The sequence below is a fragment of the Carcharodon carcharias genome, chromosome 14, assembly GCF_017639515.1.
Source record: "Carcharodon carcharias isolate sCarCar2 chromosome 14, sCarCar2.pri, whole genome shotgun sequence".
NCBI lineage: Eukaryota > Metazoa > Chordata > Chondrichthyes > Lamniformes > Lamnidae > Carcharodon > Carcharodon carcharias.
Window position 1 is genome coordinate 137,307,184 of NC_054480.1, and position 144,179 is coordinate 137,451,362.

The 144,179-nt window shown below is 42.9% G+C and overlaps 1 protein-coding gene across 3 annotated transcripts; it reads right to left on the reverse strand.

Annotated features, from left to right (window-relative positions):
* Nucleotides 1–1,753: 1,753 nt before the first annotated feature.
* plpp2a (phospholipid phosphatase 2a) lies at nucleotides 1,754–88,722 on the reverse strand. Of its 3 annotated transcripts, none has more exons than XM_041204184.1 (7): nucleotides 87,794–88,722; nucleotides 87,284–87,381; nucleotides 26,564–26,715; nucleotides 24,301–24,575; nucleotides 17,625–17,682; nucleotides 6,361–6,537; nucleotides 1,754–4,530 (listed from the first exon to the last, which is right to left on the reverse strand). In XM_041204184.1, exons 2-7 carry the CDS (start codon nucleotides 87,336–87,338, stop codon nucleotides 4,390–4,392), a joined length of 858 nt encoding a protein of 285 aa, XP_041060118.1. In that variant the 5' UTR covers nucleotides 87,339–87,381; nucleotides 87,794–88,722; the 3' UTR covers nucleotides 1,754–4,389. The 3 variants fall into 3 exon arrangements, with proteins under 3 accessions (XP_041060118.1, XP_041060117.1, XP_041060116.1); XM_041204183.1 differs by having other exon boundaries at nucleotides 87,530–88,721; XM_041204182.1 differs by lacking the exons at nucleotides 87,284–87,381; nucleotides 87,794–88,722 and adding an exon at nucleotides 86,925–87,048.
* Between the last annotated feature and the right edge of the window lie 55,457 nt (nucleotides 88,723–144,179).

Genomic DNA, 144,179 nt, shown 5'->3' on the forward strand with positions numbered 1-144,179 from the left:
GGTGAATTCTCCATGGCAATGCCTCTACCAATCAGAGCTCACTTGCCAACCAATCAGTACTCTTTTCACATACAAATTGTTGTTTTCCCCTTACATTGGTACTCTTGCAAAGTGGCCTGATGAGTGCAAGACGAAAAGCTTTGACATGTCTCTTTTTACAGCAACACTGAAATAAAACCAAGTTCTTTTAAGCTAAAAAAGGCATTAAGAAAATTAAAGTGTAATAACCACAGCAGATCCTACAAAAATACGTGGATTACTAAAATGAGTACAAGATGCAAGAGGAATGCATTAAAGCTTCATTTGTGGGATCACCAGCCTAGGGAGAGTTCATATGGTAAATCATGACAAGCTAAATATATTAAAGTAACTTTGAAATTGCAGACTGCTGAGGGACAGGCTGTGGGTCTCGAACCTCCGACAATCAAGAAACGGAGAAATAGCTGGAGAGTAATCAGCAAAGACACAACATCCAAAATATTCCTGTCAGGCAGGGCGTGAGGCTGGATGGAATAGCATTTGGGGTTTTCTTGAGCACAAGCACCACAGCTGGACATATCTGGTTAATAAAGGGGCAGAAAGTTCAAAGCTATAAAGAACTTGGTAATCAAATGCCATGTGTGATATGATTTTTAGTCACATTGAGCGATGGGATGTTCAGGGGAATGTAACCAGTCAAGGCTGAATAAAAGACATTGTAATGTAGGTTTGGTTTCCACATTTTATTTTTTTTAACATTTACCAATTGTGATCTTTTATACAAAAGTTAGTGAAAATCTGGAACAACCCTTGCCCCCAACACCCCCCCCCCACACCCCCCCCCCCCCCCCCCCCCCCCCCCCCCACCCACCCACGCCCCAAAAAAACCATTGAGGCCAAGTCAGTTGAAAATATCAAACCTGAAGATTGATACATTTTTGTCAGGCGAGTGTATTAAGGGTTATGGAACCAAAGGTGAATGTTAGAGAGGATATCCAAGAGGTGGAGGGTCAGCAGGACTCATTTTTTGCATTGGAGTCCTCCAAGATCACCTTCAAGTCCAGATTTTGCTCTGTGGAGCAGGATAAGAAGTGCTTGGGTTTCTTTGGGTACATAAAGAGAGCCCTGTGATGCATTCAAATACGCACCAGCCATGATCTGAATGATGGAAGAAGCCTGATGAGTTGAATGGCCTTGTTCTGATACTATGTTCCTAAAGGAGTTCCATAGTTTTTAGGCCCTTGAAAAGATGATCTAGTGTTAAGGGACAACATGATTATTCTCAGCATCAAGCCAGCAAAGGCACCAGGAGCGGATAGAACTGGTGTATTTGGGAGGGAGGGACAACAGAAAGCTTGTTATCTGATAGCTGATGTCCCTCTTATCTCCAATGCCTGGCCTCCTGCTTTGCAACTATCTGTTTTAACTCTCATTATTCAGTGTAAGATGATCACCAAATTAAATGTCCATTCACATACTGGTAGCATCGTTGCAAAGAAGGTTTCATTTCACCATTGACAAGGCAGTCCTAATGTAAATGCAGTCTGAATCTGGAGTTGACCTGAGCCAACACAGCGTGAAGAGGAATGACTCTCTCTGGAGGAGCTGGTCCCGATCCATTCCCCCTTAGAGGCAATTCAGGCTTCAACACTCGATCAAGTTTAGCTTGGTGGCAGGTTTAAACTTGTGAGGTACGATTATGATATTTCTGTCAGGTACTTAAAATTAGCCAGAAACAATTCAGTTGAGAACAAGACCAAAGTTACCACCAAGGTGTAAAAAAAATCATTTTAATACATCATTCATAAAATCTCTCCACTTTTGTACTGCAATTATAACACAAGAAAATTTATAAATTTCACCAAAGGTATAATTTTTTACCCACAAACCTAAAGCAACTTTACAATTAGTTCAGTGAGCAAGGCCATGCTATAAAATTTTGAACAGCATTGTTTTACTCAAAGCACAAATGCTTGTGAATATTTAGAGGAATTATCAAGCCTTCATTTTTGTTTACTTGATTTTATAAAAAAGAGCTCTACACATTTAAATGTTGCATATTTTTCATTTTTTTTGTATATTGATGGTGTATGCATTCTGAAATTAATTAGTCACAACAAGCTAAACTTCCATTCACCAAATTATCCTCAATATCTCCAATACACATGTAGTCATATACAAAACACCTAAAAAAAGAAAAGCTTCAAGATTCAGTTTCAAAAAAGCATCTCAAGACCTGTTTACACTCCTGCACTTAAGTGGTATAAAATCTGGTATGGTTTCATCTTCAACATTGACCTGGCAATGTAAATCCTGCCCACATAAGAGGAACACACACCTTCTGATTTCTGTACTAATTTCATATTTATTTCTTGCAAGTCTAAATGCACAGACACAAGTATTGTGGAGCGCACCAAACCTTTGCAGCTCCATTTGAAACAAGAATTGAGAGACTCGCAGAGCACAGCTCTCCTTTGGGGTGGGATTCTTGGTGGGTAGGGATCGAGGTGGCTGTTCTCTGGCCTCATATGCTATCCTTACCGATCTTCCTCACTTCTACGAATCTTGACAGGTCCACTAGACATTTAGAAGAAAGACCTGTGATATTAATAATTCATATACGAAGGCATGACAACATTGCAGTTTAAATCTGCAGCTAGCTAGGTGTCATTAAGCCCAAAGTTCAGAGACCTACCTCTGCACTGTACTGTAAATATGTGTCATGATACAAATGTTTGGCCTGATACAAATGCAGCAAAGTATGCATATCTGAATCTCCCTGTGGTCTTATCAGCAAAGAGACTTGCTTCATAGGAACTACATTCAACACAAATGGTAGAAAGCTTCGATCTCAAGGCAGTTCCAAGTTTTCTGACTGTAACAACATACTAGGCACATAAACTACAAATAGGCCATTATATATATACACAAGTAACTCATTAACAGCCTGTCAGGATCAAGATAGTTAATAAATTTCACAACACTAGCTGCCATTTTATTTTTTTTTACAGGTATTTCTGTTTATATTAGAACGGCTAGTTACACTATTGCTCAGAATATTCAGTCTCTGCCTTAAAATAAGGATTTAATCTTTGTTCTTGTTTTCTGTGGCTCAACACACTCATTGGAAATAAGCCAAAGGGCAAAAGGGTACACACCGAAAGAACTTGTGTTGCTTGCTTCAGAAGCTATCGCTACTGACAGAGCGTTATCATTGCATTACATATTGTAAACACATCAATCCTTGTTTTGGCATTTGACAGTAAAGCACTCAGATTAATGTATATATTCAAGGTACTTATCCATTAAACACCAGTCGTGTCTTATCCTTTCAATTTACCTTCTTCCTCTCCAAAACCTAGTGAGCTATGCTAGACATGACTGTACAAGCATCATCCCCAAATGAACCCAGTCAATGGTAGCTGATTATTTGCTCCTGAAGGGCAGGGATATCAGCGTTGAGCCTAATGCTGCCCACACTTGATAACTGCGCACATCAGATGGGTGGTGATCAGAAGCAGGAACTCTGGGTTGAATTTGACCCTGTCCCTAGTTCAGCAGCAGGGGAACCAACGGGATTCAATGTTGCCTCAGACGAGATTAGCTAGCTCAGTCAAGCATTTCCCTCCGGTTACAATGGAGGAAGAATGGGGTAGCAGTGTCTTTCAATACACATTGAAAGCTTAAGCGCACAGGGATTCTAGCTTTTCTTTCTGAATTCTCAAAAAAAGTTGTCCCACCAAACCAAATTCTCCTCAATGGTGTTTCTCCAACATCAGGTACAAATCAGGTCAAGCTGCTCCACAATGTTCTTCACATTAAGTGTGAGGGACCTGCTGCGTTTTCTCCATTATTGCCTGCATGTGGAGTTTCTTATCTCAGCCAACTCTGGTGCTGGGAAATAAAAAAAAAGTGGACAGTTTGGGGAAAACAGACAGCTCAGTCCTGGATTGCTCATGCACCTCTTCTGGTAGAGCAGCATTAGCAAATGTCTGGTAAGAGTCAACAGCCCAACTCTACCCACTTGTTGCATTCAGGACATGATACAGGGCATCAAAAGGAAAGGTTGGAATTTTGTTGTCGAAAATAGCACCCATGTAAATTGTCTTAATATTAAAGGAATTTTGCACAAAGTTAATATTTTCAGGCATGATCTTTTCTGTTTTACTCCTGGCAGTGATATATGCAGCAACATGCTTCATCAGCCTGTCTGAGAGCCTATCTGTATCCGGTCTCATTGTCTCAAGTAAGTCAGTGCTCCTTTTAACCCAGAGATTGAAATGTGTCTTCAACATTAAGCCACAGAAAACAGAACAAAGTTTAAGATATGAAGGAAGGAAATTCCAGGTTTCCTCTAATGCTCAAAGGGAAAAGCACTGATTTTGTGGCAACGGAATGGACACTGGCAAGTCAGGGAATGTGCCGTGTGCCATAGTGATTCATAGGCTCCGCTTCAGTTAAGGGAATGTTGGGTTTTCTCTCAGGTTCTGAAGCTTCCAAATCCTCCGTATACTGGGGCCTTTGTTTGTAGAAATCTGAAACGTATCGCACCTGTTATGGAGAGAAATTCATCATAAAAAGAGGAACTTTTTGAAGGACATGATCACATATATGTTCACCATCTATACAAAAGTAGATATACAGCTGTGCCTCTGTCTAAGGCAAATTCTTTGAGTACAGAACCTCATTGGGCAAGTTGGAAAACTGCTAGTGAATTGTAACGCATTTTCAAACCAACAAACAATAGTGTATTGCCCCAAATTTTAACTAATGGCTTCCTCCTCTGAAGTCAGCAAATTGACCAATCAGGAGTTGAGTGGGAAAATGTAATTTCTTCTGACTGGGGAGTTGATGACAAGGGCTCATCAATTTAAAATGGTCACTGATTAAGAGAGAAATTTCTTCACACAGACAGCTGTTGGACCACAGAACAATTTGCACAGACAGTGGGCGAAACACAGACTTTGGTATCCTTGAAGGGAACACTGAACGAATGTTTGAATTGGGGGAAGGTGCAGGGCTATAGGGAAGACAGCAGTGCAATCGAGTTAGTTTGGATTGATCTAGGCAAGAGCCAGTACAAACATAGGAACACAGGAATAGGAGTAGGCCATTCAGCCCATTGTGCCTGCTCCACCATTCAATTAGATCATGGCTGATCATCTACCTCAGCACCACTTTCCCGCACTAAATTCATGTCCTGCGATGTCATTAGTTTCCAGAAATCTATTGATTTCCTTTTTTTGTCTTCCTTTTTTTTCTCTCTTGGAAGTCCTCTAATATCTCAGACAGTCTTCATGTGCAAGCCTAGGTACTGAATGCTGGCAGGTTAGTCCATTGGAAAAGGGCTTTGTGGTAAAAATCCAACCTTGCCTTTACCTGATATTTGTACACAAGTACTTACCAACAGGGATGTACAGAAATCAGGAGCAGGAATGATTTCTATTCTCTGCAGCCCATGGACAAAGAGGACAATCGCAACCTGGTTATTTTCCAGAAGAAAACTCTTTCTAAAGAAGAGTCATACAGACTCGAAACGTTAATTCTGTTTTTCTCTCCCCAGATGCTGTTAGACCTGCTGAGGTTTTCCAGCATTTTCTGTTTCTATTTTCAAGACCACCTCACTCAGCACAGACCAACGATTAAATCAGAGACCTTCCTTGTTGTTACTGCACAGTTACCTATTAGGCAGGTAAATTTTACCATCATCAGTTCAGCTCCATTTCTCTGGTGCTTTTTAAAAATCCAATTCATTTTTTCAAAGAACAAAGACTTGCAACTATAAAGAGCCTTTCATGACCTCAGGACACTATCAAGCACTTTATAGCCAATGAAAACTTGTATTTTTGAAGTTTGGTCACCGTTGTAATGTAAGAAATGTGGCAGCTAATTTTCCCAAAGCAAGTTTCCACAAACTGCAACAAGATTATGACCAGATCATCTGTTCTTAGTGATGTTGGTTGAGGGATAAATTGGGGAAACTCTTCTTTGGGTTGTGTCTTGGGATTATTTTATGTCCAACTGAGAGGGCAGGCATGCATTTAACGTGAAGGCATAGCCTTCATTTAACATCTCATCCAAGGCATGGCATCTCTGACAGTGCAGCACTCCCTCATTACTGCATCAAAGTGTTGGCCTGGATTTTGTGCTCAGGTCTTTAGAGTGGGACAGGAACTCTCAAACTCCTGACTCAGAGGAGAGAGTACTACCCACAGAGCCATGGCTGGCACTTAACCGAAGGGCACAGAGCTCAAAAAGTTGTACCATTTGTGAAGCTGGATGGCGATGGGAAACAGAGCCACTTACAAGAAATTGTGATGGACAGTGAAATTACTGTCACTATCCATGAAACACCAGAATAATTGTGCCTTCAATACTCACAATTAAAATAGCCACAATTGCTCCTTGGAGGAATCCAGCCAACACGTCACTCCAATGGTGCCGATAATCAGAGACACGGGTATAACCTACGTAAATTGCAAAAGCCAGCAGGAAGAACTGGATGGTTGGCCGCAAAAGCCTGGCCCATTTTGCATGTAAACGGACCTGCACATACAGCTAGGTGGAAGAGAGAAAGACAAAAATATATTAATGGAAACTGCATTTTCTTCTCAACAGGTAAACAAGTAGGTTTGGAAAGTGAACTACTCCAAGTCAGAGCAGGATAAGGCGCAGAATCCGCAAATGGTATACAATGATGACCAAACTGCCATTCATATAGTGCCTTTCACATCCTCAGGACACTCCAAAGCATTTCATAGCCAATGAATTATTATTAAAACTGAATTGTTGTTGTGTAAGCAAACATGCAGACAATTTGCCTACAGTAACATCCCACTGTCAAGAAGATATAATAATTCTCAACGTTGTTGGAATTTATTGTGAAATAGAGTAATAGTGGGATGGGGTGTGTGTGTGTGTTTGTGCGTGTGGGTATGTACGTGTGTGTCTTAATCAAATTAGTCTGGGTGCTTTGATGTAAAAAGAGAGTTTAGGTTTGAAATATTAATTAGGTAAACATGGGGAAGTTTAACAACATAGATGTCAAGGGAACATTTGCATTTTGAAATAAACCAGACTAGATTGTTTACAAAGGAGGGCTGAAATGTGTCACCTAGCCAGGTGAAGTTTAGAAACAGTGTGTTTATTTTTCCCCAAAGATAACTGGTAAAACTTAGTGCTATGAGAGGGTTTTATTATCAGGAAGATAAAGTCCAGCGACATTGTGAAACAATGGGTATTTGCATTCAAAGAGGCAGATATGTAGAAAGAAGAGGAGACTGTTTGTAAGGGAGGCATTTTTAAGATCTTTAAGACAAGTGTGTAAAAAGCTTTCAGCATCAATGTCTCAAGCTGCTGTCTCCATGAACTGAAGTTAAGAGAACTCGACTTGTTCAGGGTATCATGTTTCTTTGCCTGGGTCTTTTAAAATCTGTGTGTCTTACTGTTGCCTTAATAAAAGTGTAACTGGGAGTTAAATTGATTAGGGGATTTAAAAGTTATCATAGTAGTAATTTGTAGATCAATGTATGCATTTAAAATTATTTCCCTTATTAATAAGTGTTTAATCTAGTTTTATTAAAAAAAACCTATCGGACTTGGTGGTCTTATTACTACTGAATTCAAGGCACGCATCTCAAAATTTATACAAATTGAAAATTAGATGCGGCAGTTGTTTCAAGTTTCCGTCTGAGATTTGAGCAGCTCAGCATTTACCATCAGCTGTGTCATCACACCCACAAGTAATGAATGCTGAACAGCAATGAAGATTGGTCAGGCCCCTGGGAGAACACTTTTGCCCTTCTTCACATAGTGTCATGGGATCTTTTACATCCAACTGGAACACGCAAAACCTCCATTTAATGTCTCATGTGAAAGAGGTAATCTTTGACAGGGCAGCATTCTGCACTGGAGCATCAACCTAGATTACGTGCTCAAGTCCTGGAGTGGGGAGATAACCCAGAACCTTCTGAGAAAGAATGGTACTATTGAACCAAGGCTGAAACTTTTAATATCTTTGTATTCTTATGAGTGTATTCAGCACCACTGTCTGTGGCATAAGGAAACAAAAGGATTAACTCCAGAATCATTAAGAGTGTCATCTAAAGTAGCAAAAACTAAGTCACACCAATTCCAAACTAACAAGTTGTCACTTCATTTGTCACTTCCTCTACTGAGCTGCCTTACAGTTCTGCAGTGGTACGAAGCTGAGTACTTATCTCAGTGCAGTGTGGTGAATGAATTAATGGGAGTCCATGTCAAACAACGCTGGGGAAATTGAAGTTACTACTTTCAGGCTTTTTCAGCAGCCTATATAGATAAATATGATACCTATATGCTTGCTGGTATCTCTCAAGCCTCTGGTGTTACTGTGTTCCATACTTCAGAGCTGTCAGCTTGGAAACAGACATTTTGTACATAATACCCGTCAACTATTGCCATGAAGTGAGTGTTCCAAACAGCTCCCCATTTTAATCCAATATTCTATTTCGATGCAGTCAGTCCAAAATGTCTGCTCTCAGGCATTTTCCAAGATGCAGCTGTGAGGTAGAAACACACCAACAGGTCAACCCAAAAAATCTTCAGTGAAAAGGCACCTCATGATTTTTAGGAATTACTACATGTAGTACAAGGGTGTTTGGGCAGAGCAAGGGTTAATGTGGGACTGAGGAAACAGTACTGCCTGCAACGTGACGTAGAGAGTAACATAATGGAAGACCGTTATTGTAGGATGGCTGAGTTGTGCTATTAATGATAGAGTTGATCTGCAGACACTTCTTGGGTGGAAACATTAAGCTTATTTACAATATACTCAGCAGCAATTAAATGTGTGCTTTCAACTCCAACTCTATCTCTACACTGACTGCTGAGGTAGCCTGTGCTACTCTCCTATTGGTTACTACAGATCATGTGATATTCCTTAACATGTAGTATTCTTAAAGGTACATTACACAAAATAAAGCCATAATTACCACATTCCCCCTCCTTTAACTTAGCTATACATATTATATTTACAAACGCATATTTTTCAAGACAACATAATATTTACACTGGGTAAGGAAGTTACAAGTTCAGTCTTTCAGGTGGTTTCCTGGTACATGTGGAATGTCGCAGCTCCACAACTTCAGATTCTTTGTCAGGAACCTCCTTTTCCAGCATTGCCTGGACATCAGGTGCTTCAGTGGGCACTTGCAGTTCTGTATCCTCAATTCTTATAGGAATATCAGACATGTCAGTCCTGGGTTGAGTATCCTCAACATAAAAAGCAGACCAGGTCATGGCCACTGGCGGAACCAAATCTTGGGGATTTGTCTTTCTCTTCCTTAAATAGTCCACATGTTTATGGATGATCCGGCCTTCCACCTCCACGTGGTAAGACAGAGGTCCAGTCACTTATTTCACCCAGTCATCACTTTGGTCCTCCCCTGAAATTCTTCACGTATACCGGCTCTCTCAAGGTAAATTTCCTCTCCCGACTATGCCAGTTGTGTCTAGTTTTCTGGCCTCCCTGACTCCTTTCCACCTTCCCCTCTAATTTCGGCATTATTAAGCTCAATCTTGTCCTGAGACAACATTCAACAATAACTCTGCAGGTTTTACATCTGTTGTTATATGAGGGGTGGTCCTGTAATGAAAAAGAAAGCATGCTATCTTGGCTGCCAAGGAATCGCCAGTTAGCTTTTTCATGCCGGCCTTGAATGTTTGAACTGCCCTGTTGGCCAGTCTGTTTGAGGAAGGTGTGGTATGGTACAGTTTTCACATGAGTGATACCGTTGAGGCTGATAAACCATTGAAACTCAGCACTCGTAAATGCTGTGCCGTTATCGGAAATGACTACTTCTGGTAGTCTGCAAATGGCAAAACTCTGATGTAGTTTCTCAATTGTAGCGGCCGACGTTGGTGACTTCACCTCATAAACATCCAACCATTTTGAATGGGCTTCGACAATGAGCAGAAACATTGTTTCCAGGAACGGACCAATGTAGTCAATATGTAACCACACCCAGGGTCTACCTGGCCACTCCCATGGGTGTAATGGAGCTGTCACTGGCAACTTTTGCAGTTGCTGACATTGCACACAGTGCTTTACTAAACTCTCTATTTCTCCATCTATCTCAGGCCACCATAGATAGCTGTGTGCTATGGTCTTCATTCGGGAAATTCCTGGATAGGCACTGTGTAGTTCAATTAAAAGTGGCTCCCTTCCCTTTGGAGGAACTATCACTCATGCTCCCCACAATAAGATGCAATCCTGGCTGGTTATTTCATGTCTTCTGTTGAAGAACAGTTTCACTTCATCAGATATGGGCTCCTGTGACCAGCCATGTAACACTTGTTCTCGTACCCGAGATTAGACAAGTCAGGATTCTGTCCTGTCTCCAATCTGTTAAGCACATGCCGGCAAGGAATCTAAAAATTTAACAGTGAGAAAAGTTCCTGTGGAACTGGGACGTGCTCATCATTTTCTGGTAAAGGCAAACAATTTATGGTTCTATGGTTCTATGGACTATGGGGGCCACATTTGCGATTTGATCACCAGGCCTACGTACAAAAGTCTATTTTTATGCTGCCAGAATTAAAGCCCTATTAGTTAGTATTTCTGTATCTTCTTTCTACGTGCCGCCTTCTTTCCAGCGCAGACTCTAATCTCCGCCTTCTTTTTGACTTCACTATTGGCCAGACTTCTCTCAGTTGCAAGCTCAGCTTGTCTGAACTCAGTGGCCGAGTCTCCCAAAATTTCATCTTCTGTCTACTTCTTCAGACATTACAAGGATCCCTCAGGTCAAAGTTAGTTCCTTTGGAAAATTACGAAGGGAAGCAAAATGAAATTAATGTCACTCCCAAGAACTGAAGAACCAGTTGGCAGAGAAACCTCAGCAATGTTCTATATTCCAGGAGGAAGCCAAAAATTACAAGAAAGAGACTGAAGAGCTGAAGAGCCAGCAGAATGGAAGAGAAGAGGCAATGAAAGGAAAAGCCCTAGAACTTTCCAAGCTGCGAGTGGATCACAAAGCCATGAGTAGCACAATTACAGAACTGAAACAAGTCAAGACTTCGCTACAGAAAGACCTGGGAGACAGATCTGGACAACAGTGAAACCAAAATGGAGGACAAGGATAAAGCTCTGCTGCAGACATAGGAAGAAAAGACGGAAATAAGATTTAAAAATGTAACTCCGATGCTGAACGTCAAGAATCTAGAAGAAAAAGCACTGGGTGCCTCAAACTTACTGAGAACCATTGAGTTGTTGAAAGATGGCATGGTTGAAATGAAAATCAAGAACCTAGAATATCAAGAAAAAGTTGAACAGTTGCAACATAAAGTAGCAGCTCTCACAAAAGGAGCATGATGAGTCTCAGAAACAACTTACAGAAGTAAAGCTAAAGAATGTGAGCTTGAAGGATAGCACACAGGAATTCGACTCTGCTGAGGGAAAGCAGTTTAGTGTAGAGAACCAACTTTCACATACAAATGATGAATTTGCTAAGGAAAAATGAGAACTTGATGAGCTTCATGTATCAGAAATGTCTGATAAGAATGCCAGGAACAGGAAAAGGAATTGCTGATGAATCGTTCTGTCAAGTTTGGAGGAATGGTAGTCTCAGTTGTTCTGGGTTGACTTTGTCGGTTTGGCATTGAGATTGTAGCTTAATTGTCTCGGTACCTGGTTGTTTCCATTTGAATCGCTATTTGTGTTTCTTCAAGTTCCATTTCTCTTTATTGACAATCCGTTTGCTTTGCGCCATGGGTTTATCCCATTCCTTTCAGAGGGAATATTTACTGCATTCACTCCTAGAGTGGACTCGGATTTTCTTTTTCTATGGGATCTGGCTTGACCTTGCTGGACGTTGACATTTCACAAATGGAACCTTCATTTCCACTAGTTTCACAATTTCAGCCAAATATCTGTTTGCTCTCTTATTTTCCAATCCTTTTTCAAGCTTCTGAGTCTTTTCATTCAGCTCAGCAACTACTCAGGTGAGTTCGGTTACCTTTGTTTCAGAATTTTCTGTTTTTAAAGTCTAGATTTGTTCTTCCAAATTGCACATCTCATCTTTCATGTTCTTCATATTGGGTTGAAGTTCAAGAATTTGATCAGTGTTGGCTGTTAACTCTGAATTCAGCCAATTGTTCTGATTCATCAGCAATTCCTTTTCTTGTTCCTGGCATCCTTATTAGACACTTCCGATACATGATGTTCACCAAGTTCTAATTTCTCATTGGCAAACTCATTGTTTAAACGTGAACCATTTTCCCTCAGCAGAGTCGAATTCTTGAATGCTATCCTTCAAGCTTGTACTCTTTAATTTTACTTCTGCTAATTGTTTCTGAGACTCATCATGCTCCTGTTGTGAGAGCTGCTACTTTATGTTGCAACTGTTCAACTGTTTCTTGATATTCTAGGTTCTTGATTTTCATTTCAACCATGTCATTTTTCAACAGCTCAATGGTTCTCGGTAAGCTTGAGGCATCCAGTGCTTTTTCTTGTAGATTCTTTATCTTCAGCATCGGATTTACATTTTTAAATCTTATTTCCGTCTTTTCTTCCTGTGTGTGCGGCAGAACTTTGTCCTTGTCCTCCATTTTGATTTCACTGTTGGCCAGGTCTGTCTGCAGTGAAGCCTTAACTTGTTTCAGTTCTGTAATTGTGTAACCCATGGCTTCATGATCCACTTGCAGCTTGGAAAGTTCTACGGCTTTTCCTTTCAACGCCTGCAAGAGTTGCCAAGTCTTCAGACCATCTGAATTTATTAAGCCAGAGACTTGAGGGCAGGAGAAGGGGTTGCAATTAAAGAACATTGCACTGTAAATATATTTGGGTAAGGACTTGGAAGGAGGTGCAGTATAAGGGTAGAGCAAGAGTTTATGCGGGACTGGGGAAACAGTACCGCCTACAGTGACAAAGAGTCACATGATGGTAGAGTGTGTGCAGTAGAGTCTGGAAGGAGCCAGCATGGAGACAGCACCCATGCAGGGCAGTACCTTGGAGATGTATATAGTTATGGGTTATCAATAAATGGTTTATGTTCAACTGTACCAGCCTCCAGACCTCTTAGTGAGACACCAAATAACCTTACAACACTATAGAATTAGGTTACTATATTTGATCTTAAAAGCTTGACAAGAAATTTCAGTGGCATATTATTAGGCCACTGGCCACTAAGATTTCGATCAGCTGCTCCTAGAAGTAATTGTTAGGAACACAGGAATTGCTAGATTCAAAAAAAAAATAACAAGGTTCATCCAATTCATTTTCTGCCATACTGGTAGTCACACAATACAATGATAATGGAGTTGTTAATTAACCACAACATTAATATGCTGTATAAGTACAGCAGTCAAAACATATTAAATTTGATGATCTGGGACATTAACTGTGTTACAAAAGCTAATCTGCTCAGTGATTACCTGAGAGGCTTGTTATTTGGGGAGTTGACATGATCCTGTCATCAGCAAAATGGTTGTTCAAAGATAGGTGAACTTTAGCATTAAAAAATACTGCCTGCCTGCCTTTCTCTACCGCTTTCCTGAAGCTGCTGACTGATAGTCGGGTCATGTTTGCAGGTTGCTAAGCATTCTCAAATGTCTCACCCAAAAGGCCAATCTTCGTATGTGAACCCACATCGTCCATATGGAAGACGACTAATTATGAGATTGCATTATCACAGTTGTACTTGACATCCATAGATATGACATTCCATTCTTATTGAAGTAACAAGGAAGTATACAAAACAACTGTAGCAAACGCTGGCGCAGAGTTTAACTAGAAATGAAACTGCAGACAATAAATGAATCACCACAGTAGCATGATGAAACACAAAGGAGAATGATTTACCATAACAATAATAGAGCCATAATCTTAGGCACTGTACTACTCATAGAAGCATTACTGATGTTGAGGTTAGGTTTTGGGAGCCCAGAAAAATGTATGAATGTGCTGGAATGTGCTGTTTGCCTGCATGTGTGCATTCAGGATTTGCTGGCTTTCAGTCAAGTTCATACTTTGGTTAAAATGTACTGAAGAAAACTAGGATTCAGTTCAGCAATAGATTTGATTTATGCACTGGGTTAAGTCCAGCAGAAATGATTTAAAGGTCGATGTAAATGGAACCAAATTCACAACAGAACATTGTTTATCAGGGGCCAACAAAGCATGAGGGATTGGATAGTCTAGTAAGATGGAACAATCGGGTATAAGTTCCAACCTGTATGCGATGAAACTCTCTTTACTTCCCAACAGCTTGTTAACAACACAAAAATTATTTACACACTCACAATAAGTGCACTATACTTCCACTGTGTTACAAGAGCAAAATACTGCAGAAGCTGGATATCTGAAATAAAAACAGAATGCTGGAAACACTCATAAGCGTAGGCGGCATCTGTGAAGAGAAACAGCCTTAACATTTCAGGTCGATAAACTGAAGGATGAAAGGATCGGTTTCTCTCTGCCAATGCTACTTGACCCGCTGAGTGTTTTCAACATTTTCTGCTTACACAGTGTTGCTATGTTTCCATAGTTATCTACAATGTTGGCTCATCAATGACCTTCTGCACCACCAATGTGATCTTCTCCCATTTCAGGAAGACAATCATAATATGCTGTTCCTCATCAAAAATGTCTTTACAAAAAAAGAGAAAGGGAAGGGGAAGAGGATGAAGAGAGCTTAGGGTAGTGACAAAAAAGAATCATCAAAGTTTCCAGGATAGGGACAAAGGCAACAGATCTGGTGGTTTAAACAAAAGTAAAGGAAATAAAGGAGAAAAGGAAAAAAAAGCAAAGAACCTGCATTTATATAGCTCCTTTCATAACCTCAGGACATTTCAAAATCCTTTCCAGCCAATCAAGTACTTTAGAAGCGTAGTCACTGTTGTAATGTAGGAAACACAATAGCCAACTTTCACATAGCAAAGTCCCCACAAACAGCAATGAAGCAATGACCAGATCATCTGTCCTCTCGTGATGTTGGTTGAGGGATAACTATGGGCCAGGAAACCAGGGAGACCACCCTTGCTCTTCTAAAAAATAGTGCCACGGGATCTTTCATATCCACCTGAGAGGACAGATCAGGACTCAATGTAACATCTCACCCTCCGGCAGTGCAGTTCTCCCTCAACTATTGCCCTGGGGTGCCGCCCTGGATTATGTGCTCAAGTTTCTGGAGTGATACTTGAACCTACGATATTTCTCACTCGGAGGAGAGAGTACCATCAACTGAGCCACAGCTGACACCAAGAGAATGAGATCCATGGGCTGTAGGGCCAAAAACAGTTGCACGCCTCCCAATTAAAGGTGGAGCAGAGGAAGAGGGTGTGGAAAAGGGGGTGAGAGAGAGAAAATGCAAAGGAAGCTGAGGAAGCAGAGGATGTGTAGTGGTACACTCAGTCAGTCATTGTATGTTTACAGTGCACAGGTCAAATATTGATTGTGAAGCATAGGAATTCAGTCTTAGGTGGAGATCAATAAATTCCAAAACCTCATCATTTTAACCTGTTTCAAAACTACCAAGTTATAAAGCATTCAGCTGCAGGATTGACTTGTGGTAATTTTAATTGTATCCGGTCAAATGGATTCAGATAAAGAAAATGGCTGAATTGGATTATTGGGGGGGAAAGGTGTTACTGTCTCTTAACCATCTGTGCTGTTAAGACAGTGGGTGTTGTTTGAGACACTGATCGACCTATTGCACAAATTTCAAAAGCAATAGTTGCTTATTTAGAGATCAGTCACTAGAGGGAGTCCTCAGAAAAATAAAGTGCAGGTAGGACATTACTTCCTTGTAGGATCATCCTCTGAGATTTCCTTTCATGATCATTTCAAGCTTCAAAACCTAGCATCATACACAAACTATTTCTTTCCTATAGCCCAAATATCTTGGGATAGAGACTATTTCTTCACATGCCACTATAATGTTGAAATTGAGTCACTCTATTTTATTATTCATTCACAGGATGTGGATATTGCTGGCAAGGGCTGATGACTGTGGTGAGCTGCCTTCTTGAACTGCTGCAGTCCATCTAGTGACACTACTCCAAAAGTGAGGGGTTCCACAATTTTGATCCTGCAATGATGAAGGAACAGTGATATAGTTCCATGCCAGTGTGTGATTTGAAAGGGCTGCTGTTCCCATGTGCCTGTTACCCTTGTCCTTCTAGTTGTCCTGTAGCCTATTCAAATTTAATCCTTCCTGGCACTTTAAAACTGTGAAACTCTTCACAACCTTCAGTATTCTCAAATTTGTGTTTTAATTGCTTGACCTAATTCCCAATTTACCTTCCCCTTTTTTTCTGCTGTTTAGCTGTATGGGCCTTAACTCTTTATCTCCCTTGGTTTCTTATTTTTAGAAAAATCCATGGCCTCAGCAACAAATTTGACTGAATTGATGCTGAAGGATTCTGAGAATTCAGAATATCACAAAGGAACTTGAACGTGATTAATCAAAGAAACAGATGGAAAGACATGACCACATAAACTGGCAGAGATTAACACCAGGTTGAGTAAATCAAGTGGGATGCTCAAAATGGTAAGGTCTTTTTCTTTTTTGAAGTTCAAGTTTCAGAGAACAGCTGAAAAAATGGCCACAGCCAAGTCACACAGAAAAGCTGGCTCAGTAGATGTCTGCCATTGAAGAGGAGAATGGAGTTTATTAGCCTATAATTAGACTTCAGATTTCGGTATCAAGTCAGACAATTGGAAGTTTGGCAGCATTTTTCTCAGCTGGGATGAGTTTCAACAATCCTTGAACAGCTCACTTTGAGAGAGTGCCTCGATAAGAGTTTTGAGCTATCCTAAAGAGAAATATTTAAATAAAGACTAATCCCCATATGAATCACCAAGTCATAAACTAGCCCAGGGATGCTGGCAGGAGGTTACACCCCCCTCATCAGTCCCTTTCCTTTGCTTCAGCACTGATGACAGCGTCTTCCCCCGCCTTGACCCTACCCCCACCCACCTTGACCCTACCACCCCCGCCTTGACTCTACTCTCTGAATTTCCCTCTCTAAAGCTTTCCCCACACTCCTCTACTCTCCCCAGCATTAAAAACTTTCTTTAAAACATTCTTTTCAACCAAGTTGTTGGTCACACCAACTAATCTCTTCCTCCATGGTTTACGATCTATTCCTTTACGTATTTCTCTTTCTTGCCGGCTCTTCAAGTAAAGCACCTCCAGGTATTTTTACACTAAAGCCACCGTGTGTATGCAAACTGCAGTTGATGTAAGAGATGGGTAGCGTATGTGCACTAAAAATAGATGTAATACCGTTACATTATTGGAGGCATAACAGCAGCCTTCAGGCTGGAATCTGAAGTCCTCAACAAGACAATGTTAAGTAAACATGTGATCATAGCGTAGATCCTTCTGAAGCCACCCAAATGAAATCATTCTGCATTATTTCAATTGTCTAGAAACATAAAGGATGTTTTCGCAACAAACTACAGCCTGCAGACTGGAGATGTTTTAATCTCCCACTGCACCAATGAATCTAGAACATTGTACCAGACGGCTGCACATTCTGATTATCTTTTTACTTATGATAGTTGCTTGCACCTGCAGCATGTTTCAGGTCCCTCACAGCAGGAATCAAACAGCTGATCACAGTTACTGGCCTTTACATATCAGGTAATTACGTGGGGTACTCACTGAAAGAAACACCATGCAGTACATTCCAAATGATGAGTGGCCGGAATAGAAGGATAACCTGCAAAACACTCAATCATTAGTTGGCTGAAGAAAAGACATCAATACCACAGCTTTGCATGTAACAGCCAGAGTACAGGAATGTGCAAGGATGATGGCCTAGCCCATTATTATACAAGGGGAGGTGGTGGCATAGTAGTATTGTCACTGGGTGAGTATTCCAGAGACCCAGGGTAATGCTCTGGGGACCTGGACTCAAATCCCACCACAGCAGATGGTGAAATTTAAATTCAGTAAAAATCTGGAATTAAAAGTCTGACAATGACCACAAAACCACTGCTGATTGTTGTGAAAACCCATCTGGTTCACTAATGCCCTTTAGGGAAGGAAATCCTGGTCTGGCCTACCTGTGACTCCAGACCCACAGCAATGTGGTTGGACTCTTAAAAATGCCCTCTGAACAAGGGCACTTGGGGACGGGCAAGAAATGCTGGCCTAGCCAGTGATGTCCACAGCCCGTGACCGAATAAAAAAAAACTATACTATTCTTAATGATGAAATTACAGTTACAAGCCATCAGTTAATGTTTGGAGTATTAAATTTGGAGCCTGCATCTATAAGTAATTTTGAGTTTCTTTACAAAAATAAATCAGAGTCCAATTTTCTATCTTTGTTCTGAAGCTGCTGATTTATGGTGGCACACTGTTCAAAGGGAGTTGGCTCCACTCCCATGTTTCACCTTCTTCGATAAGGAGTATTAGTAGCCTATTTTACAGAGAAGGGTGTCACAATTGATCCCAATTTTGTCGGTGCACATTCCAGCAGGGATCATTGAATAGTGATCAGGAGTGGGAGCCCAAGGTAACTTTTTTCTCTACCTGCTCTAAGGACACGGTGGCCATTACAGCATCACTTCTGTTGCTCCCGTTCAGACCTACTAACTTTGCACAGACAAAATGAGAGATCTAATCATGGATACTCTTGAGACATATCTGGATAAAGACCTCTGCATCAATTCGAACATTCTGATCCCTTCACCCAGCACTGGTACCTCAAAAAGGTGAAACTCAAGGCATTGCATTCGAGGGGATGGAAACTCATGTTTTCAATGTGGTTACTATGGTTGACTCTCAACTGCCCGGAGTTTCCTTAAAAAACACACCAATTAGTTACAGTCAAGGCGGTTCACTACCACAATTCACAGGGGTAATTAGGGATGGGCAATAAATGATGCTCACAGCCCATGAACAAATATGAAAAAAGATAGCACGTGTATTCATTTGGGTGCTGTATTGCTCAATATCTAGACCTGTCTAAGGGGTCACTCTAAGATAGAATGTAAGGAATCTTTTGAAAGAGTTTTCCTCTTCTTGCTATCTGAATTGCCAACTCCTCAGAAGACAAGAACAAGACATTTGATTTTTTTCTTTCCAAGGAATGGATCTATACTTGCCCCCCAGAGCCAAAGGGTCTGCCTCTGATCCTTGATAAGGATCTGTTTGCAGTGGAAGTTAAGGTACATTCAGTTTATCCAGCCGGCTCAAAAATACAGTAAGGTCATGAGGATTTGATTCGAGACATCTGTATATATTCTTCAAACTAGAAGGATAAAAGGAACCTCAAGACTTTAGGCAAGTCACTGACGACCTCACAGAATGTCAATTAATTGCTCATTTTCTGTGATTAAAATTGGATTTCCAACATTAGAGTAAATCTTTAGAACAATGATGTATTTCTGAAGTTCAGCAACAAAGTGATATCTGTAAGGAATGCACACAGCCGCACATCAGTTGAACACACTGCTGTGAATAGCTCAGCATAGTCTTTGTTTTCCAAATATACTGTTAGTCACTTGGAAACATCAGGCTGTTGGCTGGTTGCAGCCTTCAGAGGGCATCTGTTGGCTGTCTTAAACTAGATGCTGGCCTTGTAATCCAGAGTGACTGCCAAATGCGAGTGGTTTTCTTTGGATTCTGTGCTATGAATGATTGAACCAAGGTGTTCACTCACAAGTAGGTGCTTGCGGAACACGAAGCCTGGGACGAAGTCGATATAATTGTTGGGCAGACTCAACGGCAAATAATGTGGCAATTGATTCCCTTGCTATTGTAGCTGAACTCATAAATAAACTGAAGCTTGAACCTGGCAGCTGCTCATCCACCAAACATTATCTTGTTAAGGTAACTTGCACTTTGATGAAAGCAGGTGATCTTTAAAGCTGTTGCTTTAGGCTTTAATTTGTTGAAGCCTCTTTGGAATAATGAAGAACTGCTACAAATGGGAGGCTTTGAAGCAGTATGTCACAAGGCCAGGAATTACACTAAATATATGCAAATTGTTGTTGATTCATTAGGAAGCAGCAGGATCATCTGCAAATACTAGGCAAAATGGCCCCAAATCATTTTCCCATTAGCCCAAATCTTTCAAGCATGGCCAATAGAACTCCCCTGGGCCAATGTCAAAGACTAACAAGGCTGGTGCTCTCCAACCAATCCATGTGGGCATCCCCTGGGACTTGAGAAAGCAGACGTTGGAGCCTGACCCAACAAGCAGCAATAAAGACCCATCTGCAGGGAGAATGGGAAAGAAGACTGTGTTGCTCAAAGTAATCAGTTTGACCAGGATGGCGACAGAATTATTCTAGGATTTAGGATCACTCTGTTGTAATTAAAGGCCTTTAAATGAACAAGCTGAATTGGAGAATGCAGACATCAGCCAGAGTATCTAGTGGCAGACCAGATGGGATTGGATGATGGTCCTGCCAAACTTCTAAAATCTGCTCTAGGAAATAAAGGAATGAGACAAGGTTACCCAGAATATCCCGTCCTATGTAGAGCCTTTAATGTTGGCAAAAGAGATGGCCCCTACGGTGTCAGTTTCAGATATTCCTGAAAGTGCAGCTTTTCTTTTTTGCAGATAGCGTTGGAGATCATCTGGACATGTATTGAGTTCATTCTCTGTATTGAACAATGGGCTGGTCAGTGGCATACGTGTATGGGTTTCTTCATCCATGGTATCATGGATTTGCACTGTTCAAGAGCAGGCAGAAATCCTGTGCCAAAAAGGGGAAACGATTCAAGAAGGAAATACTTGGAGAAAGCCAGATTCATGACAGGCTTCCTGTCTGCCAAAACCATTTAACTTGGGTCCAGATTGAGCAGTTGGTGTTGAGTAAGCAGGGACATGGCTCTAGGCTTCCAACATTTGGAACATTAAGCAGGCTGGAGGCATACAAGCAGCCCTCTCACGCTAAAGACAGATGTTCACTGTGCAAACGATAATGAAATTCAGACTTGGCACACAGCTGGTGGAAAGAATCACAGAGGCCAGATGTGAGGACAAGCACTCATATCCAGGGCTTAATGCCTAATGTGACCAGTAGGAAGAGAAGCAAGCAACAGGGTGTGGCCGGTGTCTGCTGTAGTCAGGAAAATGGTGGCAAAGTTTTCAAAACTTCCTACAGTGAGGTTTGCTGATTATATTGTCACTCTTGAGAAGCCCTGGTGCCAACACAATGTGGGTTAAAACTCCAAGCTTATCCATTGTCTACTGGTTCACTAGTCACACTTCAGCTGGATGGGGTGAGGTGTCGGGAAAGGCAAGTAGGAGGATTAACAGGGTCTCTGGTGGTTGCAAGATGATGTGCTTACCAATGGAAATTCAGAGCCATACTTTTCCAATCTGATAGTGGAGCCAGGCATGTATACAGTCTTCCAAGGCAATGTTGATGATTGTCAACCAATCACGATGGTTCAGTAGTGGAACCAGGAGGTTACACCAGTTCTTGGGGACAGAGATTTTCTCCCCACTTTGTTTCAGGCAACCCCGAAAGCCAATCTCTTATCAGTCAAGGGTTTTCCTGGCTGAACAAGCAGTTCGGTTTGGTCTTAACTGCTTAAATTCCAGTAGTACCCCAATGCAAATTTGGAGGCGTGTTGGGTCACCCTAAGATTTGGCTCTGCCCAAGTTGCACTTTTCCTTCTGGTGTTAGGCAAGTACCTTTGGGTGCACGCTCCCAATCAGACAACAGAAATTCTACCGAGCCGATTTCTCAGCAGCCTTGTTTGCAGACTCTTAAAGCCAGTGAGTGGTTTTGTGTGTTTGTCAGGCATACGGCTGACCCAAATATGAAAAAAAAAAGGCACAGGCCGGACTGGATTCAAGCCTTTGGAGTCTGCAGAGCTCGATACTGCCTCTACAGTGCATTTAGCCACTAAACCACTGATCCAGTGTTTACAGTCAAGACTGTACAAAAGTAGCAAATCACACCACTAATTCAACATCGTCATACGATATGAAATAATTGATACCAATATGGAAACTTTAACGAATCCACTTTGAGAAAAGTACAAGTTATTCATTGTTCTGCTCAGTATGAGCTGCTCCGAAACTATGCTCATAAGATGAGCAAACATCTTGATTTGGTAAATAAGCAAAGGGTCAAAGTTGCCTTACAATATTTCCCAACAGAAGGAGGTGTTGACAGCCACACAACTGGCAGAGGTAGAGCTAAACAGAACGCAATACAAGATGGAGCTGGTATCAATCAGGACTCAGCATGGATGCCCTGAGACTTCCAAGAATTCTCCATTTCTCCTGAACGCTTTCTAGACCATTCTTACAGAAGGCAGAATGGCATTTGTAGCTGTCGAGATTAAGGGGTATGCTTAGCTCAGACTCAAAATTCAAAGGCAAAGCAATGGCAGATACAAGTCAAAAAGCTGCTGGTTTTATAATGGCCAGTCCAGTGGTTGTAGTTTATTATTATTTGCTTACAAAGGCAAATTCATGCCTTTTAATAATAAAACAAATTTACTAATACTTTTAAATACCCACCAATTTAAATGTTAAGCTTGCTTTCTTGTCTTTCATAATAATCCTGATTAAATATTTCTAGGATCTTACAGCCAATATTTAACCAGTAGATCTGGGGCATGGACAAGGCAAGCCAAGTTTATTTAAAATGATTAAGCAGCATTATTCACATGAATCAGCAATTACAAGTACAGATTTAAGATACAGAGAAATGAGCAGGTAAAGAATAGTCTGATTTGTTAAGACTAAATAATTTGCAAACATATAATTTTAAATATTTATCAAGTGTTACTTAATTTTAATGACCTGTGTATGAATGCTTGTGATGATGCTGAAGGGCATTGATGTTGTGAAATAGAACACTTTTATTTTGGATTTCTAGTGTTAGGTTCAACCACTTTAGTTGTACAGGATAGCTTCCTTGTACTTTATCTTACCCCAGTAATCTGCAGTGGCCCAATAACTTTAGAAGACCACCTTGTAGTGCATTGGGTGATATTTCTTTTTAAATTTTTCCATGGGTCGTGAGCAGAATTTATTGTCCATCCCTAATTGCTTTTGAGAAGGTGGTGGTGAGCTGCCTCCTTGAACCGTTTCAGTCTATCTGGTGCAGGTACACCCACAGTGCTGTTAGGAAGGGAGTTCCAGGATTTTGACCCAGTCACAGTGAAGGAACAGCAATATATTTCCAAGTCAGGATGGTGTGGAGTTCAGAGAAAAAGTTGCAAGTGGCAGTGTTCCCATGTGTCTGTTGCCTTTGTCCGTGATAGAGGTCGCAGGTTTGGAAGGTGTTGTTAAGGAGTCTTGACGAGTTGCTGCAGTGCATCTTGTACATGATACACACTGCTGCCACTGTACATCAGTGGTGGAGGGAGTGAATATTTAAGGTGGTGGATGGGGTGCCAATCAAGCAGGCTGCCTTGTCTTGGATGGTGTTGAGCTTCGAGAGTGTTGGAGTTGCACAGATCACACTCCCGACTTGTGCCTTGTAGATGATGGGTAGTCTTTGGGAGTCAGGAGGCGAGTCACTTTCCATGGAATTCCCAGTCTCTGACCTGCTCTTGTTGCCACAGTATAGCTGGTCCATTTCAACTTCTGGTCCCATCTCTCACTGAACAACCTTGGCAAGTTAATGCTCAGTAAGGGGCAGTTTTTTTAGCCTGTGGCTAGAAAGAACTGGATGGAGATTGGCCAAGCTCATTTCAAAGCCAGTAAACAGAAACAATCCAATTATTGTGTAAGATTTGGATTCAAATTAGGGCTGTACAAAATCCAGATTCTAAACATTACCTAATTTGGATTACAAAGTGCCACTTGTATTCCTGGATCTGGTTCATTTTGATGTGGACTAACTCCTATGTCATTACTGTTAGCTATGAAAAAGTACCAAAAAGATAGACTGGCAGTTTATTCAACAGGTTAAACATTGTGATTATCTACTTAAGTTCTTATTGATTGAACGTCAGTTCCATAAAAGCCGCTTAATGGAAGCAACCAACACCCAGAGGATCGTCGGAAGAATACTTTTAATCTAATGACCATGGTGATGACGATCACCCATAAGTACATCAAAAATAGCTTAGCATTTCCTTTCTAAAATGAAGTACTCCCTGACTGTCTGAGAGAAACCCAGCCTGAATGTAAAGGTAAAGTCATCCCTTTAGCTGATGTGTGCAGATTCATTTTAATCCATCTCAATAGACCCAAGAAAAGGTTGACAATCTTTCTGCCTTTGAGTGTTGACCCTGATTGACTCAAAGTTAATTGCAAGCTCAACACCTTCTAAAACTGAATAATTGCTTTATTGTTTGGATATTGATGCAGTAAAGTTTTATTGTGACTTGCATGTTGATCAGCTACATACCTTGCTTCAGTGACATCACGAGCTGACCCTGTGCAAACATCTATCTGGACGTACTGTGAACAGTTCACCAGTGACATATTGGGGCTACACAAAGCCAGAAAACTTGGCCGAAGGCGTCCAACAGTGTATTTTGCAATATCGGTCAACGATTGGCTCACTGAAGCCCCGAACATGAAGGTTCCCACCACCTTGTACAATGCAGCCACATAGTTGTTGAACTCAGACCTCGAATACAGTTTCTTTTGGTGAACCATAAAAGCTTCTCCGACGGTAATCTACATAAAGAGCAAAGACAGGTAAGTCACACCGAGGGACAAAGCCCAATTTGATTTCTTGACAGGTCACCTGGCTGAAGCTCCAGTTTTGATCTCAGATCTGATTGCTAGCTAATTCCAACTGGTGTAGGTTTAAAGGAGCATGGGGATATAATTGGCCTCAATCACTCTGCGCATGGGGAGGATGGGGACAAAAAGTCAGCCCACTTCTCATAGCTATCCTATTAGAAGATCAATATGTTGGATGTGGGCAGTCCTGGCTTGGCTGTAATGTCACTCATACTAGGGTAGTCTTCTGTTGCTCACTGTCAAAAGATCACAGATGAAAAATGATCTGGCTCAAGGACAGTGGCCTGGAACTGCAGGCCAAAAGAAATTAAAACTTACAGGAGAAGGAAAGGGGACAAGTGGAAAAACTTGGCAAGAAAAGCAAAGCTGTGGTGCTTCAAGTAATATACCTTAAAATTGCATTGAGCCACACACACTCCTATTGTTAGGAATAGGCACACATCCGAGGCACCGGGTACTTTAATCAGTGCCCATGTGTTTTGAGCTTCAGGAATGCTGGATGTTTGACTCCATGTAGCTCAGGAGCAACCCACAAGGACTCACGGAAACAAATAGAAAATGCTAAAAGTGAAACATCTAAATCTAAGTAGGTGCCTTTATTCTATGAATGCACTGCGTCGCCAAATTGTGTTCAATAGAAATCATAACTCGATAACTTCAACCAGTGTCAGAAGAATACAACACTAATGCAATGTGCATTAAAATCACCGATTAAAGATTCTCCAATGGCTCATTGACTTTACCTAAGGGATAACTCATCCATTTGATGGGAAGGATCCCCAATTCAATCAATAGTTTGTGTTGAACCAGCTGATCAGAGCCAACACAACAAGATTGCTCCAGGTGGTCATAAAACTTGGGAGTTGAAGGACCAACCGGAGATATCACTAGCTGTCCACGCGATGCTCCCTCATCCTGTCTCCAGCCCCTGACCCCAAATCCTAGTGAATAGATTATTAACATTCATTATAAAAGGTTCCTATGAAAATTATGGCCAATCAGACAGAAGGGAGCTGTGGGATTGTTCCTCAGTAAACAGGAAACACCTTCAGGAGGAGGAGGAGAGGGGAGAAAATGGGCACCAAAACATAAATTACAACCACAGTCAACATTGGTGGAGCATCACACGGCCCTTTTTCTGTCTAATGGAGTAATTGTGGTGAGTGTTGATACTAACAGCTAGTATAGCATTTGATTCAGGATCCAGTCAATTTACAAAAGACTGACCAAAATATATACAGTGCAGCAAAGAGCATGCTTTCCCCAAAGAATTATACATCATGTTCAGTTAATGATATCTCCTACGCGTATCCATGAATCAGTAGATAGTGCAGGAATTTAATGAGCTGCCTTGAAGAAATGACCTGTTGCCTTGGTTGCATTGTTCTGGAGGTGCTAACTCAGGCTTGAATATGGCCCCATTGAATACTGTCAGCCTCCAAACACCCTGCCCACATAACCATTCTTGATGATCAAACCTGGACAATGAGTGTCAGAATAATGTACAATAGGGGTGGTCACAGCTATATATGCCCGGGGTCACCAGATAGTGATCAGAAGCAAAACTGTGGCTGATTTATTTGTGATTCCCTGGCCCAGGGATTGCAAAGGCCAATTGTAATACCACAGTAAGCTCTGACCAAATTTTAGATAACTTAGCAGAACTGTGGTCTGAGATCAAGATGTACATCTTGCTTTAGCATTTTCTGAAATGAACTCTCCTGCCTTCATTTCAATTCAATACTCTGGTCAATCTAACTAAGCTCCACACCAGTTGATGAATGACATCACTGAGCTAATGGGAGTAGCTGCCCCTTTTCAAATGTTGCCAGGCAATAAATATTTTGTAATTCATTTATATAAAAGAACGCAGTCTGGCAGTATTCATTCAGAAATAAGTAGGAAACTCAGTCACTTACAATTATGATGCAGACTGGAATGATAACTGCTGCCATCAGCCAGTGTGAAATGGTGTCCTTTTTGTATGGGTATTTAATGCTGTCATCATTGCAGTAAAATCCTCGTTTATTTGGTTGAGCCTGCAGCGTCAATATGACAAACGGTAACGATGCTGTGAACAGGGACAAAAAAATAGAATCAAAGGAATGTAGAGATGGATTTGTTAGAGCACATTGTGCATTCTTACATAGTATTCCACAGCAGGAACACTTCCATATCATCGCCTCTTCAGAGTGTGCCATGAGGTGTGCTCAGAGGTGCTGTCACACTCCACAGGTTTAGAATCAGCAGTGCCAAAACCACTTCCCACAGACACTAAATTCAGGAAGAGCATCAAGACTTAAGTGCCTTCTAAGCAAAGCAAAGCAAGACTATTTCTCCACATTTCCTCGTTCAATTTAGTCACGGCATCAGGTTGGGCCCTGCTGCAGAAGTTAACCTATATTCATGTTACAATTGGAAGCCCTAAGCCGATTCGAATGGATTCAACAGATGGAATGTGAATTCACTTTCAGAACTGCTGCAGAGTCTCTTTCCTCCCTCCGCCCACCTATCCAGCTGTGCCTGCTATCTCACTGTGACAAGGACGAATCTACAGCCTTGAGAGTATCCAAAGCCCCAGAATCAAAGACAGACAAAACAATATGCACAGCCAACAGAAGGTCGTACAAAGACGCTTAGGCATATAGTATGTCTCATCCCAAAGCACCTTACAGCCAATCAAGCACTTCCAAAGATAAAAACAAAAAACTGCGGATGCTGGAAATCCAAAACAAAAACAGAATTACCTGGAAAAACTCAGCAGGTCTGGCAGCATCGGCGGAGAAGAAAAGAGTTGACGTTTCGAGTCCTCACGACCCTTCGAAACGTCAACTCTTTTCTTCTCCGCCGATGCTGCCAGACCTGCTGAGTTTTTCCAGGTAATTCTGTTTTTGTTAAGCACTTCCAAAGTGTAGTTCTGGTGTGTTGAAAGAAACAAGGCTTCCATATTTCACTCACAAGGGCACACAAATAGTAATGAGATAATGGTTATATAATTTGTGGTAATCTGAGGTGCAATATACCTTTAAGAGAATATGAGCAGATTGACTACGTGACTGTATTACCCAATTGCTGTGTAACACGAACTACAATGTTAATCAGTTGTTTAGAATAGGGTCTGGTTTGAGAAGCACACGTTACATGCTCTGTTACTTGTATTAATAAACAGCACGTGCTTCATTTTATATTGGTCTCTGCGTTTGCAGCATCTTGTTTACCAACTCAATCACCAGTAGATAGGCGTGCAACTGTGTTTGCTGAGCAAAGTGACCCGATAGAAGGAACGTAACAACTGGTGATGAGGCAAAACACAACCAGTCAAGGACACCAAAGAAAGCTATGGAAATTCAACATAAGTAAATCAGTTGTCCGTTGCAAGGCAATTATAAGTACAGCCTTCATCATAGTCTCTCTCTCCAGTATGCCACAGTTTGGCCGTATTGAACTGTTTGATCAGACCACCGATGACTGGTCACATTATATTGAATGCCTCACGTTCTTCTTTTTGGCCAGCGACACATTGGGGAGGAGAAGAGGCGAGCGATCCTCTTATCGACAGTGGCAGTAAAACATACAACCTAATTTGTAGTCTAACAGCACCCAATGCCCCAGGCTCCAAGGGCTTTGATGAGTTGGTAAATCTTGTGAAAACCCACTTTCAGCAGAAACCCCCGGTAACAACGCAGCGTTTTAAATTTAATCTGAGGCATCGCGCCCCTGGAGAGACAGTCGCTTGCTATGTAGCAGCCTTAAAACAACCGACAGAGCACCGTGAGTTCAGGATGTCGATTACTGACACGTTAAGAGACCGATTAATATGTGGGACGAATGAAGACACATTCAAAGTTGTTGTCAGAAACAAATTTAGACTTCAGCAAGGCATTAGAGTTGGTGCTCACAATGGAGATGCAGTCAGGGATTCAGAAGCAATGAAGGGAGCACAAAATTGCACTGTCCTTTGCGTCGGGAGGGAAGCACCGGTTAGAAATGGCGCAGAAGCGCAGGGCTCCATGGAAAGGTGGAAAACAGCCACCATTAACAGACCAGCAAAAAACAATGGTTTAACAGAGGAAACCCACAATAATAACGGCATAAATGGAACCAGACAGCCTGCAAGTGAACGACAATTTAAAGGAATCGAGTGTTTCTACTGCCATTGTAATGGGCACATTACGTGATATTGTAAAGACAGATTAGGACAAAACTTTAAGCAAAAAGGTAGAAATCATAAAATCCACATAATAGAGGAACCAGAAGAAACAAAGCCAGATATTTACTGACTACACAACTTAAAAATGGGTAAAACAGAATCAATCTATGTGACAGTGGAAGTCAATGGGAAACCCATCTGAATGGAGATGGTTAAAGGGGCATCCCCAACAGTTATAGAGGACCATATGTGCAAATACCTGAATGAAAGAGACCACTCACTAAATCTGGAAAATTTAGATGCTAAATTAAAGACGTATACTGGTGAGGACACACGAGTAAAAGGTATATGCAAGGTTCCAGTACAATATGGACGCCAATCTGTTAATTTACCCATGGTAGTGGTAGCAGGGGAGGGTCCAAACTTGGTAGAAACTGGCTTAAGGAAATAAAGTTGGAGTGGACTGAGATTTTTCAACTTGGAATGAAAGATCTGCAAGAATTATTACAGAAATATGCCTCTGCGTTCAGGGACGGGCTTGTTGAAGATTCAGAGGCTGCAAGCTAAAATCCATGTGGATCCTGGGGGAACTCGCAGATACTTGATGGCGAGGCCAGTCCCCTATGCATTACGAGAAAAAGTTGATGTTGAATTTGACAGGCTGGAAAGGTTGGGAGTCTTACAACCTGTACAATTTTCTGAATGAACAACCATAGTTCCAGTACCAAAGCTTGACCAGAGTTAGCAAATATGCAGACACTACAAGTTGGTTGTTATCAAAGTGGCCAGACTTGACAGGCATCCTATACCAAAAATTGATGAATTGTGCTCCAAGCTCGCAGGGGGAACAGCATATACAAAACTCGACATGAGCCAGGCTTACCAGCAACTCAAGCTAGAAAAAGCCTCTCGGGATTTTGTGACTAACACCACACATAGGGGGTTATCCCAATACACCAGGTTACCCTTCAGAGTACCATTGGCTTCTGCCATTTTCCAACGGACAATGGGAAATTTACTTCAAGGTTTGCCCCATGTTGTGGTTGATCTCAATGATGTCCTAGTAACAGGATTATCCGATGAAGAACACTTGGCTAACCTGGAAGAGGCATTGGAGCATTTCTCACAAGCTGGAGTACGTTTGAAAAGAGAAAAATGTATCTTCCAAGCAAAAGAAGTGGTTTATGAGGGTCATAGGGTTGACTCACAGGGCCTTCACCCAGCAGAAGACAAGGTGAGAGCTACTCATGAGGCGCCAGCACTGAAAAATGGCATAGAACTCTAGTCCTTCTTGGGAATGAGTAACTATTATGGCGGTTTCTCCCAAATTTATCAACAGTACTGGCTCCATTGTATGGTTTACTCAAGATAAACCACAGGTGGACTTGGCAAGTTCCTCAACAACAGGCTTTTATGACAGTAAAGCAGTTGCTACATTCGTCGGCCCCGTTGGTACATTTTGACCCAAAGAAAGAATTAAATCTGACCTGCAATGCATCCCCTTACAGAATAGGGGCAGTACTCTCCCACCGGATGGCTCCGAATGGCCCATTGGTTATGTCTCAAGCACACCCAGTGTTACAGAACAAAGGTACTCACAAATGGAGTAAGAAGGCTTATGCATTGTATTTGGCGTTAACTTGTTCCACAATACATCCATGGTCACCACTTCGCCATTGTATCCGACCACAAGCCACTATGAGGCTTGTTTGGGGAAGATAAGGCAATACCCCAGTTGCCTTGACACGCATCCAACGGTGGGCACAGATTCTAGCTGCTTATGAATATACTTTTATCCATCAAACAGGAAGCCAGATTGCAAATGCTGACACACTGAGCCGATTACCTCTAAAAGACAGCAATGTGAACATCCCCATTCCTAAAGAACTTGTCTTGTTTTTAAACTTTCTGGATTCATCACCAGTACATGCCAAACAAATAAGAGGGTGGACAGACCGTGATCCAGTTTTGTCTCACGTAAGGAAACAAGTCTTACAGGAATGGTCTAACGAGCCAAAGTCTGATGAAATGAAGCCCTATTTTAATCGGAGATATGAGCTCACCTGCCAGAATAGCATCTTGCTGTGGGGAGTGAGAGTCACTGTGTCTCAGGAGGAAGAGAGCCATCATTGACCAAATTGCATAGTGCTCATCTCGGCATCCCTAGAATGAAAATGTTGCTGCGTAGCTACTTATGGTGGCCAGGGATGGATACAGAAATTGAAAACTTAGTCAAGAGCTGCCTACAGTGCCAACAGGTATAGAAATTGCCCCCTTCTGCTCCATTGCATCCTTGGGAATGGCCAGGAAGGCCATGGGTCCACCTCCACATTGACTGCATGGGGCCTTTTTTGTGCACAATGTTCCCCTTGATCCTCATAGATCCTCACTCGAAGTGGATGGATGTATATGAGGTGAGATCACCCACATCTGCCACCACCAGAGACAGATTGCGTCAGAGTTTTGCGATACACGGGTTACCAGAGATAATAATGTCTGATAATGGAATGGTGTTCACCTGCAGGGAGTTCCAAAGATTTACAAGCCTCAATGGCATAACACATGTTAAGACCTCGCCACACCATCCTGCATCCAATGGATTGGCTGAGAGGGCAGTCCAGACCTTCAAGTCCCTAATGAAAAAACTGGATGGAGACTCTATTTCAACTAGATTATCACGTTTCCTACTCAGCTATGGGACTACGCCACACAAGACCTCCGGTATTGCCCCCGCAGAGTTATTGATGAAGAGATGTCTCAGGACACATTTGAGTCTCATAAGGTTGAATCTATGGGGGAGGGAGAGAGAAATCAGGAGGCCCTGAAAAATGGACATGATTACCATGGTCATGAAAGAAACTTCACTGCTGGAGATGCAGTTTTTGCAAAGAACTTTGGAGATGGGCCCAAATGGCAATCAGGTGAAGTTAGTGCAGCGACAGGACCCCTTTCCTATCACATGTCAGCCGATGTTTGGATAGGAGACGTGTAGATCACCTCAGGAAAAGGGAAACAGATCTACAAGAAAGGATGCATCAAGCATTCCTGCTGGAGTCTACACCACATGTGGAAGGAACTCCACTTGGTTTGGAAGTACCTGTAGGATCTGTTGAGCATGTCGAAGAAATAAACTTACAGGTTCCTACTGGAGAGCCTATAGGACAGATGACTCCTGAGAGGGAGGCCTCAGATAAACCATCTGAAGTTGTAGAACTACAATGCTCGACACGTTTGAAGAAGCCTCCAGAGAGACTGAATTTGTAAATAGTTTATTTATGTAAATAGTTGATATATTGTAACATTTGTAAATTATATTTTCGAGTAAAAGGGGAGGGATGTGGTAATCTGAGGTGCAATACGCCTTTAAAAGAGAATGTGAGCAAATTGACCACAAGATTGTATTACCCAATTGCTGTGTAGCACGGGCTACAATGTTAATCAGTAGTTTAGAATAGGTCTGGTTTGAAAAGCAAACATTGTGTTAGTGCTCTGTTACTTGTGTTAATAAACAGCATGTGCTTTATCTTACATTGGTCTCTGCGTCTGAAGTATCTTGTTTACCAACTCAATCGCCAGTAGGTAGGCGTACAACTGTGTTTGCTGAGTAAAGTGACCCAATAGAAAGAACATAACAGCGTTGTTAGTTGAAGGATAAATACTGATCAGGACACCAGGGAGAACTCCCCTGCTCTTCTTCAAAAAGTCATGGGATCTTTTATGTCCACCTGATAGGGCAGATGAGATAGCATCTAGTTTGAAAGATGGCACCTCTAACAGTGAAGCACTCCTTCAGTATTGTACTGTGGTTTCAGCCTAGATAATATGCTCAAGTCCATGATCTTCTGGCATAAGGGTGGGAGTGTTACCACTGTGCTACAGCTGACACCCAAGTGTAACTGTCCATGAAAAATTCCCTTGATTTTTATGTCTACCATGATGAGTATGACTTAACCTAGAAGTAAAGAGATTTAATAAATATCATTTAAATCTTAGACAGGAACTAGGAGGAAGAGCGCAACATGAGTCTCAATGGAATTCAGGAAGGAGAAAGTAACAATGACAGTCTGAGAAGGCAAGCAGCTGTAACATAGCAGATTCAGAACAGAGCAGATTCAGGACAGAGCGCCAAGTCATTACTCAGTGTCACTTATTCCTTGTGAGAGTGCTATTTTCATGATTTTACCATGCAAAAACAAAACTTGAGATGAAAACTGCTATATAAGGCAAGAGCAATCTTGCAATGAATTATGCAACAATACAAAATCATGCTTCTGAGAAAAGAGGCTAAACAACCAAACAGTTATTTTATATATCCACAATTGGTATCTGTCAGTTGTCTGGATTATGGCGCATATTTAGGTTTAAGGGTTATCACGGGCAATAAAGGGCATTAAGCCATTCAATGGGAGTGGAGATTAAGCCGTTTAATGTCACCAGAGACTTCTGCTCAAAGAACATTCAGAAGAAACAAAACACAGTCAGGATACAGGAAACACTGGCAGCGTCAAGAAATCGTTTTTCTTGGATCAGCTTCATGATTTATATTGACAGCTTTTCAACATTTCTGGAATGTTCTTCAAAGCCTCTTAAAAAAACAGACTGCACAAGAACCTTTTGTAGTTGTTCCTTAACAGACCTATGTTTTGGCAGGCTGTTTCAGAACCCCTTGGAAAAACTAACCCAACAGTTCAGATTTGTCATTTCTATTGTCCAATTTGATCTTCCTGCATAGCCCCTGTTTTCTTCACTCCACTATTGGTGCCAGCCTTCGGTTACATTGGCCCCAAGCTCTGGAATTCCCTCCTTAAATTTCTGCACCTATTACTCCACTGTTCTGAGATTGGTCCTTCTGTCTTGGTTCTAGGCACTAGATTTGGTACTTAGATTGTAGGACATATTCTGGAATCTGCTTAACACTTGTTTATTCGTAACCTAGACAGGTTTTGGAGTAGGCACATTGCTCCTAGGCATGATTCCGAACTCTCTCTCGTGTGTGAGTGAGTGAGAGAGAGACTAACATATGACTGGCTGTCAGTAGTACATCATCATCTACATTATACATTAGCCCTACTTTTTAACAATAACATGAAACTAGGTCGTTAATTAAATTACATTTCTATAACTCCCTTTTTTTTATAACTACGGATTCCAGCCAACTTCAACTCCTCTTTCCCTCCGAAAGTCACAGTGCTAGGAGATTTAATCTCCCTCAGTATTCTAGACCCTTAGGGATGATGCCTTGGAGACATGATAGGTTTCTTCTGCATCTGGTAGGACATCATCATCTGCAGAATAGGACAACACATTAGCATCATTACTGTCAGCATTGCTGTGAAGCAGAGTGTACGATGCAGGATGACTGAACTGCAAGGACAATGAAGACTTTTCAACAAAAGACTGATTCAAAAGGAGAAAACTGAAGAGAATCAACCTTTGGGCTCTCTAGGAGTAGAAGAGAAGAGCTCAGGAGATTCTGAGGAACTTGTTGCTCCCTTGAAGGACTCTGGGAAAAGCTTCAGAAGAGGAATGATCTTCAACTCCAGGGAAGCCTATCACAACTATATCAAAGACTGAAAAGGCATTAAAGATCTGAGAGTTCAATGAACTTAGATGAAGGGAAATAATAACCAAGGCTGTCAGGAAATGAAGGAGAAATTATTTTCCAATGATATTTCAGAAGGACAGTCTACTTTCTGTAGGCCGTGATAAGAGAGCTACACTCTGCACAAGATTGCTCCACTACGGGCAATGGAAAGAGTTGCTGAGAATATGGAGACAAGACAATCTCATCTTCTGTAATGAGAGGAATTTCCTGTGGATAATCAACTCTGGGACAAGATTGCTGTACAGGTTTCTGCAACTGCAGAAATGCTAAAGATTCTGCGGCAGCTTCTGTGCTGACCTCCAGCTCTGAAGGGAAGACGACTTTCAGCTGGGACTGAAGTATGGACGCCAATTGACTTTTACCCTAGGAAGGTACCAGCTCTTGAGCAGTGTGATCCTCTATCGACTCCAACCTGGAGTCAGGAAAAGCATTCTCTCTGTAAGACTCTTCATGGACAACAGGAAATAAAGCGGGCAATACACTGGTAGACTCAGTGGAACTAAGATCTGAATGCTGCTCAGACACTAAAAGCACAGCTGATTCTTCTAAAAAGACTGTAGGGGCTTCATAAAGTGCATCCATCAACAGGAAAGATGAATCATTCTCTAGGACCTCAATCTCCAAGAGGTCACCCAGTGTTGCAAAGAATTCTTCCTCATCACTCTTTAAGAAGAGCCAATCCAGCAGGTCTTCATGGAGATGGTCACCATCTGCATTCGCCACCTCTGGCCTTACTTCATGAAGAACTGAGAGATTCATAACTTCCATGTCTGTTATGGGTCAAGTGCATGGTGTCTCTATGAAAGAAAAGCTTACGACTGAGTGTATAAACTTTCTCAGCTTCTGAAGGCTGAATTTTCACTGCTTCTATATAAAAGATTCAAGATTGTTGCATGAAAGGCAGTGAGTATTTCAAATGACGAGTATCATCTGGTTTTTCTGAGATTCCTAGAAATATATCAACACCGCTCCTCAATAGGGATGTACATTGATTGTGCCTCCAACGGCACCCCTGGTCGGGGGCGCACCGCCATTTTACATGGGTGGACCAATTAAGGCCCACCCAGCGTGACATCTGCCAGGAAGCACTATGCGCTCCCTGTGCAGGCGGTGGGGGTGGGGATTCCCTAAGCTGAGAGTGCGCACGAAAGAACGCACTCATCTCCCTGAGGTTAAGTGCCACCTCAGGGAGATCGGCACCAAATTTAAAAATGGTAAATGTAGAAAAATAAAATTCCCCTGACATGTCCCCTCATGTGTCACTGTCACATGAGTTGGGACATGTCCATCACTTTTAATCAAACTTTTATTAAAATTTTAAAAACCTTCGTGAAACCTCACCCCACCCGTGGATGAGGTTTCGTGCTTTTTCTGAAGCCCGCCAGGGCTCCCAGCCTGCCCACCAACCTTAAGGTTGGACGGGCAGGTCCCCATTAACTACTTGAATTAGTTTTTGAATGGCCTCAATAGGCCATTGACAGGTCGGCGGACGCACAGCTGATTCAGTTGCTCCCCTGCCGACCCGAAAATAGAAATGACGCAGGGTAACGTCGAGAGTTCCGCCCGCATCATCCCGCCTCATTTTACACATTGGCATGCGCCCCCCCCCCCCCCCCCCCCCCCCCCCCCCCCCCCCCCCCCGCTCACTGACTTAAATATCCTGACCTCTGTCTCCCCTTGTAGGTTAAAGGTCTTGCCTTTAAATAGAAGGTCTATGCCGACTGGACCATGTAACTTGATGTCCAATGGATGAAGGGTCATCAGCTGAAACCAGTCCAGGTCATCTGCTAAAATGTTGACTGCAGCTCCAGTATCAATTTTAAAAGTATTATTGAAGACTTGAACTTAGACTGTGACTGACCAGTAGTCTGGATTAAGGCGATCTACTTCCCCTAGGAACTCTGTAGTTTTGTCTTTTTCTGGACTGTTGGAAGGACTGTATTTCATAAATACTTGCTGGTCGATTAAAATTGCTGGATTTGCAGAAAGGCTTGAGATGTCCAGTTTTTCCACACTGGAAGCATTCCACACCCCCTACTAGGCAGACTTCACATCTCTGTTGGATTTTTGCACCACAACATTAGCATCTCAACTGGCTGTTGGCCTGGAGTTTCCCACCCTTTGTTTGGTTTGGTGGGCTTTTATCAGCTCGACAACAGGGTTCCGTGGCTGATTAAAGAAGGCATCAAAAGGCTTTAATAATTGAGTCAAAATTCATGGTGGACTTCTGCTCATCCTGCCTTAGGATACCGGACCTACTGTATAAAGAAAGGAACTAATTTGAAGCTTTGGCTCTTTTTCGTGAAGACCTGATGCTGCTCAGTGCTGGAGAAAATGGTGTTTCCATAAGTCCCGCTGCTGGCCTCTCTGCGGGCAGGTGGGGCAAGAGCAGGGACTGCTCACTAAGTAGGGTCATTGTTACCCCTCTCCAGTGTGCCTCCTTCATCTGCCGAAGACCTTCAAGCTGCCTTCAAAAGGTTTCTTCACTCTGTGGTTCCTTCGATAACACCAATGTATCTTTTATATAAATGTCTCCATGGCTGCCACCATGTTCTGAGATTGGTCTTTCTGTCTTGGACTATAGGTGTGGGACTTGGTACTTAGGCTGTAGATATACTCTTGTATCTGCTTAATGTTTGTTTATTAGTACAACATCTAAACAGGTTACAGAGTAGGCACATTTCTCCTAGGCATGATGCCAACTCCTCTCGAGAGAGAGAGAGAGGGAGAGGGAGAGAGGAGAATTTAAGTTGTTGGCAAAATTTCATTGAGGATTTCACCCAAAAGCAACAACTAACTTAGCAGCAACTAACTTTTTAAAACTGCAAAGGATTAAAAAATATGCAAGGGGCAGAACATGATTTAAAAACAAAAGTGATTGTTTTAGATTTAATTGCTTCACACACTGGCCAATGAATACATGGGACAAGCTGCCCAGCTAGATGGATCGTATTAAATTTAACCAGGGAATGAATAGCTTTTTGATGAAAGAATAAGGGAGATACAAAGGGCAGTGATGATTCTGGAATGTTCCTTCTATCTGTCCAAATTTGGAAATTTCACTATTTCTAATGGAACCAGAAAAATGTATTTTTCCCTCAGAGAGGGAAATATTGTTGACTTCTGATGTGTAGGTCATCTATTTTCAACAGCACTACAAAATATGAATTTAAGCAGCAGACATACATTTTTGGCTGCGTCTCTAAATTTGTCACTGGTATTATGGCTTCCACAGCCAGTTCAGCTGGTCAATGTGTTTATTCAGCAACTTTAGCTTAGGTGGACCAAGTTAGACCAGCATACATGATTTCTTACTAAATGATTGAAGATGCTTTTAATCCAAGAGGAGGAAATCATTAAGTTTATAATATTTTGTGCCTTTAGACCCGTCTGAGGAGACCAATTTGGAAGAGGAAAATCAGGTCTTCTGTGCATGTGGTAGGATCACCAATTCCAATCAAGCTTTCATTATGTGACCTCCCACATCCAATCCCCATGCACACAATCACCCCCCACCAAACAACCTTTCTTCCCCATTTCTAACAACTTGATAACAAACAAAAGTGTTCAAAGAAAGTGAAAAAAACATTTTTTTTTTTTAAAAAATACCCATACAATTTTTTTCTCCTGGATTGCTTGCAACAGTGTCCAGGAGATGAACCTTTAATTCCTGGAAACTCCGCTACAATGTAGGAGGGTTGGCAACACTAGCATGTGGGCTCAGAGGGGGAAACAAGGACGAGGAGGTTACAAGAGGCGGGGCTCCTAAAACAAAGGGTAAAGGTAAAAATGCTTCATAAAAACTAGAACCGACGCCCATCTCTGTGCTTCTTGGCTGAGGGAAGAAAATAGGGAGCGAATACCAAAAATATCAATGAATCAAAATCAATTCCGATGATGGTAGAGGACACCCTGAGGTTAGATTCTTGGTCCATGCATTTTTATGTCTACCCTTTGTTTCAGGACCCCCAACTCTTGCAGCCAGTGCTGGTAATCACCAGGCCATGGCGGGGGAGTAATCAAAATCTCCATTTAAAAAGAAATCTGCAGTATTACGCTAGTAGGCGTGAATGAGAATGCGTCAACAGAAGATTCATAGTGGCAAAGTATCTGCATCTGATGTGTTAACCTGTGTTTCTCTGCACATGCTGCATATATTCCACAGTTTTGCTTTTTGTTTCTTATTTCCAGCACTGGCAAATTCCACCACCCCCTGACCCCCCTGCCCCACTCCACTAGGTAAAAGTCCTAACAGGAGACAGTTTTCCTTATGGTCAGGGTTAAACTGCAGATGTTGTAACACAACAAGACTGGAGCTGTGAGATGAGGCAATATCCTGATTGTCAGTGAAGGTGTCACATTTCAGTAAAATTAACAAATCAAGAGCAGAACCACATTTCCGGAAATTAAATTCACTCTTGGGAAAGACCAATCAGACAGTGAGTTCCTGTTTCCAGTCTATCTCATGGTCACTAATTCCTGCGAGGAGACAGGAGTGCCTCCATTAATAAGATGAAAGATTCAGCAATTAAATAATCAAATAACTACAAGTTTCCTTCCTTATACACCATCTTCCTATACCCATGTCACCTAGACATTGCTTCACATTCTCCATTGAAAATTATGTAACTTCTCTGTACAGTACTTTTATTTGCTACTCCCTTTCCTCAATTGGTAAGTACATTGTCCAGTATGGAACTTGGGCATCTAGATCAAGTTCATCTCCAGTATGTGTTTTGTTGGCAGTATAGGTACTAAGATTGGCTTCAGTGTCACAGGGGCCAGGGAAAACAAAACAGTTAGAGACTCCTCCCTCCTGTTGGCAATGACCATTAGGAGGTCCTGTGGGCACTGGGGACAAGAACCTATGTTTATAACACCCCTAGAAAACTTATCTCAACAATCAAGAGTAATTCTGTCTGAAAGATTGCACCATCCCAAATTTCCCCTTCATTTTCTGTTAACTGGTGTTACGGGTTAGTTTGTAGGATCTCGTCAGATCTCAGAATCACGTTTCACGATTATGTCACACAACCATTCCACTTTCGCAACAACAACAAAAGAGCTAAGGTATGTAACTTGCAATTATTTTAAGTGTAAGTTCAACTGTTGAATCGAAGTTAACTGTAGACTTCTGGAACTTCGAGCTTTTATGAAAATTTTGTCCAATTTGAATCCTTGAGGCCAGTGAAGCCCTGACTTCTGATTGGAGAAGCACCACCAAGGTGTCAATTGCTACTCAATTCCGAACAGATTCGCATAATTGCACGGTGGGAAAGAAACTTATCTGAATGCATGAGACAGCCAACTATCAGCAGAATAGAAACCAAATCATGACACTGTGCTGGCCCAGTTTGTTTTATTCCTAGGCAGTTTGGAAGCCCACCAAACTAGTTATTGTACAGTCTGTCTGCAAGCAAGACCCAGACCTCCCTGTCGCTTGCCATTTCAACATACTGCCCTGCTCTCATGCCCACATGTCCGTCCTTGGCTTGCTGCAATGTTCCAGTGAAGCTCAACGCAAACTGTAGGAACAGCATCTCATCTTCCAACTAGGCACTTTACAGCCTTCTGGACTGAATATTGAGTTCAACAATTTTAGATTATGAACTCTCTCCTCCATCCCCACCCCCTTTCCGATCCCCTTTTTTTCCCAATAATTTATATAGATTTTTCTTTTCCCACCTATTTCCATTATTTTTATATATTTTTAAAAGTATTTCCATCCATTGTCTTACCTCTACCTTTTAGCCTATTTCGATCCCTTCCCCCCACCCCACCCCTACTAGGGCTATCTGTACCTTGCTTGTCCTGCTTTCTACACTCAATATCACCTATTAGCACATTTCTTAGCTAATATCACCACCATCAACACCTCTTTGTCCTTTTGTCTATGACATCTTTTGGCAATCTCCACCTATCACTGGTCCTCTATCCAGCTTTACCTGTCCCACTCCACCACCGCCACCACCCCCCCCCCAAACCAGCTTATATTTCACCTCTCTTCTATTTTTCCCTAGTTCTGTTGAAGAGTCATACGGAATGGAAATGTTAAATGTGTTCCTCTCCGCAGATGCTTTCAGACCTGCTGAGTTTTTCCAGGTATTTTTATTTTTGTTTTAGTTATTGTACAGTGTCAGAACCAGATTGTAGTCTTCTAAGATTCCAATTCTGAACGTGCAGAATGGAGTACCATCATCCATTCTGAATGGATAAACCAAGATGGACTAAATGGCCTTCCTCATCTCTAATTGGTTGACTCTTAAAAAGTACCCTCTGAGCAAAGAAATTAGGGAAGGGCAATAAATGCTGGCCTAGTCACCGATGCCCACATCCCATGAACGAGTATAAAAAAAATTATCTTCACTCCTTCAGCATAATTAAAATCCTTAAAGATGAAGCACTTTAATAACAAAAGGCACATGTTTCATACTTCAAAAAGTAATCGTTTCCCATTAAAATCCTATTAAAGATCTGATACATATTTGTGATTGGCAGGAGATTCTACCATTGTTTCTCAAAGAAAACAAGGGCCAACACAACTCTGAGCTGGACATGGGCCTCTCAACTAAGCAATGTTTATTTTAGTGCAAAAGGCAAAATTTTGTGAATTTGTGAATATAAATGACAACATGGTGATTAAAAAGCAAACTAAATTATCTCAAAAACTATCCTTAGTCAAATTGAAAGTGGATTGTAAACAACACTGTACAGTAATCAAGAGTTGCTGCCCAGACAAGATATGTTCTGTAAATCATATGTCAATCACACAGGAGCAAAAATCTTCAATGGCAGAGCCCATTATGGGACATATTCTCCTTATGCGGGATATAAAAAAAAAGACATGAGTGAACACGAATGGTAGTTACCAGAATTACACCAAAAAAATCTGTCTCTAACATTAAGTCTTAGCTTAAAAGCATTGCAAAGTGCTGAAAGTTAACGTATGAATAAAATGGGGGAAAAAAATAAAACATTCCCCCATAGGGTTTGTCCAGGACACGCAGGCCTTATTAAAGGCAAAAGAGTGAAACTTGTACAGAACTACTTGGATGAAGTAGGGGAATGTAAATTGCAAGTGAATCCAGAGCTTCTGCTCAGATATTTGCATGAGTCAATAGAAAAGGTTGGCATGTCAAAAATTCACCAGAAAAGGGCTTTATGACAACAGAATGCAGATTATTACAATGTGTATGTGAGCAATTAGTGGGAAAAATGGCAAATTTGGTTGATAAATTTGGGGCTGGAGGCATATAGGTGGTGGGGAGTAGGAATATTTTGCAACATTCAGCTGAATGAAACACCATCTGTATTAATGCTGGTGGGGGAGAAGTAGTGTTGGACACTACCAGGAGTGGCACACCAATGATGAATAAGAGGAAGCCATGAATGAGTGTCTGGGGGTACATCACAAGTGACTGAGAGAGAAGAAGCTATATACGCAGACATAGAGATAAACCATAGAGAAGAGGTGGTGGAGCATGAGGCGGTCAATGCCAAAGGTTTCAGGAAGTTGCTGAGTTCCTCACACACAATTGTCCAGGACCCCAAAATGTCTTTCATGTGAGGTAACATTCATTTTTCTCTAATCTGCTATATTGCATTTGCTGTACAATATGCAGTCCTCTCTGCCATAGGGACACTGAATACGGATTAGGTGACCACTTTGCCAAACCCCAACATTATCTTAGTGTGTCTATGTGTTCCCTTTGACTTTCCAATTTAAATCCCCCTTCCATTCCCACTGAGATCTCAGATATTGGTCTCACACTTTCCCAGTGTAGCTGAACTAAAGTTTCAAGAACAAGAGCTCAGATTTCTCCCCAACATCCTGCAATCCTCTGGTCTGAATATTGACTGCAGATTGCAGCCCTCATTTTTTAATCTCATACCCAAACAAGATTTTCCCTTTTGCCCCTTTCATATTGATCTACCCATCCTTTATTTCTTCAAAGTCTTAGTAGTTCTATTTATTACTTGACTGAGTTGACCTGTGACACCATTTCCCACACAATTCTCTTCTGCGGTTATATAGAAAAAAAGACATTAATCTAGAAATTGGTTACATGCCTGCCAATCTCTTATCTCTCAGTTCTGAAGAAGGGTTGTCACAAAATGTAAACTTGTCTTTTTTCCCCCCACAGCCGCTGACTGAGCTACTAATGGGGTCAATTTTAACCTAACCCTCCCACTGGAAACAAAAACAAAAACAAAAGTACCTGGAAAAAAACTCAGCAGGTCTGACAGCATCTGCGGAGAGGAATACAGTTAACGTTTCGAGTCCGTATGACTCTTCATCAGAACTAAGAAATATAGAAATGAGAAAACTGGCAGGACCAGGCACAATGCTGGCTTTACAACCTGCCTGGTTTTACTCTCCATTTAAGTCACTGGAGAATAATATTGGATATGGTGCAAAACTGATGTTTCATTTGACGCTGTCAACTCCCCACCTGGTGAGTTAAGCAAAAGCAAAGATTACAGCAAATACCTCAGATTTCTAGCATCTGCAGTATTTTATTCTTTTATTTGCACTTTAAAGCTAGTATAGAAATTTACTTCACAAGAGACTTTCAAAATAAAAACTAATGGATTTCACTATAAATAACATTTCAAGAAAAGGAAAACAATGTCCAAAGAAAGGGATGTTTTACTTAAAATATTAATATTGCAGGAATAATCTAGTTTGACAATCAGAGGTTTTGGGGGAGCGGGGGTCGATGGAATTGCTTGGGGACGAGGACAAGAGGAAACACAATAGAACACCCAATGGAAATATCCTAGAGGTGCCAGGATATATTTTGTAAACATTATTTTGTTTCACGTTTTGGACAAGGTCATTCTTTGAGACAGAAAAACTGCCATAATGTCCTGGAAATGGGAACTGAAAATGTAAATATGTTGTAAATTGGCAGACTGCCTTTAAGTATCTTATCCTGTTGGCTGACTGATAAAAGATCATCAGAAGAGAAAGGGCAAATAACAGGGTATGCTTTCGACAGTTAGTCACAATTGATAACATTTTAAGTGGCAGGCTGACTAAGGTCATCATCAAATATTTCCTGCGTAGAAAAACATGTTACTGAATATTTCCATCTGCCGCAAAGCTTTATATTGGTAGTATTTTGGATCAATACAAGATTAATGGAATGGTACAATACTCTGGGGTCAGAGGGCTATATGAGGCAACATGACTCATTTGGCATATTGGGAAATTGCAGCTACACCCATACAATTTTCAGTTCCATAGACTAAAGGCTCCAGTTTGATTACCAATTTAGGCAGAATTACCCAGATTGATAGCAACGGAGGGATGCAACGATTGATCTCTTGGTGTCCCTTGACAGGTAGTGGGAAGAAAATCAGCCAAGGTTCCTGCACTTACCACCCGGAAGGCAACATACCGTCCTGGAATCATATCTATGGCTGCAGAAGCGCCTGTCTACACCATTCACATCACTTTTCAGTGACCTTTGAAGTCCAATGATATGCACAGTGAACAGAACTGAACACTAAGGGATGCCACTAACCCAACTCCCAGCCACTGAAAAACTATTGTCATTCCTACTCGTTGTTTTCTCCCTTCTAAACAATATGGCATCCGCTTTGATCTTCTCTTCTTGTTGCTCAATCTTTTAATCTTTTCTAATAATCTCCTGGGCAGTACCCTCTCAAAGGCTTTCCTGAAGTCCATGTATGCCATATCCACTGCATTTCCATCTATCATGTTCATTGAATCCTCAAAGAATTCTGGGTGTTCCAAGTACAATCATTCCTTTTGAAATCAGTACTGGCTTTTTCTAGTTTTCCTCAATCCAGATAAATGATAATTGCAACCATAATTGCATCTGAACTAGCTGCTTGTATTCACAAGTGACATGCAGGAAATAAGGAATCCAATGCAAGCTCCCTAGATGTGGACATCAGCTCCTCCATATTTTTAAAAAATTTCTATTCATTAACGTGATGTGGGCTTCGCTGGCTAGGCCATCATTTCTTTTCCATCCCTAATTACCCTTGAGAAGGTGGTAATGAGCTGCCTTCATGAACCTCTGCATCCTTGTGGTGTAGGTACACCCACAGTGTAGTTAGGGAGGGAGTTCCAGGATTTTGATCCAGTGACAATGAAGGAACGGCGATATATTTCCAAGTCAGGATGGTGAGTGGCTTGGAAGGGAGCTACCAGGTGGTGATGTTCCCATGTATCTGCTGCCCTTGTCCTTCTAGATGGTAGTGGTCATGGGTTTGGAAGGTGCTGTCTAAGGAGCCTTGGGGAATTCCTGCAGTGCATCTTGTAGATGGTACACACTGCTGCTACTGAGCATCGGTGGTGGAGGGAGTGAATGTTTGTGGATGGAGTGCCAATCGAGCAGACTGCTTTGTCCTGGATGGTGTTGAGTTTCTTGAGTATTGTTGGAGCTGCACTCATCCAGGCAAGTGGGGAGTATTTCATCACACTAAGATAAAAACAAAAAAACTGCAGATGCTGGAAATCCAAAACAAAAACAAAAATACCTGGAAAAACTCAGCAAGTCTAGCAGCATCTGCAGAGAGGAACACAGTTAACGTTTCAAGTCTGAATGACCCTTCAACAGAACTAAGTAAAAATAGAAGAGAGGTAAAATATAAGCTGGTTTAAGAGGTGGGGGAGGGGGCCACTGGGACAAGTAGAGCTGGAGAGAAGGCCAGTGATAGGTGGGGATAACCAAAAATGTTACAGATAAAAAGGACAAAGAGGTGTTGAAGGTGGTGATATTATCTAAGGAATGTGCTAATTAAGGGTAGAAAGCAGGACAAGCAAGGTACAGATAGCCCTGGTAGGGGTGGGTGGGGTGAAGGAATCAAAAAAGGCTAAAAGGTAGAGATAAAACAATGGATGGAAATACATTTAAAAATAATGGAAATAGGTGGGAAAAGAAAAATATATATAAATTATTGGAAAAAAAAGGGGGGGATTGGAAAGGGGGTGGGGATGGAGGAGAGAGTTCATGGTCTAAAATTGTTGAACTCAATATTCCGTTCAGAAGGCCGTAAAGTGCCTAGTCAGAAGATGAGGTGCTGTTCGTCCAGTTTGCGTTGAGCTTCACTGGAACAATGCAGCAAGCCAAGGACGGACATGTGGGCATGAGAGCAGGGTGGAGTATTGAAATGGCAAGTGACAGGGAGGTCTGGGTAATGCTTGCGGACAGACTGAAGGTGTTCTGCAAAGCGGTCACCCAGTCTGCGTTTGGTCTCTCCAATGTAGAGGAAACCACATTGGGAGCAACGAATGCAGTAGACTAAATTGAGGGAAGTGCAAGTGAAATGCTGCTTCACTTGAAAGGAGTGTTTGGGCCCTTAGAAGGTGAGGAGAGGGGAAGTGAAGGGGCAGGTGTTGCACCTTCTGCGGTTGCTTGGGAAGGTGCTGTGGGAGGGGAATGAGGTGTAGGGGGTGATGGAGGAGTGGACCAGGATGTCCAGGAGGAAACGATCCCTGCAGAATGCCACCGGGGGGTGAAGGGAAGATGTGATGGAAGATGGGGCCTGAATGGGCCCTGGCTATGCCTGTCTCTTTATGGGGCATGTGGAACATTTCTTGTTCCAGTCCTACTCTGGCCCCCTCCCACAACTCTTTCTCCGGTACATCGATAATTACTTTGGTGCTGCTTCATGCTCTCGTCTGGACCTGGAAAAATTTATTAATTTTGCTTCCAATTTCCACCCCTCCATCATTTTCACATGGTCCATCTCTGACACTTTCCTTCCCTTCCTTGACCTCTCCGTCTCTATTTCTGGTGATAGACTGTCTACCAATATCCATTACAGGCCTACTGTCTCCCACAGCTACCTTGACTACAGCTCCTCACACCCCGCTTCCTGTAAGGACTCCATCCCATTCTCTCAGTTCCTTCGCCTCCGTCGCATCTGCTCTGATGATGCCACTTTCAAAAACAATTCCTCTGACAAGTCTTCCTTCTTCCTTAACCGAGGTTTTCCACCCACCCTCAACCGTGTCTGGCCCATCTCCTGCGCATCCGCCCTCACACCTTCCTCTCCCTCCCAGAAACATGATAGGGTCTCCCTTGTCCTCACATATCACCCCACCAGCCTCCACATTCAAAGGATCATCCTCCGCCATTTCCGCCAACTCTAGCATGATGCCACCACCAAACACATCTTCCCTTCACCTCCCCTGGCGGCATGCTGCAGGGATCATTCCCTCCGGGACACCCTGGTCCACTCCTCCATCACTCCCTACACCTCAACCCCCTCCCACAGCACCTTCCCATGCAATCGCAGAAGGTGCAACACCTGCCCCTTTACTTCCTCTCTCCTCACCGTCCAAGGTCCCAAACACTCCTTTCAAGTGAAGCAGAATTTCACTTGCACTTCCCTTAATTTAGTCTACTGCTTTCATTGCTCCCAATGCGGTTTCCTCTACATTGGAGAGACCAAACACAGACTGGGTGACCGCTTTGCAGAACACCTTTGGTCTGTCCACAAGCATTACCCAGACCTCCCTGTCGCTTGCCATTTTAACACTCCACCCTGCTCTCATGCCCATATGTCCATCCTTGGCCTGCTGCAATGTTCCAGTGAAGCTCAACGCAGACTGGAGGAACAGCACCTCATCTTCCGACTAGGCACTTTACAGCCTTCTGGACTGAATATTGAGTTCAACAATTTTAGATCATGAACCCTCTCCTCCATCCCCACCCCCTTTCCTATCCCCCCCCTTTTTTTTCCCAATAATTTATATAGATTTTTCTTTTCCCACCTATTTCCATTATTTTTAAATATATTTCCATCCATTGTTTTATCTCTACCTTTTAGCCTTTTTTGTTTCCTTCACCCCACCCTCACTAGGGCTATCTGTACCTTGCTTGTCCTGCTTTCTACCCTTGATTAGCACATTCCTTAGATAATATCACCACCTTCAACACCTCTTTGTCCTTTTGTCTGTGACATCTTTTGGTTATCTCCACCTATCAATGGCCCTCTATCCAGCTCTACTTATCCCACAACCCCCCCGCACCACCCCCCCCCCCCACCCTTAAACCAGCTTTTATTTCAGCTCTCTTCTATTCTTTCTTAGTTCTGCTGAAGGGTCATTTGGACTCAAAACGTTAACTGTGTTCCTCTCCGCAGATGCTGTCAGACCTGCTGAGTTTTTCCAGGTATTTTTGTTTTTGTTTAGTATTTCATCACACTCCTGACTTGTGCCTTATAGATGGTGGACAGGCCTTGGGGAGTTAGTAGGTGAGTTACTTCGGCTGGATTCTTAGCCTCTGACCTGCTCTGGTAGCCAAAGTTTATGTAGCTAGTCCAGTTCAGATTCTGGTCAATGGAAATCCCCAGAATGTTGATAGTTTGGGATTCAGTGATGGCAATGCCATTGAAAGTCAAGGGGGCAATGGTTAAATTCTCTCTTGTTGGAGATGGTCATTGCCTGGCACTTGTGTGGCAGGAATGTTACTTGCCACTTGTCAGCCCAAGCCTGGATATTGTCCAGGTCTTGCTGCATTTGGACATGGACGGCCTCAGTATCTGAGGAGTCACAAATGGTGCTGAACATTGTACAAACATCCCCGCTCCTGACCTTAGGATGGTCAGAAAGCCATTGATGAAGCAGCTGAAGATGGAAGGTGAAGATTATTAGGACAATGGCACTGGCAGGAGGACTGACATCTTTCTCAAAAGATAGTGGCCCATGAGAAAATACTTCAGTAATCTTATCACTTGGGTGCAGCACAGTTCAAATAAATACCAGTTTCAGTTTACTATTTAAATATAGCTGTGCTTTGTGATCGGTGTAGTTTGAGTTGCTGAGTTGTACCTTTCAGAAAAGCAAACAAACAAATTTTTGGAGGTGAAGGGAATTGTCAGCTTCTGAACTTAGTTGGTTTAGAAAAGGTGCAGGCGTATACTTAAAATAAAAGGCAGGCATCACACTTAAGCTTAATCAGGGAGCGGTTTCAATTTATACGCTAATGGTTATACGTCACTCAGTAACAAGGCAGGCTAAGAGAACGCACGATCAACAGGAGTTTTTACTGCAGTCAAAGGTCAATGAGCTTAAGGCAAGATAGGAGAGAATGAAAACTGCATTTACACAATAGCAAGTAGTTCCTTTATTGATTCAGCCTTTACAATGCAGCTGGCCCGATGATAACATTGAACTTTGGATCAGAAATCTTGAGCTTGATTTTTAGCTGCTGCTGTGGCTGGAGATGGACAGTCATCAAAAATAATCCTGCTGAGCCCAGGTCAAATGGAAAATCAGCCAAGGTTCCTGCACTTAAAAACACTTTTCAGTGACACCCAAAGTCCAATGATATACACAGTAAACAGAACTGAACACTAAGGGACACCACTAACCACTCCCAACCACCTGAAAAAGCTGCTGTTATTCCTACTCTTTGTTTTCTCCCTTCTAACCAATATTGAATCCAGTTTGATATTCTCTCCTTGTTTCTCGATCCTTCAATCTTTTCTAATAATCTCCTGGGCAGTATCTTCTTTCCCGAAGTCCATGTTCACCATATCAGCTGTATTTCCAACTACCACGTTCATTACCTCCTCAAAGAATTCTGGGGTGTTCCAGGTGCCCCTTGCGGATGGTGGGGGCTAGTTTAGCTGCCTGGAGGCAGACACCTGGCAGAAGACTGGGGTTGGAGGGGTGGCGGGAGCCCTTTCTGCCTGCCTGGTTGCAGGAGACTCAAGCTGTCACAGAAACCACAGGCACTCTGTAAAGGGGCTTCCCCCCCTGATGCCATAGTGGTGGCCTGGTGACAAGATCCATTTTTTAATTGAAGTTTAAAAAAAAGTTGGAGAGGTGTCTCTATTTTGAAGTACCCTCTCCCTTACTTACCCTGAACTACAGCCTGATTCTCCTTTCAAGCTGGAAGGCATCTGATTGGCCCCCCAGTTTTGAGAGCCCTTAATCGGATGGTGATTAATAACCCTCTGGCCATTAATTGATCGCTCCAGTGAAAGACTGGGGCCTGTGACTGTGACCTCCTGGGGTGGGGTCAGGACCCAGAAACAGTCCCAACCTCCGCTCCTTGCCCACAGAGGGAAAATCCCACCCTTTATAATGTTTCTCTTAAAAAAAAAATACACTTCATTAAGTGGGTTCCATCTTTTTTGGGTTAAAATAATAGTCGTGACGCATACACCACCCAAAGTTGGCGCGTGTAAATAACTAGGGTGAGCAGACGTCCTGGTTTTGCTGGGACGGTCCTGCTTTTTCATTAAATGGTGTCCTGACCATTTCCCAGAAGTATTTCAGACGTCCTGGTTTTCAAGCTTTCCCATTTAGTCTGTAGGAGCAGGACGAGTTCACGTTGAATTTAGATTTGTGCACACGCCCTAGATTTGCCGCTTTACCCCACCAGTCGGTGCAGCTTGTGTATGCTTTGCCCCATACCATGATGTTACACTTCCGGGCGAGGCGGGCAGAAAATGGGCAGCAGGAAGCGCTTGCCCGTGTTGTTTACATCCGCAGAACGTGGTTTTCTCGGGACTTGGTGGGGAATCGACTTTGAAAAGCAGCAGCAGCAGCATCGATTTATGGCCACTTCATTGTTTCTGGTGGTACAATGATAAAAACGGAGAAGCTGAGGAGCTGCAAAGGCAAATCTGTTTGTGCTGTGAGGGAGCATTATTTCAAGGTGTTTTCGCTTTTGACAACCTAGTCACTCTACAAGTAATGCAATGAGAATCACCAAACTGGATCTTCACACAGCACAAAAGAAGGATGTGCCAAGTACTATTCAGAGGCGACAATATTCCCTTAAAGCCCAGTCATTTAATGGGTCTTTTGCCATTGAATTTAATTAATGGAGACGCAACGGACTTCACTTTATTTCTTTAAGGGAAGTGCACTTTCATCCTTTGGTCAGCAATATAGATATTTTAAAATGAAAAGACAAAACACGAAAGCATGGTAAGAAACACAAAAAAACCCCACACATACTGGAAAGTTAAGCTAAAATCAGAAAATGCTCAAAACATTCAGTTTAGTCGTTAGATTTGAGAACTTTCTGTCAAAGGCTCTAACTGAAAGATCAACTCATCTATTACATCCACAAATGCTGATTAACTTGCCATGGTAACAGCACTCGCTGTTTATTGTTCTGCAGAATTATATAGCACCAACTGTTATAATAGGGTTTGGACATGGTGACTACCAAAACTGTGCATTGGTTTATCTATTCCCTTCCCTCCTTGTTCCTATCTAGCCTCCCATTCCCCTCCAGGCTAAAACAAAAAGGATTGCCTGAGACACCAGATTATAATCTTTCAGGAGTCGTTATCCAGTATTAAGTACCGAGTGTTTATTTTGCTGTACTCATTTATATAAAAAGATTTGCATTTATATATGATCTTGGCATTTTCCAAAATGTATTTCCAAATACATCCAATGAAGTATTTTCTTGAAGTGTAGTCACTGTTATGATGTAGGAAACGCAGCAGCCAATTTGCATATGGCAAAGTTCTATAAACAGCAGTGAATTAAATGATCAGATCATCTGTTTGTTTAATGATGTTGGTTTAGGGGTAGATATTGGTTTAAAAGAGAAAAACTGCTCTGCAAAATTAAATATTTAGCCAGTGTCATCATCAGGGGAAAAGATCACTCTCTGCCTTCTTTGATGCTTTTAATATATCACTTCAAACAACTTCAACATCACCACTGTTAGTCCTGTACCTACTGTTCCCTCTCCAGACACAACCAAAGTTTAGAAGGATAGTCTGGAATTGTGCTGCTGGGCGTTTTTTTGACAATTCAAACAAATATTTTGGCAAGTTTGATTGTAATTCTAGCAGCAACATCTTACCTCTACACAAATTCCCTGGTAAATCTGGGTCGTGCAAGGAACTATTGTCTTTGCTATGCATTGACTCTAGGTTCTGTCTATTCTGTAATGTTTAAACTGCGGCTTTTGTTTGGAGATAGCAGCAAATGGGTTGAAAATCCAAGCTGAAAGCTGTATTTAAAATAAACCCTGAGCTTAAGCATTCCTACAGTCATCCAGTCAACATCAATTAATCACCGAGCTGCTATTGTAGTCCGAATGGCTGGTCAATAATTATTTAAATAACGAACGTCTCTGCCCATAGCTGTAGGCCATGGAGGGACAAAAAAAATCATGATCACTATCCAGCGTCTGCCATTTGGACTGCAAGAATGTGGACAGAATTGGGTGCAATTGTGTTGCTTCAGTAGGTGAATGTCCTGCCAACATTCAAGAGTAAAGCTCACATATGAGGAATGGCCATTTGAGTGAGGCAGTAAAGGGTATCTGGTCCCTCTGAAACTGTTCTCCAACAATGAGTTGGATGGTTTCAGGAAGAGGAGAGAGGAGAAATGTTAGAAACTGCAAGTCACTTTGTTAGGAAATGCTCCTACTTCAGATGGAGCATGATCAGTGCAGATAAAAACTCCTCCACTCTATCTTAATACATCTCAGCCGCCAACATGCTTTTTGATATTTCTCTATTTTCCACACCAGCCATCTTTTAAATTTTCAGAGCGAGATTGCCAACTTAGTGCCTAATTGGTGGCAATTTTGAGTTCTCGAGGAGTTAAATTGAGAGAATTTCCCAACTTCATTTCACAAAGGGCCCTTGCATCCATTGAAAACCAAATAACATTTTTAAACATCTCAGGACATCGCAATTTAAAAAAGATATGAGGCTTGACTATTGGAGGATTTTCTGAAAATAAGCAATGAATTAATCTCTTAAGCATCTGGGTTTCTGCACAACAAATGGCCAATTATGATGCCTTGGCAGTACATGACACTAAAATGAATGTGCTTTCTGTAATGGAAAAAATTGAATCTTAGGACTGGCTGGGTAAATACAAAATTGTAGTCAGGATCAGGGTAATCACTTGAATCAATTTGTTGAGGCTCCCTGTCCAACCAACACCTATCAGGTTTGATGGTTTTATCCTTTGCCCTGCTTTGCCTCACATGCTTGCTTCACACACTCTTCTGGTCCCTCCATTGTAAAAGTGGGCTGCAAAAGGCTCAGATTCATCTTTTAAGCCCATTATTTCCTCTGAAAATCTTAACTCCTGGTAAACAGCAGCTCTGCCCAAGACTTGATCACTAGCCTCATATCTAAAGGAGTTCTTCACATTTTTTTTAAGACTAGTTTGACATTGAGCAGTGGCTCTATCTGTCCTCTCTGGTGTATGTAAAAGATCCCGTGGCAGCATTTCAAAATAACTCCCCAGCTCTATCTCCAGTTAGGGAGCCAAAATTTATCCCTCGCTCAACATCACTTAAAGAAAAAAAGCACATTATCTGTTCAATATTAACTCGCTGTTTGAGGGAGCTTGCTATGAACAAGTCTGCTGTCGTGTATCTTACAATGGTGGCTATGCTTCAAAACTATTTTGTTGGCTGTAAAGTATTTTGGGACATCCTGAGGTTGTGAAGGGCATTATACAAACACAAGATTTTTCACTCAGTTCTGTTGAAGGGTCACGAGGACTCGAAACGTCAACTCTTTTCTTCTCCGCCGATGCTGCCAGACCTGCTGAGTTTTTCCAGGTAATTCTGTTTTTGTTTTGGATTTCCAGCATCCGCAGTTTTTTGTTTTTGTTTTTAAATCGCAAGGTTTTTCTTTCTTGGGTGCTCCTGACCGGGATGCAAAGGAAAGCTTATTGTCTGATAATTAAAGAAAGTGATTTGTTGTGGCAAGTGATTTGTCTTTGCTTGGTTACTGGCATTTTTACTGCCTCTGGGACCTTCTATGCAAACTTCTGGTACTTAGTGGCAATTTATGTTTTATACATGGAGAATAGAGATTCACAGAACTACTGGTGCTGCACCTTGTCCTTAGCAGGTAATCTTCTCATCTCTATCACCTAGGTTTCACATCGTAGTCCTTTCATAAATTCTTCACCTCTAATTTAAATTAAATCTACAGTCAGTGCTCCTGTAAACTCTCATTTCTTGATCAGCAGCTGCAAATAAATATTCTTGCCTGACCACAATTCCTCCTCCCTGCATCCTTGCTAATGTGAATTCACAGCAAAGAGGCAGTTTTAAATAAGTGGACAAAATCTCCCATGAGTTGAAACCTGTGCTCGTGCACAGGTGAATATATGGGAAAGCATACCAATCACCCTTATTTTATGGTATGATACACAAAAAGGTTATCAGATGCCCAGCGTGCCCTCCTGTGTATACTGAAAGGTAGTAGATGCCATATTGCCAGGTTCAGGCCAAAGCCTATTCCATGAAACTATAGTCGTTCATAGCAGTGATAGATTATTCAGTTCATCCTATTTGTGCTAATAATCCAAAACTAATCCCGCTGGCCCACTCTCTCCACAGCCTACATCTTCCTTTGCTTCAAACATTTATTCAGTTTTCCTCTAAAAGATGTCTCAATCATTCCTCGAAACAATACACTCATAAGAACAGCCTCTCAAATATGAAATACGCTTCACAACTTTTAAAAAAGAATCACACATTTTTCAGCATTAATATGTCCTCACTGTCACCAAATTACTTAAATGGATTCTTCAGATTGTAACAACAATTTGCATTTATTCAGCGTCTTTAACTTGGTAACACGTCCTGAGGTGCGTCATAGGCGTGTTATCAGACAGATTTTGACACTGAGCCACATAAGGACAAGTGTCCAAAAGTCAGAGAGATAGGTTTTATAAAGGGAGTGTCTTAAAAAGGGAGCGTCTTAAAAAGAGAAAGAGGCAGAGAGGCTTAGGGAGGGAATTCCAGAGCTTAGGGCTTAGACTACCAAAAGTGGAGCAATTAAAATTGGAGATGAGCAGAGAAGAGATCCCAGAGTGTTGTAGGGTGATGGAAGGTTACAGGGATAGGGAGAGTTGAGACCCCCAAAGGGTTTGGAAACAAGAACAACTTTGCAAGAGGAACTTGAACACACCAACTTAAGAATAAAAGATGGTAACACTATTTATGAATGGCAGAATTAACTACAGGAGCTTTCAAGTAAATCCTAGGAATGTGGTTATTTTACAATCAGTGACGATACGGTCAATATGTAGACAGCCTCCAGGCTTGCCTGTTATAGGCTTGTTCCTTAATGATTGAAAGGTGAACAATGACAGAGTTAAAACATGCATCACGTCTTGACCCTAATCTGTAACCACAAACAAGATCTGCTGCTTTAACTCCAGCACCTCCCAGTTCCAACTATAATCGTGCTGAAACATGCTGGGCTGGTGTGTCCACACCCTTTAAATAGCAAACCAATCTAACATAAATATCCTGCTTCCGAGTAGTGTTATTCTCTGAACAATGAACTCAACTCGCTGATGTGTGCTTCTACGGCCCTGCAAGACATTAAGACAGTATGAGTGAATTGGGCAATGTGAAACAAATTGTGTAGATCAACAAAGATTGCTCAGGAGATGTTCAATCCCAAGCCTCTTTACTGGACTAGATGTACCCAGAAAACACATGACTCAACTGGTACAGAATCTGATTTACATAGTAGTAACATCCAGAAACAGAAAGAGTACCTTTCTGACAAAGGAGACTTGACTACTACATGGACCATATCAATTCACCCTTTCTGGTGAATTTATAAGATTGGCTTCTGATCTCATCAGAGGTCCAAAATGCTAACCCACGTCCCAATTGAACTCATTTGACCACCTCCTCAACCAAAATAATGATGACATTAAAGGTTACAAAGAAACAAGTGACAAAAAGTGGGGTCAGAAACCTGATATGAAAGCAGCGAGGCTACATCAATGAATGATTCAAAATGGAACAGTAAACACCCTCAAAAATAAAATTTTGCAGAGGCTGGAAATCTGAAATACTCAGCAGCATCTGTGGAGAGAGAAACAGTTGACATTGCAGGTCATCAACCTTTCATCGGTAAACTTCATAGTGGCTGCCAAGTTGAATACAAATGTCTGTAAAGTTGATGTCATGAAAGAATTTTTGTTTTTGCCAAGAGGACACAATAATTTAGGGAAACTGACTGTCCATTAAAAAAAAAACTACCATAGCAAAGAAGGCACTACATATCAGCACAGTTACATTTTTTCTCAAGTCCTCCTTATGTGTAAACCTGCTGACGCATTCAATATTGGAAGCTTCCTATCAGTCACAAGTTTTTATACACATGTACATTTGTTTTAAATACACACACTTATCTGTATAATCCGAACATGCACATGAACATACAAACTAGGAGGAGGAGTAGGCCATTTGGCCCCACGAGCCTGGTGCCCCATGCAATAAGATCATGGCTGATCTGATTGTAACCACAACTCCACATTCCCACCTCCCCCTAATAACCTTTCACCCCTCCCTTAATTACCAAGAATCTATCTAGCTCTGCCTTAAAAATATTCAAAGGCTCTGCTTCCACCACCTTTTGAGGAAGAGAGTTCCAAAGACTCATGACCCTTTGAGAAAAGATTTCTCCTTCCTTTACTTCTCCTCAAATAATAGTCTAACAACATTTCTAAAAATCTCAGTTGTGATGGGGGAATTTCTTATTTGAGAGGCAGCAAAAACAAAAGGACATATTTAGAAGTATTGGTTTGAGATTACTAGTGGAATGATCTCTGCAGTCATGTTATTTTCTGCAGGCTGGGTCACAAGCTGATAACAAGCCTAATAGCATTCACCATCATTGCAATTGCAAAACAGCAACTTCACATATCCACACAAGTGCAGTTAAAGATGGAACTGCAGCAATTTCTATCAGTGATTTCCTGCTCCTCCAGAGGGTGCGCTATTAAAGCCCTCGCAGGTGGAAATCTTAGAAAGCACTTGATTTGACATGAACTTCCATTTTTTAACCTGCCTTGCTGCAAAAATCCTTGAAAAAGTTATGCCCTCTTGAATGGGGTACAACTGGGTTTTTAAACAGCATAGTAAGTCAGAATTACTTATGAACAAGCTCTCCGGCCCTGTAAAACAAAAGCTATTTTTGTGGAATGTCAAATTTCTCCCTTATGATAAATAATTGCATCAATTTTTAATTTTTTTTAAAGCTTATCATATTTCAGCTTCAAACTTAATCCCCTCTATTTATGACAATCTTCATTTCATTCTCTGTAAAAAGCTAAGGACAGTTTTACTTTCTGATTTGCTGTCTGAGAATTCTACAGCGTGGCTTGCTGTTTAGCATGCTTGATGACATCCCCTATAGCTGGTGTCGGAATGAAACTAACCCTGGGAAAGGCAAAATCGACATCACAGAAATCGCCAAATCTTTGCGCATAGCTTACTTTGAGGTCAGCTGTGAGCACTTTGCCACTGACTGCAAAACCTTGGTTAAGTGCATATCTGCCTGCCTCCCTTCACATCCTTTGACAAATTAAATACACATGGGTGCATACACATACATGCACAAATAATAAAGGGGGTTGAATAAAGAAATGCAGTAGACATGTTTGATGGAGCAATTGTCAAGTCAGCTTGCTCCGAGTTTTCTTCAATAGAATCAATGACAAGATCAAAGTAAAAAGACACACCCATAGTTTCCTACATTACAACAATGAATATAGTTTAAAGAAAATTCATTGGCTCCAAGATGCTCTGGGAAGCCCCATGGTCATGAAAGGTGCTACATAAGTGCAATGTTTTTGTTGTACTTACAAAGTGCAAGAAAGTCTTTGCGTTATTCAAATTAAATTTAATAACACAACTCCTGAAGAATGATGTCGCCCAGAGTCTTAAAATCCTTTGAAAATGGTTGATGTTTTTTGTGAGATCTTTGGGGTTGCTGCCTGTCCAGCTCTGAATCAGATGGGCTAGTTCTGCAGGGGTTTCCCATTTTTTTTCCTCAAAAATGTGAACTGAATAAATGTCGCTTTTTTAAAAAAAAAGGAACAAACTTGCTTATGACACCCGGGGAGGGTGGGAGCTTGCTGGTGGAGCAGAAGATTTAAAGAGCCTCACTCATCACTGAATGTGCAGCTCAAAGCAGCAGAGATGCTCCGTTTTTCACCCAGGTTGTAAGTAGAAATCTCCAGAAGATTCTTCCTCCTCCATTCCAGGAGTCTTCTTGGCAATTGGGGAGTGGGATGGGGTGGGGGGCTGGTTGTCAACTTGGCCTGCCCTTTGTTGCCTTCCAGAGGCGTTTCTACATCCTGTTTTCCAAAGTAATGTTTTATTAAAAAAAAATAAATTTAAAAAGCTTACAGCACCTGGGGAGTTATGTTCAAAACAGAGACTGAGGAACAAACGAACTTGCACACACTGTACTTTTCACATCCTCAGGACATTCCAATGCATTTTACAGCCAAATAATTACTTTTGAAGTACAGTTACTGTTTTGTAGAAAAATGTGGCACGGTAAGGTCACACAAACAGCAATAAGATGAACAAAGAGTTGTTCTGCTTTGATGGCATTGATTGAATGATACTAAGAGAATTCGTTTGCTCCTCTTCCAATAATTCCTGTTCAATCGCCACCAATGTGGCGATTCCTTAGGAATACACAAATACATTGCAGCAATCAAATGTCGACTTGGTTGTGCACTCAAGTTCTGCCTGGGCCATGAGCTTACCACCTTGGACTCAAGAAATTGGGAGAGTGTTACAAACTGAGCCAATCACAAATTTGTGGAGTTGATCGAAGCAAAAAATAATAAAATTATGAAAAGAAAATTCTCCTTATTTGGCCAACAAGTCCCACAGGAATCAACTCAAAACGCCCCTTCCATACAGGATGTGTCAAGCGAAAGCAACCAGGCATCTCCAAATAGTGTGATATTAGATCAGTGAAAGCAGCAATTTCTATGGAGCATAAAGTTGGGTAGTCCAATTGGTTCAACACCAGACTCAGGGCTGGAAAGTCATGGGCTTGACTCAGAATAGGGTTCGCCCAACCTATCATTGTCCTCAGGTGGATAAAATGAGTCCTATGCCTTAAGGTGTGGAGAGAAAAGTGAAAGCTTTAAGTACCAAACAGTACTCTTTCACACAGCATCACCTGACTGTTGGACAATTAAAACTGTGGATCAACACTGCATCTTAGAGACATTTCACGTGTCCTGAAGGAGACTTATTTGTGGGCAATCTGCCCCCTCTTAATGCAGATTAAAGTTGGATGACCAGGGTTCTGGAGGAACTGGTCAATGCTTTTGCAGAGAAGAGGTGGGAAGGGGGGAGGACAAGAGGTTCTTTAGTCTTGGCCCTGAGAAATGCCAGCTCTGTGTTTGTTTTATTGTTGCATTGCTGTGGTATATAGTTAATTACAAAGTATTACATTGTACTTACAGTACAAAAATAGACTACTCAATCCAACAAGTCCATGCCAGTGCTTATGTTCCCAATAAACGCTCATCATCTTGGATGTCACTACTGTAATGTGGGAAAGTACACACAAAAGGGTTTTGCTACTTAGACCCTGCCATTGATTTGTACCTAGCAAACTCAATAAAACTCAAATGCAACTATTGCACTTCTTTGTGCAATCCCATTTATTATTAGATGAAGAGAGGTGGTAGAAAGTTCAGTATAATTTTTTCGTGTAATTGCTTTTTCCTCAACACTGTTGATCCTATAGTTGCATTCCTAAAAGACAAAAAAAAAAATACAAGGTCTATACACAGGGTTGCCAACTCTGGATGGAAATAATCCTGGAGGTTTCATATGTACCTGATCTCCTCCTTCCAACTGGCTCACCCCTGCCTTCCCCTGATTGGATCCATGGAGTGACCATTCTCACACTGCCATACCTGCACTCACTCAAATCGAAACTCTCTCTCACCCAATTGGACAATTTTTGATGCCAGTCAAGCATTTTCCTTTCCCAACTCCAACATTATTGTAACCAATAAACATAAGCGCTGAAAGAAATGATATTCTAAAATCCCCCTGGGATTAATTATCCTGCTCCACCGCACTGCCCCCTGCCCCCGCCCCCGCACCCCCCCCACCCCTTAAAAGTATCCAAGAGATTAGGAATGGAAAGGTCAGGACAATCCTGGAGCATTGGTCAACCTAGAAACACACATGACTTCCGTTAGTACAAATAACTAAATAGACAACGGGACACTGTGACTCCAGCTCCATTCATGGGGGAAAAAAACAATATAACCACTCTATGGTTGTGTAACATAGATTGCAACATCACACTGAATGCTGTGAAAGATACGGAAAAACATTACCAGAGAGAAAAAAAACATTCTGATCTTACCTGGAATTGCACAGTGGAACATTGTAATTGTTCTTGGTCTTGAGGTCAAGTTAAGAAAATAAATATATCTAGTCCGGATGCTTTGGTTTTCAATTACTAAACAACTGAATTACTGTAGAAAGCATTGGACTCAACTGTAGTGTTTGCTCTCACTGCAAACACACACAAAATTAACTTTCCTGTTAATATTTGGGGGATGGTTGGGGGGGGGGGGGGGGGGGGGGGGGGGGGGGGGGGGAGGGCAGGAAGTGTGGGGGGGGTGGGTGGAGGAAATTAGAACCTAACCCATTGGGCAGTGTACCCATGGGATCAGGCAGAATGCTGGTTTTTACCCCAGCCCAATATTACGCTTCAGGAAATAGCACCAGATTCTGCCAGCCTCCTTGGTGTGCAGGTTAGGTTAAATTTGCCCTCGAAGGCCTACATATGAAAATGGTCAGTTGATGGAGGTACTAGACAATGGGAAACATATTGTATAACTAGAGTCCTACAGGAGCCAGTGTTTTAGGAAAGAAGGGGAGGTCACTGGGGGAGAATTGAAGCAATTTTTGAAAGTTTTAATTGCGATTGATAGTCTTCCTCAGAAAAATCATTTCTAGGATGTCCTGACACGTACAGACATGGAATTCACCCATAAGGGAAAAGCATCATGTTGCTACACCTCCAGCCTGCAGTTTAACACTGGAGGTTGCAGCATTTATGCTGCCAAATCAACTTCAGGAGGCAAATCGAAATTAATTCCAGCACAAACAAACAATTTGAATATGGTACAAACTCATTCACACTTTAGTATTATCTGACATCCAAGTACTTATGTACAACTTCTAACATTTCATGGGTTTAACAAAACCTTTTTTTGCTTAGCTTCCCTGGAAATCTCTTTACATCAAAACAGATGACTTATGTGGCTTCCAAGATGCTCATTGTGTAAAGGGATGACACATGCTACAGGGTGGAAAGGAAAGTGATTCATTAACAAGTCTAGCTCTAGTTCACACAGCCCTGGCTCTGGATCTGGATTGGTGTCACAATGAATATGACTCCACTGCAGAGAAGTAAATATTCTCTTTGGCAAAGGATCTTAAGACTTTTTCCCTAGGCACAACATAAATTCAACTTTGTTGTTGCCATAAATTACCTTCTTCCTAAACAGAGCTTCCATGTTCTACAGACTAACTAGAAACACAAATTTGCAAAAAGGTTGTCTAAATATGGCATAATACCTTTCCTGATCTACCCAGCAGAGTTAAGGAAGGATGACGTACAATATACAACTAGCCACAGAGCGATACCCAACGGGTTGGCAATTAACCATCGTGAGGCTATTCAACTTCACTGTTGAGTCTGAGCACAGATTCACCATATACGCCATGCAGGGGTGATCCCTGAATACCAGCCAGGATTGACAAATGTGAAATATTTTCTTACTCTCTTATGAAAACAGCAACACTGAGGCCAATTATGACCACCACCCCCCCCCCCGCCCGCCCCCCCACCCTGCCCCCTGAGCTGCCATGACTAACTTTCATTGTCTCATGAGGAGTTGACTTAGATAATATTTGATTCATTTAAATACACTGGCTCACTGCATTGCCTCCCAAATCCCAAGGGACTGCTTTAAGAAAAAAAAATGTTGAAATCTGGGAATGGTGGTATGTGCGTGATTACATCCTCTAAATGCAACCACTGACTCCAGCTTATTACAAGGCAACAAATATCAGAATGTAGTACAGATCATTTTCACCAACAGTGCTGTTGTGTAATTAACCACACAACATATAATTATGATATCAGGTAATCAAAAACAGATGGGACTCTTGAAGGACTAGCTTCCTTCAAGATTCTGGGTTTGTGTGCCTGTGATACCACTTTGAGCTGCACAGCTCAACACTTATGGTTTGATGGAAGAAAAAAATATTTATACCAACACCATTCTGTGGACATTTGGTATTGAATAATATTAATGTGGTGGGTTCTCTCTCAGATTACCCCTCTCTGGAAGAGACCGACTCAGAGAAGAAACCTGCATTTATAAACTATATCCTCCAGATGTCCCAAGGCTTTACTGCCAGTTAATTACATCTGAAATGTAGTTACTGTTACACAGTAAACACCACAGCCAATTTGCAAATAGCAAATACAAGAATTGATGTATTTTTTTGGTAGTAAAGGCTGAGACACAGAAGAGCTCCATGCTCATTGGACAATCTCATACCATTGTTTATGTCTATCTGGGTAGGTGGAAGTGACCTCAGTTTTATTTTTAAAAATTGCCATACTGACAACATAGCACTCTCTCCCAGCTGCATGGTTCCTGCACTGAGAGAAATTCATCTCAAATTGTTTCTGTGTTGTACTGCTCTTCATTCTGATGCCCAAAGGTATTGTTCCATCCTATGTACAAAACCAACAGCTTGACTCTCTTCCATTATTTTCTAATTTCCATTATTGATCAGTAGGAAGATAATGGGAAGTTCAATTGTATCCTTTTGGAGGTCTTCTAACTGGGTATTAGAGACTCAACCACTTACCATCAAAGCCTGTCCACCATCTACAGAGCACATCAGGAGTCTGGTGAAATACTCTCCACTTGTCTGGATGAGCGCAGCTCCAAAAACACTCAAGAAACTCCACACCATCCAAGATAACGCAGTTCACTTAAACGGCGCACAGTGGCAGCAGTGTGTGCCATCTATAAGATGAGCTGGAGCAACTTGCCAAGGCCCCTTCGACAGCACTTTCCATACCCACGACCTCTACCAGCTAGAAGGACAAGGGCAGCAGATGCATGGGAACACCACCACCAGTAAGTTCTCCTCCAAGTCTCATACCATACTGACTAGGAAAATATATCACCATTCCTTCACTGTTGCTGGGCCAAAACTCTGGAACTCCTTGCCTAACAGCACTGTCCATGTACCTACATTATATGGTTCAAGAACGCAGCTCACTACCAGCTTCTCAAAGACATTTAGGAATGAGCAATAAATGCTGGCCTTGTCAATGACACTCACATCCTAAGAATGAATTTTTTAAAAAAATCACTGCACCCGCAATCTGATTCCTTACCTTCAGAATGCCATAATGGTTATATATTGTTTATTTGCATCAGCTTGTGTTCATTTTCTAGGTTGGTTTATATGCACAGCCAGTGACAATACTGAAGTAAAGTTGTTAGATGCAGAGGACCCAATAAGGAATATTCAATTGAAAATAGATCATCTTGATTGATGACGTAACACATCTGGCAAGGTAGTTTGATGTTGCTGCTGATTGTACAACATCTGCAATTCAGGAGCTGGCAGCACCCAAAACTTTGGGGCATCATGACCAGAAAAAACTTGTGTGTGAATAATTTATCAGATTTAAGTTTAGCTTTTTCTAGTTTGAATTTGTGCTTCTAAACTACTCTTGTAATTTGGTTCTATTAAGGATTTATCTGTTCTACTCCATGTATCTTTGAGATTTTCTCTCTGTAACTTATTCCTTTCAAGGGGGTACAAAATGTTTCACCTGCTGTTTTTCCTCAAAGCTCGGTCCTTAACTGCTCAGGGTCAGAGGAGTAACTTTTCTCTGATTTGCGTCCAGAGCTTGAATATTTGCTTTGAGTACTTAAGATGTCATGGCCTCAGTTGGATGATGCAGTTTAATTTAGCAAGCCCTCTTCCAACTTGTTCTGTTCTGACTACACAGCTGAGCATCCTGCTTTGTTCTCTCCTACGTAGTTCTATGCAATCCCACATATCCTGCAGCCCATGAACAGAGCAGCAAGCACACATGCCAATCTAGCTGGTGGCTCAAAAGTAGCTTTGAACACAAACCTACATTATACAGTTATACAAAGTTAGTGGGCACTGATTTGGCGTAACTGAATCTCCAAAATTCCCACTTTAATACAGTGGAGGATGGTGGCAAATTTACTGTGGGAGAAAATTAATTTTTATTGATCCTTTCAATTGTTAAAATTTTTGAAATGCGTATTATTCTTCCCCCCTCTCACTCGCAGTTCATGCTTTCACCATCACCCCATTTCACGCTGGCATTTTTTGCCCCATTGCTTCTTGGATTGGACTGACAATTCGCACATGCTCCTTTCTCTTAAAGTAACAATTTACATTTATATAGCATCTTTAACACAGCAAAAGGTCCCATGTTGCTTTGCAAGAGAGTTATGAGACAAAATTTGACATTGGGTCATCGGGTATTAGGCATTAGGACAGGTGACCAGAAGCTTGGATGAAGAAGGTTTTTAAAGCAGTGTCTTAAAAGAGGAGGTTTGGGGAGGAAAATTCAGAGCTTAAGGCTTAAAATGACAGAAAGCACGGACACCAATGGCGGGGCAGAGGAACTGGAGGGTGCACATGAGGACAGAATTCTCGCAGGGTTATGGAATTGGAGGAGGTTCATATTGACACTCTTCAACGCTCCTCCAAGTCAGCACCAACACTACTTCTCTGATCTCTCTTCACCAGCTCTCAGCAGATGTACTAGCCACTCCAGGCGGACAGACAATCCTGCCAAGCTGGACAGCTGAATTCCAGTCAGTGTGCAACACAGTTCAAACTCCTGGAACAGCATCAGCTACAAACCAGAGATGGCTCTGATTTTGTCGCAGCTGCAGACTGGAAGGCATCCGGCCAAACCCCTGACTGTCTGCCTGAAACCTGAATGTTTGGCTTGCGTTACATTGTGTCTCTATGCCTCTCTCAATAGTAATGACCTCCTCTTAATAAGTTACTCATAATGTGAGGTCATGAATCTTTCAGACTGCTAATTTAGCTCAGAGAGCTTCTATTTGTGCACTGCGCTTACTGCTGCTATCTCACACCAAAAATATAAGAAATTCTATTTTTAAAATAGTCTATTCACAGTCAGGAAGTCTAATTAATTATCTTATGGACAGTTGACAGGAGGCTAATTTAGCACATTGATACCAAGCAACTGTGAAAATAAGACTAAAATACATCAGCTTAAGTTTTTAGTTTGAGTAATGGCACACCTCTGCATCTCAAAGTGTTTTCCCCAGATACAACTCAAGTTTGGAAGGATACAAGTCACGTTGCTCAGTGTCTTTTATGGTTCAAGTACTGCAAATATGACATGCCAATTCTACACATGACCAGTACACTCTATGGGTTATAGCTTTTGGAAATCCTAATGTCAACATCAATGAATGAGAGGACAAGGCCTCATTAAAACTGTGTCCTACATGAGTAATACAGACTACATCTTCCTGCAGTATTGTCCTATTTCTTCTTGCAAGAGAATGAGAGGGAGGAGCAATGTTAAAGTCTCGCACTGACAACTGATAGCGATAGCGACACAAGGTTGAGACAATGGCTGGATTTAATGGAGCTCACTGGAGTAAAGTACATGGTGGGCAGGTTTACATCATCATAGGGGAGGCAGCACATCCCACTCCCAGTGGGAAAACTGCCCCAATTAAGTCAGTGGTGGGGATGGGCTGATGCAAGGAACTCGCCTGTAGGCTAAGTAGCTTAATTACCGAGTCACTTAAAGTCATTATTCCTGAGCCCATGAAGATTCAGGGGTTGTCTTGAACACACATGGGATCCCCCACTCAGCAAATCCTGTCGGGATTGCCAGCAGCATCCCAGGGATTGGGGAGGGGTCTCTCTTTCAAAGGCACTCAACGCCCGATCGAGGGGCCCATGTCAGGAAGGTGGTTGCTTGCTGAGAGCCACCCCCCTTCCCTTGCATCTGATACTCCCCTCACCTCACCAGTGACCCCCTCCCCACGATCCTCAATCTGCCCCACTCACCCCTCCAGGGGTCCTATGAGGATCCCTGGTGAAGGCCTCACTGTAGTATCAACAGCAGCCACCACTCTTGGTTGCGCTGCCTGTACTGGAGAGCTACCTGCCTTTGTAGCCGGCAGCTCTCCGCGGGCGGAATTTCCGCTGCCGGAGTCCTAAATCCTGATGAAGACTCAAAACTGACCACGTTGGTCTGTCTCCCCAAGTAAAGCGACATGAGTCTCCCACCAGTTCTCCAGCCAGTGGGCAAGTTCCGTGCCGGGAACACCAAGTCCAACCCATGAGTCCACGTTCCACCAGCAGAATAAGGTTAAACTAGTATAGAAATACCAGTCTCCTCCAACTGAACCAAAAACAAGTACAAATGGGGGAAAAAAAATCACTTTCAATGAGGTCTTCAATGTGTGAGTGAGCAGAGTATTGCACTGCACAAGTGATAAACGGTATACTTGAATAGGAATAAAAATCTGCACGCGAATGACTCTTACAGACAAACAGAACTATTGCAAGTCATGCTATGTGTTCAGGAATTCAGCAAGGGCTGGGATAAGTACACAAATGGTTTTCACTTAAACATATAACAAATAGCAATTGCCAGGAGGTTAAAACTGCAATTCAATCCTGTAGTTCAACAAGAGTGCATGAATTGTTTAGCTTTACTGCTCTGTTTTTTTATGCCGGCAAGGATCCCTTGACTGAACTATCAACTTGTACACCCTGTCAGTTATCATTTTCAGATATGAACCATATCTAGTTGACGGAAAATAAACTTCAGCTATGCTGTGTGGCCCTAGTGAACAGCCTTCCTTCTCTGCCCTCCTTCACACTGTCAACCTATATACAGACCTGTGTAGAAGACAAATGAAAAGAACAAAAAAAACAAGATCATCACACTTTACCTTTAGTGCCAGCCGTGGCTCAGTTGGTAGCACTTTGGTGTTTCTAGTGCCAGAAGATTGTGGGTCCAAGTCCCACTCCCACTCCTGGACTTGAGCACACAAGTCCAGGCTGACTCTCCACTGCAGTACTGAGGGAGTGCTGCATTGTCAGAATTGAAGAATTTTGGATGCAGCATTAAACTGAGGCCCCATCTACTCTCTCAGTCAAGAGAGCCCACAGCCCCATTTTGAAGAAAAGCAGGGGACTGATCCCTGGTGCCCTGACCAATTTTTATCCCACAGTAACATCACAAAAACAGATAACTGGTCATCATCATACTGTTGTTTGTTGGAGCTTGCTGTGTGCAAATCGGCTGCTGTAATTTCCACCACACTTCGTAACATAAAGTGCTTTGGTGCATTCTAAGATGATGAATGGCACTGTAGAAATGCAAGTCTTTCTTTGCAGAACAGAATTATACACTGTTCGTATTTTCACTGCATTACAAGTAATTAACCTCATAAAACAAAATAAATGATCTCCCTAAATAAAAAGACGGGAGAGTCCCCTTCACTTAAAACATCACAGAATTGTTACAGCACAGAAGGAGGCCATTTGCCCAACATGTCTGCACCTGCTCTCTGAATGAGCAACTCATTTACTGCCATTTTTACAGTTCTGCTCGTAACCCTGCAAAATTCTTCCTTTTCAGGTAACAGTCTAATTCCATTTTGAATCCCTGTTTAAGGTAGGTAATAACCATTATCATTTTGCATTAATGACAATATGAAATTTGGTGCTTATGGTGTCTTTAGTGCTCTGTTGACTTCAGGCAGAAACAGTTATTTTACCTGCTACTTTGCAATAATTACATAAAGCCTCATTCTTAATTCTACGTGTGTAGAAAGAATGCAAGGCCACAATGATCCAGTCCATACCTCCTTCTGGGAGCCACAGGTACCAACTAATACCTTACAATGCATTGCCTATTCTCTTCTCCATATTAAAAAAAGAGAGATATTTAAAAAAAAACAGGGAAACTGACCTACTCTTGAAAAACAGCAATCATACTTCAACAGTCCTCTCTCTGGCAGTTTTTAATAATATGTTCTTTAAAACAAAAAGAACCTTTTATTTTCATTTCATTAAAATTATATTGGCTATAATTTCAAATTAGGAGCGAAGCCACTGATTGAGATTTTCAGGAACAAAATGGGTATAATTATAGCCTGGTTTGGTGGTGGAGACAGAAACCCTCATCTCATTTAAAAGGTACCTGGATCTGCACTTGAAATGCTGTAACCTGCAAGGCTACGGACTGGGTGCTAGAAGGTGGGATTAGAATGAGTAGCTAGTTTTTCTTCCGTTTTCGGCCAGCACAGACATGATGGGTTGAATGGCCTCTTTTTGTGCCGTAATGTTTCTATGGTTCTAACAGAAAAGGCAGCCACACAACTGCAACTAACAGGAATGATTTTTAGTTTAATTAAAGCTACGTGTTATATCAGCCATGGCATATACAGAACCAATTGCACTCGTAGAAAACCTCCCACTGTAAGCAGTGGGGGGTGTACCAGAATATGGGGATAGAAATTGGTATGTGATAAAATTAATTCAAATTCAGTGCATTCAGACCAATGTTGCTGGTGGAGTATTTTGCTAAAACTAACAGACACTTATGCTTACTTAAAGGTGAAACCACTAAATATTAATAATGGGATACTTTTTGGTCTTTACAATTCTTTTTTTTGAGCTATCCAATTAATCCCCTTTCCCTGCTCTTCCTCCATAACCATAAATATCAAGTATTGGGAAAGCAAGTCATTGAAAATATCAACATTACTCACACTTTTTAAGAGAAACAATTATTACAACAGGTTTCAAGCCAGAAGTTAAATGTAAAGAAACTGCATAATTTTGAATTATGCTAGTATTGAAATTTCAAGATTTCATAGAATCATCTTCTGTAAGTGGCTCTTGTCCTTTCTATGCTGGTAGCTTTATTTTTGCTAAGGATTTATATACATGTGATGTATAAAGAGAAAAGAAAGACTTGCATTTATATAGTGCCTTCCACAAACACAAGGTGTCTCAAAACGCTTTAAAGCCAATGAAGTACTTTGGAAGTGTAGTCACTGTTGTAATGTAGGAAGCACAGCAGCCAATTTACACACAGCAAGCTCCAGATAATTTTTTATATTGTTGGTTGAGGGATAAAGTCAGCCAGAACATTAAGGATAATGCTCCTGCTCTTCTTCAAAGGAGTGGTGTAAGATCTTTTACATTCACCGGAGGGGGCAGACAGCACCTCTTTTTCATGTCACAGTGGAAAACGGCACCTCTGACAGTGCAGAACTCCTACAGTATTGCACTGGAGTGTCAACTTTTGATTTCTGTGCTCATGTCTAAGTGACTCGGAGGTAAGAGTGCTCTCAACTGAGCCAAGTCTGTAGCCTTAATTGTCCAATCCATGCTCCCAGTAGTATGGCTCTCCTCAGAATGCAGGATCACAGAACTTACCCAATTACAATAACTGGACTACTGAATGTCATGTAATCTTATACTATGGAACTCTCTTGGAAATGGTGACCATTGACACACAGACCACAGGTTTATAGGTTGAAGCATGAAGCAGCTTCATTTATAATTAACCGTTAACAAGCAACACAAAATTGCAAGAGATTAAAATAAAAATAGCTCAATTGCATGTGCATATGTGCACATACATAAATCTATAAAGGGTTAAAAACTCATTGTGAGAACTTCTGAGGATAACATGTTTAAAAAAAGCCTCACAAAATCTATGGATTATTTCAAGAGAAGAGCAAGAAAACATACTGGAGTAGGTGTCTTCAGTTGATGAGGTAGCGACAGTAGAGGCACAATGGGCAGAACGTCCTGCTATATTATAATTTCCAAGAAACCGATGATTCAAGAGACCTTAGTTTCTGGCATGATGTATTCAGATGTTTTTGCCTCCTCACAATCTTTCATACCATATTGCTCAAGACAGCAGCGACGCAGAACATTCACCAAGATTTGGAAGAACCTTTAGCTCTGTTTTGTGTTTCAACATTTAAAATCAACACTCCTGTTAACTCCCTTTGAAGTCAAGTTTTCCAAATGAATGCAACCAAACATTCGTGTATGAATAAAATTCACAATGGAGAACAGATGTCTGAAGTACAATGATACATATCCCGACAGTTCTGGACCTTTTTGTTTGTATTCAGGCATGTACATCCACACAACAGGAAAAAACATTTCAAAAGGGATACAGTTAATTGAATCAAAGAAACAAACCTATTTCATCTTCTGATCAAAAGAAACAGTGCAAGAAACAAGCTATTCCAACTTTGTTACATTCAGAAATCCGCCTCCATTGCTCAACTGTTACAGCCACAATGTGGTTCGCCTTTAGCCTAAAGGCCCAACATCTGCAGTTATCCTGTTGATGAACAATGCAAGTTCAACTGCTCATATTTCCCCTTCTGTTTGCTTGGTGAAATGGGAAAATCCATTGCATTTGGTCTGTAGCCTTTGGTGCACCACATTCGACCATGTTGGTCACACATCACGTGGTTTAAGCGCAATACTGTAGTGAGTGCCAGCCATGGCTCAGTGGGTAGCACTCATGCCTCAGAGTCAGAAGGTTGTGGGCTCAAGTTCCACTCCAGGGCTTGAGCACATGAATCTAGGCTGACACTCCAGTGCAGTACTGAGGGGCTGCTGCATTGATGGAGGTGCCATCTGCCCTCTCAGTTGAACACAAAATATCCCATGACACTATTTCACAGGGCAGGGGAGCTACCCCCAGTTTCCTAGCCAATATTTATCCCTCAATCAACAGCTTACAACAGATTATCTAATCATTATCACATTACTGTATATTATTGTTTGTGGGAGCTTGCTGTGCACAAATTGGCTGCCACATTTCCGAGATTACAACAGTGACTAAGTTTCAAACTACCTGGCTGCAAAATGTTTTGAGATGTCCTGCGATTGCGAAAGATACTATGTAAGTGCAAGTCTTTCTCTCTTTTTAAGAAAGAGATGTTGATTTAAAAATACTAAATTATACAAATAAATTGAAGCACAAAAATCTAGGCTGATAGTCAATTACGGTATTGAGGGAGTGATACACTGTCAGAGGTGCCAAATTGCAGATGGTACATTAAGTCCGCACCAATATTTTGAAAAAGAGCAGTGGAATTCACCCTGCTGGCCCATATTTATACTTCAACCAACATAACTAGAACAGATTATCTGTCCTTTATCACAGTGCTGTTTGTGGGAGCTTGCTGTGTGTAAATTGACTGCACATTTCCTACAACAATGACTACACTTCAAAGATATTTCATTGGCAGTAAAGCGATTTGGCACGTCGCAACAAGGTAGTGAAAGTTGCTATACAAATGCAAGTACTGCATTCTTTAAGGGTAAGTCGGAGAAAAGTTCTGATGAAGGGTCATACGGACTCGAAACGTCAACTGTATCCCCCTCCGCAGTTGCTGTCAGACTTGCTGAGTTTTTCCAGGTATTTTTGTTTTTGTTCTTGCATTCTTTAAGGATGCCTACTTCATGCACCATCTTTAACATGCCTGCAGAACGATTGTGTAAACAGTCAATGGTAGACTGAATCAATTCTCAGGTCTGACTGCCAGTACAGCTGCTGCCAAACCTGAACAGCAGGTTGCAAACTTCAGCATAAATGTGCTCTCCTCCCATGTGCTTGCATCCCAAAAAGGTCAACATTTTGCAACAAGGAAGAAAAGAACATTGAACTCTTTGGAAAAATAAAATCATTCCCAACTCAGTCGTTCCTTCAGGGGAAGCAGTGCAAAATAATTTGAAAAGGCACGTTTAATTAAAAAAAAATGAATGAAACCATTCTGTGCAGCACATGCTGTGATGTCAAGTCATGGCACCAAGAAACACCATCAGCTGAGTGCAAGTTTTGGAAGTTCCCGTTTCAAATGGGAGGCTCCCAAAGTCAGGAGTGATTCTTTCCCAGCTGTAAAAGACTAAATGAGTTTGGGAGTGAGAGTGGGAGAGAGGAGTGTGAAAGCAATGCCAGTCCTCAAATAACATGTGCAAGACTAGCAGCAACTATATCGATAATAGCCACAGGAGTATTGCTGATTTGCTTTAAAGTGGTTGTCAGTACTACTGATACGGCCGATTCTAATGATAAATTACTTTACAGAACAACTACTGGAGAATTATCTTCAATCCAATACAGTCGAGCCATTTAACGGCAGCGAACGGGTTAACGTAAAACTCCAAATGGTGTTTCCTTTATCTCAGTTGCTCACAGTGCCATTCAAAGCTGCGCAGAATTTGCATTTAGCATGGGTCAACATCCAGACAAAGCCCTACCCGCCTCAGTTTGTGCAGGGTGGAAGATTATATTTCTCGCCTGTTGCACATGCTCAGTTTTGATCTCTACTTGAAAGTGGCGAGAGATTCCCCATCAAAGGTCCTTATTAATCCGCAGCCCTGGCAACTACGCGGTCAAATCGTGGGAGTTTTGCCTTTAAAACCAAACAGTTCTGTCCCGCTTTCAAAGCTTGAGAGAGACTTTAAGTGGAGTCAACCGGGACGACTGCAGAATTCCGGCAAATGTCTCCAGAATATGTAAACAGTGTTCCTCATCATCTGTGCATCAGAAACATAATACAAGTATAAAAGGATTCATTGATTCAGGCAAGAAATCTTTTCATAAAGGGGTGCAGGTAATCCTTTGCAGCTTTTTAATAGGTGTAGCAGTTCTATGAACAGGATGTTGAGTTCATTCCAACCCCCGGGACAAGGGCGATCCTTTTTTGACATCAGAATTTTTTTTTTTGGCCAATCTTCCCTCACGTTTTCCGCGGATCAGTTGAAGAATTCAAACGAACAAAAAATATTTTTTCCAAATTCCTTAATCTCTTAAAATCTGTTTCATACATTTAAAAATGGGACGCCCCTCCCAACTCTGAAAATGTGTTCAGAGGATCACGGAATAACATAGCGCGGAAGGACACCCATTCGGCCCATCTTGCCTGCATTGGTTCTTAAGTAAGAATTATCCAATTGCTCCCACTCCCCTTCTCTTTCCCCATAACCCAGTACATTTGTTTCCCTCCAAGTATTTATCGGATTCCCTTTTGAAAGTGACTATTGAATCTGCTTCCATCACCCTCTCAGGCAGTCCATTCCAGATCATCATAACTTGCTGTGTAAGTAAATACATCCTCATGTTGCCTCTGGTTCTTCCGGCAATCTGTATCCCTGTTACCTTAGGGTTGTCTTGCAATATGTACTATTACTACCAAAAGGTGACCTTTTCCCAAAATACAAGGCAATTTCTGAGCTGGTCATTGTGAGGAGACTGCAGCCTGGAGTAACTTAGCTGCCATTCTTTTTGGAACACGTTTTACCTGCGTTTCAGAAGTCGAATTAAACATATTTCTTTAGTTGCTTTATTAAAAGAAAACACACTTTGTCTTTTTTGGCAAGATAATTGGATCCTTGGCAGAATTATCTAAGCCACAATTTCCAACAGAAAAGTTACTAACCTTGTCCAATTCATTAAAGAAGAGGCACTAAGTTGGCAGAACAGGAAAGAATTGTACAGTCGCAATTGACAGCTCTGGTATTGCTGCCAGCACTGGATATAGACCAGAGCATTGCCTGTTCAAATAGCCAGGATTATGACGCCTTTGATTTAAAAAGCATACTCACAAGATCTATTCAAGACTTTTAAAGAAAAAATTTCAAAGATCTTGCTACACCACTAAAACATCATCAGCAGTGACTTATTGGGTAGCCCTTCCACCCCTCGAGTTGGAAGGTTAGTACCAAGGGAGTGCTGCATTGTTGATGGTACTGCCTTTCAGATGTTAAACCAAGGCCCTGTCTACCCTCTTAGGTGAACACAGGGGATCCCACGGCACTATTTTGAAGAGGAACAGGGGCATTTTACCGGATGACCTGGCCAATAATTACCCCTTAACTAACATCATAAACACTGTCTGATCATTATCACATTGTTGCTTGTGGGGTAGCTATATACTTGCAGGCCTGCTACTCCATAATCAAGCCAATATAGAACTGATCGCGATTAACATGGGAAACGCTTTTGTTGGCCTTTGATGTGTTGCCAGTAATCTGACCTCTCTCTATCAAATGTCATAATTCAGTCAGGCGTGTCAAGCATATTTCCAGTATGACACATAGCAAGCAAACTGATTGTTACACTTTAGTGGCTTGATGACAGACTCAGTGGATTTTTTTTTATTTGGACACACAGAAAGGAAAAGTAAATGCTAATCCAATAATTTTTCCTTTTGAAAACCAACCTACACAGAGGCAGGAACGCGTTCACTGTGTTAATGCAAGATGGTTGCACACACAGGACACTTTCTTGGACCCTATCAAAAAGGTTCCACATCTGTAGCTCCCTCACTTCAAGAGTGAGAATGTCATGGCTTCATGCTGCAGTCCTACGACTTGTTAATCTACACTGACACTCCACTGCAATACCAAGGGAATACTGCACCATTGGAGGGGCCATCTTCTGGATGTTCAATGAATGGCTCCAACTGCTCTCTCAGATGGATGTAGAAGATGAGTTCTCCCAGTGTCCTGCCCAATATTTAACCCTCAACCAACAAAACAAATTAGCTGATCATTTATCCGATTGCTGTTAATGGGACTTTTTTGAACACCAATAGGCTATCATGTTTTCATATATTACAACAGTGTAGAACATGTCGAAAGTATTTTGCTGGTTCTGAAATACAGATTTGCAGAGACTTGGAAAATCAAGTACTTTCTTAAAGGTTGCATTGGACTGATCTTAACAATTTGAGTATAGAACACCACCTAAGTTGAGAGCAAAAAACACAGCGACACACTCGTACATGTGATTCAGTGGCCCATCATCCACTGTCCGTAAAAAGTATCTTTTATATTTCAAAAAAAAAATATTGCCTATGCAAGAAATCTAAATCAGCTCCATCGGTACAGTGACAAATACATCCTTGACTTCCTTAAGCAAATCACAGCTAAAGTTTCACCAATTCCTTCCTGCTTAAACCTGCACAATGATCTGTTCCTGTTCGAATCAAAGTTCAAGTTACTTAAGTACCAGCGCGCCTCACATGCCCAGACATCTCACAGGATGGAGGTATTGCAATTTTGCTTATTCCAGCAGAACTACCACATTACTGAACAGCAGAATGATCAAAAGGGAGTGAGTAATAATGTGAAGAATTGACACTGTGCATCAAACCGCCTGTATGTCTCAGTGAGAGAGATATGTTTCTTTCAGAGTCATGCAAATATTGTAATGCAATGAAGGAAACTTTATATCACTTCTTATGGGAGGGAGCCAATAAAATGTTAATACACAGAAATCTTTTTTCTTGCAAAGAAAATATTGGCTCAATATAAAGATTATGTTAGAAAGGTAATATTGTGGATATATAGAAAGCGGGGCTTGATTTTAAATTCTCCAACCTGGTTTTTGCAGCCAGGAGAGGCAGTTAACATGGATACTGTTGTTACCCACTTCTTTCTTGCCCTGAGCTGGTTTATTGCAATTCCAAATGGCAGGCAGCAAGGACACCCAACCTAAGCAGGCCAAGTCCCCTTTCAATATGCTGATCAAGCTTTGATGACACCCTGACCTGCCATTTTAACCTGAGGGCTAATCAGTGGAGTGATGGTCTCTTCCCTGTCAGGGAAAATCCAACAGCAACAGCAGCCAGGACCAGATGCTGTCCAGCAAAGTAAGTTTAAAAACATTTTTTTTTTAATTTAAAAAAGGTTTACTTGTGAGGCAGTAGGTGCAGGAATACACCTCCAGGAATTTCTCAAGGAAACGTTTGGCCTCCCCTGCCCCAGGCTTCTCCCGCTAACTGTGACTTCCTCCACGGAGGGCACCCCTTGTGCTTGCATAAGGACCACAAAGTCAGGCTACTGACAGGAACCTCCTGCCACCTGATCTGAAATGGTGGGACGTGGTTACCCAGCCAACTTCCTGGCCGCTTCGGTCTGGAACCAGCAAGCGGGAGGCTATTGAGAACCCGGCCATTAAAATAACTGCCATGTTCCTGCCTGGAAGTTAAAGCTGAGTTTCAAAAAAAAAGAGAAAACTTTTGTGCTTGCTGCTTTATAAATTAAGCAATACATGTTAATAATCCGTATTCCCATGTTTTTTTGTTCTTTGACTGTAAATCGTTACTCCACGTTAGTAAGTTCACTTTTGGGGACAGGGAGAATTTATGTGACACTAGTCAATGTACAGAGTAAGCGTTCTCTAGAAGGATCCCCAGGTCTCACTATCATTTGCCTAGATATTGGTTAGAAAAGCAGCACTCCAGCTCTGCCTACAGAAGCAGCAATTGAGGCTACACCTCAAATTATCTTGCATAGACACCCAATTCATAAAAGAATATATAGCAGCTGACAATGGCAATATTGTATTCTATTTCTTCTGTCAGCTCCCCGCCCTACCAAGAACATGGCTGAACAATCAATTTTAATGTCGGGAAACATAGGCAGTAACTACAGTTGGCAGCAAAGTTACAACCTGGGCAAATGTATGAAAGGATGGACAGCCATGAACATAAAAACAGGACTGTTGCCATCTAGCCTCTTTGGTCTGTCCCACCATTTAATTAGATCATGGCTAATCTGTTTCTTAACTCCATCTACAAACCTTAATACCCTTGCCTAACAAAAATCTATCAATTTCACTTTTGAAATGTCCAACTTATTTTGCCTCAATGAATTTTTTTTGAGGGGGTGGGGGTGGTGAAGAGAGGAAGGGGAAGGATAATGAACTTATAATTGCAGCTCCATCCAGTGAGTTCCTGATCTAAAGTTGTTTCAGCAAGGGTGGAGAAGAAACAATCTCCTAATGGGCAGGAATTCACAGCCTTAAACCTGCTTCAATCTGCAACCTTGTTCAGAGCAAGCATTACAGATGGAAATCGATCATTGGCACAGAGTGTTTCTTTTGGTGCACCAATCAATGTGGACACTGACAATTAAATGAGAAGTGCTTCCTTCTTCAGCATTGAATTTCTTGAAAGGGAGAAACAGCAAACACTTATGCAGAAGCAAACTATTTAGTAGTGGCTCAGAGGCTAAACAAGCCGACAGTCTAAAAAATTTTGAACCCTGAAGTCAAAGGAGAACCTGTTTAACATTTCAATGCAATCCCAAGCTCCTCACCATTCCTGATCTATCTGGATATCAGAGTACATAAGTGTCCTAATAAAGTTACTTTCACTCTTCAACAACAAATACTAATTATTGTTAAAAAATTATGGACTTGCAGACCTATCCCTTCTGCTTATTCACAAATGCTCTCTGTGCCAGGCAGCTGTTAAAAAAGTCACAAACTTAATCAGTCAAACTTGCTCCAAGAATGAAACACAGGGGATGTGGACTGCCAACCAGTGATTAAATTTCTTGCTGATGTGCTGACTCATCTAGGGGAACAGTTCCATGGGCACTGGCCATTTTTCTGTACCTCAGCTAATTGGCTGCTCTTCACGCAGGCCCAGAGAGTGGATGTCAGCATAACCAGGGCGATGTGGCCAGTTCCAACACTCAAACTACTGCCCTGGTTAGAATCAGTTAGCTCAGCACAGCTGGAAATCGAGTTTAGGACCTTCTACATCTAGGCATAGCTCTGTGTCACTCTGGCAGAACTGCCAATCTGAAACATATGGGCACCTACAAAGAAAATATTACTATCATTAAGGAGAGAGGAAGGAAATCAGCTTTTCACAAAACAATCAGAAAGAAAAAAAGATGTGCATGTGTGTAATGCTTTTCATGACCACTGAACATCCCGAATTGCTGTCAAAGACGTAGATACTGTTGTGATATAGGAAACTAGTACATACTCCAATCATTATGCCAAAAACTGAGAAAAGAAATATAAGCTTGATGCGGTGTTATTTGCTCTATGGCCTAGTATAGTGCATGCTGACAATAACAGAGTCATGTTTAATTGGGATGAGTTACATTAAAGGGGCATTGTCACCATTATAAAGTTGCTTGGTGCAGCTTCTTGGTGCCCATTAACCCACAGTGTCATTGTGAACATGCTTTATTATGTTGAATTATTTTGGCCTAAAAACAAGTAAGAGTGACAGTCAATTATTTTTCCTTGTTCAAAAAAGAAAAAATAAACTCTTCAAAGTGAATGAATGTTGAAGGTAGCCCTTTATTCTCAATACTATAGTCACGTAACTTCCCCATGAATTTGTCTTTTGAGAGACATTATGATAGCAACTCATGGTCAAAGACATGTTCATACAACTAGTCTTTCTTCTTCTTCTTGAGTTCTCCGCCTGATGGTAGGTCTGACCCACAGCATCGCAGTCTTCACCACAGACAGGACAAGGAGGCAGGTCCCAAATCCACCCCAGCTGGTACAGGGATTGAACCCTGTGCTGTAGGCACTAATCTGATCCACACCAGCCATCCAGCCAACCAAGCAGACTCCCCAAGGAGTCAGGAGTTGCTCTGGCAACATACACTTTTACATGCGTGGTGTAGCCTGGAGCTATGAATAATGATGGTAGAAGTTCTAATTTCTTTGCATCACATAGCTGACACAGAACCTCTCCCCCTGTTAGTGCCTGCCATTGGTGTACATTGGAAAGATTTACAAGTGGATACTCAACCTGCTTGGCCGTGTTATGAACTCACCTTCCTGGGCTGCCGAGACCTGGAGTGGGTCTTGAACCTGAAGCTTCTGGCTCAGAGGCAGGGATGCTACCCACTGCGCCACAAGATCACCTACCTAGTCTTTACAAGGGTCAAAAATAACTAGATAGGACCATAAGCCCTTAGACAGGATAAAATGAAAAATAGGAACTCTGAAGTAAAATGCTGAATGCAAAGAGTTGAATGCCAAAAGTCTGATAGAGAAAGTGAAGGGCTGCAGCAAAAAGTCAATCTTTTCTCATCTTCCAGGATGCTTCTATACTGCAACTTTTTCATTCATATGAAGCAATTTCAGCTTTGAAGAGATGTTAAACTTTCAGTATAACTCAGGAATCAGATCCCTATTTGAGTTTGAAGTGAAACAGCAGCAGCCCAGTAGAGAAAGTTGAGCTATTAATATTGTATGTAGTACAATGCCACAATATCAAATCTAGTTTAAAAAGGATTGAAAGGTGCCTTAAGCTCCCGTGGCACTTCTGAAGTTCACTTAGGTGTTAAACTAAAAGTTCAGAGTATATACATTTAATTGCTGGGACAGGAGAACTGTACAAACCTGTAGCTAGACACGTTGAAGTGCCTTCTACTGGTCTGAAGAATTGCTGTTCAAGCCAGGCAGTATAAACATGGGAACTGCCTTGCTGAAACCAGTAGTTATGTTATTAAAGCATCAGATGCTGACTAACTTGCTGTTGGTTTGCACTATTTTCTATTTCGAATCTTTTCAGGGGCTTGTGCCACTCCAAAATGGTTTCCGTATCATCTCAACTTGTGTCAAATATTTCTCAGTTATGAAGGGCTGCTCTGAGCTACAAGTTCATATTCTGAAGCCCACACTTCGGATAAAATGTCAGACCACTGTACATGTTCAATAATATGCCCCTATATGCAAGTCGCCCAAAAATTACATGACTTCTGTATCACAGAAGGAAATACAAGCAGATTGGCACAATGAGCAGTCGCTAAATTGATTCATATCCAGTTTAGAGTAATTTAGAAAGTTGCCATGAAAATTTGGGGTTTGATCTTGTTGGTGAAACCTCCCCATTTACAGTGCCTGTGGTTTCATGAGAATTAGACCACAAGTGGCTGTGACCACAAATTAGCACCATGAGCCTGACCTCCTGCTACAAACAATTTTACCAACATGAACCTGAAGCATGGCTCCTCTGGAACTCTTGGGAAAAGGAAGGAGTAGTAATTTTAAAATTCTCACTCTTGTTTTCAAATCCCTTCTTGTCCCTTCCTATCTCTAATCTCCTCTAACCCTCCAAGATATCTGTGCTCCTCTAATTCTGGCCTCTTGCGCATTCCCCAATTATAACTGCTCCACCATTGGTGGCCATGCCTTCAGTTGCCTAGTTCATAAGGTCTGGAATTCCCTTCCTACTTTTCTCTGTCTCATTTTTTCCATTAAGATATTTCTTAAAACCTATCTCTTTGACCAAGCTTTTGGTCATCTGACCTGATATCTGCTTATGAGGCTCAATGTCATATGTTGTTTTCATAATGCTCCTGCGAAGCACATTGGGATGTTAAGTGGGCAATTATTGCCTTAGACCAAAGTAATTAGACCATATGGCCATAGATTAACCCCTGTAAAGGGTCAACTGAGAAAAATCCTGCTGTGAATACTCAAGGAAGAAGGCAGCCTCTGAGCACGAATAGATATTCTAGCTGTGCTATGTAAAACAGTTCAGATAGGGGACCACAAATCTCCTTCCACTTCTAGCAAACCATGTATCACCCAATCCTCTGGCAGTCAGCTAGCTGTATCATTACCACTGCTAGCACCCACTCACCCAGACATCCCCATCTCAACCCCTACTGCACCGGCAATTCAATGTTTCCATTGCTAGTCTTTGTAGATGAAACTGGGAATTTGTGGCCATTTTGACCTGTAGCTCTACAGTAGTTAATTGAATCAGATTGTCTCTTACTGTTAGGAGATACTTCTGGGAGGTTACTGGACAGTGAAGGCAGTCTCTTGAAGCAGATGGAATACCTGCTAACCACCCCACCCACCAAATCATTTCGTGCAAAACGCATCAATGTTAGTCATGATAGATTTTTCTATTTCCAGCAGGCTTAGGTCTAGCACAACCAACTGAAAGATTTAGGTTCACCAGAAATGTACCATTAACCTCAAATCTCTAGGGACACTGTTTTGAAATTAGGGGTCGCCCTTAATAGGATAGAGACAAGGAGAATTTTTTTCTCAGAGCGTTGCGTGACTTTGGAACTCTCTGCCTCAGAAGGCAGTGGAGGTGGGGTCCTTGAATATTTTTAAGGCAGAGGTAGATAGATTCTTATTAGGAAGGGAATCAAAGGTTATCATGGGTAGATGGGAATATAGAGCTCAAAACACAAACAGATCAGCCACGATCTTATTCAATGGTGGAGCAAGCTCGAGGAGCTGAAAGGCCTGATTCTGGTCCTATTTGCTATGTTTGTAAATCTTGACCCACCCCCCCCTCCAACAAATCTAAGTTTTTCCACTCCCAGTGGATGAACTTGCCAATTTGTGGGCCATTTTGACCTGTGATTCTGTACTCATCAGCAATTGGAGAGATGGCCAACCGTAGGTTTATTTGGACATCTTATAAACGCCAAGATCATGAGATTCAAATCTAACTCTCTAGGCCCGGAGCCATATTTTCATTAAAATTTATATTCAAAGGGCAGAAAATATGGTGCACTCTTAGATTAATGTCATTGGCTAGGCATTGAAGATGGGATTGCAATCCTGTTCCCAATATTATTACATCAATATTATTGAAAACATGTTTAAATAGTTGTGGCCATTGTTAAGTATATATTATTGGCTGATCTACTGCAGCTTCAGGCAAAAATCCAAAATGCCACAGAAGAAAAATAGACTAAATTAAAAAGGCAAAAGTCAGATACGTGGTAGAATACACTGCCTGGAATGGAATACTTGTCCGAGTGGCTGCAGCTGTAACAGCACTCAAGGGGTTCAGAACCATTCACAGCAAAGTAGCCCCCTTGATCGGCAGTTCATTTGCCACTAGCAGACTGTGCTTGCAGCATCCCCGGAGGTCCCCAGCACCACAGATACCAGTCTTCAGCCAATTCATATTTGCTTTAAGAAAAGGCTCAAGGCACTAGATACTGCAAAGACTATGAGCCCTGACAATATTCTGGCAAATAGTAGCCAAGTTGTCCCAGCATAGCTACAACATTGGCACCTACCCGCCAATGGGGAAAATTGCCCAGGTATGTCCTGTACACAAAAAGCAGGACAAATCCAACCCGGCCAATTGCCAATTATCAGTCTACTCTCGATCATCAGTAAAGTGATGGAAGTGGTCATCAACGGTGCTGTCAAATGACACTTGCTTAACAATAACCTGCTCACTGATGCTCAGTTTGAAATCAGTCAGGGCCACTCAGCTCCTGACCTCATTACAACCTTAGTTCAAACATGGACAAAAGAGCTGAACTCCAGAGGTGAGGTGAAGTGACAGTGACTGCTCTTGACATCAAGGCAGCATTTGACCAAGTGTAGCATCAAGGAGCCCTAACAAAACTGGAGTCAATGGGAATCAGGGGAAAAAGTCTCCACTGGTTGGAGTCAAACCTAGCACAAAGGAAGATGGTTGTGATTGTTGAAGGTCAGTCATCTCAGTTTCAGGACATCACTGACCATACGATGGAAGGAAATGGGGATGTTCCTTGATGATTGCACAATGTTCAACACTATTCGCGGCTCCTCAGATACTGAAGCAGTCCATGTCCAAATGCAGCAAGACCTGGACAATATCCAGGCTTGGGTTAACAAGTAGCAAGTAACATTTGGGCCACACAAGTACCAGGCAATGGCCATTTCCAACAAAAGAGAATCTAACCTTCAACCTTTGACATTCAATGGCATTAACATCACTAAATCCCCCACTACAAATATTCAGGGGGTTACCATTGAATAGAAACTGAACTGGACTAGCCACATAAATACTGTGGCCACAAGAGCAGATCAGAAGCTAGGGATCCTGCAACGAGAAACTCACCCCCTGACTCTCCAAATCCTGTCCACTATCTACAAGGCATAAGTGAGGAGTGTGATGGAATACTTTCCACTTGCCTGGATGGTGCAGCTTCAACAACACTCAAGAAGCTTGCCACCAACCAGGACAAAGCAGCTCGCTTGATTGGAACCCATTCCACAAACATTCACTCTCTCCACCACCGACAAAAAGTGGCAGCAATTGTACCATCTACAAAATGCCCTGCAGAAACTCACCAAGGCTCCTTAGGCAGAACCTTCCAAACCAACGACCATCTAGAAGGACAAAGGCAGCATATAGGACCATGAGTTGTAGGAGCAGAAGTAGGCCATTTGGCCAATCAGGTCTGCTCCATCATTCAATGAGATCATGGCTGATCTGATAATCCTCAATTCCATTTTCCTGCCTTTTCCACATAACCCTTGATTCCCTTACTGATTAAAAATCTGTCTATCTCTGTTTGAATATACTCAATGGTCCAGCTTCTACAGCTCTCTGCGATAAAGAATTCCACAGATTAACTATCCTTAGATGAAATTCCTCTTCATCTTTATTTTAAATGGGTGCCCCCTTACTCTGAGATTATGCCCTCTGGTCCTAGACTCTCCCACAAGGGGAAACAACCTCTCAGCATCTACCTGTCAAGCCCCCTAAGAACCTTATATGTTTCAATAAGGTTACCTCTCATTCTTCTAAACTCCAACGAGTACAGGCCCAACCTACTCAACCTCTCCTCATAAGAAAATTCCTCCATACTCAGAATCAACCTAGGTGAACCTTCTCTGGACTGCCTCCAATGCCAGTATATCTTTCCTTAGATAAGGGGACCAAAACTGTTCACAGTATTCTAGGTGTGGTCTAACTAGTAACTTGTATAGTTTTAGCAAGTCTTCCCTATTTTTATACTCCATTCCCTTTGAAATAAAGATCAACATTCCATTTGCCTTCCCTAATAACTGCTGAACTTGTGTTAGCTTTTTTTGCATGAATCCACAAGGACTCCCAAATCCCTCTGTGCTGCAGCCTTCTGCAGTCTTTCTCCATTTAAATAATATTCAGCTCCTCTATTCTTCCTGCCAAAATGCATAACTTCACATCTTCCCACATTATACTCCATCTACCACTTTTTTGCCCACTCACTTAACCTGTCTATATCCCTCTGTAGACTCCTTGTGTCATCCTCACCACTTGCCTTTCCACCTATTTTTGAATCATCCGCAAATTTGGCGGTAGTGCATTCACTTCCCTCATCTAAGTCATTAATACACATCGTAAATAATTGAGACCCCAACACTGATCCCTGCGGTACTCCACTTCAAGTTGCCATCCTGAAAATGCCCCCCTTATCCCAACTCTCTGTCTTCTTTTAGCTAGCCAATCCTCTTTCCATGCTAATATAATACCCCCAACACCATGGCCTCTTATTAAGTAGCCTTACACGCGTACCTTATCAAACGCCTTTTGGAAATCTAAATATATTACTCCATCTACCGGTTCCCCTTTATCTAACCTACTTGTTACCTCCTCAAAGAATTCTAATAAATTTGTCAAGCACGATTTCCCCTTCATGAAGCCATGTTGACTCTGTTTTATTAGATTATGTAATTCTAAATGCTCAGCTATTACACCCTTTATAATAAACTCTTAACATTTTCCTAATGACAGATTTTAAGCTAACTGGCCTATAGTTACCTGTTTGTTTGTTTCCCTCCCTTTTTGAACAAGAGCATTACATTGGCAGTTTTCCAATCCTCTGGGACTTTTCCAGAATCTAAGGATTCTTGGAAGATTACTACCAGTGCATCCATTATCTCTGTAGCTACTTCCTTTAATATCCTAGGATGCAACTCATCAGGTGCAGGAGCCTTATTGGCCTTTAGCCCCATTAGTTTCCCTAGTACTTTTTCGACAGTGATAGTTATTGTATTTATTTACTCCCCTTCTTTTGCTCCTTGATTATTTAATATTAGAATGCTATTAGTGTCTTCTACCATGAAGACTGAAGCAAAGTATTTATTCAACTCCTCTGCCATTTCCTGATTCCCCAGTATCATTGCCCCAGCCTCATTCCCTAAGGGGCCCATGTTCACTTTGGCCTCTCTCTTCCTTTTTATATATTTAAAGAAGCTCTTACTATCCATTTTTATATTACTTGTTAGTTTACCCTCAAAGTTTATTTTCTCCCTCTTTATTATTTTTTTTGGCCATTTTTTGTTGTTTTTTTTAAAACTTTCTCAATCCTCTGGTTTGCCACTAATCTTTGCCACATTGTATGTCTTTTCTTTTAATTTGATACTATCCTTAACTTCCTTGGTTAACCATGGTTGGTTAACCCCTTCCTTCAATCCTTCTTCCTCACTGGGATATACCTTTGTTGTGAGTCATGAACTATTTTCTTGTTCATCAACCATTTTTTCTGCTAAAATCCTATCCCAATCCACTCCAGCCAACTCTGCCCTCATTCCTTTGTAATTACACTTACTTAAGTTTAGCACAGTTGTTTCCAACCCAAGTTTCTCATTCTAAAACTGAATGCTAAATTCTACAATATTATGGTCACTGTTTCCTAGGGTATCTTTTACTCTGATATCATTTATTAAACCTGCATCATAACACATTACCAGATCGAAAATAGTGTGATCCCTGGTTGGATCCAGAACATATTGTTCTAGGAAACTGTTCTGAGTACACTCCAGGAATTCTTGATCGTGGCTACCTCTGCCAATTTGATTTTCCCAATCCACATGAAGATTAAAATCACCCATGATTAATGTACTGCCTTTTTTATATGCCCTCATTATCTCCTGATTTAGTCTCTGTCCTACAGTATAGCCACTGTTTGGGGCCTATGGACAAGTGTCTTCTTCCCCTTGTTATTTCTTACCTCCACCCATATGGATTCCACATCTTCTGATCCAAGATCCTGTCTTGCTATCGTACTTATTCCATCCCATACTAACAAAGCTACCCCACCACCCTTTCCTTCCTGCCTGTCCTTTCGAAAAGTCACATACCCCTGAATATTTATTTCCCAACTTTGATCTCTTTGTAACCATTTTGTTCCGAATACTACATGCATTTAAGAGCCATTAATTTTGCCTTTTTACAATTTTCCCCCTTTGATCCTATTTGCTGCTGTTTTTTTTTATGTTTGTACACTCTGACCCTTCCTGTCACATTCTGGGTATCATTACCTACATAGCTGCCCAGCAAGGCTGCCATACCCTTTTGCTTTGTAAGCCTAAGTATCCCCTCTCCAGAACCCTCCCCCACCCCCTTTATTTTGTTTAAAGCCTTCTCTATAGCCCTAGTTATTCAGTTCGCCAGGACACTGGCTCAAGTGAAGCCCATCCCACTGGAACAGCTCCCTTATACCCCAGTACTGATGCCAGTTCTCCATTAACTGAAACCCAATCCTCCCACACCAATTTTTGAGCCATGCATTTAACTCCTTGACTTTATTTACCTTGTGCCAGTTTGCCCGTGGATCAGGTAGCAATCTTGAGATTATTACCTTGGAGGTTCTGCTTTTCAATTTAGCTCCTAACTGTTCAAATTCTTTTACCAGGATCTCCTTTCTAGTCCTATCAATGTCATTGATACCAGCATGGGATACATGGGAACACCACCACCTGAAACTTCCCCTCCAAGTCACTCACCATCCTGATTTGGAAATATATTGCTGTTCCTTCGCTAGTTCAAAATCCTGGAACTCCCTCCCTAACGGTGCTGTGGGTGCACCCACACCACATGGACTGCAGCGGTTCAAGAAGGGAGCTCACCAGCGCCTTCCCAAGGGCAAATAAGGATGGGTAATAAATGTTGGCCTAGCCAGTGATGCCCACATCCCATAAATGAGTAAAAAAAAGTACACAACTATAGGTGCTCACAACCACTCACCAAGGTTATTCCAACAGTATCTCCCAAACTCATGATCTCTACCACTTAGAAGGATAAGGGTTGCAGGTACATGGGAACGCCACCAATGGCACTTGCACCCAAAGTCACCGACTATTCCAACTTTTCCATTCCTAGGTCATTGCTGGGTCAAAGTCCTGCAGCTCCCAACTTAACAGTATTGTGAGTGTACCTTCACCATGTGCTCTGCAGCAATTCAAGGAATAGTTCATCACAAGCTTGAGAAGGGAAAATAGGGATGGGCAATAAAAGCTAGTCATGTTGTCAAGATCCATATTTCAAGAATGAATGTGTAAAATGGAAAACCTCCCTTACTAGGTAGGAATACCTTGGCCTCTTTTTGAGGGTGCCTTTAGTCATTTAAGAGGCATCGGAGAAGGGGGATACTCTGAGGGACACCTGTGAATTTCGAACACTGCTTCAGCTGACATTACCACACTAGCTCAGTCCAGGGGTTTGTGCAGTCTGCCTACCAGCTCCTGGTGAAAGGGTCCTAGATCTGGTTCACACCACCCAGCCCCCCTCAACACCCAAGTCCATAAATCTATCATCCAAGCAAGTGAACCAGATCTGGTGAAGCAGATTTGAAACGTTAAATATTTTTCTCTCTCCATAGATGCTGCCAGATCTGCTGAGTATGCCCAGTATTTTTCTCTTTATATATTAGTGATCAAAATGCCTGAGTTCATGGACACTAAGCACATTTGTCTAGCACCTGTCACATCCTCAGGCCAAGTCAAAGCGCTTGGCAGCCAATGGAGTAGTCGTTACCATAATGTATTACAACGTACATATTAATACTTGAAAGTATCAGCAGCGTTAAAACAACTTAAAGCCAGTAACCTAACAGCTAACCCCCTCCCCCACACCACCCGCATGTTTCAAATTGTCACAGCTGAAAGTGAGAAAATCCAGTTTACAACACACGAGGTTTTATTTCCCCACACTGGGTTAAATCTTTCATATTGTGCAGCAGTGCTGAAGGCGGCAGCAGCACCGCGGGAGCTGAGCAAGCACTCCTCCGTGTGAATGTACCTTTAAATGACACATGTGGAGACATTCCGCCTATTCTGTACCCCCTCCTGTTGTAAGGGCAGGATGGGAGTCGGGAGCACTTTGCGTTCATCACCTCAGCTGCCCAGCTCTCTCTCTCTCCCTGAACCCTTACACAGAGCGCCCACAACCGGCCCAATCCTCAATTTTAAATCACGTTTAAACATTGTAAAGCGGAAAAAAAACACATGCAGGAGCGTCGAGGGCGGTAAAGATGACATGCTCTCCGCAGATAAGGGGGGGTTTCAGAAGTTATCAGCAAAACTTCTCGGTAGAAACAAAGTTGCAAAGCGTTGGAGACACACACAGACAAAAAGTAGCTCAGGAACAGGGACACTTACCCACAATCACACACAGCACATCCACCAAGACGAAAATGTTTCTTTTCTCGAACATCTCGCGACGGAAAGGTTTTCAACTCTCCTCGGCCTTTCTGCAGCTGTTTCGATGCAGGTATTTAAGAAAACAAGAGTCTTAAAGGAGTCATAACTTTTTAAACTTTTACAACAGCAGCAGCAGCAACAACAACAATAACAACAACGAGGTGCCAGCGACCTGAATTTCGAGTTCTTCCGGAATCTAAGTACCTGTCTCGATCTGCAATCCCACAACAGGCTAAAGTTTGGACTTTTCCTGTTGACTCCGTTCTTCCTGGTCTCCTGCGCTGGTCAGTTTCACGGCTCGGGGGGCTGAAACTCACACATCGGGGCGGAACAGGACCAATTCCCGCTGCTGTCTCCTCGCAACAAGGAACTTTTTTGCTTTGTTCTCTCACCCCCCTCCCGTCGCACCAAAAAAAGGAGAGAAAGAGAAAGAGAGAGAGAGAGTGATTAATGAATTAATTAATGAACCTTCAGTTCGCTCTTGTTCCGATCCAAATGTGGGGGAAGACATCTGACGTCAGGGCTGGGAGTCGCTCCCAAGACCTTGGCAGGGGTACAGGTTCCTTCCCGAGCGAGAACGGGCTTTTTTTGGGGGGGGGGAGGAACGGTCAGACCGTGAGGTGACACTGCTGATCCCGCAAGACAAAATTCGTCGCTTTTCGTTTAACAAAAAAAAACAAAACTTGGAAGGAAAGCGACTGCAAGTTTCTCCAAATGTAGGCATTATTGATCTTGCATTCTGTGACCTGCTGAGCAACACCTTTAAAAATCCAGTGCAAAGTCTAATTTTGTGGCCTTTTGAAAAATAGTTCATGACTGACTGCGGGGCGGGCTACCCCGCCACTTATTTATCTGCAGAATATTAAAAATCAGATGTCCAGCTGCCTCCCTCTGCAACAAATTTTTTCCCCCATTCTAATTTTCTATGTGCGCTTTCCGTTTGTCAAGGAAAGTGTCTATCTCAACTCGCCAAAATTGCGCCCTTTCACTAGTATTGCATTGCCCAGCTCCTTAGCCTATACGGCAGAGAATCCTTAACTGATCAGCTCTACTCATTCCCAAAATGCCACAGGTATCGAAGATAAAGGAAAGAATGTATGACTTCAAAATGGGGTGGAATGATGTTTACACGTCTCAAACTAGTAATCCCCTTTCTCCTGGAGATCGTGTTTGATCTTTCCTTTCCCTATTTGCATGGCCGCAGAGGGTTGACTGGCCCTCAGCCTCTACGCAGTGGTAATACTCTTCCCTCTGGGGTTGAGGGTAGAGATTCAAACGCTGCCCAGCACTTAAGCACATAGTGTAGCACTGGGATAATGCTGCACTGTCAAAGGTACCTGACCTTTGGATGAGAAATTAAATCTAATGAGGCCTTCTCAGGTGGATGTAAACGATATCCTTAGAAAATAACTGGCCAGCTCTTCTGCAGTGGACTCAATAGGGTTAATACTAAATTGGCTACTGCGTTTACCTAGAAGACAACAGTGACCACACCTCATTGGCTGTGAAGCACTTTGGGTAATCCTGAGAATGTGAAAGGTGCTATATAAATGCAATCTTTTCCTTCATTAGTATTTTCTAAAAAAGATCCCTCCTTGGGTGGTTAGCTTATAGCTCAGGTGCACAGTGTAGCAGTCAGCCATAGAGATGAGGAAGGCAGCAACTTTGGGTCAGAGCTGCGCAGTTAACTGATTTTGTCTGGACAGTAGTGAAGGGTGACAATTGAGCAGGGCCTCACCTGCTCAGTGCCTAGCTACCCTTGCAGGAGATGTGTGGGTGAGTACATGACCAGACTGTGATGGTTCATGTGGACAAATAGACCATCAACATTTAAGATTAATGGTTCATCTGTAATCAACAGCTACCTGAGAACAATTCTAGTTCTAATTAAAGTTTTTAAGGGGACTGACAGCTAGACCACATTTCTCGGGTGTTACGAATGCTGGTATGGTCCAATTATCCCTATTGAGTCCTCTGGTCTGTACTGCTTCTGACTTTCTATAGCTAGGACCATGCAATGTGTTTACTCTGTTAAACAGATTGTGTATTGCAGGGATAATCTAGACTTCATAGAACACTGCAGTTACCAATATTGAACAAGTAGGGCTGAGCTTTCTTGAGGATTCTCACTACCCCGCCAGTCATTCTGACAAACTTCACCACTTGCTGGTGTCAGTATGGATCAGATATTTACCAGCCAAAACATTTGTTGTTGAAGAACCTGCCTAGAGTAGCAGTGGGTAAGCAACAGCATGGACCATCCTTCGTAACACACTGTTGACTGGGTCTTCTCAGTTCTAATGCTAACACACAATTATCTCATTTTATACTTGCCTGAACTCATGAACCTAGGCCATCAACAAGCTTTGGAAAGCTTGTCCAAAAAATGGAAATAATGTCATGATATACTCTTCAATTAATCATTAAATCAATAATCAATGATTATTTAAAATACAGCGCTGCTAGAAACTCATTGTAATATTCTATAGCTTCTGTTCTCCAGTAAAGATCACCTGTTTGAACAGGTCCTGGGGTTATTAAGTAAACAAATCCTGACTTAATCCTGAGTAATAATGAATGTCATGAACACGGCATTGGATAATTACTTAAGAAAACATTTCCTAATAGTATTCAATAGTATGGAATGTGTGGCTCCTCGTGGATGCCATTAGTGAGCTAGGATTTTTGTAAAGGAGAAGAGGTAAGGATGCCTTTAGGGCTTTGAAATTTAAATCTGGAAGGGGGCAAGCAGCATTAGCCATGATAAATAGTTAGTTAACTCTTACAACTTGGCTCCTACCCCTGTTGATCAGTTTGGAACTTGAGTTGTTGAGTCATTGTGGATATCTAAGAATCTAAGGAGCACAGTACACTGATGAAGTGAAAAAACATAAGAAAAGTAAAGATCGATTGATGTCGTGATCTTAAACTGTATAATCTGCTCATCTCTATGTTGTGAGCTTCAATCCACCCCTTTAACTGATGGGTGGAAGCTCCAATCTGCTGGCACAAGGTTTTTGATGAACAGGATTTGGATTTCCTAATTCCGTTCCTACGAAGAGTGCTAGGCCCATAACACAAGACTGTCCTTAAATTGACACAAATGGTGTTAAATTGATCGTCTTATAGTGACAGGCCACAGAATGGCTGGTGTGGCAAATGGAATACTGGTGTATTTGTGGGAATAGGATTTCATCTGAGCAGGCATGTTAAAGTCGATAAAAGTTTATTCTGTATGTGTCTGTGCTGTGGGTAGAACTGCAAGTACTTCATAATTTATTTCTAAGATTTATTTCTGGACAGATAAAATTGAAAAATAATGAAGACATGCTAAATTTGTATTGAACCTTGGTTAATCCACACTTGGGGTACTGTGAACAGATCTAGTTCCCATATTACAAAAGGCTCTGGAGAGGGTGCAAAAAAGATTTACAGGGTTAATATCAGAATTATGTGATTACATTTATCAGGATAGGGTGAGTAGGCTGGAAAAAAGAAATCTGAAGGGTAACCTTGAAAGTTTTTGATAGAGTGGACACAGAGAGGATGTTTCCCCTTGTTGAGAAGAGCAAAACTAGAGGCCAACAATGCAAAGTAATCACCAAGAAATCAAATGGGATCATCAGAAGAAACTTCTTTACCCAAAGAGTGATGACAATGTGGAGCCGATTACCACTGGAGGTAGTTGAGGCGAATAGTGTAGATGCATTTAAGGAGAAGCATTTGAGAAGGAAATAGAAGGTTAAAGTGATAAGATTAGATAAAGAATAATGGGAGGAGCTTTGAGTGGAGCATAAATACTGTCGTGGACAAGTTCACCGAACAGCCTGTTTTTCTGCTGTATAGTCTATGTAATTCTATGGTTACACCATGTGCACATTAGTGCATCACCATCATTGATGCTCCACAGCTTGATGGACACAGATATTTACATTTGCTTTTCCTAAAACAGCACAGCCCCATTTTGTGATGCCATTGTGGAGAATTGTGGGGTGTTTACTTTAGTTGAGAGAAATATTAATAGCCCGCTCAGTCTCAAAATGTTCCAGTTTATTATAGCGTGAATGCTGATAACCTTGCAAAACAATGAATAGTTTCCTGGAGGATTTGTTTGCAATAGAAGATGGATAATTAACTATTTCCTACATGTTATAGTTCACATGTGATTCATACAGTTATAATTGTAACTGGATTCTGGAAATTTCCTCTTGGAGCCTATGGAAAGTCTAGACTAACTGGCTCGGTTAGGCACCGTGGAGAATTAGTAGGAAGTTAAGGCTGATGTTGACCTGGGATGAAATGACAGTAACATACTGAAATAGCTCTACTAGTTTGGACAAAGGTGTTAGTGAAAATGGTGAACCTATGCACTGTAGTTATGTCAATATATTATGTCAAAAATACAATAGGCACCCACCTTTGAGGAAAACATCATTCTTTACAGATATATCGTATGCCTCCTAGAAAGAAAACTTGATCTCTCAAAGAAACACTTAAAGATGGAATTTGAAGCATTCAAGCTCCAGATTCTGAAGGGACAAGTAGCCACAATAACGATGGATGAATCAATTTACTCACCTATCCCCTGCATCCTGCGCAGATGCTGATCTCACTGTTAAATTTGCGGCGCCTATTTTCTAGGTATCCTGGACAGTTGGCTGAAACAGACATGAAGTCTTTTAAATTTCTTAATGAGGGGTCTAACACTTTCAGGCCAGAAGATCAGAGGTTTGATTGCTGGACTGTGCTGAGTTAGGTGCTTTCAGGGTTACTGGCATCCGAGTCGCTACAATTGGTCACAAAACTTCTAAGGTAGAGGGGGAAAATTGTGCTAGGCTTCCCACTCCTGATCACTATCCAGTGATTCTAGCTAGAAAGTGTGCAGGAGATAACTTGACTGTGTTGCCCTCTACGACAAATTTTTCTTTTTTGAAAAATATACTTTATTCATAAAATATCTGGAAGAACATTACAAAACATTTCAAAATCACCATCACAAAAAGTACAATTACACCTGGATCACAAGTTGTATCAATACAATTAATAAATATTACAATCATTTCAATATGGTCAATGCAGACAATCAGACAATGGTACTGGAGTTATCAACATACATCATGTTGCACTCTGAGGTGCTTCAATACAATTATAATACAATTAGTATTCAATCCAGCCCCTTGGTGCAGATTGGCAGAAAGGTCTTAGACAGTGACCTTTCCCCAGTGAGCCGTTATGGGTGCTGCCCCAAGCTTTAGTGCGTCCCTCAGCACGTAGTCCTGGACTTTGGAATGTGCCAGTCTGCAACACTCGGTTGGGGACAACTCTTTGCGCTGGAAGACCAACAAGTTTCGGGCAGACCAAAGAGCATCTTTCACCGAGTTGATGATCCTCCAGCTGCAGTTGATGTTTGTGTGTGTCCCTGGGAACAGCCCGTAGAGCACAGAGTCCTGTGTCACCGTGCTGCTTGGGATGAACCTCGACAGAAACCACTGCATCTCTCTCCAGACCTTCTTTGCAAAGGTACAATCCACAAGGAGGTGAACAACGGCCTTGTCCCCACCACAGCCACCTCGAGGGCAACGTGCAGAGGGGCTGAGACTCCTGGCGTGTTGGAAGCATCTGATGGGGAGGGCCTTGTTGCTCTTTATGCCAAATACTCAACTGGCACCTATTGACACATGGGAGCATTGGCACAGGATTTGGCTGGACAGCCCCTCTAACCTTTTCCACCATTCAGTTAGGTCACGGTGTCGTAACTCTATCGATCTGCTTTAATTTTGTAACCCTTATTACTCTTGTCCAACAAAAACCTACCAATCTCAGTTTAATAATTTTCAATTGACCCCCAGCCCCAATAGCTTTTTGGGGGAGAGAGTTCCAAATTTCCACCATCTTTTGTACGAAGCAATGTTGCTTGATTTTTACATCATGCCCCTATATTTTGTAACTCCCCACCAGAAGAAGTAGTTTCTCTCTACCCTCCTTTGATCATCTCAAACACTTCATTGAAATCATGCCTTAATGTTCTAAATTCAAGGGAATATGAGCTTGGTCTGTGCAACCTATCCTTATAATTTAATCCTTTTAGCCATCATTCTGCTTCTTCTTTCTTCTTTCATGTGACTTTATGTCCAGAAGCTGTCGTCACAGTTTTAATGTCAAATTCCCTAACCAGCCCAATGCCCTGGTGGAGATCAAGTGCAACTCCAGGCTGTCGCCCTCAAACTTGAGTCAGGGGCAAGATGTTATTATGTCAGGGTTTCCCCAGTAACAGCCAGCTGAGGCTTTGAGGTGCCACTTGTACATCACATGGCCATGAGTTTGTTTGATTTTCTGCCCAAGCTTCCCTCTAGGTTTCATCAGTGTCATGGAGATGTCCGATTCATGTCCGTTTGGGGTTTCATACAGCCACGTGGCTAGTTGAAGGCCTTGACAGTTGCTATGGATGTGGAGGTCCAAGTTGCTGCTGATATGAGTTATTTCTCTGTGTGTTGATGCGTCCCCTCGAATGGAGAGAGGGGCAATATTTGAGAGGGCTGGTAACCACTGAATTGGAGTTGATCTCAGGGTTCCAGAGCTTATCCTCATTACTGTGTGATGTTGCGTGTCAATGTGTGTGGTGTGATGGCTTGAGGCCTGCACGGGTGCACAGTACCCAAACACTGAGAAAACCAAAGCTCTGGCAGAAATATGAATGAGGGTGGTTTTTACAGCCCAGCTTGGGCCAGCGAGCCTGCAGATGATGTTCACTCATGTCTGCGTCTTTCGGAAGTGGTAGTGTTTATGGAGCAGTCAAGGGTCACTCCAAGATAGGTGGGAGATGATGGACTTGGCTGGGTTTGGTTGCAGTCTCCACTTGCAGAAATATTCAGCCATTTTTGAAAGGACAGAGTTTGGCATGGCTTCCATACCCTGGAAAAATTTTGCCTGAATTGCCAAGGCAATTTTGTTGGTGTAAATACATTTTTGCAATGATGTGGTGGGCGTGTGGCTTATGTAGGTGGTAAAAAGTATTGATGCCAGGACACTGCCCTGTGGGAAGACCATTGTTGAGTGTTCTTGGAGTGCTGACCTTGTCTCTTAGGTTCTGTTGCTCAGAAATGTCCGCAGCATCCAAAGTAGTTTGGCACACTGCAGCAGCAGGGACAGTTTGAGCATCAGTCCATGTCTCCACACAGGATCGTAGACTGAGGAAAAATCTATGAAAGTGGCACCAGTCTTAAGCTTGCAATGATAACCAAATGTTTGTGATGATAGCAAGGACTTGTTCACAGCCAACTGCATTGGGGCCTAAAACCAGCCTGTTCATGGGGGAGGGATGAGTTGGTAATAGGGATAATTCTTAAAAGAATGAGCTTCTCCAGGCACTTATAGGTTGTACAGAGCAGTGAAGTGGACCTGCATCTCCCAGGGTGATCCGCTGGCTTTCCTGGTTTTGGAAGGGCTATTACCATCGCCTCACGCCAGATTTGGGGAACGTAGTTGTTCCCCACCACAGTTGAGAGGAGTGCTAGTGACCATTGTTTTGTCAGTGGGCCAAGATGGTGCAGGAAGTCCAGAGGGATACCATCTTTCCCAGCAGCATTGCCCTTTTTTAAGGTTACTGGGTCAGCATCAAGTTCCATGAGGGTAAAGTCGTCTGACAGTGGGGAAGACTCTGGTCAACTCGTCATTGCTTCTCTGAGATTTTTCTTGATCTCCTGTTTCCATTGTTTGTGGAAGGATCCCTTTGAATTGGCCAGTAGTTTGGCAGCAACATCTTTTGCGATGATTGTGGGTGTGCAGCCTCTGCTGGGTTTGATGCTCCAAGTTTCCTCAGGAGGTTCCAGCAAGGCCCGACGGCTTGAGTGTTTAATGTCATAGATTCCATGCAGTCCAGCCAGCTTTATCCAAAGATCCAGAAAAAAATGTATTCTCCTGATCTGTGCTATTCCATATTAACCACTTGTCTGAGGTACCACAAGGGTTTGGTATGCCACCTTCAAAGGCTTCAGAATGAAGAAAAGTGGAGTAAAGTGGTCAAAAAATGATAACTGAAACATAGAGGTTTACAGATATCAGAGAAAAATCTATAAAATCTTAACCATCAACGAATGTATCTTTCTATCTCTAACCTTTTCCTCCCTAAAGTCTTGGACTATGTCATTGCCTCCATACTCCATCACAAACCTACCTGTACAACATCAGAGTGAGTGTCCTGTAGAGCCAAGACCAATCTTATATTCACCCACATCCTAGATTAAACTCACTCAGGTTGCAAGGCTTCTTACTTTTTCTCTCTCTATTGTTGTATTATCTGCAAGGAAACCATTAGTAGAACTGAGCTCTTTATTTCAAATGAAAATTGGTTTGGGTCCTGCATCACCACTTTGTGAAAGAAATTATGTGATTTGTTTGTTAGTAATGAGGGCACCGAGTAAAAAAAAAAGACTCGTACTTAAATAATGCTTTTCACAACCTAAGGGTATTCCAAAGTGCTATGCAGTTAATGAAGTACTTTTTGAAGTGCAGACACTGCTGTAATGTAGGAAACACGGCAGCTAATTTTCACACAGCAAGCTCCCACAAACAATGAGATAAATACGAACTTACAAACAAGCAGCAGGAGCAGGCCATTTGGCCCCTTGATCCTGCTCCACCATTTAGTAAGGTCATGGCTGATCTAATAGTAACCTCAAATCTTCATTCTGCCTACGCTCGATAACCCCCTTGCTTACCAAGAATCTATCCACCTCTACCTTAAAAATATTCAAAGACCCTGCTTCCACCACCTTTTCAGGAAGAGAGTTCCAAAGGCTCACGACCCTCTGGGAGAAAAAATTTCGCTTCATCTCCATTTTAAATGGGCTACCCCTTATTTTTAAACAGTGATCCCTAGTTCTAGATTCTTTCACAAAAGGAAACATTCTTCTCACATCCAACCTGTCAAGACCCCTCAGGATCTCATGTTTCAATCAAGTCACCTCTTACTCTTCTAAACTCCAGCGCATACAAGCCTAACCTGTCCAACTTTTCCTCATAAGACAACCCGCCCATTCTAGGTACTAGTCTGGTAAACCCTCTCTGAACTGCTTCCAATGCATTTGCATCCTTCCTTAAATAAGGTGACCAATGCTGTACACAGTACTTCAGATATAGTCTCACTAGTATAACTGAAGCATAACCTCCCTACTTTTGTATTCAATTCCCCTCGCAATAAATAATAACATTCTATTAGCTTTCTTAATTACTTGCTGTACCTGCCTTTTGTGATTCATGCAATAGGACACCCAGATCCCTCCGCATCTCAGAGCTCTGCAATCTCTCACCATTTAGATAATGTGATTCTCTTTTATTCTTCCTGACAAAATGGACAATTTCACATTTTCCCACATTATACTCCATTTGCCAGAGCTTTGCCCACTCATTTGACCCATCTATATCTTTTTGTAGCCTCCTTATGCCCTTTTCATAACTTACTTTCCTTACTTTATCTTTGTGTCATCAGCAAATCTGGCATCTATCCCTTCATCCAAGTCATTTATATAAATTGTAAACAGTTGAGGTCCAAGCACTGATCCCTGTGGTACACCACTCATTACATCTTGCCAATGTGAAAAAGACCCATTTATGCCTACTCTCTGCTTCCCGTTAGCTAGCCGATCTTCTATCCATGCAAATATGTTACCACTATACCATGAAATTTTATTTTCTGCAACAACCTTTGATGTGGCACTTTATCAAATGCCTTCTGGGAATCTTAGTACAGTACATCCACTGGTTCCCCTTCATCCACAGCACATGTTACTTCCTCAAAGAACTCCAAAAAGTTGGTTAAACATGATTTCCCTTTCACAAAACCATGTTGACAATGCCTGATTACCTTGAGCTTACCCATGTGCCCTGCTGTAGCTTCTTTAATAACAGCTTCTAATATTTTCTCTGACAGATTCTAAGCTACCTGGCCTATTGTTTCCCACTTTCTATCTCCTTCTCTCTTTGAATAATGGAGTTACACTTGCTTTCTTCCAATCCAATGGGACCTTCCTCAAATCTAGGGAGTTTTGGAAAATTAAAACCAATGCATCAACTATCTCAGTAGCCACTTCTTTTAAGGTCATAGGATGAATTCCACCAGCACCCGGGCACTTGTCAGCCCGCAGCTCCAACAATTTGCTCAGTACCACTTCTCTGGTGATTGTTATTTTCCTGAGTTCCTCCCTCCCTACCATTTCCTGATTTATAGCTGCTTCTGGGATGTTACTTGTATTCTCTATAGTAAAGACTGATGCAAAATACCTGTTCAATTCATCTGCCATTTCCTTGTTTTCCGTTATCAATTGTCCAGACTCACTTTCTATAGGACCAATGCTCACTTTGTTAACTCATTTCTTTCTTAAATATTTATAGAAACTCTTACTATCTGTTTTTGTATTTCTGGCTAACTTTCTCTCGTACTCTAATTTTTCCCACCTTATTAGTCTTTTAGTCATCATTTGCTGTTCCGTATATTCAGTCCAGTCTTCTGGCCTTTCACCTAGCTTTGCACAATTATTTATCTTTTCTTTACATTTGATATTATCTTTAACCTTTGTAGTTAATCACAGATGGTGTGTCCGTCCCTTGGACTTTTCCTATTCTTTGGAATGTATCTATTCTGTGTATTCCAAAATATCCCTTTAAATGTCTGCCACAGCATCTCTGTTGACCCATCCCTAATTTACAAATTCCCTGTAGCCAGTTCTGCTTTCATGCCCTCATAATTGCTCTTATTTAATTTTAAAAACATAGTTTTGGACCCACTCCTCTCTCCCTCAAACTGAATTTAAATTCAATCATATTACGGTCACTGCTACCTAGGGACACCTTCACTATAAGGTAATTAATTAATCTCATCTCGTTACACTAGACCAGCTCTGGTATAGCCTGCTCTCTGACTGGTCCCAGAACATGCTGTTCTAAGAAACTATCCCAAAAATATTCTATGAACTGCTCATCTAGGCTACCTTTGCCCATCTGGTTTTTCCAGTCAATATGTAGATTAAAATCTCCCATGATTATTGCTGTGCCTTTCTGACAAGCTCCCATTATTTCTTCCTTTAAGCTCCACCCTACCATATAATTATGTTAGGGGGCCTGTACACATCTCCCACAAGTGACTTCATGCCTTTATCATTTCTCATCTCTACCCAAACAGTTTCCACATCCTGGTTTCCTGAACTTAGTCATCCCTCTCTATTGTGCTTATATCATCATTAACTAACAGAGCCACCCCTTCACCTTTTCCTCACTTCCTGTCCTTCCTAAATGTCATAAACCCTTTATTATTCAGGTCCTAATCCATGTCCTCCTGCAGCCAGGTCTCTGTAATGGTTATCAAATCATATGTATTTATTTCCAGGTATGCTCTCAGTTGATCTGTTTTGTTTTGAATGCTCCGTGCGTTCAGATACAGAGCCTTTAGTTTTATCCTTTCATTCTTTTTAGAACCTGTTGATTTACTGTTGGATTTGTACTCTCTATCCCTCCCTGTCATGGTCTGTTTTTCATTTCCTGTGTTAATATCTTTCCTTTTTGCCTTGTCTCTATTCTTTGCTTCACTACATCTTCCCAAATTTGTACCTTTGCCCTCATTACTTAGTTAAAAACCCTCTGTACTTCCCGAGTTATGCGGTTCGCAAGAACACTGGTTCCAGCACAGTTCAGGTGTAGACCATCCCAATGGTACATATCCCACTTTCCCCAATATTGATGCCAGTGCCCCACGAACCAGAACCCACTTCTCCCACACCAGACTTTGAGCCACACATTCATCTCCCTAATCCGGTTTCCCCTATGCCAATTTGCACCTGGCTCAGGTAATAATCCAGAGATCATGACCTTTCAGGTTCTGCTTCTTAATTTGGTGCCAAGCTCCTCATACTGACTAAGCAGAACCTCCTTCTTTGTCCTGCCTATGTCGTTGTACCAAAATGGACCACAACGACTGGGTCCTTCCCCTCCCAATGCAAGTTCCTCTCCAGCCCTGAGCAAATGTCCCAAACCCTGGCACCAGGCAGGAAACACAGCTATCGGGACTCATGCTCTTTGCTGCATGGAATGGTATCAATCCCTCTGACAATACTGTCTCCTACTACTGCTACATTCCTTGTAACTTGAATGGCTTCCTGTACCTTGGTGCCATGGCCAGTTAGCTCATCCCTCCTGCAGCCCCCACTCTTATCCAAACAAGCTGAAAAATCCTCAAACCTGTTGGACAATTGCAAGGACCAAGGCTCCTGTACTCCTGCCCTCTGGGTCCCCTCACCTTCCTCACTTTCAGTCACACCCTCCTGTCCCTGACCACTGACCAAATCAGAAGACTCCATTCTAAGGGGTGCGATTGCCTCCTGGAATAAAGTGCCCAGGGGTAAATTTCCCCCCTCCCTGATATGTTGGAGTGTCTGCAGCTGCAAACACTTACTGCAGATGTGTTTGCCTTGGATCACACTGGTATCCAGAAGCTGCCACATGCTGCAATAGCAGCACATCACCTGCCCTGCCATTCCAATATGTGTTAATTAATTAATAATTGTTAATTAATTAATTATAATTAATAAAGTCTACACCTCCCAATAGGTTTCAGCATTGCCAGTAAACTTTACAATACTGAAAAAAAATTCAGTACTTACAATACTGATAAAGTTAATCATGCCAGTTTCTGGTTTACCTGCTCCTTCAGCTGCACCAAAGTGGAAATCAAATACTGGAGGCTAAAAAAGGGTAGAAGAAAAAAAATCACCTCCTCTCTGACCTTCACACACTCCCCACTCAGTACACTTTACTTCTTGCCAGATAATCAGTTTGAGTGGCCTTGGATGATGTTGGTCAGGAGGGAGAATCCCCCCCAATATTTTTTATTCATTCATTGGATGTGGGCTTCGCTGGCTAGGCCAACGTTTATTGCCCATCCCTAGTTGCCCTTAAGAAGGTAGTGATGAGCTGCCTTCTTGAACCGCTGCAGTCCACGTGGTGTAAGTACGCCCACAAGTGCTGTTAGGGGGAGGTGATGGTGAAGTGGTATTGTCACTGGACCAGTAATCCAGAAACCGAGGGTAAAGTTCTGGGAACCTGGGTTTGAATCCTGCTGTGGTCGATGGTGGAATTTGAATTCAATAAAAGTCTGGAATTAAAAGTCTAATGATAACCATGAAACCATTGTCGACTGTTGTAAAAATTTACTAATGCCGTTTAGGGAAGGGAATCTGTTGTCCTTACCTACATGTGATTGTTAACTGCCCTCTGAATTGGCCTAACAAACCACTTAGTTGTATCAAATTGCTACAAAATCACAAAAAAGGAATGAGACCTGACGGACCAACTAGCATTGACCAAGGCACTGGAAATGACAACGGCAAACTCAGCCTTCTCGACCCTGCAAAGTCCTCTTTACTAACAACTGGGGGCGAGTGCCAAAATTGGGAGAGCTGTCTCATAGACTAGTCGAGCAACAACCTGACATGGTCACCCTCACGGAATCATACCTTACAGATAATGTCCCCACACCATCATCACTATCCCTGGGTATGTTCTGACCCACTGCCAGGACAGACCCAGCAGAGGTGGTGGCACACCACAGTCCTCAACATCGACTCCAGACCCCATGGCATCAGGTCAAACATGGGCAAGGAAACCTCCTGCTGATTCCAATGTAGGGCCCTCCCCCTGATGAATCAGTGCTCCTCCATGTTGAACACCGTTTAGAGGAAGCACTGAGAGTGGCAAGGGTACTCTGGGTGGGGGACTTCAATGTCCATCACCATGAGTGGCTCAGTGGCACCACTACTGACTGAGGTGGCTGAGTCCTAAGTGACATGGCTGCTAGACTGGGTCTGCAGCAGGTGGTGAGGGAACCAACAAGAGGGAAAAACATACTTGACCTCATCCTTATCAACCTGCCTGCCACAGATGCATCTGTCCTTGACGGTATCGGTAGAAGTGACTACCACACAGTCATTGTGGAGACAAAATCCCACCTTCACATTGAGAATACCTTCCAGCGTGTTGTGTGGCACAACCACCATTCTAAATAGGATAGATTTTGAACAGATCTAGCAACTCAAGACTGGGCATCCATGAGGCACTGTGGGCCCTCAGTAGCAGCAGAATTGTACTCAAAGACAATCTGTAACCTCATGGCCTGGCATATCCCCCGCTCTACCATTACCATCAAGCCAGGGGATCAACCCTGGTTCAATGACGAGTGCGGGAGGGCATGCCAGGAGCAGAACCAGGCAGACTTAAAAATGAGATGTCAACCTGGTGAAGCTATAACAGAGGACTACTTGCATGCCCAGCAGCATAAGCAGCAACTGATAGACAGAGCTAAGAGATCCCATAATCTAAGCTCTGCAGCCCTGCCACATCCAGTCATGGTGGTGAACAATTAAACAACTCACTGGAGGAGGAGGCTCCACAAATATCCACATCCTCAATGATGGGGGAGCCCATCACATCAATGCAAAAGATAAGGCTGAAACATTTGCTACAATCGTCAGCCAGAAGTGCCAAGTGGATGATCCATCTCGGCCTCCTCCAGAGGTCCCCAGCATCACAGATGCCAGTCTTCAGCCAATTTGATTCACTCCACGTGATATCAAGAAGCAGTTGAAGGCACTGGATACTGCAAAGGCTATGGGCCCTGACAATATTCCTGCAACAGTACTGAAGACTTGTGCCCCAGAACTTGCTGCATTCGTAGCCGAGCTGTTCCAGTACAGCTACAACACTGGCACCTACCCGGTTATGTGGAAAATTGCCCAGGTATGTCCTGTATACAAAAAGCAGGACAAATCCAATCCAGCCAATTACTGCCCCATCAGTCTACTCTCGATCATCAGTAAAATAATGGAAGGCGTCATTAACAGCGCTATCAAACGGCACTTGCTCAGGAATCACCTGCTCACTGATGCCCAATTTGGGTTCTGTCAGAGCCACTGAGCTTCTGACCTCATCACAGCCTTGGTTCAAACATGGGCAAAAAAGCTGAACTCCTGAGGTGAGGTGAGAGTGACTGCCCTTGACATCAAGGCTGCATTTGTCCGATTAGGCCATCAAAGACTGGAGTCAATGGGAATCAGGGGTAAAACTCTCTGCTTGTTGGAGTCATACCCAGCACAAAGGAAGATGTTTGTGGTTGTTGGAGATCAGTCATCTCAGCTCCAGGACATCACTGCAGGAGTTCCTCAGGATAGTGTCCTCAGCCCAACCATCTTCAGCTGCTTCATCGATGACTTTCCTTCCATCATAAGGTCAGAAGTGGGGATGTTCGCTGATGATTGCACACTGTTCATCGCCTTTTGTGACTCCTCAGATACTGAAGCAGTCCATGTCCAAATTCAGCAAGACCTGGACAATATCCAGGCTTGGTCTGATAAGTGGCAAATAACATTCATTTCACACTAGTGCCAGGCAATGACCATCTCCAACAAGAGAGAATCCAACCAATGCCCCTTGATGTTCAATGGCATTACCCCCACTATCAACACCCTGGGGGTTATCATTGACCAGAAACTGAACTGTGGCTACAAGGACAGGTCAGAGGCTGCGAATCGTGCGGCAAGTAACTCACCTCCTGACTCCCCCAAGCCTGTCCACCATCTACAAGGCACATGTCAGGTGTCTGATGAAATATCCCCCCACTTGCCTGGATGAGTGCAGCTCCCCCAATACTCAAGAAGCTTGACATCATCCAGGACAAAGCAGCCTGCTTGATTGGCACCACATCTACAACTATTCACTCCCTCCACCACTGACACACAGTCGCAGCAGTGTGTACCATCTACAAGATACACTGTAGGAATTCACCAAGGTTCCTTTGAGAGCATCTTCAAAACCCACGACCACTACCATCTAGAAGGACAAGGTCAGCAGGTAAATAGGAACACCACCACCTGGAATTTCCCCTCCAAGTCACTCGCCATGCTGACTTGGAAATATATCGTCGTTCCTTCACTGTCACTGGATCAAAATCCTGGAACCCCCTTCCTAACAGCACTGTGGGTGTACCTATACCACATTGGATGCAGCGGTTCAAGAAGGCAGCTCACCACCACCTCATCTAGGGCAAATAGGGATGGGTAACAAATGCTGGCCCAGCTTGCGAAGCCCATATCTCGTGAATGAATATAAAAAAGAAGGGAGTTTTGGGATTTTGACCCAGTGACAGTGAAGAAATGATGATCTTCTTGGTCTTCTCCAAAATAGGGTTGCCAGCTGTGATTAAATGTATTCCTGGAGGTTTTATCACAAGACCTGCCCCCATGCTGCAGCTGTTAGCCAGCCAACACATCCATCCTTGTCACACATTGCCTCTCTACGCCAATTGGAAAGCAAAATGATTCATTACTTAATTGGAGGATGTTTAACTGTTAGCCAAACAGCCTTTTTTTGTTCTCCCATTTTCAATATTTCTATATCTGGCAAAGAGAAATGTTCAAAGAAAATGACAAAGAAAAAAAAAATCCTTTTTAATGTCCCAATGATTTTTTTCCCCAGGGTTGTATACGGCAGCGCCTGGAGATTGATCTTCAAATCTTGGAGACTCCATGCCAATCCTGGAAGGCTGGCAACCTTACTTCAATACAGGGCCAAGGGATCTTTTACATCCAGCTGAGAGGGCATACAGGGCCATGGTTTTATGTCTCAATCAAAGGACGGCACCTCTGACAGTGTAGCACTCCTGCAGTGCTGGAGTGTCCACCTAGATTTTTGTGCTCAAGTCTCAGGAGTGGGACTGCAACTCATAACCCTCTGACTCTGAAGCGAGAGTGCTACCAACAGGCCAATGCTGACTACTTGTTATTATTACTGGTATTGCCAACAAAATGTGCTCGTAAAAAAACAGAAATCAATCTGGTAAATACAGCCATGACAGTGAAAACTCAACATGGCCTGAGCTATAGAGGACTTTAGACAGATGATACTCAAATATTGGTTTCGAGAGTGAGTTGTTTGCCAAAATACGTCAATTCAGAGTTGATAAATAAATTACCCCATTAATCTGTCAATGTTGAAAAGTATTATTTGTGTTGTTGCAAGAAGGAAAAATCCCAGTTTGACAGAATGGAAGATTAGAAGTCAGGAAGATGCACTGCAGAATGACTTAACTCATTAGCAACTGTTGTCCCAAGGAGTGGTGAATTGCGAATTTGATTGGGCTCTTGAGCAAGGTTACTGAAGAGGAACATTTCAGCTTGTAAGAAAATCGTGACCCATTTTGCTAATGCAAAATACTTCAGGTTTCTGGCAAGTGAAACTGAATGGAACATATTGCAGACTCTGCACATTCCTATGAGAAGCACAGATTCTTACTGTTTCCCTTTGGCATTGCTTCTGCTCCATATATTTTAGCACGTTAGCCCTGATTTTAACTCTGCCTGCTCAGCAAATACCAATCAGACGTTTAACATCAAGACAGCGGCTTACTCCCTGGGATCCTACCGACTTCTTGACGCGAGATTGAATTTTAAGCTGCTGTTTCAGCAGACGTGCAGGACCTGTAGGGTAATAGATTCTGTGCCTGTATTGAGCTCCTAGTGACGTCCTAGGTGCCCGACTGTCATTTCAACTCCAAGACTGCACAGGAAAGCCCTCACCAGAGAAAGCTGGCAGCAAGTAGTACCAAATACCAAACCAGAGAACAAGTTAAACTTTTGTAAAATGATTTCCAGGAGGGCCAGGAATGCTTCTCCTGGCTTTATAAGGAATCCTTGTTCGGATTCCTTCCTTCATATCTCTGGGCTCTATTGTTGCCCGAAATCCAGTTTCCGCCTACTGTAGGTTTCTGACAGGTTTGGGGGGGGGGGGGGGGGTGGGGGGGCTGTTGGGTGTTGGGTGTTGGAGGGGAGTCTGATCTCCAACATGGAAATGTGGCCTGGGAGTTAAAACCTCACAAGACATGGCCATTTGTACTTGCTGCTTGACTCTGAGTTAAAATCAGGGCTGATAAGTCAGAGAACTATACATACACTATGTGAATATGACATGTAACCATACTGACACTTTAATGGGTAGTGTAATAGTGTGGAGTTCGTCCAAAAAAACTTTGGAAAGTGCTGGAAGTTACTACAAGAATCAATCTGAAACTTTAATAAGCCAAATGTGTATTTGGAATCTCTGAGCTGACATTGGCTGATGACATCATCCACAATGAACCATTAATCTTGACAGAGAAAGTTTTAGCTTTTGTATGTAGCCTGCCTCTGTACAAGAAAGATGAGCCCCAGGCTGGTAGTTAAGGGTCAATAATTGGGAAAATTTATATTATATCGTTTGGGAAAAGTCTCAGCTGTTAGAAAATTGTGAGGGAAGAGAGCAGACTAAAGCTGGAATCACAACCAGTAAGAGACATGGGAAGACCTAAAGGGATGGCTTGATTCAAACATCGCTTAAGAGAGGTAAATGCTAGGACATGTAGCAAATGAAGAATCAATTATCCATTGAGGATGCAGCAAGGCAAAAGGTTAACACAGCTGTATCTTTTTTTATTACCCGATTTATCAGAAACCAATCAATAGGGGGATGGAAGGCCAGGTGAGCTCTCTGGAGTAAGGATACATCGTGAGAATAAACACCTAGAAAGGTTTATCGAGCTGCGTTAAAGGAACAAAATAAATCCTTTATTATGGGTTAGGTAAGTTTTGTTAATAATAATATACATGAAATATTAAAAGAAATGGTTAATTGTAAATAAGAGTAAATGTTAGCTTTAAAGGCTGGAAGTAGGGATATAGCCATTTAATCAGAAATAGTTTCCACTAAGCACAAGCAATTAAAGTCAGACTGCAGAAGTAGCTGAATCTGCATGAGTGGGGTTGTAAGCAGAGCTTGAATTTTGAAGCTTACACAAATGTAACATACTTTTTCAATCATTGTAAACCAAACTGTTTTTCTTTCTAAAACTCAATGCTGGTTTATTAGGAAACTTAACAATGGAAATAAAACAACACTCTCTACCCCCCTCCTACCACCACCACAATTTAATAACCTACCAACATGCTTACACTGGAAGACTACTTCAGATGCCTGCCATGTTCCCAAGGAACTACAGCCAATGTAAGGCATTAGTTCAACAAGAAAAAAGAGAATATTGAAAAAAGAGGAACAAGTACAGGGTTTCATAATGAACATTTAAGTAAAACTGAAATAGTGTGACTTTACAGTTAAAAACATATCAAATATTAATTACATTTGAAAACTGTCTTGTGGTTAATAATTCCTATCAGCGAGCCACATATTTTAAAGTTTTTATCAAAGTGCCTCACTTATGTTCTTAAGTAGAATCTTATGCAAAAGGCAGATATAGAAAGGAAAAATGTAACAGCTACTTCAAATATCACTGGAGGTAAGATGGGTGCAGGATCTTTAATTTAGCTTTGTTGCTAAGATACAACGTGATATTCCTCAGTGCTGTTTGTGTGTGTGGGTGTGGGCGGGTGTGTGGGTGTGTGGGTGGGGGAAGGGTGGGGAAAGAGCAAGGTCCATGGCTGAATGAACGTGAATTATTTCAATATGAAGACGTGGAAATAGAGTGGAAGGACATCAATTCATTAGCCACCCCAGCATATCTTGGTAGTACTTCTTGCCTGGCTAGGATATGAAAGTTTCAGCAAATTTTCTCTTCGATCTTTAAAAATGATCCCTTTAGAAATGATAATTTAATTCCCTTCTTGTGTTACCCCAAATTTGATTTTGACAAAACTGAAGTCTTTTCCAAGATGGTTTGATTAAAGTGTGAAGCAAATGATAGAAAAGCAAACAGATTTTATACTAATGTGGCTACTGGATGATATATTTATACAAAAAAAAAAGTATATCAACATTATACCATCAGCATTTTATGAAATGCACAGTCATTAGGCTTTTTATTTTCAACTCAATGTGCATGTGACACTGTGCACATTGATTATTTTTATTGGAATGAAGCCAAGCCATGTTGGCCTCTATGCCATGGAAAAAAAGGAGCAACTTTACTCGTGTCCCTGTGGAAGGAGTGATTGACAGGCTGGGTAGAGTGTACTCCTGTTAAATTCTTCTCCCAATGTTGTATCAGATAGCCTGTTTCAACTTGTTTTTAAAACCTCTGTTAAACGTTGATGTGCACACAATCAACTCTTCAGAACTTTTATTCATTTCTGGGAAGCCAGACATCCTGTAGTTTTTAATATAAGATCATGAACAAAGAGAAAAGTCACCAATGGCAAGCTTCAATAATCAGTGTGGAGCCCTTTCATGTCTATCATTCAACATAGAGCGTAATTGTGAAGATGCCCGTCCCAAACTGAAAAGCCTCAATGTTAAGATGTGTGTTTACATGATGGATATAGCACCAGAGCAGTCCAGGACGGATTGTGTGGGAGATGGAGAAATTACACATTATTGCACTGCAGGGTGCTCTTCTGATCCTAGGACTGAGACAATTATTGGCACAAAGTGCTACATCTATGTGCAAATGTGTGGTGCTAACACTAACTACTTGCCTAAAATGAAAAGGGCTCCTTTCCCAGCAATAACAGCCCTCACTTTCACGCACACAACACTAAGAAAATGAATTACAAAACATGGGGCAGAATTTGACATCACGTGGGCGGGCGCAAAAATAGCATGTCATGATGTCAAGTGAGTGTCCCGACATTGTCGCGCACTCGTGTGACACTTTCAGCCGGAGGGTGCGCACAAGAGTCGCCCTATAAGGCCCTTAATCAATTAATTAAAAGCGATTTTCTTTTTTTCCGCTGGGCCAATTGGCCAGGTGGCCTTTGGATTTTTTTAGAAAACCTCATCCACGGGCAAGACGAGGTTTCCAACAGTAACTTAAAGACACAACAATTTTTAACCATCATTTTTAAGTGTCCCTGTTCATGTGACTGAGTCACGTGTGGGGGACATGTTTCTCTCATTTTTAAAAACTTTGTTTTTGTTTCCACAATGCCTCAGCTCCCTGAGGCAGCTCGGTGCCCTGAGGGAGCCTTCAGCGGGGGCTGCCCCATGCCTGCCCAGGCCTTCGCAATCGGCCTCCTCCTGCAACACATCCCCACCACCGCACCCCCCCCAACCCCCGGCAGCGTTGACCTCCTCAGCCCGCGTTTCACGCTGGTTGGCTGTTAAGTGGCGGGCAGTTTCTGCACTGCCCCGCGTGAAGTTGCGAGTCGGGGCCTGATGGAAGGTAGCGGAATGTTTCAGGACCGCTCCTGTGGGCGGGCCTACTCGCCCGACGACCGGAAAACCCTGCCCAGTGGTATCTGATGTCCAAGTTTACTTAATGTACAGACTTGAAGAAGACAACTTGTCAAGAATATATGCTCAAGGTAGGGCTTGAATACCTCCAGTTTTACTTGGAAACTAAAGCGCTACCCAAATGAGCTAAGCAGTTTGAGATGCTGATAATTTTTACATCGAGTTGAGTAATGTGTTTGTTTTCATGATTTTTGCCACATGATTACTCTTGATCTGAACTGGGCCAATGCTGCCATCGATTTCTCACTAAAAACATTCGACAATGACAGACCAGCTAAGACCACTGAGCCCATCCGGCCTATTCCATGTACTGCAAAGCATCAGAGTTACACAATGTACTCCCCACCTCACTGAAAACCATGCAACCTCACGGGAGAGACAATAAAACCAGATAAAAGCCCAGGCCAATTCGGTGGGGGGGTGGGGGAACACAGAAAAATTCCTCTCCCGTCCCGAAACCATGTTAGCTTGAAATGTCGGGCGGGATTTTCCATTTGCGACACTAAGTGAGGCGGCGGGCAGTTGTGGCATTGTCCACCCCGCTGGCCAGAATGGCGGCAACTCATGCCCCATTCCGCGCTTGGAGGGCCATTAACTATATACAGGTGAGTTTTGGGGCCCAATCGCCTGGCGGGTCGGGAGCTGATTCATCCGCCCGTCGTCAGCTGGCGGGGTCCAAGGTCCATACTTAAAGGCCCGTCCAACACATTAACTCACTCTCTCCAGCCCACCTGTCTTGTGGACGCGAGCAGAGATGTCTTGCAGGAGAGCCCCCAAGAAGAAGGCAGCACCCCCGCTTCACCCACCAGGCCCTCCAGGCCTTGATCAGAGGAGAGCAGGTGCACCGGCAAGTCCTGTATCCCAGGGACGGCTGCAGGAAACACAGCAGCCTCACCTCTCCGGCCTGGGAGGCCGTCGCAGAGCAGGTCAGCGCAGTTGGCAACCGTGCCCAAAATGTCACCCAGTGCAGGAAGAGGGTGAATGATCTCATCCGTTCCATCTGGGTAAGTCATCTTTCAACTCCCTCCAATATCAAACTCTCATCGTGGCGTTGTGCACTGACACGGCTTCTCTCTTCAGGGATCTCACACAATCGTTGGCCGGGGACAGATATCAACACTCGTTCTCTCAGCGAGACATCACCACCATCCCATCTATCATGTTGTTCACACTCTGTCCTCGGGCCTTTCTGGGGAGGGCTCACCACACACAGGGGACATGCAACTCACCCAGCCTCTGCTCCATCCCTTCTCATCACATGCCTTTCTCTCTTCTTCATACAGGCTAAGCTGGCGCGAGAGATCGCAGACCGGGGGAGAGACGGCCGACATCATTGCCCTCACTCAGTGTGAGGAGGCTGCAGCGGAGCTGGCTGGGGAGGGTGGGGATTACTCCTGTGGGGAAAGGGAGATCAGCCTCTCCCAGCCACCTAGTACGGATCACAGCTCCATCACTTCATCAAATCCTGACATTCACAGTGTGTCACGTGAAGTCTTATCTAGCTCATGCTCATTAACCAAAACCCTATTTTCTATTTTCTAGGCACCAGCAGGTCGAGGCCCCCAAGCCAATCCAGCACCGGTCTGAGCCCCCCTCGACCACGTCCGAAGAGGAAGCTCTGGAAGGACCATCACGGTATTCACACGAACCCTCCACCAGCTCAGAGACACACGTCGGTAGGGCACAGCTGTAGATTAGGCTGGGGCTCACTTTCTGGGGAACACGTCACTGACACGTCCCCACAACAGTCGGAGGCCGGGACAGTCCGGACCTCCAGCACTCGGCGGGGTGGGGGGTGGGGAGTGCTGCTGCTGGAAACCAGCCACCTGCTCGGTTTGAGTCTGATGATGAGCGTTTGGAAGTGGCCCCCCAGCTCAATTCTGGAGATTCAATGACAGGCAGCGGCACATCAGGCAGAGATTTGACAGTCTCTCAGCAGACTAGAGTGAACGATGGAGGAACCCATTCGTGTTCTGTCTGATGTCATGGCTCCGACACGTGAGTGCCTCAAGGATACCATGGGAAGGCTGGTGGACAACCATGGAGACCTTGGTCTAGCAGGTCATTGCGCTCGGCCCTGCACTTCATGGTCACACACGCTGGTGGACACCATCAAGATGTAGGTGACATGGGGACGAGGTACCATGACTTCCCTCCAAGTACACCAATTCCTACAATGAGTCAGGGTGGGGCCCTCGGGCTTCCAAAGGGAGGATGAACATCAGCCGGACATCCCGGGGGCCTTCAAGGATGTGCAGCCGCTCACGGCTTCTCTGCCTGCGATCCCATCCACTCCAGCCTCTCAGGCTGCCGAGGGTGCTTCTGTCCCTGAGCAGGTGACCTGCATCATGCTGGAGGCCCACCAGGCATTGGGCCATCAGAGGACATCCGCCAAGGTCATCGCCGACATCAGCAGACTGTCTCCACCTCTGCCGTGGATGTCAGGGCTGCACCCAGGTGTAACGATAAAGTTAGGAAAGTTAAGAAAAATTGATGTTAGTTTTGAGTCATGGGTGTGCTAGACATGTAAATAAATTGCACTTTTGTGAATACATTTGATGGTTATGTGAATGTTTTGGGCGACTGAGGGGATTGTGATTTTGTTCTTTGGAATCCTCTTATTTTGAGGTTTAGGCTTCCTCTCACTCCGTGATAGTGTCCCAATGTGAGATTCATATTCCTGTGATGTCAACCTCAGTAGAACTAGTCTCTGCACCCTTGTGTGATGTCAGGGAGATGTGTTTAAATCTTTATTAGAAGTGTACAATGTTGGTGTTTCTAACCCTTCTTCCTCGAGGAACACCATTGAGTGAGGGTAGCCCATCAGCATTGATTTTACAATCGCATTTGTGTCTACTCAGTGGTAGTGGCAGAAGACAAGACACACACGGGAGGAGGGGATCCCTGGGCATGTCCACATCTCAGTTGCAGCAGTGAGTGCATCATTAGATGGCGGCAAAAGCTTCAAGTCTTCTCTCGTATCGCTCTTGTTCCTAAATGGATTCTCAGTTCCCAGGGTGAGCTCACTCACAGGGGCCCATGAACCAAAGCAAATATCATGGCCTGGTGATTCATGAGACCAGAGTGCGCAAGCGTGAATGCAGGATTCATTCTCACGGCATGTGGGTGGACATCACCTGAGATGAAAGTAAATGGCATTGAGGGTTAGGACAGATGTGGCCATATTCCCTCACTTAACTTTACTCCTCCTGGAACCTGTCAGCAATGAACGTATCACGGGCACGTCTCCCACGTCTTCCTTCCTCCGTGCCATGATCACGCTCATGCTGACCCTCAGCAGCCTCCTGAGGTTCCTGGGCCTCTGGATCTTCATCCTCCGATGAGCTCTCATCCTCCTCCAGTTCATTCTCTGGCGGGGGGCGGGGGGGGGTGGTCACCTCTTTGCATTGCCAGATTGTGAAGGGCGCAACTCACTGCAATGATGCGGGAAACCCTGTCAGGATTATATTGTGGTCAGCCACCTGGACAGTCCAAGCATCTGAAACGCATCTTCAGAAGCCCTATGGTCTGCTCTATAGGGGAATGTGTGGAGCTGTGAGCAGCTTTGTACCTCTCCCCAAAAGGACTCTGAGGTGTCATCAGCAAGCATTTCAGTGGGTGCCCCTGATCCCCAAGCAGCCATCCCTGCAGACGTAGTGGTCTCTTGAAAATCTCAGGCATGTGGGAGTGACTCAGGATATAGGACTCATGGCAACTCCCAGGGTACAGCGCACAAACATGCAGTATGTGCTTCTGGTGATCACACACCAGTTGTACATTGATGGAATGGTAGCCCTTATGGTTTGTAAACATTAGGGGCTGCTGCCATGGAGCCCGTATAGTCACATGGGAGCAGTCTGTTGCACCCTGCACTCTTGGGAAGCCTGAGATGGCGATGAAACTGGTGAATCTTGCAGCCTGGATATCTTCATCCAGAACAAACCTGACGTAATGATTGGCCTTCCTGTAAAGGGCTTCTGTGACCTCCTTTATGCATCAGTGTGTTGTGCAGTGAGAGATGCCGTACAGGACACCTGTTGATCCTTGGAAAGAACCAGCGGCAAAGAAATTTAGCACTGCGGTCGCCTTCAAAGTCACTGCCAGGGGATACCCATCAAATCCATGTGGTGGCAGATCTTCATGAAGAACGTGGCATGAAGGGTTCTTAAAATTCCCACATTTTTCATTTCATCAACAGGGATATGACTTTTGGACTTTTAAACTGCTGAGTTACGTGTAAAACCCAGCAGACAGGAGGCTGGGCCCATGAAGGCCCATGAAGGCACATGCCTGGGCTTATTGAGTGCAGTGTGGATTGTTTTGCCTGAAACCAGATAAGGAGAGGAGACAGAATACACATTCTTCCCTTTAATACAGTCAACCCAGAGAAAGATTTCACCTCATACGAAGCTGAAGCCCACCAAAATCTTGCATAAATAATCGCTACTAGCTACTAAGGCAGGAAGGCACAATCAATTCAATTATGTGAACCCATCAATACTCCACACATACAATGGCTTTCAGTTCAAAACTAGTTACTAGGCAGGAAGACAATGAAAAACATCATGCGAGCCCATTAAAAATAATGAGACAACAATCACCAGGTGAAGCCCACCAAGGTCAAACAAAGAACTAACCTTGATTTGGATTCCGATAAGAAATTCGAGAGACAGTATAACTGGCCCAGTCAGTTATGAAGGAGAGAGAGAAACCAGTTAGTGGGCAGTGAGCAGTTGGGAGCAGTTGAAAGCAGTTGAAACAGAGTTTAAGCAAGAAGATCTGGAGGTTTTGCAGGCCCTCAGGTGACATCACGGCAAGGGGCATGGGGTGGCAGGCTCAACCGAAGACAACAAGGCCACAACCACAGCCCTCCACGAAGATCGACCACCCACAACCACGTCCTCCACTCAACTGAAGAAACTTCGCAGATTCCACAGACCAGGACCACGTGGGGATGGCAGGCCCCAGAGGACACAGAGGGTGTACCCCAAAACTGCAACCGGCTTACCTGGCTGGATTCCGAACTGTCAAGGAACCCTGGTTGGTGAGCATGATCCCTGACCTCTCCTAGTTCAATTTAGTTAGGTTTTTGGGGGTGGGACAAGGGTAAGGGGATTAGTAGCATGATTTTCCCTAGTTATGCTGTGTATTCCCCATTCTTAACTAAGTGTACTTTGTAAGTTTATATAATCTCAGTGTAATCCTAATGTTATAAGTTCATTTGTGACTTCAATAAACTCAGTTTCTCTTGCACCAAAACCAATTGTCTGATGCACTTTGTCACAACCCCCAAATAAATCCAAGGTCTAGAACCCAGGGAGTGGGAGCGATTGGAGCCGCTCAGAAGTCAGAATTGAAACTGACACACACTACCACCCCCTAGACATATGTGACATACCAGAGCTCGGGACAAGTGCAGACATGCATGGCACCGCCTCTCACTCATTTGTAAATAAGAGACTGTTCTACAATAAACATTAAGTCTGGTGAGTCAACCCCATTGTCTGGGTTTCTCCTCCTGACCTTCCTGTTCATGCTCTGGCTCTGCTTGACCATGCCCCTCGTGCTGGAGCTGTGTGCGGAGTCGCCTCTCCCTCCTTCGCCTCCTCCATTGCATTAGGAGCCTGACAAAGGCAGCATTGAGCCCTGGACCATATGTGCTTTTGCCTTCTCTCTGAAAGGAAACATTGAAGACATAAAGGATTCAAGGGGTAAGAAAGTGAAGCTCAGAAGATGAAACAAATGTGAACTGTAAGGGTCCATAGTTTTTCCTGCCCTACTTGCATAGTGGCTGATGTTGCCTTTGTCCCTGAGATGCTAGCACACACATCGAGGTGACCAAGATGGCATTGCAGATATGTAACATCTTGAGCTGTGCGTGGGATGCGAAAGTTTAATTGAGATGAGCGACCTAACTTACCTCTGTGCTCCAATCTCCGATGCTGCATATTAATGACCAATCCGGTTTCTTTTACTCATTTAAGGGATGTGGGTGTCATTGGCTAGGCCAGCATTTATTGTCCATCCCTAATTGCCCTTCAGAAGGTGGTGGTAAGCTGCCTTCTTGAACCGCTGCAGTCCCTGTGGTATAGGTACACCCACAATGCTGTTAGGAAGGAGGTTTGCAGGATTTTGGCCCAGCGACCGTGAAGGAATGGTGATATAATTCCAAGTCAGGATGGTGAGTGGCTCGGAGGGGAACTTCCAGGTGGTGGTTTTCTCATGTATCTGATGCTCTTGTCCTTCTAGATGGTAGCGGTCGTGGGTTTGGAAGGTGCATGCTAAGGAGACTTGGTGAGTTGCTGCAGTGCATCTTGTAGATGGTACACACTGCTGCCACTGTTTGTTGGTGGTGAAGAGAGTGAATATTTGTGGATGTGGTGCCAATCAAGTGGGCTGCTTTGTTCTGAATTGTATCAAGCTTCTTGAGTGTTGTTCGAGCTACACTCATCCAGGCAAGTAAAGAGTATTTCATCACACTCCTGACTTGTGACTTGTAGATGGTGGATTGGCTTTGGGGAGTCAGGAGGTGAGTTACTCGCTGCAGGGTTTCCTAGCCTCTGACCTGTTCTTGTAGCTACCATATTAACGTGGCTAGTCCAGTTCAGTTTCTGGTCAATGGTAACCCCCAGGATGTTGATAGTGGGAGATTCAGCAATGGTAATGCCATTGAATATCAAGGGGGAGATGGTTAGATTCTCTTTTGTTGGAGATGGTCATTGCCTGGCACTTCTTTGGCGCAAATGTTACTTGCCACTTGTCAGCCCAAGCCTGGATATTGTCCAGATCTTGCTGCATTGGGCACGGACTGCTTCATTGTCTGAGGAGTCGCAAATGGTGCTGAACATTGTGCGATCATGAATGAACATCCCCACTTCTGAGCTTATGATGGAAGAAAGGTCATTGATGAAGCAGCTGAATATGGTTGGGCCTAGGACACTACCTTGAGGAACTCCTGCAGTGATGTCCTGGGACTGAGATGCTTGACCTCCAACCAGCACAACATGGTCAATGAATGAATACCCTTTGGCCCATTAGGAGTGTTAAATCTGGTGAGCAGGTGACAGGCGTTCATTGGTGGAGTGCCATATATGATACAGCTGGGCCTCCTTCACTGTTGCCTGCATTCCCAAACTCTAAATTCCTATATGTTACTGTTGAGATGCAGCGACTGTGATCTGAAGCCACTGGGTTCTGAGTAGCCCTTTAACAGTGCTAATGCAGCCATTGGCTTTCAGTGGCTTTCATCATAAGGGGGTCTTCCTCCTTTCTTTCTAAGCAGACTCCTGTTCACTCCTGTGGCAACAAGGGATCAGAGGACCACCCAGAAATGCTCCCTCATGTTTGCCCTTCCCCCTGCCTGCCATTCTCTGGCCTTCCTTCCCCGTTGCCCACCTTGTGTTCATCAACCCCACCCCCGGTTGAAGTGCTAGTTTCTGAAAGTGGAATCCTGCACGAGCACCACAGCACAGAGGTGTTCTTCAGGACTATGTAGTCAAAGAGCAGGACAAGACCAACCCTACAGCCCCCAGCAGAGTGGAGTTCATCGCATCATGACTGGCACAGCGCCATGGCAGATTGGCTACGTATGCTGCACTCACCTCGAAGTGAACCGAGGTCTGACCTGTGAACTCCAGCCCTTTTCAGACAGGTTTGAGGCTGACGTAATTTTCTGCTGGCGTGACGCAAGATTGGAAGGCTTGGCCAGGTTCCAGCAAGCAGCTGTTTTAATGAGCATTCATGAGATGTTAATGAATGCAAACGAAATTCGCGTCACTTGTCGGCGGGATAACCAACCTGTTGTAAACCCACCATTGGGAGAATTGCAAGCTGTTTTTACGCCGGCGGATTTCTGGCTTTTTGTCGGTCGCTGGATTCTCTGCTCTCGCCCGCCACGAAACCTGCTGCGGGTGGGATGGGAAAATTCTACCCGCTGACTCTGTTTCTCTCTCCACAGCTGCTGCCAGACCTGCTGAGGTTTTCCAGCACTTTGTGTTTTTGCTTGAAAATTCCTCTCTGACCCCTTTAGGTCACCAAAACCAGTTGGATAAGACTGGTCACCGCAGCAACTCTGGGATGCCCATAAGCAGGGTTGTTAGGGGCTCAGGATGGTGAATGGTGTGAGGAGTGTTTATGGGTAAGGGTGAAAAAAATATAACCATGGGATGGACCGTTATAACAAACTTGATAACGAGCCTGCAAAAAAAATATATCATTGGCTGCTTAGGTTTTGCACTTTTTGAAAATTCAGCCTGTTTTGACCTACCAAATCGATCTTCTTGTCCAGTTCCATTCCAGAAGTCATGTCACGTTGCAAGTAAAAATCTCAGGCACAAATGTGTTTAAGTTGCCAACTTGTGCTTTTGGAGCCAGGATCTGCTGTATTTTTATGACTCCCATGTGGCCCTTTAGACTCACTGCTTGAAGCTTGTTGTGATGGGGAGTGCCATTTCACCACCCGCTTCATCACCCTTCATCAGATTGCTGTTAATCTGCCTCTTCATTAACGTGTGAATCTTCAAACTTGAGGCTTGCCCTTGTGGGGCATTCCAGAACGAGGGGGCCATAGGTTTAGGCTAAGGGGCGTAGATTTAAATCAGAGATGAGGAGGAATTACTTTTCTCAAAGGGTCATGAATCTGTGGAATCCACTACCTCAGGGCGCAGTGGATGCCGGGACGCTGAATAAACTTAAGGAGGAGAGAGACTTTTTAAATTAGTAACGGGTTTAAAAGTTATGGGGAGAGGGAGGGAAATTGGAGTTGAGGCCGAAGTGAGATCAGCCATGATCGTATTGAATGGCGGGGCAGACTCAAGGGGCTGAATTGCCAACTCCTGCTCCTAGTTCCTATGTTATTCAAAACTAAAAGTGACCAATTAGCTCAATAAGCAATACGATCATCTCAAGACATGTTTAAGGTAGACTGATAGGGTCAACAACAGCAAAACAAACTTATATTTATATAGCACCTCAGAAGTAATAAAATGTCCCTCAACGCATTATAAAACAAAATATGACACCAAGCTACATACGGAGATGTTAGGGCAGGTGAACAAAAGCTTGGTTAAATAGGGTAGGTTTTACTGAGTGTCTTAAATGAGGAAATTGAGGGGGAAAGATATAGGGAGAGAATTGCAATGCCTAGGGCCTAGGCAGTAGAAGGCATGGCCACCAGGGGTGGGGCAGTTAAGATCGAGGATGTTCATGAGGTCAGAGTTAGAGGAGTGCAGATATTTCAGCGGGCCATGGGGCAGGAAGAGGTTACAGAGATAGGGAGAGGTGAGGCCATGGCAGGATTTAAAAACGAGGATGAGAGTGAAAACTGAGATGCACCTAATCCCTTGTTTCAGCAACAGGCGGGGAAAAATGAATATAGGGGGTCACCATCCATTCATAATTGCCCAATTACTAGTGGGATGGTGTTGGATCATGGTCACCAGTTTTTTGGGATTTATCGATCCAGTTTGCACACTTGTTTTGGGGTGGCTGATTTGGTACAATGGACAGACCTGATCAGCAGACAGTTCTAAGGTGGAACACACTCAGCAGTTACACTTGTGTGCTTTCAACTCAAAACCTGTCTGCATGCTTCACCTCACTAACTCAGACTACTGACTGCAGAGGTAGCTCGCACTACTCCTCTATTGGTTACATAAGATCATGTGATGTTTCTTTATAACATCCTTCTCAAAAGTGTACTATACATTACATAAAACCATAATTACTGCAGACGGGGGATTTGTCATCAGTCTATATTATTAATGTAGCGGGAGATGGTGGCGTGGTAATCCTAAGGCCCAGGTTAATGGGAGCAGGGGATCAAATTCCACCAAGGCAACTGGTGAAAATTGAATTCCACTAATAAATCTGGAATTGAAAGCTAGCCTCAGTAATGGTGACCATGAAACTATCATGGATATTCGGAAAATTCACTAATACCCTTTAGGGAAGGAAATCTGCCATCCTTTCCTGGTCTGGCCTACATGTGACTCCAGATCCACAGCGGTGTGGTTGACTCTTAACTACCCTCTGAAATGGCCTAGCAAGCCACTCGGTTCAAGGGCAGTTAGGGATGGGCAACAGATGCAGCAATACCCACACCCCATGAAACAATAAATAATAAAAAAATCAGTTTAGGAAGTAGAGACATCATGAAAACATGAAGGAGGATTAATCATTGTACAGAATGGTTATAATAGTTCATACATAGCACTTGTATATAATGATGATGGTATGAATGAGCATTAAATATAGCATGTACTGTATAGAAACTTAGAATGATACAGCATAGAAGGAGGGCATTAGTGATTGAGTTGGCTCTTTGAATGGCCTATCTAACTATTTAGTATCATTTCCTGACCCTTTACCCATAGCCCTGCATATTTTCCGCCTTTAAGTATCTACTCAATTCCCCTTTCATAGTGATTATTGAATCTGTTTCCACTGGCCCTTCATACAGTGCATTACACACAGAACAACTCTCTGTGTAAAAAAAAAAAGTTCTCCTGTTCTCTTGCCAATTACCTTAAAGACATATTAGTCAGGGCTACATATGACAATGCTTAATCATCATTTAGATCTCAATCTTCGAGCACAATGAATAAGCATTCTCACCATTCCCTGGTTTATCCTCCAACACAAGTCTGGAGATTAGCCTCACTCAGCATCCATCTTGCACCTCCTTCAGGGGCCCTCTGAACAGTGACAGGAAACCCGACCAAGGGTGTTAGGGCCAATTGAAATGCTCCTGACCTGACCTGGTTGACAGCAGCCAACTTGACAAGGACTTGAGGGTTCAGTCTGGGACCTTTCCGGTCTGAATAGCTCATGTTCGACAATGCATTAATTCACTGACCATTTCAGCTTATTATCTCTTAGATATGATTTCATTTTGGTGCTTCACTGCACTACAAGAAAGAGTTTTTTAAAAAAAAAGTTACACAATCAACATAATTAAAAATCAGTTAACGTTTTGAGTCCGTATGACTCTTCATCAGATGAAGATGCTGTCAGACCTGCGAGTTTTTCCAGCTATTGTCGTTTTTGCTTCAGATTTCCAGCATTCGCAGTATTTTGTTTGCTTTTAATTAAAAATCAGATTTTCTGGCCATTGCCATGCATTTTCTGGCCATGCTGGTTGTGGGAGCTTGCTGTGCACAAATTAATGGTCATGTCTCCTATGTTACAAGAGTGACTACACTTTAAAAATACTTCTTTAGCTTGAGGGGGATGTCCAGAGCATGGAGCATGTGGTCGATTTGTGTAAGTGTGCGGTCCCTTTAATTTTTCTTAAGTGGCGACTTAAAGGGGCTAACTTTTGTGCAGCCTGCACAGGAACTTTTGGGTTGTTGCGCGGCTGTGAGGGCACAATGGTCCTGAGGTTGTGAAAGGCACGATATAAACGAAAGCCTTCTCTTTTCCCAGAGGAAGCTTGTATTGTAGTTCTGAAGGTTAATGCTGAAGAATATAGTAGAATGAACAACCTGCAACATATTGTGAAATATTGTAGAGTCGTAGAAATCAATAACCAGAAAAGCATTCATTAGGAGAAGCATTCATTAGTTTCATACATTAAAGATTTAATGTGCAAGAGGTAAGATTGCTGGGTTGGTGCAGAGGACTTCATCATTGCACTTACAAGACACAATTTTACAAAACAAAATGTAGTTATACAAAATAGTCAACAGAGGGCTCCACATCTTCATGAAATTGTCATAATGAAACAATAAGCATATAAAAATATATTTTTGCCCACATTTCTCTTTTTTTTTACAAATACAACACTGCTATTGCAACATATTAATGAACTGATTTACAGCTTTTACAAACATTTGCATAAGAAGCATTTATTTTGCATTAACGCAATTATATTTTCTTGGGGAAAGTGTGTTTGTGTAACATGAAATGCTTATCTATTCAGGGATACTCCTTTCTCTGGTCGTTAAGGAATTTCAAGCCAACAGCACGGTTAAAACATTTGCACGCAAGTATCCAGTAGCGTCATTTCAAAGTTTATCATTTTGTGAGTCCAGGAACTATTTTTCAACAACAAAAAATAGCGCCTTTAATGCAGTAAAACGCCCCAAAGCACTTCACAGGAGTGGTATCAAACAAAATTTGAAGCAGAAGTCTCTGAGGAGATTAGAATAGGTGGTCAAAAGCTTGGTCAAAGAGGTAAGTTTTAAGGAGCGTCCTAAAGGAGGAATGAGGGAGGAAGGTGGAGAGGTCTAGGCAGAGAATTCCAGAGCTTAAAGCCTAGGCAGATGAAGGTACGGCCAGTGGTGGTGCAATCAAAACCTCCGACGTGCAACAGGTTACAATAGGAGGACCGCAAATATTTCGCAAAGTTGTGAGGCTGGGGGAGATTACAAAGATAAGGAAGGGGCGAGGCCTTGGAGGAATTTGAAAAGAAGGAGGAGAATTTCAAAATCACAGCGATGCTTAACCAGGAGCCAATGTGGGTCAGTCAGTACAGGGGTGATGGGCGACAGTTAGAACATGGACAGTAGAGCTTTTATTATGACCTAAGGTTTATGGAGGGTAGAATGTGGGAGGCTGGCCAGGAGTGTTTTGGAATAGTCACGTTTTGGGGTAATAAAAACTTGCATGATGGTTTCAGAAGCAGATGAGCTGAATTATCAAAACGTATACCACGCCAGCTGTGTAAATGTACAGCACATTACTAAATAATATGGTATTTCAACATGCTGTGTTTTAACATACTATTAGTGATCATTGCTCAGCAGTGATGAATCATCTGAAACAAAGGTAAATGAAACTGCTCTGCTTATATTGGCCACTGGGTGGAGGCAGTGCGCACATTCTTACATTTTATTAAGACCGTGGGTAGGGTTTTCAGGTCGTCGGGTGGGCAGGTCCAGGACTGGCCAGGAAACGGTCCGCAGCCCGCAATTGGCCCCCCCGACCACGACTTCATGCTGGCCGGCTGTTAGCACGCCACGAGAGGCTCAGCGCTGCCGGAGTGGTGGTGGGGGGGGGGTGGTGGCGGTGTGGGTGGGGTGTGGGGGTGTTGCAGGAGGAGGGTGAGCACTGAAGTCTGGACAGGCAGGGAGCTGCCTCAGGGGAGCTGAAGCATTTGAAAATCAAACGTAAAGATTATGAAAATCTGAAAAAAAATGTCTCCACATGGGAGTCGCTCACACGAACGTAAGTAAAAATTAAGTCAAAACTTTTTAAGAAGGTAACGTCGGAAACCTCATCCGGCCCGTGGACGGAGCGTCCTCAAAAACGCAAAGGCTGCCCGGCCGATTCACCCGCCCGCCAACCGTAGTCCAGCAGAGAATCGCTGTTAATTAATACATTGGTGGCCTTAACAGGCCTCTTACCTGAGAGCAGCTGCGCTGCCGACTCGCACCCCGCCCGCTGACTGAAATGTTGCGCCAGTGCACGATGGCGTCGGAACCTTCGCCCAATGTCATCCCGCGCTATTTTATGCCTGATCGGATCGGGCACTCGCCCGCCCGCCTGCGGGACGTAAAATCCTGCCCCATACGACGTAGGAGCGGAAATCGGCCAATGGGGGCATCGAGTCTGCTCCACCATTCGGTGAGTTCGAGGCTGATCTGATAATCCTCAACTCCGCTTTCCTGCCTTTTCCCCATAACCCTTGAATCCCTTAGTGATTAAAACTCTGCCTATCTCAGCTTTGAATACACTTGGCGACCCAACATCTACAGCAAAGAATTCCACAGATTCACTACTCCCTGAGGGAAGAAATTCCTCCTCATCTCTGTCTTAAATGGGTGCCCCCTTACTCTGCGACTATGCCCTCTGGTCCTAGACTTTCCCACAGGGGCAAACAACCTCCCAGCATGTACCCTGTCAAGCCCCCTAAGAATGTTATAGTAAGAATGTTCCCCGAGTCAGGGGAGAAACCCAGGAGCAGGTGAGTGCAGACGTGCCTCCAATTAAGGCCCGCATGCGCACAAAAGAGCGCACTCATCTCCCTGAGGCTAAGTGCTGCCTCAGAGAGATTGGCTCCAAAATAAAATATCTTAAAAACAGAGAAAAAAAACTGTCACATGTTTGGGACATGCCTATCACTTTTAAATACACTTTAATTACAGTTTTAAAAACCCATATAAAACCTCATCCTGCCCGTGGATGAGGTTTCATGCTTTTTCTGAAGCTCGCCAGGGCTCCCAGCCTGCCCATCAACCTTAAGGTTGGACGGGCAGGTCCATTAATTACGTTAATTACTTTGTCAATGGCCTCACTAGGCCATTGACAGGTCGACAGCTGATTCAGCTGAGCCCCCGCCGACCTGAAAATTGAAATGAAGCGGGGTGAGATCGGGAGTTCCGCCCGGCGTCATTCTGTGTCATTTTATGCGTCAGCGAGCGGGCCCTGTCCCCCACTCGCCAACTGGGAAATCCTGGCCTATATGTTTCAATAAGGTCGCCTTTCATTCTTCTAAACTCCAATGAGTACAGGCCCAAACTACTCAACCTCTCCTCCATACCCAGGATCAACCTAGTGAACCTTCTCTGGACTGCCTCCAATGCCAGTATATCTTTCCTTAGATAAGGGAACCAAAACTGTTCACAGTATTCTAGGTGTGGTCTGACTAGTGCCTTGTATAGTTTAAGCAAGACTTCCTTATTTTTATACTCCATTCCCTTTGAAATAAAGGCCAACATTCCATTTGCCTTCCCTTTTACCTGAACTTGTAAGCTAGCTTTATGTGAGTCATGCACAAGGACCTCCAAATCCCTCTGTGTTGCAGCTTTCTGCAGTCTTTCTCCATTTAAGTTATATTCAGCTCCTCTATTCTTCCTGCCAAAATGCATAACCTCACATTTTCCCACATTATATTCCATCTGCCAAGTTTTTGCCCACTCACTTAACCTGTCTATATCCCTCTACAGACTCTTTGTGTCATTCTCACCACTTGCCTTCCCAACTGTTTCTGTGTCATCTGCAAACTTGGTGATAGTACATTCACTTCCCTCATCCAAGTCATTAATATATATTGTAAATAATTGTAGCCCCAGCACTGATCCCTGTGGCACTCCATTACAGGTTGCCATCCTGAAAATGTCCCCCTTATCCCAACTTTCTGTCCTCTATTAGTTAGCCAGTCCTCTATCCATGCTAATATATATGACCCCCCAACACCATGGGCTCTTATATTAAGTAGCCTTATGCGTGGTACTTTATCAAACGCCTTTTGGAAATCAAATATGTTACATCTACTGGTTCCCCTTTATCTATCATGCTTGTTATCTCCTCAAAGAATGCCAATAAATTTGTTAGGCATGATTTCCCCTTCATGAAGCCATGCTGACCCTGCTTGATTAGATTATGTATTTCTAAATGCTCTGCTATTACATCTATTATAATAGACTCTAACATTTTCCCAATGACAGACAGATGTTAAGCTAACTGGCCGAAAGTTACCTGTTTTTTTGTCTCCCTCCTTTTTCGAATAAGGGTGTTACATTGGCAGTTTTCCAATCCTCTTGGACTTTTCCAGAATCTAAGCATCCACGATCTCTGCAGCTATTTCCTTTAATATCCTAGGATGCAACCTATCAGATCCAGGGGACTTATCGACCTTTAGCCCCATTAGTTTCCCTAGTGCTTTTTCTCTAGTAATAGTTATTGTATTTATCATCCACCCCCCACCCTTTTTCCCCTTGATCATTTAGTATTTTTGGAATGCTGTTAGTGTCTTCTGCCATGAAGACTGATGCAAATTATTTATTGAACTCCTCTGCCATTTCCTGGTTCCCCATTATTATTTCCCCAGCCTCACTCTCTAAGGGGCCTAACGTTCACTTTGGTCTCTCTCTTCCTTTTTATATATTTAAAGAAACTCTTACTATCTGTCTTTATATTACTTGCTACTTTACCCTCAAAGTTTATTCTCCCCCTTTATTATTTTTTTGGTCATCTTTTGTTGGTTTTTAAAACCTTCCCAATCCTCTGGTTTACCACTAATCTTTGCCACATTGTATATTTTTTTCTTTCAATTTGATACTGTCCTTAATTTCCTTGATTAACCATGGTTGGTTTATCCCCATCGTAGAATCCTTCTTCCTCACTGGGATACATCTTTGTTGTGAGTCATAAATTATTTTCTTAAACATCTGCCATTGTTCATCAGCTGTCTTTTCTGCTAAACTTCTTTCCCAGTCCACTCCAGCCAACTCTGCCCTCATTCCTTTGTAATTACCCTTAATTAAGTTTGGCAAAGTCGTTTCCAACCCAAGTTTCTCACTCTCAGTCTGAATGCTAAATTCTACCATGTTATGGTCACTGTTTCTTAGGGTGTCTTTTACTCTGAGATCATTTATTAAACCCGCCTCAACACACATTACCAGATCCAAAATAACCTGAAGCCTGGTTGGATCCACAGAAATGCACAATTTAATTTTTTTTTCTATACTTTCATGGGTCAGCATTTTGTTGCACATCCCTAATTGCCCTTGAATGAACATTTCAGAGGGCAGTTAAGAGTGAACTTCATTGGTGTCGGTCTGGAGTCCCATGTAGGCTAGACCGGGTAAGGACAGCAGATTTCCTTCTTTAAATGACACTAGTGAACCAGATGGGTTTTTATGACAATGGATGATAGTTTCATGGTCACCATTACTGAGATGAGTTTTATATTCCAGATTTATTAACCATTTAAATTCCAACGGTTGCCATGTCCCCAGAGCATTGGCTTGGGCCTTTGGATTACTAGTCCAGGGACATTCCATGATGCCACCATCTCCCCATATTGAAAGGGGACACTTATATTAAGCATCTAATGAGCAGATGCTAATAAGTTGAAGGTATGGAAATGATTGATAGATTTATCTGCAGTTGTGGCATCAATAAGGAGATTAACTCATTGCACTTTCCATATACCATAGTTATCCAGTGTCTATTCTTCAGATGTAATTAAATCATTAACGTGTAATAGTTACCAGAATATTTCAATTAGTTACAAATATAGAATTCACAGCTTCTGCTTGGAATATTATCACAAGTTCGCAATGGGTCCTAGTTTCTGTCTCAGGGCTCCCATTGTTTTATAGACAATGCCAAGAGTTTACCTTTCTCTTTCATTTCAATTTTAAATCATATCTTTGCTTTTCTTTTCATTTCTCCCATCATCTACTTCTCACATTCTGATTCAAGTTTTTAACTTCTGTTTTGTAAGTTTGCTATCACTTCTTTTCTCAGCCTACTTCTTTTTATAGGTGGGGCCATAAAATCTTCCAGCACAGGAGGAGGCCATTGGACCTGTCCTGTCTGTGCCATCTCTGTCCAATTAGCCCCACACTCTATCTTTTCACCCCTATCCCTGAAAATTATTCTTCTTTTGAGTACATATCCAATTTCCCTTTGAAAGCCACTGCAGATTCTCACTAGCTTTTCATTCTCTCTTCTTGAATATTTCCTCCTTTTTGCACTGTTCTTCATTACAAAGTAAGGCAGGAAATTTGCAAAGCACAGTCCAGCAAACTGAGTGGCACTAGACAGAGATAGATGAACACTCCTGAAATACAGTCCTCCAGTGAGAATTTTCTATTTGCACCAACTTTGCCCCTCACATTTAGGTATGAGAGGAACATCTATCTTATGAAAGGAAGCAGACATGAGAGAAATAAAGAGCTAGACGGTCGGAAATACCTAAGCCACTGAGATGTTTAGCAATAGAACCTGCGGAGGCTGGGAGGCAACATTAATAATGGATGGTGAAAAACCTGCAAGAAACAGGGAAGTAAAATGTTAAGTGTAGGAGGATTTAAGTACCATAGGAACTGATTTTCTCCTGAGCATGGAGAGCTTTTAAAGCTGAGTAGTTCCAACTTATAAACAAAGACAAGTAAGCATTTTTAAAGCTAGGGGCAGGAATAGACCTTAGGGCCCATTGAGCCAGCTCCACTGTTCAATACGACCATGGCTGATTTTCCACTTTCCCATATCCTATGATTTCCCAAGAGACCAGAAATCTGTCCATCTCAGCTTTAAATATATTCAAAGTTGGAGCAACCATAACTCTTTTGGGTAGAGTGCTCCAAAGATTCACAACCCTCTGAGTGAAAAAACCTCTCCTCATATTAGTCCTAAACAATTGGCCCCTTATCCTGAAAGTGTCCCCATGTTCCCCTGGCAGGCAGAGCAACCTCTCAGTGTTGCACCCTGAATCTAGTATGATTCATTGAGATCACCTCCCATTCTTCTAAGAGACTATACACCCAATTTAGTCAGCCTCTAATCATAGGACAATCCTCTCTCATCCTTGGACCAATCAGGTGAAACTTTTCTGCACCATCTCCAATGGAAGCACAATATATCTTTCCTTAAATATGGAGATCAGAACTGCACACAGTATTCCAGGTATGGTCTCATCGAAGTCCCATCCATTTGTAGCAAGACTTCTTTATTCTTGTACTCTAGTCCCCTTGCAATAAAGGCCGTGCCATTTTGCTTTCCTAGTTGCTTGCTGCACCTGCATGCTAACTTTGTGTTCCTGGTGTGAGTCCACCCAAGTCCCCCTGAACATCGGCATTTGCAAATTTTATGCCTTTTTAAAAATATTCTTTTTTTATTCTTACTACCAAAGTGAATAACACAGAATAACTGAATTTTAACAGTGTAGAAGGAGGCCATTTGGCCCATCGTGTCTGCACCAGCTCTCCAACTGAGCATTATGACCTAGTGCCACTGCCCTGCCATTTCCCTGTATCCCTGCACATTGTTTCTATTCAAATAATCATCTAATGCCCTCTTGAATGCCTTGATTGAACCTGCCTCCACCACACTTCCAGGTAGTGCATTCCATACCTGAACCAATCGTTGTGTGAAGAAGTTTTTTCTCACGTCACATTTGCTCCTTTTGCAAATCACTTTAAATCTGTGCGCTCTTGTTCTTGAGCCTTTTACGAGTGGGAGCAGCTTCTCCCTATCCACTCTGTCCTGCCCCCTCATGATTTTGAACATCTCTAGCAGATCTCCTCACACTTCCCTACATTATACTCCATCTGCTGCCTTGTTGTCCACTGACTTGTCTATCGCCCTTTGCAGCTTCCTTGTCCTGGTTGAAAGTTATAATATGGTCACGATCTTGCTGCCATTATAGGGGAAATTACTAAAAGCCCCTACTGATTAGAAGAAACTATTATTACAGTACATGTATTGATCAATATTTTGCCTGTTATATATGTATTTTAGAATCCATAATCAACATTGAAATAATCACTGCTCCTTAATTGAATGGCCTGCATGTTTATAACTGTAAAGTTGGAGAGAAGATATTAACACACATGCATTCTACAAGTGCCATTTCTACATTTTGCATTACACTTGCAGTTGACTCAATATTAACATAGGATTCTAGTGTATTTATAGGAAATTCCTGTATCCTATTGTGATTAAGGCATAAGCGCATTTATTCCAAGTACCCAGGATTGGGTTTTAACACCGGTTATCCATGGTGAGAATAAGGGTTGGTTCCTTCGAGTATTTTTCTTTCATTTCATCATGGGCTGCATTTCAGGAAGTAGCAGAGTGGTAACTTATTAAACTCTTAATTATTTTAAAGTTACTTTCAAGCAGATTTCACTGCGCTTTATAAACATTTAAAATGAAGCTGATAAAACTCAACCTTTGTCTCACCTTCACCCACATTGATCATTTTGTTTTAAAAACATGCATTTCCCTCAGTAGTAGAACATGTGAGTTGAACCAAAGCTTGTTTTCTTGGACATACTGGCAATGTAACTTTCGACTGGCATTTTGAGTAAAGCAAAATCATGAAAGCATAGTATTAGCTGATAATAATGCTGGTGTTATCGCTATTCCTATCTCTGTAACCTCCTGTAGACCTACAGCCCACAGGGATACCTGCACCCCAATAAAGCTGGCTTCTTCCAAATCCCTGATTTGACTTGCTCCAGCACTGGCATGTACTGTAATATGGGTTCTTTAGATGTCTGAATGATGAGGTCTTGAGACTTGGGTTCCACTCCCACATTAACCCTTTGCTCTGTTGAGCACCTTTACCTTACAGTGGCATGCAGGCACACACAACATCATATAACAGCATGCATACCTTCAGCTACCTTGACCTAAGTACCAGAATTCCCACCCTAAACTTCTCCAAATCTCTACCCCTCTCTGTCCTACCTTAAAACACTGATTAAAAAGGGAGGTAGAGAGAAAACAAGGGAATTATAGACCAGTCAGCCTGACATCGGTAGTGGGGAAAGTTCTAGAGCCCATTGTAAACGATTTAATAGCTGAGCACTTGGAAAACAGTGAAAGAATCAGACAGAGTCAGCATCGATTTATGAAAGGGAAATCATGCTTGACAAATCTACTGGAATTTTTCAAGGATATAATTAGTAGAGTTGATGAGGAAGAGCCAGTGGGTGTGGTTTATTTGGACTTTCAGAAGGCTTTTGACAAAGTCCCACATAAGAGATTAGTGTGTAAAATTAAAGTGCATGGGATTGGGGTTAGTGTATTGAGATGGATAGAAAACTGGTTGGCAGACAGGAAACAAAAAGTAGGAATAAATGGGTCTTTTTTCGAATGGCAGGCAGTGACTAGTGGGGTACCACAGGAATCGGTGCTGAGGCCCCAGCTATTCACTATATATATAAATGATTTAGACAAGGGAACTAAATGTAACATCTCCAAATTTGGAGGTGACCCAAAGCTGGGTGGGAGGGTGAGCTGTGAGGAGGATGCAGAGATGCTTCAGTGTGATTTGGACAAGCTGAGTGAGTGAGCAAATACATGGCAGATGCCTAATAATGTGGATAAATGTGAGAGAAGGGAATGTGCAACGAGAGCTGGGTGTCCTTGTACACCAGTCGCTGAAGGTAAGCATACAGGTACAGCAGGCGGTAAAGAAGGTAAACGATATGTTGGCCTTCATAGCGAGAGGATTTGAGTACAGGAGCAGGAATTTCTTGCTGCAATTATACAGGGCCTTGGTGAGACCACACCTGGAATATTGTGTGCAGTTTTGGTCTCCTTATCTGAGGAAGGATGTTCTTGCTATAGAGGGATTGCAGTGAAGACTGATTCCTGGGATGGTGGGACTGACATATGAGGAGAGGTTGAATCGGTTAGGATTATATTCGCTGGAGTTCAGAAGAATGAGGGGGGATCTCATAGAAATCTATAAAATTCTAACAGGACTAGACAGGGTAGATGCAGGAAGGATGTTCCCGATGGTGGGGGAGTCCTGAACCAGGGGTCACAGTCTGAGGACATGGGGTAGACCAGTTACGGCTGAGATGAGGAGAAATTTCTTCACCCAGAGAGTGGTGAGCCTGTGGAATTCACTACCACAGAAAGTAGTTGAGACCAAAACATTGTATGTTTTCAAGAAGGAGTTAGATATAGCTTTTGGGGTGAAAGGGATCAAAGGGTATGGGGAGAAAGCAGGAGCAGGCTATTGAGTTGGTTGTTTAGCCATGATCAGTGAATGGCGGAGCAGGCTCGAAGGGCCGAATGGCCTACTCTTGCTTCATTTTCTATGTTTCTATGTAAAAGCTGCTTCTTTGATCAAGCTTTTGCTCACCTGTCCTAACATCTCCTTATGTGGCTCAGTGTCTGATTACGCTCCTGTGACGCCACTTGAAATGTTTGATTACATTAATGGAGCGATATAAGTACAAGGTGTTGTAGTTGTTACATGGACATATGAACAATGAGGGAAGGAAAAGATACTTTGGCCCATTCAGCCTTGTGCAAAACAATATATTCAGTTTAATACACCAGGACTCTAATGGATATTTAAGTTCATCAAGAATGGAAAACCATGTAACAGTTCCCGTTCATTTATTGTACCATTTGACTCCTGCAGTGTTTTACCATGACTGTTGTCTGGGATATTGTGAAACATCGGTAACCGGTTTTGCTCTTCACTAGAAATAATTTGAGATAAGCATGAAAGAAGGGACTGACTGGAGTCTGATGGGACCACAGCAAATGCTGGATTGCTGTGTCTTTTGTACTCATTTCTGGTTATCTTGTTATAATCCAGGGCAATATAGAGGTTCTGGAAACTTTCCTGTCGATCTGACTCATTTTGCCAGGAGCTGAAGTCTTGTAATGATTGCTTGGTGCCACTGTTAGCTTCATTTAAGCTGTTGGTCTCAGTCTTTGAATAGTGTCCATGTTTTATCTCTTGAATCCAGTAATAATTCGTGCCACTGATATCGGCTTTGGTCAGGTCACCACAATGGACAACCTGGACTGGAGTCTTTGGACTCGGCTCCTCTTGAAACTCTTTTACATCCTTTTAAAGCAGGAAGTAGGATAAGTTAAAGCGGTTGCTGTTCTGTGAGGTATCTGCCAACATCTATCCATTATTGACAGCTGTCTACTCCCTACTTAACTATCTTGTAGGAGCATCATTAGTACAAAGGTTGCATCGGTTCAAGAAGATGACCCAATATCAGCTGCTCAGTGGAAATCAGGGATGGACAATAAAAGCAATTGTGTCAGTGTCACCCGCATCCTGTAATAATGAGTCTCCTAATGCTAATGTCATTTCTTTGGCTTAGTAGGCTTGTGAGACAATAGTGGGCAATAGTAGATGATTTTAAATTGGGTCATCAGTCTTAAACTCAGCAACCATCAGCAAAAATCTGCACTTATGCAATACCATTTCCATAACAAAACTGCCTAAGCTCAATATCAACCATGGAAGTGCAGAAGAGAACCATTTGACCCATCATGTCTATGCTCGCTCTTTGCTACAGCTCCACTGTGAAGGTTACAACTGATGCTCTAAAAAGGAAAACAATCAGGGAGACGATTTAACCTTGTGTGTGGTAAGCTGCCTGAGCTACACTATCATAGTTGGTCTGGATAACTGAATTTTTGTAACTACTGCTGCTTTATAACTGCTGTTGATTTCTTAAGGGGTATTGCTCTTTATGTAACATTATTTATATGTAGAATCAACAGGGCTGCTTTTCCTCTCGTGATAAAATCGCTTGTAATTCTCATGCATGATGAACAATTAATTGGACAAGAATTACCTCCCATAACTTCTTTGGCATCCATTGGGCAAGGGTACTATTTGCAGGATCTGGAATGTTGGGCCAGAGATGTTTCTTAATTCTGTGGATTCAAGAGATAAATGGACAAAAGAATGCTGCTTTAATATGATGCCTCCAGATCTGTCTTACAGATATTCTGCCTACCATAGTTCACACATTGTGACATGTTGAAACACATTGCTGCCACATACCTGTGTCGCTGGTAGATACAGGTTGCTATAGTAATCAGTGCCATCAACAGAGAGAATAAAAAGATAATCATCAGGAAGGCTTCAACTTCACCATCATCTGGTAATGGGAAATGCAGCAATTATTAGTGCTAAAACACCAAGGTAACAACTTTTCACAATGCAAAACTAATGGATGAAAACATGAACATTAAGTAAGAGTTACCTTGAGCAAGCACTCATCTGTAAAGTACAGTGCAGCTCGACAAAAAGTGAATGGAGGTTTGCTTCGTTCCTGCTTCCACCCCATTTATGCCTACAATGATGACTATACGTGAGTGAACTTTTTACGTGATTTGCTGAAGCCAAGCCTCAATGAGGTGGGCTTTGCCAGACTGGGAAGTGTGGGCCAAATGAGTACCTGAGATTTGGGGACGTTCGTGAGACCTAGTGGGTGCAGCAGAATGTCATCCACATCCACAACCCCTCCTAGATGTCGAAAGAGGCTCTGAGCTATTTTTGCTTCATTGAAGTCAATGAGAAAAAAAATTGGATGGAGGGCAAAGTGGTCTGTGGATTTGCTATTGCCCGTTCTCCACCAGTGTTCGGTCAAGCCAAACTTACACTCTAAAAAATTTGTAAGTTGTAATTTTCTTGAAGAAAATTGTTTTCACATTGCGTACATACTTTGATATCTTTGTAGCCCTTTCACATAAAAGACATATTCTGCAGCGATTAAACTCAACAAAACATTGTGTACCAGTAAAACTTTAATATGTTTTCAGTTATTTAGTTAAATACTTAAATAAAACTCCAGAAATATGCTGTTTTTTATTGTAATGAACATAAGAATTAGGAGCAGGGGTTGCCCGTTTGGCCCATCAAGCATGCTCTACTATTCAATAAAATCATGGCCAATCTGATTGCAGCCTTAACTTCACTTTCCTGCCTGACCCCTATAAACCTGGAGTCCCTTGTCAGTCAAAAATCTGTCTAACTCAGCCTTGAATATATTCAATGACCCGGCCTCCACTGCTCGCTGGGTAAGAGAATTCCAAAGACCGATGACTCTCTGACAGAAGAAATTCCTCCTCATCTCCATGTTAACTGGAAGACTCCTTATTCTGAAACTGTGCCCCCTAGTTCTAGATTCCCCCATGAGAGGAAACACCTTCTGAGTGCCTATGCTGTCAAGCCCTCTCAGAATCTTATATGATTCAATAAGATCACCTCTCATTCTTCTAAACTCCAATGAGCCTAGGCCCAATCTGCTCAATCTCCCCTCATTAGACAAGCCCATCAGTCCCAGGAGTCGGCCTAATGAGCCTTCTCCGAACTGCTTCCAATGCAATATAACCCTCCTTAAGTAAGGAGGAGATCAAAACTTTACCTCATGATAACATTTCTTTTAAATCTTGCAAAACTACGAAAGGTCTTGGCAGTCAAGTTATAATTCTTACCAAACATCTTGGTTGTAATGGCTAGGTTGGAGCCAGTGGTGCTCCCTCCATCTGTGGAGACCATAAGGTTCACGTCATACTCTGTGTTTGCCGACAGACCAGCAAGGATGTAATTGTGTTCAGATCTATTTACGACAACAGCTATGGGGAACAGAAGGTAAATATGCCCATTGGAGTTAAAGAAATTATGCCGATAAACCGCTAAATAAAAGGTGAGGAAACCTTGGGCCTGAATTTTCCGGTTGGCGGGAGTGGACGTGGGCGGGCGTGGATCTGATCGCCGCCTGCAATCAGGTCCGCGCCGCCATTTTATGTGGGCTGGCCAATTAAGGCCCAGCGTGCATCACGGCTCCCGAGGACAGCGGGAGTGGGTGGGCGGCGGCGGGACCGCAATGACTGCCGGGTCCAATGGCGACCCGGCGGCCTGTTTAAATGAAGGCCTGGTGGCCTTTTCTCGGCTGCTCACAGTGGCAAGTGCAAGGCCACAGCAGAGGGCTTCTGGTGAGCAGGCCTGGCAGGAGGGCAGGGCAGCGGGCCAGGCCAGGCCGGAGGGTAAGGTGGGGGTTGCCAGTGTGCCCTTCGTTGTTCGGATAACTGCTTTGCTGCCCTCCTCAAGAAACGGCAGCATGGGGGGAGGTGCTGGTTCCCCAGGATGGGAGGAGGAGGCCCCCCCCCTCCCCCCCACATGACAAATTGCGCCTGGGAGGAGGTGGTGGAGGTGCTGACCTCCTGCAATGTGGTGCGGCGCACCTGGATCCAGTGTCGCAAGCTCTTCAATGACTTTTTGCCCTCTGGCAGGGTGAGTACCATGTTGGCACTGGTCATGTAACCCAGCAGGTCGGCTTACCCCCCCTGCTGCCTCCCCCTCCCACCCCAAATATGAGCGTCGGGACTGCATTGAATCATTGACGGCATTAGTCCTTTGCTGGGTGGGCCAGCAGATATTGCCCATGCTGAGGTCAGCCTGAGAGGGTGGTGAGGAGATGTATTTTTCCCTCGCATCATGTGTTGCACTGAGTCCCACAGGACTGGTTTGGGGGAAACCTGGAGGAGCTGCACCTAGGTGCAGACTCGGAACGCCAGGACATGTCCTAGTCAGGGTGATGAGATGGTGGGAGGGGAGCTTCAAGGTGGTGTGGCAATGAACCATCTGCTGCGCTCTGCACTCCATGTGCTTGCACCTCCTTGCTATGGGAGGATATACCATGTGGTGCCTAATGTGATGTAGGCAGCATGTGGCCAAGGGGGTGTGAGTGGTGGGGGGGGTGGGGGGGGAGGGGGACGGTGGAGAATAGGCTTGGCACTTTTGTGTGAGTGATCAGCAGCAGCGGGGTGAGGAGGCACTGGAGGCCTGATATGTCCCACTCTGGTTGGGGTGGGCGGTGCACGAACAGAGTCCATGTGCAATTTGCACTAATCAACGCTCATCTCTCATTTTCAGGAGAAGAACATTCATAACACAGCAGTGCAGATGAGGACTGGCGATGGTCAGGCGCAGATCACCACTCTAAGCTGTTTCGAGCAGGAGGCGCTGGATCTGGAGAGGTGCCATGCGCCAAGGTTCACTGGTGTTGGTGAGGTTGGGGTGCCATGGCCAGGTATTAATGCCCAACAGTGAGGTCAGCATTGTCCTCACAATGGACATAACACTGCTGAATGTTAATTGATTTAATTTTGCAACATGGCTTGACCATTGTTATAGAAGGATGAGCGCATACTGATCCAGGGACAGGGATAAACTTTGTCATTGTCTCCATGCTAAGTGATCCACTGTCCTTGTTCTTTCTTTCAGCATCAGCGGAGCAGGACTGGGAGGAAGAGCAGCAGAGACCCCCTCTCACACCTGAGGGCCCTGAAGTCTCACCAGCGTCACACCATTTCTGCCAGGCAGGCACCAGTGCAGATACTAACACCTCAGTGGGAATTAGATCATCAGCTAGTGTTCCGGGCACAGCGGTGAGGGCACTACACACACTCGCTGGAGGAGCTGGCAGAGACAGAGAGTGCCCATGGTGCCAGCAGTCAGAGGACTGCAGGGGACCAGGCACATGCTCAGTTGGTGCTGATGATGAGCCTCTGGAGTTGTCCGCGACACAGCAGGTGCAGGAAATGTGGCCGGGTGTGCGGGAGCATCTGGGGGAGACACATGAGGCTATGCTTGGCTTGGTCTTTGTGGTGGAGGAGTCTACGCGGTCAATCGCTGAAGCAATGAGGCACATGTCTGAGTGCCAAGCGTCCTCCATGGAGAGAGTGGTGACTCTCGTGGAGACCCTACTCCAGAGACCCATCAGGCTTCCTGGGGATGCGCTCTGACCAGCAAGCCCTCACATCGGCATTGACCTCAGCTGGTCAGTGCCAATGTGGGAGATGGTCTGGGCATCAAGTTTCCCAGCTCAGTGCCCATCCATCCACGGTGAGCAGGGAGGTCCGAAGCGCGGCAGCAGCCTGTTGTCTCTGTGGGCTCCTCTCAGGGCGCTCCTGATGAAGGCATCAGCTCCTCTGCCCCTCTTCCCAGTGACCCTATCATCCAGTGGAGGCTGCAATGACTGGGGATATGCCAGCTGTGGAACTGGCAGCTCTCTCCCAGGCGGGGCCAGAGGACGGCCACCAAGGTCATCGAGACCAACAGGACAGCAGAGTCAGCAGCTGGCTCAGATACCACTCCCAGCGATGGAACAGCATCAAGACATAGTACCCGGAAACAAAAGCATAAGGCATATTAGACACACCATAGGTTTTTCACTGGTGCTTTTGTGTTGACCCGAGATAAGGTCCATATGATTTTATTGGATTTTTAACATTATTGTTGTAATAAGTTGCTTTGCTTGACACATTAAACTCAGATATGTCACCATGGCTGAGGTGCCTCTTTTCTTCTGCATGTGTATGGTTTCCAAAACTGTAATGAGTGCTTTGTTGGACATTCAGCTTCATTAACAAGGCCCTTAGTTATGTTGCTAAACTGGCAGATTTTGCACTTACGTGTCAAGTATCGAGCCAACAGCCCAGCCTTGTCTTGGTGGTCCATCTGTGGTGTGCTAGCTGAAGGTTCGTTGGACTAAAGCCTCCTGGGTGTCCCTGCCTCCCTGGAGTATGCCCGGGTCAGCGTCTATCCCCTCAGCATTTCCCTGTGCATGTTCATCCTCAGACTCACTGCTGGACTCATCGTGTGCAGCCGCAGCCAATGTGCCAACGTCTTCATCGTCCACTGCGTCCCCTCTTTCCAGCACAAGATTGTGGAGAGTGCAGCATGTAACTACTATCACCGAGACACGATCTGGGGGTACTGGAGTGCACCCCATGAGCAGTCCAGGCATCGGAAGCACATCTTGAGAAGACCAATGGTTCTCTCCACCATAGCCCTTGTGAAGATGTGGCTCCTATTGTACTGCTGCTCAGCTTCTGTTCTTGGATGGCGGAGAGGTGTCATGAGCCACCTTCTGAGGGGATAGCCCTTGTCACCCAGCAGCCATCCATCCAGCCGGGCTGGAGCACTGAAGAGACCTGGCACCTGGGAGTGTCTAAGGATGTAGGTATCGTGGGTGCTGCCTGGGTACCTTGCACAGATTTGTAGAATCAGCATCCTGTGATCACACACTATCTGCACGTTCATGGAGTGGAAGCCTTTCCTGTTGACGAAGGCACCGGGCTCATCTACTGGGGCCTTGATGGCCACATGTGTACAGTCTATAGCACCCTGGACACGGGGGAAGCCAGCAATGGCCGCGAAGCTTTTGCCTCACTGTGTCTGGTTTGCCTGGTCTCAGTGGAAGTGGATGAAGGTCAATGCACGTCTGAACAGAGCATCTGAAACCTGCTTGACACAAGTGTGGACAGCTGATTGGGAGACACCGCAAAGATCACCCACTGAGCACTGGAAGGAGTCAGAGGCATAGAGGTTGAGGGCAGCTGTGACCTTTAGAGCCACTGGCATGGGGTGTCCACCCACACAGTTAGCGGAGATCTCAGGCCCAATAATCTGACAGATATAGTTGACTGTCTCCCTTGAGAGATGGAGCCTCCTTCAGCACTGCACCTCAGACATATTGAGGTAGTTGCTTTGCCGCCTGTGTACACTGGCAACAGGAGAGTAGCATCTTCTGGGGCCCCTTCTGCCTTGGACTACTTCTTGGCCCTGCGCCCCTTGTGTCTGCATCTGTCCTCTGAAAGGTGGCTCCCCTGGAGGCTGAATGTGCACTCCTGGCCTCCTCCCCCTTCTAGCCCTCCCTTCGTCTTCAGAGGTGGAGCCTCCAGTGGAGAGATCAGCTCCCATTCCCAGGCTAAGGGAAGGCTTCCTGAAACCTGCAGGCCCAAAAAAGATTCCTCACAGCGGAGTGCTGACCTGAAGGTTAAGGGTTCGGAAAAAGCAGCTGGTATGCGTTTTGAAGTACTGCAGATCACACAGAGAAACTTCCAAAAATAAATACTTGACTGTACACATTCATGACCCCCGTGACCCCTCTTATTCCACCCGTGGATGAGGTTAATACAAACGTCTCCTACCTGCCTGCCCGTTGCGCCCGTGCGCCAAACCGAAGATCGCACGGGCACCAAAAAATCGCTGTCGATTAAACACTCAAGGGCCTTAAGTGGCTCGTTACTTAATGGTGGGTGCGTCAGACATCATCGTGTGCCCGCCCAGCGAAACATTGCGATGGCGCATGGTGATGTCGGGACGCTCGCCCGATGTCACCGCGCGGTCAGTTTATGCGCGGACATGCGGGGCCCCCCACCCCCCCCCCCACAACCGGGAAATTCTGCCCCTTGAAGTCCAAAACAATTTTCAGTCCAAACGAGTGTAATAAATGGTTGGTGGTCATTGGGAAAATAAAATATATGATTGGAATTTCCTACCACAGGGAGCTGTGGATGCTCAGTCATTGAGTATATTTAAGCTCAAGATCAAGAGGTTTTTGGCCACTCAGGGAATTGAGGGATATGGAGATAGTGTGGGAAGGTGGAGTTTAAGTGGAAGATTAATCATGATCTTACTGACTGCTAGAGTGGACTCAAGGGGCTGTATAGCCTACTCCCCCTTCTACTTCTTATGGTTTCCTAGATATTTTACTCTACAGAAGATATTAAGACCAGTTTTAAAAGAACTGAATGGCCCCTGCAGTATATAAATTTAATTGAGCTGATTCAGAACATGGTCATTTTTAAAAAATACTTTTGTACTGAATGTTGCCAAGAAAAGAACTAGCTGTCTGGAACACCAAAGAAACACCCAACACACTTTGACCCACATTAAGTCTTTAAGCTGATATTGCAAAGTTGTTCCCATAATCTTTTATGTATAAAAACAGAGGGATCAGACCTTAACCCTAGATTGTCTAATCAGCATTATTTCAATCCCCGATTTAAAATAAGCAGGTATAATAATTGAAAAAAAATGTCTTTTATCTCCTTAAATCTAAGATGCCATCAGAGACCAGCCTGTCCATAGTTTTCTCGGGCCAAGTGATTAATGTTATAAAGGTGAGATGGCAGGGGGCGTTTGAACCATGTTAACGGTACGTTTCCTCAAACTATCATTTTTTCCTTTGTGACTTCAGACATGAAAGGCCTTGAAGATTGAACTTCTGTTCAATGTCAATGTCATGTCCCAACTGATGGTAAACCCTAAGTCAAGAAGGTCTATTTTTAACATTTTTAAAAAAGTTTTCTCTTAGGGAAGGAAGTGCAGGATTGAGCCTAACCCACCCATGCTACCACCTCCCCACCCGCCACCCCCAACCCCATACAAGTTTACAGACCAGAAGGAGGCCATTCAGTCCATTGTGTTCTTGCTGACATTTTGCAGGAACAATCTAAAATTATTCCCATTGACACACACTCTTAATAGCCCTGTATCTTTCGCTGCTTCATCCTGTTTTCTATTAAAATGTGCAACACTCTCCACCTCAGCCTTTCCTTGTGGTAAAGGATTGCATGCAATGTAAAGCAATCCCTCCTAACCTTTCTCCTCATTGTTCATTAAAATTTTCAATTATGAATCTCAAATAGAGGAAATACCTTCCCTGGTCAGTCTATCAGTCACTTGGTGGTATAAATCTTGAATATTGCTGAAAAGAGGGACATGTTGCTGAAGCTTTCTGTCATGAACTCATCAGGACAAATGCAAGAATGCCAAATTTCAAATGATCAGAACAATTTATATTACAGGAGAAAAGGGTGCTGATTGGTTGGCAAGTTGACGATGGTTGGCCGAGGTGTTGTCATGGAGAAAGCAACAGGGAACTATGGGTTCTCCAAGCTCGCTGGTAATTCAAAAAAGGAGTAAGACTCGAACATATTCTTTTTGTTTGCAGAGAATGGGTCTCTGTGTATGAATGTACGTTGCCTCCAGCAACCTAAATAAGCCACATTACGAGCTCAGCTGATTATCTTAAACTGGTTGTTTGTGTAGCTATTAGCGCACTCAAGATTGTGCAGCTAGTGTTGCACAATTGCCAAATTACACCTAACATTAGATGTTTTGTTTTGGGTTTTGTAAGCGTGGGCAGCTGAGTATGGTCTGCACTCTGCCTATTATGAATAACCGAAGGAACACGTTGTTTGATTCAATCAGCCAATCATTGGAATGTTTGGCTTTCTTACCAGACATCACACGGGCACTGAAATTCATACGCGATGTTGTTCTATTTTGTGAAAAGCATTGGCAACAAGTCTCTCTTTTGAACAATGTTATTTCTATTGTGCACTCTATGCCAATTGTGGCCTAAACAGTGCCTTCTATAAATATATTACTTGTTTTAATCTTGTCCTCTTATGCCACTAAAGTCAATGTAGTTCAATATCCCCACTAAAACAATCGTATCTCAGGCTGTTCCAGTACCACAATATTTCATTTTCACTGCCGCTGGCACATTTAATAGCAGTTTCTGAATGAAACTGAGCCATAACAGTTAATTTGCCCTAATCATAATTAAAATGAATCAAAGCTATTGGTGGTTTTACTTACAATTTAGCTTGCCATTCCTGTTTTTGTACAATACTGTGTAGTTCCTGATAAAACCATTCCGATCATCAATTGGAAGCTCATCCCACTCGAGCTGTACTTTGGTTTTCCAGATCTGCTTAGATCTAACTGCAGGACTGTGTCGTGGGGCTGCAATATGAATAACTTCAGTGAGAGCAAGCAGGATCTTTTAAAGTTACTTTCTCTCAATCTTTTCTGCCAATAGTTTTTATTCATTCTTCGGATATGAGCAAGGTCAAGTCCCATTGCTGGCAAGGCCAGCATTTATTGCCCATCCCTAATTGTCCTTGAGAAGCTGTTGAGCTGTTGTCTTGAACCGTTGATGTCTATGTGGTGTAGTTACACCCACAGTGCTGTTAAAAAGGGATTTCCAGAACTTTGACCCTTTGAAGAAACAGCAGTGCAGTCCCAAGTCAGGATGGGGTGAGTGATCTGGAGGGGAACATGTATGGTGTTCCCATGTGCCTGCTGTTCTTATCTTTCTGGACGGTAGATGTCATAGGTTTGGATGATGCGGCCGAAGGAGCCTTGATAAATTGTTGCAGTGCACCTTGTAGATGGTAAACACTGCTACCTCTGTGCACTGTTGAGGGAGGGAGTGAATGTTTAAGGTAGTGGATGGAGTGCCAATCAAGCAGGCTGCTTTGTCCTTCACTGTGCCAAGCTTTGAGTTTTACAGAGCTTCACTCATCAAGGAAAAGAAAAAATATCCCCTCACATTCATGACTTGTGCCTTGGAGATGGTGGACAGGCTTTGCAGAGTTACACATTGCAGAATTTCCAGCCTCCGGCATACTCTTGTAGCCACCTTCCCTTCCCCACTCTTTGTTGGGGGAATGTTACTTTGTCAAGTGGCCATTTTTCAGGTGTGCATCCAAAAGGCCATCTAACCGTGGGAAGCATCTGCATTAAGCCTAATCATGTTCTCAGCTGGCATTCATATCCACAAACAGAATAGAAGATACTCCTCTTCTTAAACTGTGAAAATAGTATTTGAATTCAGAGGCATTTTTCTATTATTTTAGAGTTGTGTTACATGAAGCCTTTTCTTAGGAAATTGTAATGGCTGCCTGAATTTAGCTCTAAAACTTAATCAAATGTTAGGTCATCTGAAAGATAAGGAGAACCTTTATTATGTAAATTTTCTTTCAGCCACATGGACAAAATTGAGTTTTCCAATTTCTATCAGGTTTTAAAAATAGATTATTAGGCACTGGGACAGCTTTAGTTCCTGCAACTTTCTTACAAAAATATCAAAGTGTTAAAAATGGTTAAGGTTTTGATTGCCTGATGATTTAGAAGAGCTAGTTCATTTTCAAAGCATAGAAGGCAGCCTTATCACCTTCCTGATCATTATTCCTTTCTTTCATCACCCCTTTGCTAGGGATATGGAAGCCTGTGAGCAGTTACATTCATAATTAAATCTATGCTGTCAAATATTTGCTGAGAATAAGTGAAAGGGTGCCAGGCATAGAAGCATAGATTTGAGAGGTGACAGTGCATTCAAGCACCTTGGAGAAGAGAGGGAGGTGGCGAAGGGGCCTTGCCCCTCCCTATCTCTTAATCTCCTCCAGCCCCACAACCCTCCATGATATCCACACTCCACTAATTCTGGCCTTGTGTGCATTATAATCGCTCCACCATTGGTGGCTCTGCTTCAGTTGCCTAGACCCCAAGCTCTGAATTCCATCTCCACAGCTCTCCGCCTCATCACTTCACTTTCTTTCTTTAAGAAACTCCTTAAAACCTATATCTTTGACCAAGCATTTGGTCATCTGACCTAATATCTCCTTATGTGGCTCAGTGTCATACTTTCTTTTATAATGCCACGTGAAATGCTTTGGTATGTTTCATTGCATTAGAGGCACTATATAAATAGGACAACAGCTTCCAAGAACAGGTGGGTCATGAGTGGGGCTTTCCAGTGGTTTTGAAAGGGAGGTAGGGCAGAGCCAGTTGTGAGTGAATAACCAGTTTTACATTGTGTTTTTTATAATTCTAGCACTTTTTCTTTCTGGTGTCCAGGACATCACTGCAGGAGTTCCTCAGGGAAGTGTCCTTGGCCCAAACATCTTCAGCTATTTCATCAATGACTTTTCCTCCAACATTTGGTCAGAAGTGAGGTTATAAGCTGATGAATGTCATTCACAACTCCTCAGATATTGGAGCAGTCCATGCCCATACACAGCATGATCCGGACAACATTCAGGTTTGGGCTGATAAGTGGCAGGTAACATTCGTGCCACACAAGTGCCAGGCAATGACCATCTCCATCACGAAAGAATCTAAATATTTTACCTTGACTTTGAACAGCATTACTATCGCTGAATCCTCCATCACCAACATCCTGAGGGTTACCATTGACCAGAAACTTAACTGGACTAGCTAGTTAAATACTGTGGCTACAAGAATGGGTTAGAGGCAAAAATTCTGTGGTAACTCTCCAAAACCTGTCCACCATCTACAAGGCAGAGGTCAGGAGTGTGATGGAACACTCCGCACTTGCCTGGATAATTGCAGTTCCAACAACACTCAAGAAGTTCGACACCATCCAGGATAAAGAAGCCCAGTCGATTGGCACCCGATTCACTAACTTAAACATTCACTCCCTCCACTACCAAAATACAGTGGCAGCAGTGTGTACCATTTACAAGATGCACTGCAACAACTTGCCAAGGCTCCTTCAGCAGCACCTTCCAAACCAACAAAATCGCCTAGAAGAATAACGGCAGCAGGCACATGGGAGGTACAAGAGATGATCAGCGACTGAAAAATGTTCTTCATGTGCATTCAGGACATTAATATGTCACATTAGGGTTGAATTTACATGCTCAACTGGAGAAATATACACATCAGGAAATAGCAGCTATGCTCATCATTGTTTCTCATCCATTAAAATTATTTGTAAACTAATTTATACTTCCACATTCACTAAACCTTCTCTCTTGTCTCGTTTTGATAACTATAGACAGTGATCTACCTTTTTTAAAAAAATCCAATACCGTGAACAAAAACAAAATGGTGAATTCTATTCATAGTACTTACCACCTTCTTTTGAATATGCCTGAATAGATGTTGGAACGCCTGGTAAACCATCAAAAAGTGGGTAAAGCAAAATATTATAGAGGCGCATTGGCTCAATATTGTCTGGAAGAGAAATTCACCACATTTCAGTACAACTTTAACATAAAAATATCTCTCTCATCATCCATTAATCCTTTACTTTTATCTCATAAAGAAATCACCAATTTGGTTGGGTTGGAAGTTTCTCACAATGTATAATTGTAACATTGGCCAGAAACTTATGTGTGTTGGGTGGGCTGGGTGGGGGAGGGGGGGGGGGTGGAATTGGGCAGGCGTGGAGCCGCCATTTTACATGGGTGGGCCAATTAAGGCCCTCCCAGCATGACGCACGGCCAGGGCGGGGGGAGAGGGAGAGTCGGGGCCTGCACACTCTTCCACGCATGCACGTGAAAGAGTGCAGAAATCTCCCTGAGGCACAGACCGGCCTCAGGGAGATGAAGTACACAATAAAAGTTTATAAATAATAAAATTTAAAATTATTTAGACATGCCCCCTCATGTGACAGTGTCACATGAACTAGGACATGTTCATGAATTGTGCAAAAATTAATTAACAATTTTATAAAACCTTCAGGAAACCTCATCCCTTAAGGTTGGACGGGCAGCGCTGTTAATTATCTAAATTACTTCCCCAATGGCCTTAATAGGCCTTTGACAATTCGGCGGGTGTACAGCTGCCTTGGGCGCGTGCCCTCCGAGCGAAAGATCTATCTAACGCCCGATGTCATCTCGTGTCATTTTGCATGTTGGGTCCACTCCCACATGCTGACAACAATATTCAGGCCATTAACTGACAGTTGGGCTAATTCACCAACATGGTTTTTACAGGACCACAAGTCAGCCACAGTAAACAATTTTAGGGAGT

Excerpts from the sequence above, each read along its gene's own strand:
- plpp2a (XM_041204182.1), bottom strand. The coding sequence starts at position 87,015 with ATGAACGCAAAGTGCTCCCGACTCCCATCCTGCCCTTACAACAGGAGG. Across the intron at positions 6,538-17,624 it reads ACTGCATGGTGTTTCTTTCA|CTGTATGTGCAGGTCCGTTT; the intron begins GTGAGTACCCCA and ends TCTTCCACCTAG. Across the intron at positions 4,531-6,360 it reads CAATTGTGGCTATTTTAATT|GTGCGATACGTTTCAGATTT; the intron begins GTGAGTATTGAA and ends TCTCCATAACAG.